Source organism: Marmota flaviventris, chromosome 14, assembly GCF_047511675.1.
Source record: "Marmota flaviventris isolate mMarFla1 chromosome 14, mMarFla1.hap1, whole genome shotgun sequence".
NCBI classification, from domain to species: Eukaryota; Metazoa; Chordata; class Mammalia; order Rodentia; family Sciuridae; genus Marmota; species Marmota flaviventris.
In genome coordinates, this window is record NC_092511.1 from 82,029,957 (window position 1) to 82,155,165 (window position 125,209).

General features: G+C 37.3%; 1 long non-coding RNA gene and 2 pseudogenes across 1 annotated transcript; 1 reads left to right on the top strand and 2 right to left on the bottom strand.

Annotated features, from left to right (window-relative positions):
* Nucleotides 1-32,558: 32,558 nt before the first annotated feature.
* Nucleotides 32,559-33,170, bottom strand: LOC139701738 (ras-related protein Rab-6A pseudogene; annotated as a pseudogene).
* Nucleotides 33,171-59,201: 26,031 nt separating this feature from the next.
* Nucleotides 59,202-118,648, top strand: LOC139701739 (uncharacterized). Its single transcript, XR_011704247.1, has 3 exons — nucleotides 59,202-59,401; nucleotides 91,819-92,018; nucleotides 118,428-118,648. It is a non-coding gene; the product is annotated as an uncharacterized lncRNA (long non-coding RNA).
* LOC114083003 (transcription factor AP-2-epsilon pseudogene) lies at nucleotides 63,246-64,518 on the bottom strand (annotated as a pseudogene).
* Nucleotides 118,649-125,209: the final 6,561 nt, after the last annotated feature.

The window sequence follows — 125,209 nt, forward strand, 5'->3', positions numbered from 1 at the left end:
TTCAGCTATGTCTAGAGGCATTTTTATTATAGCAATTGGGGAGGGGCACACAATTACTGTCATCTCTGGGATGCTACCAATATTTTATAACTCACAGGACAGTTCTGTACATCAAAGATATTCTTGGGAAAAAATGTCAATAGTGCTAAAGTTGAGATGCCTTGATATAGAGATACTGAGTGCTTCATGAAATGTTTCTCAATCAATTTCGTATTTTAAACAATTCCCTGGTCCTCTCTGCTTGATTCCATGTAGTGATGTTACCAATACAAAAACACAATAAAGTTATTAATTACCACTAACTCTTCCATAGCTACTAAATAGATTTCCTGTGCTGTCCTCACATCCATCAATTTAAAGATCAAGTATTTATAGCAGATAATGGCTTTTAAGTTTGTAAGACAATTATGTAGAAAAGCTTTCATTTTATATAAGCTCATGTAAAAACTGTGATTTATTAATTCTGAATTGCTGAATATTGATTCTATATTGACTATGCAATCAAAAAAACCAAATCTCAAAGCTTTTCTTGTCCTTAAGAAGCCACATAAAATAAGGAAGTGTACAAGCGACAGTGTTTTGTTTTAAAAATATTGGGTGTTGTATCTGTTGTATTAAAAACATATGGCTGATTTGATACTGAAGTTTTTTGATATTCATTGAAATTAGAGATGCCTCTGTGTGGGAAGATGGTGATATGATGTAGGTTGAGAGAAAGCATGTGCTTCCATTGTTGTCAACAGACCCTCTCACAGTGCACAGAGGAAATGGTTACAATCCTCTGGCTGCACATAAACCCTCTACCACAATCCTCCACCCAACTGCTAACAGCATGTCTGCCCATTGAGAAGTGTGACTATACCTACAGCAATAGCTTGCCTTCTTCAATCCCAGAATGAAGAAACTGGAACAGGCATTTAAATCCCTCCAACACCCAGGCCAACTTTTTCTAAAGGAGTTCTGCTTCCAGATGATATGTTAATCAATGTGTCATTTTACTCCCATTATCTGTAGCTTACCAATTCTGAAATGTCACTATTGTGCCATGGTGTGTTTAAATTGAAAGTCATGTTATAAACAAATTGGGTTTCACCTGCCTAAAATTTCAGTTTTTTAAATATTCAAACATCCAAGTTATCCAATTTTAATGTTTATTATAAAGGCAGATTTCATACACCCAAAACCAATTAGAAATCACTGGGACAAATCCATTTGGGAAAAGGAAAAGCATTAATAAAGTACTTTTAAAAAGATAAAGAAAATCCTGTCCTTTTCTGAATTTCCCAGTTATATTCAACTTCACAAAGTCAATAATTCATGACCAGGTCTTAAGGGAATGTTTATTTCTCAAAGTAAACATACATCCTCATAAACAAAAAAGTAAGTCTTACAACATAATAACCATTGATTCCATGTTTTAATAAACATAATTTGCAGCTCTAAGAGTCCCACTGAATTTATGTATTCAAAGCCCACAATAAATATCAGAAATCACAGCCTTCAAACTTAGCAGCATCTCTAATTATATCAATGAATATAAAAATTTCAGTATCAAATCAATCATATGCTTTTAATACAACTGCCAGGATTGTTTAAAACAAGGATGAATAATATAAAAAATGGAAGACAGGCTCTCAACCTTATAAGTTTGGGAATTCCACTTAGGATAGTTCTCTCAAGTTCATCTCACATATGGGGCTTATGGAAGCAAAGATTCTAAGTTGTCATTTTTCTCCTTTTTTTATATCTGTCTTACAATTTAAGGTACATTACATTACATTAAAGGGTATTTTTTTCTTAAAACCTTTGTTATAAGTGTGAAATTATCCTTCTGGTACTATTCTCTCCAGAAAGAAACATATATATTGCTGGCCTTAAGCTATTTGTTAGGAAATACAAAAATCCATACTATCACTTATAGTCCACTCATCTATTCAAAAACAATGATCATATTTCAATTTTATAAATGCAGTTTTTAATCCTAGAAATGGTATTGGATTTTTCTCCTAAAATGCCTTCCAGACCATTTTACTACACTCCTTAGAAACTATTTTAATGAAGATTACTACAGTGCTAACTTCTAGATCACGAGTAATTTCATATTCTAGCCACAGTAAATTGTGTTAATGTGAATAATGAAAACTGTTCTTTAAAAACTCTTTTATAAGTCTTTGTCCATAGTGCATTAATTCTAAGGAAGGAGTCAGTTGGGCAAATTATTTTTGTGCCATGCATTAAAACAATTAAAATTTCTTAATAAAATTTTTTATGTTTCCTTGGAAGCCAGACTGGTGTATGGGGTGGAAGAGAGATGCAAATTATAAATCACTGGGGAGTTTATTTGTTTGAGAGTAAGATTTTTTTAAGAAATACCATGGGCTCTGGTTTATTAGGTAGAAATGACATCATTTATACAGACCATATCATTTGATGAGATATTACCATATGTATCAAACATTCAAATTCTTGATTTAAGTGGAAATTTTAAATAAAAGATAATTGGAGCATTTTGGGTTGTATGAGTATGTGTTTTGAAAAAGCATCCTATTGTGAAATAATTAAGTATAACCTTAATTTGTCTGAGATAGAAGCATTTGTTTCTTCCTTCAATATAGACATTTAAACAATTGTTTCACACCTAAATTATAATTTCTGACTCTCAGATTGGAGATAAGAAGCAGACAAAGGAAGTCAAGAGTCAACCAGAAAGCGAGAATAGCAGGGAGTTGAGGTGTTAAAAGTCTGCCCAGCTAGTTGGAAGATGTTATTCCAAAGTCTACTGCACTCGTCTCCATGAGCTATTTCTTGAAGTTATAATCATTTTTAAATCTTCAAAATCCAGTCTTTTCATAGACTCAAGATACTGTACAGGGAAATGCATTTCACTACATATTTCTTTTTTTTTTTCTTTCTTTTTTTTTAAATTTTTTATTGTTGGCTGTTTCACTACATATTTCTTAATGGTCATTCTGGAAGCTTGGTTTGTCAAAAGAAATTTTAGGAATCTCAAATGTATCTGATGTCATACATTCAAGAGAGACATACAAAGAATATTTTGGATTTTTTAAAAATAATTTTAGTTGTAAATGGACATAATACTTATTTATTTATTTATTTTTATGTGTTGCTGAGCATCAAACCCAGTCTCTCATGCTGTGAAGCAAGCATTTCACCACTGAGCTGCAACTCCAGACCAAATATTTTGGATTCTAAAAGAAAATTGTTATCATCAAAATACTTGTCATCTTTGACCACTGCTTCTTCCCCATCTCTCATGTCTAATCAACTTTTTTTTTTTAATTGCAGATTGAACTCGGGGGCACTTAACCACTGAGCCACATCCCCAGGCCATTTTTTTGTATTTTGTTTAGAGACAGAGTCTCACTGAGGTGCTTAGGGCCTCAATAAGTTGCTGAGGCTGGCTTTGAACCTGCAACCCTCCTACCTCAGCCTCCAAAGCCACTGGAATTACAGGAGTAAACCACTGCAGATGGCTTCAACTTTTAAGTACTACATCTCTCTAGAATGTTTTTACCCTTCACCTCCTCTTCACTGCCTCTACCATACTTCTAGTCTCTACTAAAAGTTACTTGGATTTGGTTATGATTACAAATTTCATAAACATTATGGCATAGCTTTACATATTATGATTATATTTATAGCTTTGACTATAAAATGATTGATTGTAAATCATTCCCTTTCTTAAAACTATGCAATGACTAACTACTCTCTAAAAAACAATCAAATCCTACACTCTTATATTTAAAGTTTCCCTCACCTACTCGACTAGTAAACAACCGCCTAGTGGCATTCCAACAATGACTAATCCAACTTGTATTAAAACAAATAATGGCTATGCATAACCCAAAAGGACGTACCTGATCCCTAATATTAATCTCGTTAATTATATTTATTGGCTCAACTAACCTTCTAGGTTTATTACCTCACTCTTTTACATCAACAACCCAACTATCAATAAATTTAGGAATAGCTATCCCTCTATGAGCAGGAGCAGTAATTACCGGATTTCGTCACAAGACTAAAGCATCATTAGCCCACTTTCTCCCACAAGGAACCCCAATCCTACTTATTCCCATACTTATTATTATCGAAACAATCAGACTTTTCATTCAACCTATAGCATTAGCTGTATGACTAACAGCTAATATTATAGCCGGTCGTCTTCTTATACATTTAATTGGAGGAGCAACCCTTGTATTAACATCTATTAGCCCTCCTACAGCTATTTTAACTTTCATCATTCTTGTGTTATTAACAATGCTTGAATTTGCAGTTGCACTAATTCAAGCTTATGTCTTTACTCTCCTAGTAAGCTTATATTTACACGATAATACTTAATGACCCACCAAACCCACGCCTACCATATAGTCAACCCCAGCCCCTGACCCTTAACAGGAGCCCTCTCCGCCTTACTTCTAACATCTGGCTTAGTAATATGATTTCACTTCAATTCCTCTTTTATCCTCACACTAGGCCTAACAGCTAATACCCTTACAATATATCAATGGTGACAAGACATTGTACGAGAAGGCACATTTCAAGGTCACCATACATCAATTGTCCAAAAAGGCTTACGATATGGTATAGTACTATTTATTATCTCAGAAGTATTCTTCTTTGCCGGGTTCTTCTGAGCATTCTACCATTCTAGTCTGGCCCCAACTCCCGAACTGGGCAGCTGCTGACCTCCAGTAGGGATCAACCCACTTAACCCCTTAGAAGTACCACTATTAAATACCTCTGTTCTTTTAGCTTCAGGAGTCTCAATTACCTGAGCTCATCACAGCCTGATAGAAGGAGACCGAAAACATATAGTTCAAGCATTATCAATTACAATTGCTTTAGGACTTTACTTTACCCTTCTCCAAGCCTCTGAATATCTAGAGACATCCTTTACAATTTCAGATGGCGTATACGGCTCAACATTTTTTATAGCTACAGGTTTCCATGGTCTCCATGTCATTATTGGATCAACTTTCCTCCTAGTATGTCTCATTCGTCAACTAAACTTTCACTTTACATCCAATCACCATTTTGGATTTGAAGCAGCCGCATGATACTGACATTTCGTAGATGTAGTATGACTTTTCCTCTATGTATCTATTTATTGATGAGGCTCATATTCTCTTACTATTAATTAGTACAATTGACTTCCAATCATTTAGTTCTGGAACTAACCCAGAAGAGAATAATAAAACTTATAGTAACCCTCTTTGTAAACTCTTGTATTGCTCTACTACTAATCTCCGTAGCATTTTGATTGCCTCAACTAAACCTATATGCTGAAAAGGCAAGCCCTTACGAATGTGATTTTGATCCCATAGGATCTGCTCGCTTACCATTTTCAATAAAATTTTTCCTTGTTGCAATCACATTTCTTCTATTTGACTTAGAAATTGCTCTTCTTCTCCCCCTCCCCTGAGCTTCCCAAACAAATAATCTTAGCCTTATATTAACTATGGCCTTACTCTTAATCTTAATTCTTACCCTTGGAGTAGCCTCTTCACCAAGCTCTCTTTGACTGATTCCACATTCCAACAAATGATTCAAAAGAAATATATATATATATATATATATATATATATATATATATATACATACACATATATATGTATAAAATTAGAGAATAAAAAATATAAATTAATATTTCAACGTAATAATTTTTCCTTTAAAGTACATTGCTTATACATATTCACAGCTATGACTTTTTGTCTATTACTAACCAAGTAATGTGGAAAAACCATTTTATTTAAACATTTTTAGTAGAAAATTCATTTCATGTAAATCTAATATCTACTAATCTTATAATTTAACTGCATTGAAGCACTTTAAGTATAAAAATTTCAAACATAAGTAAATGTGGATGATTTTTTGAGTACTAATTTTAAATATATTTCTTCTAAACCCTAGTCAGGTTTCTTTTTCTCCTAGTCAGCCATTCTTTTTATCAAATTCCTCACATCAAACACACTATCCTTTAAATGCAAGCATACTAGCTTCAAGATATAAATTTGTCTCAAATAGTTTTCTCTGTTTTGATAAAAGATGTGAAAATAACTCAAATAACTCTAAATTTTAAGAGTAATTGCAACCTTCCAGCAGATTATAACATTATTTTCTTTATCAAATTACAATTTGGTGCACCATAACTAAGTATTTTTGTGACTGCCAAACTATTTCTAATGAAACTACTTCCAGTCTGTGCTTGCATCTGAATATTTATCATCAACAATGAATAGAATCTAAATTTTGTATCCATTCTTTAATAGGAGAGATACCCTAAATTATTACTCTTCAGTAAGATTGTGATATATATATATATATATATATATATATATATATATATATATATATAAAACTTAAAAACTAGCCTCTCTAAATTCACTCATACATTCAACATTCATTCAGTAGCTGCTATATGCCAGGAATTGCATTAGGAAACAACAACAACAAAAAAAAAAACCGCAGTCAATCCAGGATACTTGCTAAGAGATCAGCATCAAATAAATAATTACTTTCCAAAAGATTAACTGATATAATAAGATAACATTATCTACCAACAAATATCATGTTGTATAATTCATATAAACAATAATAACAATTAATTGTAAATTTTGTTCCCAAGTCCATAAGGGTATCAGTTCATATTTAGCATATAAACACTAAATTTTTTAAAAGTCACATATTTTTTCTTACTATAATATTAAAGGATTATTTTCTTCTGGATCAGGCTATATGTAAGTCTGTCTCAGCAATCAAATAATATCCACTATTCAAAAAATAAACTGCTGATCTGGCCAGCGGCGTGGGCGGGTGGCGCAGGCAAGTGGGCAGACCGGTGGAGCAACGCCGCAGGCCCCAGGCGGCCCCACTGGCATAGCGAATACTCATGGCCTGGCACCCCTGGCCCCTCCGCCTGGCCCCGCAGCTCCACAAACCCTAGCATTGCCCAGAGGATCCGCGGCCCCATTAAGAATGACTGAGGAAGCATGCCGAACACTAAATCAGAAATGAGCCCTTGAACCGGACCCTAGAGAGGATGATGTGGAGAGTAAGAAAATGTAACTGGAGAGATGATCCTCAGCTGCAGACTTAAACTCTGATGGAGATACAAGAGTGACACCTGAGCCAGGAGCAGGTCCATCCCAAGGATTGCTGAGGGCAGCAGAGGCCACCACAATAGGCAGAGGTGATAGACTGGTGAGCGATGGGCCAGTGGATACGCGAACCTCACACAGTGACATGAAGTCTAAAAGGACACACTACACTGCCCTCTGCAAGCAAGTGATGGCCATGCTGCTACTGAAGCAAGATCTCAGTCCTTGCTTGCAGAGCCTCATCGCAGCTGGGGAGAGGGGTGCTGCTTCATGGTGGACAAGGATCATAACTGAGGGACCTTTCCGTGGGCTTTCTTCCTTTCTTTCTTTGCCTTTAGTTTACCGACACCAGCAGAAAAGTGGACCTCGGGGGCTGGCTGTGTTTCTGGCCCCCTGCCTCCGCCCCCGGAAGGCACACACAGTGGGTTCATCTTGGACACTGTGACACACTCAGGCGAGGCTGGCTCCCAGGGCTTCTGAAGTCGAGCGAGGCATTTCATTTTCTTTTTTGCTTTTCCCCATCTTAGGTTCCCAGTCTTCCACTGCCTCCCCTGATGGCAACCTATAGGTTGAAGTGTGTGTGTGTGTGTGTGTGTGTGTGTGCGCGCGTGTGCGCTTTCCTAATCACCTCATGATGATAGGAATTTAAAGTAAACCGCGCGGGTCCAGGGGTCCCTGTCGTGCATAGTGTAGTCCCACCAGGCCCATACCCTGGAATATGGTTCACTGATGGTGCCGCAGTCCCCCAGCAGAGATGGCTGGCCCAACCCAGATGACTGATGGATACAGAGACAGCCAACATGGCTCTTGCTTCAGCTGAAAGCCTCCATTGCTGCTCGAGACCCCCAGACTTCCCACACGTAGCAGAAGAACAAATGCAGCCAGACCCAGTCAGAGACCCAGGGATTCCCGAAGTGGTGCGCTGCCCTCAAAACAGGGAGGAGAGAATCAACTGGCAGCCGCATCCAGGAACCTGAGCAGGAAGTTGGGAGGGAGGGCTGCTGTGGGGTTTTTGTTGTTATTGTTGTTGTGGTTTATTTTATTATTTTTTTTCCTTTTCTTTTCCTATATTTTTGATGGACACAATCTCAAGCCACCCTGGCATGTGCACCTGTCAGTGAGCAAGCACAAGTGTGTCCAGATGTGTGGCCAGCTGCTTTCCCCCAGACTTAAGGATTTCCACTTGGGTTTAGTTAGAGCCTTTCCTTAAAGCTGGGGTTGCTGTCAGGGTCTGCTTTTAGACTTCTTTTCTCTCACTATTCCCCTTTATAATCTACAGAATGTTTTTTTTTAAAGGATCAGGTCTGCTTTTAGTTTTATTTTATTTTTATTTCTTGCCCTTCTCCTTAAAAATTGATTCTGTGAGGAAAGGTATAAGCCATTCTGCGTCTACCACACACTGAGCCACCCCTGTGCCCATGTGAGGGAATCCCACGTACATGCACATCTGTGTGCCTACAAGAAGACTGGGCACCGCTATTCTTAGTTGTTCTCCAGCCCATTTTCCTATTGATACATTTAGGGACTTTAATTTAAAATCCTTATTCTGTAGGACCATCTTCTCCAAACACAACTGCTACAACATTCTAATAAAGGCTGATTTAACCTCCCTCCCCCAAAATAAACTGCAACTATACTTATATGAAAGAAAGACAAAATTTATGATAATTCAAAAAATGGCAGCATTTAATTGCATCTATTTATATACTTCAGCAAAATATCTATGAAAAATATGTTAATGAGACAGGTCTCTGATCTACTGAAGACCAAAATTTTGGTTCCAGTTCCCCATATTTCTGTTTAGCTGTGAATCATTCAGAAATGATTAGGCATACATCCCTTGAAGGAAAAATGTTCATAATGAATGAAAAATTGATTCATCCTGGTGATGCTAAGGAATTATCTACTGTATCATCTATTAGCAACCTATTCCATCCATAGAATTTTAAAATTTCCATTTTCAATATTTTTATCTTTAGCTACATCAAACTATTAATTTGGAACATGTTTCACCATAGAACACAAGAAAGTTCTGATGTGATCATATCTATAAAGAGAGACATATTTGAATCTTACAGTAAACTAATCTTTAACATTAACTTGTAATACAGTTGATGAAATGGTATTTTTTTAAAAAATGAAATATAAACTAAGATTGGGTTGAATCATCAAATAAAAATGTACCTAAGTGGAGGAAAAGTGATTAGGCATTTCAAAGTACAACCAAAAGAGTGATTTCTAAGGTGCCTTTGAGCTCTTGGATTCAAAGAGCTCTTAACAAGATAATTATGCTCTTTTTAAGATTTCAAGGTCTCATCTCATTGATTGGTGAAATACTCTATATTTTTGAAACCAGAAAAATGAAAAATTAAAATAGAAAATGATACAAGGAACCTTGAAAATCATGAATAAGAATCATTTAAAATTTTTGAAATACCTGCAGTGAGAGATTTAAATGTGGGAAGGAAGAAGCAAGGGAAGAGTCAGAGGGATAGCATAAGCATTAATTTAGCACAACTATCCACATACCCTAGACTCAGCTTGCCACTTCATCCATCATTCTCCTCACGTTTGGTTCTTAAACTTTTGGTACTCAAAAATACAGTATTTGAACTTTTTGCAATTGTAATCAAGCCCTTGCAATTCCCATGATAAGAAACAGTGTCTAGAGAGGTAGACAAATCGATCTGAGTTAAGAACTTTCCTACATTCAACTCCAAGTTGAGAAATGCCACTTTTCAGGCTAGAGTCACTTCCTGGTGAATCAGGTTTAAAAGCTCAGAAACAGTATCATACTTGCCCATCATTTGTTATTTTACAGCTCCTATTTCATTCAACATTAACTGAGTAACAACCCTGTTGAGAGCCACAGCCGAAGGGGCCCCAGCAAACTTCCAGCTGCCAGCAATCCAGCTGCCGGCTGATGATTGGCTCACAGCGGCCCCAGCAACATCTAGCTGATTGGCTCCTCTGCGGTGATGCTCATTGGACTGTTTCCATGCCCTTTCAGACCACGGAGCTGCTCATTGGGGGACTTTTTTGGCTCCGCCCACGTGACCCAGCCAATCGGCCTCAAGAGCAGGAGGATTGGGGGAGGTGGAAAGAAGCTTGTGTGGGGAGAGGCAGGCTTGTGGGAAGCCGGTGGTGGCAGTTGAGGCTCTGAGGGTTTTTCCTGAGAGGCTGTTTTGTTTGGCGTGTGTGGTTCTAAAAATAAAGTTAGTTTCTTTTGACAAGTGGCTCCTGATTGTGCCCAGCCAGACTGCGGCATTTGGTGGCTTGCACGGGGAGCGACTGAGGGTAAGTGAAACTGCTCGCCCCTGAGGGCAGGGCGAGAGGATGGGTAGCCATTTTAAGATTCTTCTTTTGTTATTTTGTTTCACTTTTGTTTTAAGTTGCCTGTCCCTGGAGATGTGTAAGATGGAAGAAAAACCGCTCACATCTGAGGAACAGATAGGGAGAAAGGACGGATGGACATTTCAGGAGGCTATTATAATGATTTTGTGTTGTTCCAATTTTGTTTCACTCAGTTTCAGTTTTGTTAGGCGTTATCTTGTTGGGTTGTATTATAGTAGAAATACGGGATCAGAAATTAGTAAAAAACAAACTGAAAGAGTGTTAAGTAAATTGTTAGAGGAAGGAGGCATCTCAGTAAAATCAAGAACAATCAGGGCATACGTTGATACAATACAAAAATGTAGCCCATGGCTTTTTAAGGAGGAGTTGTTAAATATATCACAATGGAACCATCATGGTGAAGATTTAAAAAGAACAGAAAAGAAAAGCCCAGGGACTCTGCCAGTTGGCACATTGCCATTGTGGACGTTCATATCTTGTTTGCTTAGTCCAAAGCCTTCAGTTCAGACAATGGTAGAGGAAGGAGAAGACATAATGATTCAAGTAAAAGAGAAGGCCTCTCAAGCTAGTCAGACAGAGGAAAAGATTCAAGTAAAAGAGAAGGCCTCTCAAGCTAGTCAGACAGAGGAAAAGATTCAAGTAAAAGAGAAGGCCTCTCAAGTTAGTCAGACAGAGAAAGAAAGTGTAAAACAGAAAAAGCCATCAGGGGGAAAGTTACAACAGGAGACTGCTACTAACACCTTTCTATCACCAGAGGGTGTAAGTGTCCAACCAACAGCACCACCTCTACAGGAGACTGCTACTAACACCTTTCTATCACCAGAGGACGTAAGTGTCCAACTAACAAGGCCACCTCCATATGCTGGGAGGTCCCCAACCCCCGCAGTTGATAGGTGGGATCCTGAGACAAGATCTCAAATATTAACATGCCCTGTATTTGAGGCAGGAGGGCAGCGATTTTACCAAGTTTTAAATTTCAAAACAGTGAAGCAGCTAAAAGAGGCTGTAACAACCTATGGTCCTCAAGCACCCTTCACTGTAAGCATGGTCGAATCCATTAACAACTTGAACATGACGCCAGCAGATTGGGCTAATATGTGTAAAGCTGTGCTAAATGGAGGACAATACCTGTTATGGAAGGTTGCCAATGAGGAATTTTGCAAGGAGACAGCTAGGCGAAATGCAGCAGCTGGTTATCCTCAGAGAAATCTAGATATGTTGTTAGGAAAGGGACCTTATGAGGATCAGCAGCAACAAATTGCATATGATCCTGGCGTATACGCACAAATTGCTGCAGATGCAATTAAGGCATGGAAGACTTTACAAGGACATGGAGGTTTACAAGGTCAATTATCTAAGGTAATACAAGGAGCTAATGAACCTTATGCTGAATTTGTAGATAGGCTTATTCAAACAGCTACCAGAGTTTTTGGGAATACAGAACAAGCAATGCCATTACTAAAACACCTGGCTTATGAGCAAGCAAATCGTTGGTGCAGAGATATCATTAGACCATGGAAACATGAAGATTTAAACACATATATTAAATTATGTAGAGACATTAATGAACAAGAGCAAGTCGTGGCAGCTGCAGTAAAACAGGCTTTAGATGCCAGAGACATTAATGAACAAGGGCAAATTGTGGCAGCTGCAGTAAAACAGGCTTTAGATGCCAGGCCAAGAACATGCTACAATTGTGAACAAACAGGACATTTTAAAAGGAATTGCCCCATTGGAGGAGGGTTTAACAAAACTAGGTATCAAAGGAGTAGAATACCAGGTATTTGCCCACGATGCCGTAGAGGGAGACATTGGGCTAATGAATGCCGTTCTCAAACCACCATAGAGGGTACTCCATTATCAAAAAACGAACAAGGACCAGGTGTTTATCCACGATATCGTGGAGAAAGGCATCGGGCTCCATTGCCAAAAAATGGACAGGGGGGCCCAATGCTCCGGGGCCCAAAACCACAAATATACGGAGCACTGGAGGAACCCAGCAACCCCATCAGGGTAGTGCCCAGGACACATTGTCCATCAGATCCCTCATCAGACAAACCAGAGGGAGTGCAGGGTTGGACATCTGCGCCTCTGCCAGAGCAGTACTAACTCCAGAGATGGGAGTTCAAATCATTCCCACAGGGGTGAAAGGACCTCTTCCCAAAGGAACAGTAGGCTTATTATTGGGACGCAGCTCTTGAACTCTAAAAGGACTTATGATAAGTCCTGGGGTAATTGATCCCGATTATGAAGGTGAAATAAAAATTATAGCCAGTTCTCCAAAGGGTATATCAGTAATTTCACCAGGAGATAGAATAGCACAGTTACTAATAATACCCAGCCTACATGATAAATTTTCCAGTCGTACTGTAGAAAGAGGTTCCAAGGGATTAGGCTCCACAGGTGTAGATTGGGCTATGCTTTCTTTAAATTTAGATTCTCGCCCCATGCTAAAACTAAATATTCAAGGACATGAATTTAATGGGCTACTGGATACAGGTGCAGACCTTAGCATCATCTCTCGTCAAGAATGGCCAAAACATTGGCCATTACAACAAGCCACTCAAACGCTTCGAGGCCTAGGAGTGGCGACTAATCCCCATAGAAGTGCAATGGTATTAGATTGGAAGGATCCTGAAGGATGTGAAGGAACTATACAGCCATATGTATTGGATCATCTTCCCGTAAATTTATGGGGACGAGATGTCCTAGATCAATTAGGTTTGACATTAACAAATAACATCAACCAAAATGCACCCACTATTATGACTAGACAAGGTTTTAGGAAAGGAAAAAGATTAGAAAAACAAGAACAAGGTATAGCAGCACCAATACAAATAGATCAAGGAACAGAAAGACATGGGTTGGATTTTCAGAAAGGGCCACTGAGACAATAAAAATTACTTGGAAATCAGAAAGACCAGTATGGGTTCCTCAGTGGCCCCTGACTAAAGAAAAGATACAAGCAGCCCATGACCTGGTCAAACAACAATTAGCGGAAGGACATATACAACCTTCTGTATCTCCCCATAATACTCCCATTTTTGTCATCAAAAAGAAATCTGGTAAATGGAGATTATTGCAAGATTTAAGAGCCATTAATAATGAGATGGTTATTATGGGACCTGCTCAATCAGGGATTCCTCAATTGTCTGCTTTGCCAAAAACCTGGTATGTTTTAGTTATAGATATTAAAGATTGTTTTTTTTCAATTCCAATTCATCCTGAGGATAGTACACGTTTTGCATTTACTATCCCTGCACTGAATCATGAAGGTCCTGATCAGAGATATGAATGGAAAGTACTCCCTCAAGGGATGGCTAACAGCCCAACTATGTGTCAAATTTATGTTAACAAAGCAATCCAGCCACTTAGAAATCAAAATCCTGAACTACAAATATTTCACTATATGGATGATGTATTATTAGCACACAAAGATAAAAACACATTGCTAGAATGTTATGCCACACTTACAAACTTATTAAAAAATTATAATCTAGAGATAGCAATAGATAAAGTACAATTAAATTTTCCAATTAATTATTTAGGAGTTCTATTATCCTCAACCATGGTCCGTCCACCAAAAATTCAAATACGAGTAGATCAACTCAAATCACTTAATGACTTTCAAAAGTTATTAGGAGACATAAATTGGATAAGGCCTTATTTAGGTATACCAACAGGAGAGTTGGGACCTTTATTTGATATCCTAAAAGGTCCATCAGATCCAAATTCACCCCGCATGTTAACGCCTGAAGCAAGAAAGGCATTAAAAATCATTGAAACATATATGGAAAATATGCATTTGGATAGAATTGATATAAGTTTGCCTTTATTATTTATTGTAATACCAACAAAAAATATTCCTACAGGAGTATTTTGGCAAGAAGGTCCATTATTATGGATACATTAATCTTATTCTCCTAACACTATTCTTACTAGGTATCCTGAGGCTGTAGGACAATTAATACTCAAAGGAATAAAAGCAGCAAAGGGAGTGTTTGGAATTTCTCCCAATAAAATTATTACTCCATATACTATGAATCAAATTGATGAGTTAGCTAATGAGTTAAATACTTGGGCAATAATCATGTGCAAATCTAATGTTTCATTTGATAACCACTTACCATCTAATCCTTTATTGTCTTTTTGGTCATTGCATCCTGTAATTTTTCCAAAAATGACAAGAAAAACACCTATCATGAATGCTCCAAATATATTCACTGATGGGTCAAATAATGGTACAGCAGCAGTAGTTACCCCTGATCAAACTTTTACATTTTTAGTACCCAAACAATCAGCTCAAAAGGTAGAGCTTAATGCAGTTTTACAAGCTTTTTTGATGTTTAAAGATTCTGTATTTAATTTATTTTCTGATAGTCAGTATGTAGTTAATGCTATAGTATCTCTTGAAGATGCTGGTAGGATTTCCCCTTCTTCTACTGTTTTTTCTTTGCTTTCCACTATACAAAGTCTAATCTGGGACAGAAGAGATCCATTCTTTATAGGACATATCAGGGCACATACAGGATTGCCTGGAGCCCTTAGTTTGGGCAATGATTTAGCAGATAAAACTACACATGACATACATATTTTCTCTACACTAGAAGAAGCTATAAATTTTCATAAAAAGTTCCATGTCAATGCTAATACTTTACAAAAGCGTTTTAAAATAACTAAGGAACAAGCTAGACAAATAATAAAACAATGTCAAAATTGTGTGACCTTTTTACCACAAGTTAATCTTGGAGTCAATCCTAGAGGATTGATACCTAACCATATTTGGCAGATGGACGTCACACACTTGCCAGAACTTGGAAAATTAAAATATTTGCATGTTACAGTTGATACTTCTTCTGGATTTTTGATGGGCTCCCTTCATGCCGGAGAAAAAACTAAAGATGTTATAGCTCATTGCTTACAAAATTTTGCCACTGTGGGTGTTCCAAAACAGTTAAAAACAGATAATGCCCCTGGTTATACTTCTACCTCTTTTAAACAATTTTGCTCAACATTTGGCATTACTCATATAACAGGAATCCCATACAATCCACAGGGACAAGGCATAGTTGAAAGAGCTCATCAAACTATTAAAATGTACTTATTAAAGCAAAAAGAAGGAATTGGGAAGGGGTATATATTCCCCAAAGATAAACTTAAAATAACCCTTTTTACTCTAAACTTTTTAAATTTGGATTCATCAGGACTTAGTGCTGCAGAAAGGCATATGTGTCCAAAAAATGTGCATAAGCCCAAGGTACTTTGGAAGGATATTCTAACAGGACAATGGAAAGGTCCTGACCCAGTAATTGTCTGGAGTCGGGGGTCTGTTTATGTGTTTCCACAGGGAGAACAGCAGCCGATTTGGATGCCAGAAAGATTAACTAAAGCTATTTCTACAGACCAAAATGAAGATGATTTGGCTCAAATCCATAACAACTGATATCCAAAACTCCAGTTTGGCTATTCTTACATCTGCAACAGAACCAGGATGCTTTTTTCAATATCTATTTTATTATTGCCCTTTGCCATATCATGAAGTTCTATTTTGTTTTTTGAGCTCATACAGACCTAGGTTAATGTTTTGCTGATCAGTTCTATTTTTTGACTATAGAGTTTTTAAACATTGCAATGGAGATTTCACCTGTAAAAAGTTATAAGGCCTTTACTATAATGTTATGTGTTGTATGTATTATATTATGTGTGCACACTTGTGTTTTGTGTTATATGTTTGAATGTACGTATGTCCATATATCATATATGATGAGCGCTCATGATAAAATGGATCCAAATATTTTTTTTCACGTGATTTATATGGTTTAATTTAAATTGGGTAAACAACTGTTGAGGATTGTTTTAATATGTAAACAAAAAAGAAGGTTAACAGATCTGTTTGTTTACTTTCACCTTTCCTTTTCATTATATTTAATAATTCTCTTAAAGATAATGTAAATTGTAAAGAAAATTGTTTTCTTTTAGTGCCTTCTGTAATGTTACATAATTTTTTCTTTAGCCATTATTGCCAGAATTCCTATCTTCATCCCAGTGCTGGTGAAGACAATGTAAATTGTTAAGAAAAGTGTTTTCTTTTAGTGCCTTCTGTAATGTTACATAATTTTTTCTTTAGCCATTATTGCCAGAATTCCTATCTTCATCCCAGTGCCGGTGAAGACAATGTAAATTGTAAAGAAAATTGTTACATAATTTTTTCTTTAGCCATTATTGCTAGAATTCCTATCTTCATCCCAGTGCTGGTGAAGTCAAAGATAAAACCAATCTACAGCTTCTACAATAGCCATCACTGAACTGCTTGCAGAACTTGCCTGGACACATTGTGAGCTCACCTGTATGCATTGTGAACTATCTGTTGGTGCAGCGACTTGTGGTAGTGTTGGGGTATTTTTGCTGATGATGTCACCGGTGGTACAATTTTTCAAAGGAGCCCTCAATTGGCTTAATGTCATGGCATTTTGCATCCTCCTCTACTAGTGATGGTCTAAAATTTGGGGGCCAACAGAGGTGAGGCAAAGAACCTCACCCCCTCACTGGTGCAAAGGCCTATCCACAAGTATAGCTGTATGCTGGACCGGTAGTCAGTGACGGGTATGATCCAATTGCAGTGGTACCAACCTAAGACAGGAGGCTGACGCCTAGAGGTCAGTTCATCCGATGACGGGTAAGGACCATATGTTGAATTGGACTGCCTAACAGACACGGTCCCTAAGCCACATGCTTGTTGTTTAAACAGAGAGGGGGAGATGTTGAGAGCCACAGCCGAAGGGGCCCCAGCAAACTTCCAGCTGCCAGCAATCCAGCTGCCGGCTGATGATTGGCTCACAGCGGCCCCAGCAACATCTAGCTGATTGGCTCCTCTGCGGTGATGCTCATTGGACTGTTTCCATGCCCTTTCAGACCACGGAGCTGCTCATTGGGGGACTTTTTTGGCTCCGCCCACGTGACCCAGCCAATCGGCCTCAAGAGCAGGAGGATTGGGGGAGGTGGAAAGAAGCTTGTGTGGGGAGAGGCAGGCTTGTGGGAAGCCGGTGGTGGCAGTTGAGGCTCTGAGGGTTTTTCCTGAGAGGCTGTTTTGTTTGGCGTGTGTGGTTCTAAAAATAAAGTTAGTTTCTTTTGACAAGTGGCTCCTGATTGTGCCCAGCCAGACTGCGGCACAACCCAAATTTTAATATTGTCCCCACTCATCTGCCAAAGACCAAGTATTGAAGGGCCACTAATTGTTTGCCACTGTTATAGAATTAGGTAAATATTTTTAAGGTTATTGAATTTCTTTCCTTTTCAAATTAAAATAAATCTATTTTTAAACTGACACATATGAAGATTTTTAAAGTGTTTGCAACAATCTGTGCCATTTCCAGAGATGTGAGGGAACATTCAGGTTGTAAACTATTATTTTATAGTGGCCTTTGTTTCTTTTAAATTATTTATTGGTGCATTATAGTTAGGCATAATAGTAGGATTCATTATGCCACATTCATACTTTCATAATTTTATCACTCTCATTCCAAAGTACCCCTGATTTGCTTGCTTTCCCCTATTGATGTCCCTTCTATAATTATTATTTAAATGCAATATATATGTATATATATATGTGTGTGTGTGTGTATATATATATATATATATATATATATATATATATAATGCACATATAATGTATTAACTTTATATGTACATGCAGGATTCACTGTGGTACATTTACATAAATCAAGCATAATTTGGTAGATTTTGTTCACTAGTATGCCCCCATACATTCTCCTTCTCCCTCCCTCTCAAGCAACTTCATCTATTGGTTTCCCTTCTATTTTTCTTTTTGAAATCCTTTTTCCCTATCTCTAGCTTTTTCATAAAAGAAAATATTCACCACTTGACTTTCTGAGTCTGGCTTATTTTGCTTAGCATGATGTTCTCCAGTTCCATTAATTTACCAACAGATGCCATAATTTCATTATTCTTTATGGCTGAGTAGAATTCTACTGTTTATATATACCACATATTTTTATCCATTCTTAGGTTGATGGGCACCTGTGCTGGTTCCATAACTTGGCTATTGTAATGTACATAGCAGCCTAAATATTTTATCTGATTTTGAACCATTTTAAACAAACTGAAAATGTTTTAAGATAGAAACATAGATTCCTTCAATTTTTTCTTTTTTCAGTAATGGAGAGTGAACTGAGGGGCACTCTATCATTGAGCTACATTCCTAACACCACCATCCATCTTTATTTTGACACAGGGACTCACTAAGTTGCTGAGGTAGGCCTTAAACTTCTGATCCTCCTGTGACAGCCTCCTGAGTAACTAGGATAATGTGTGTGCCACAACACTCAGCTGAGTCCTTCAGTTGTTCAATACAATTAACACTGACCAACTTATATTATGCACTCACTTTTGTACTTTTGAAAGTTCTGATGTCAATGGAGTAATTTTGAATACTTCTATTTTTTACATCAAATTTTATTAAGAAAAAGAATTCTATGATTTTATTAAAAATGTGGCACTACTACTTATTAACTTAAAAAAGATTTGGATCATACAAATTATCACAAAGCAACCTACATCTGAAGAAAGCAAAGAAATACCAAAGTTTTAATGCCTAGCATCTTAGTTTTTACTCATTTCTGTATTTATGTGATTATGCAAAAATAAATGTACTTCCTGGAAAGAGTGGTGCATGCCTTTATTCCCAGCAGCTCAGGAGCTGAGGCAAGACATAAGTTCAAAGCCAGCCTCAGCCGCTTAGCGAGTCCCTAAGCAACTCAGCAAGACACTGTCTCAAAGTAAAAAATAGAAAGGTCTGAGGATGTTGCTCAAGGTTTAAGTGCCTCTGGCTTCAATCCCTGATACTCCCCCCCGAAAAAAAAAAGTAAAAGTGTTGGGGGAGTACCATTAAAATAGAAGAGACATCAGTAGAGTAAAGGGACTGTACTTATATGTAAACAGGGAGAAGACTTACTTTAAAAAGTTTTGGGATAACATCATGCAAGTTGCTTAGCACTTTTACAGCTGCACTCAATAAAGAGTATTATATTTAACTAAGCTAAACCAGCACATTTTTACATTGGGAATAAATATGTCTCATATGAAATTGAGAATATCTGTTATACAAGTTAAATTAATGTTTTAAACTGGTTTTGTTTATATTTCCCTTATTGAAGGATTTTTTTTAACTTCTCAATCAATAGTTTAAGAAGCACTCTCAAAACAAGTTGGGTATTTTCTTGTCTTACCATATGATAAATGTGAAAAAAATGGATAAAAATAATAGGAAACTTCATCATAGCAAGTTATTCCAGCAAAAAAATTTCAGTGTAAGTGGAAACAAAATCATTTTATTTTAAACTAAGATTTCATCCTGTATTCTCGGACCAAATTATTGCTTTTTGGAAAGCAATATGTGTACCCTTATATGATATAAAAAACATCTAAACAATAAATTTTTCCCTGCCCAACATGAAGGATGGCATTCTATCCTTCTTGTTCAAAAGAATACCATTAAGTTTAGGCATAAACTTCATTTTCTATGCTGTACGATAGGCACTTTGAAATTCGGTACCTATCTCCTACTTATTTCTCCTCATTTATTACAGACATGATTTGCTTCTATAATGTTTTCATTGCCCTTGCATCCATCATCAATACTAAAATTACAGTAAACAAAATTTTATTTAAACAATTTGTCTTGGTTCTGTGTTTTAACAACAGTAAAATAAATAATTTAATTCTTTATAAATAAAGATAGTACAGGAGATGAAGAAGTGTCTTTCTGAATGGATGCAAATCTATATTCCTAATACTCACAAGAGTTATGCCTGACATATAATAGTGAGTAACTGCTAAACATTTTGAACTTAATATAAGCTGAGTGCAGTGGTATGCACTTCTAATTCCTGCGGTTCCAGAGGCTGAGGCAGAAAGATCTTGAGTTCAAACCAGCCTCAACAATAGTAAGATGCTAAGCAATTCTGTCTCTAAATAAAATAAAAGATAGGACTGGGGATGTGGGTCAGTGGTCAAGTGCCCCTGATTTCATTCCCTGGTGCTAAAAAAAAAATCATGTCTCTTTCTCTATAGAGAGATAGAGAAAGAGAGAGAGGAGAGAGAGAGAGAGAGAGAGAGAGAGAGAGAGAGAGAGAGAGAGAGAGAGAGAGGCATGGACATAATGATAGTTTGACTTGTTTTTAAACTTTACATTAGTGTAAAAGTGATATACATTGAGTATAAAACATACTTCTGATTCTGAATATTTTCCTTTTCCATAATTAATCATATGTGGTATGATAATCTTTTAGGATGCCGGGCAGCGACAGCAAAGATGCAGATCCCAGTCAACCACACCATCTTAAGGATAAATAACCAACATTCTGCATTGTACTGTATTGGTAGGCTGGACTGTTGAGTAGATTAGGTGTACTAAATGCATTTTGACTTATGATATTTTCAACTTTCAGGGTAATTGAAAATGAACTCAGTACTAGTGAAATTGGATTATTCATGCACCTTTTTATGTATGGATTCCTCAAGAATATCAGGTTTATACCACCTATTTCTCAGTCTTTCTTATTCATCCCGCTCCCCCAAATTTGGCTCCACAGAGGTCTCACCTATATATGCAAAATGTCAAGTTGAATGTTTGGAATTCTCAGTAACTCTGGATTTCCCATGATGGTGTGAAAATTTGCAATTATGCCTTTCTTCGCTCTGGGAGAATGATGTGGTGTTTGGGAAAGTGGAAGGTTATGTAAAAGCAAGACACATATAACCACAAAAATAATGAATCTACATAAATTATTGCCAAACAAAATTCTTTGAAATATCTAAAAGCAACAAGAACACTAGCTATCTTTAAGATTTAATAGTGTTTTGTTGTTGTTGTTTGATAGTGTTTTTCAGTTACATTAAATGGTGTCAAGAGGTCTTTAAAATATATGCAGGCTGGGGTTGTTGTTCAGTGATAGATCACTTCCCTCTCATGTATGTGGCACTGGGTTTGATCCTCAGTACCACATATAAATAAATAAATAAAATGAAGGTTTAAAAAATATATGCAATAGGGCTGAAGACAAAATTTTAACTTGTACTTGCACATGCCTAAGCAGCTGAAAGAATAAACACTGACAACAAGGAGCAAGCAATCCAATCATAAACCTCCAAAACAGAAGTGTGCAAACTCTAAATTCATGAGGGACAAGTATAAATTCCAGTTAAAAACTAGCATAATCTCAGATATTTTAGACAAGCAGAACATCTGTTTTAAAGAGAGAGATGCCTTTTCCTAGTGGGACCATACAGTGGATCCCTTTTAAATGCATATTACACATAAAGATTAATAGGTGAGGATAACTGGGAGAGTATAGGATCTGGAAACCATGGCACATGAGATTTTCAAGCTCAAATGTAATAGAGAAAAAAATTATATATAGCTATGTTGGGATCAGGAGATTTAAAGATAGGAGGAACTGATTTTGCTCAACAAAATAAGAGCTGTCCTTGAATGAAAATTGCTGCCTTAGTGAGGCAGTGAGCTCTTTGTCACTGACCATATTCAAGCAGGACATGTATTGCCATCTTTGAGAGGTATCACAAAGTAACTCCTGCATTAATTAAAGGGAGTGTAAATTCTCCAAATGATCTAAAAGATCACTTGTGTCTCTATGATTTTTTCCATTAATAAATGACAAGTTAGCTCTTCTGCAAGTGCAGACAAGGCATATTCCCAAAGAACATGCTACAAAAGTTACAGACTGACCAAAAATAGTTCATAGGTGTTAGCTATGTTATTTCTTGACACAATTTTATGAGAATGTGCATATATAGTACAAACAGATTAAGCAGACTCACAAGTAAAAGTTTGTGGTGACTCTGAGAGGAACTAAATATTCTTTCTAATTTGAGATTATCAATTTAAAAAGTTTATTCTACTAGATAAGATTTTTTAAATCTTGATATATTCAATGAATTAGAAAAAAGACAGTCTTATTGGAATAAAATGTCAAAATTAGAAAGCACATTTTTATGATGTCTATCTTTTGAATCACCTACAAACAAGGAAAATTTATAAAGTATGAATAATTTTTCACAGGAAATCTAGGGACTTCGCTTTATTGATGAAATAATTGAAAGCAATTGCTATAAAATATCGTGCTATTGGCATTTATTATAAAATATAGTTTACTTATTAAACAAAATAATTGAATACAGGAAGCTCACTGAATACAAGTACAGAGACTAAAGGAGTCCAAAGCTAGTTCACTAACACTGATTGTCTTTTAGCTTAAGAAACAAAATTCTAACAAAAACATCTCACATCATCTTTCTTGCTAAAATTCACTGTGATACTGCACTGGCTAATTCTTACCTAACAGATAGTCATACTATTATTGTCAAAATTTGGTGCTTGTGAAGAAAAGATAAAAAGATTGCTAGTGCTAATCTTGTTTATTTCAATGAGTCTTTAGAATCTAACAATGCATTAACCCCATAAAATTGGCCTAAAGGAACCATTTGCTGTTTAAAACAGTGAATATCGAAACACCAGAAAACAACTTAGATATGATTGGCCTTTAAGCTTTATTAATTTAGGCAAAATGACAGGGTAGCTTGTATGGTTTGCAGCTGTCAAGAACAGAGTCTTTACTAATGCAGTTTACAATGATAAGGAGATTCTTCCTCAGGCTACCCATTGTTGAAAAGATTGTAACACAAACACATGTCACCAAGGACTTGATTTCTAGTTAGACAATCCCCTAAGAAATTTATGATATACCATCCGGTAAGTGTTCAAATCTGAAGTTGAAAGAAGATTATATCTACATAATAAGGGCCGTATTATCCCAAGTCTTTTGTCTTTAATATACTCTATTTCTCCTGTATCACAAATTGTACTAGAGACACAATTTTAAAAGAATTTTATGCTAGAGAATCTATTTTCCTTAAAATCGCCACAAATAGTTGATCATCAAGAAGTCTGAAAATTGTTGAAACATTTCAAGTATCACTCGTGTTTTTAAAAAGAGAAAACAAACTGGTCTTTAAATGCACAAAGAAAAAAATAGCCTTTCTCTTCATGGTGTGCAGTAAGTGAAATGTTTTGTATTTTAACTTTCACTAGCATAGCAGAACCACCTTATCTATAGCATCAATAAAGAGCTACAGCTAAGCATCACCTACACTAGGTTTAGAAAAAGACCATAAAGAGTCTTTATATTTTTCTTCGTTTGCTCAATTAATGCAACACATTTTTGCAACTTTCAAGCACACCTCATATATATATTTCAGTCTTGGAGAAAGTACCCAATACTTCAATGAAAATCTCATAATGTGTTTTAGACAGGTTACAGAAGATAATGATAAACATTAAAAATCAACACTGATGCCATACAATGTACATACAAAATTATTTATATCAACTGTGATGAATCCTATATTCAAAATATTTAATGTTTAAAAATTATTTTACAGGTACATTTCTAGTAGATCACAATTTTTCAAGCAGTCAGAATTTATTCCATTACAATGCAAAGAGTTTAGGCAAAGAAATTGATTTAACCTATGTTTGGCAGCCAATCAGTTGTGAGAGCAAATACACTACTTGAGTAAGTAATCTAACTTAGTTTTCATATTTAAATTTTATGTTAATCTTAATATCAATTTTGCATGTAGGAGGTTTATGTAATATAAAGAAATACTGATGAGAACATGTTAAATAGGATGTTTTTATTTCATGCTAAGTGAGGCAATGAACTATGATCTAAAATAGTCAAAAACTACACGATTTTTTAAAAAAAGACCTGATTTAAACTCCCTAAGCAAGTGTTCCCTATATGTAATATTTTCTCTTGGTGTATATGTACTTAACAATAAATATTAATTCTTTTGTAAAGAAAACTAAGTTAGGCAAACTTAAATATATATAGATTGATTTGAGTCAAAATAGTTTAGCCTCCCATCAGGTCTTCTAACATATTTTTCCATTCTACCTATGTGTACCACCAATGATCAATATTTTACATTGTAAAACCTGTGGTATTTTCTGGATTCTATCTTCTAAATCAGTTCACTCATATCATTAGGTCAAAGAGGTAAATAATTAAAAGGAAGAAAGTGATTCACTGAAAATATTTTATTAAGTTGTATATGGGCTTGTGGCTAGTATGAATTAATAAAATATGGGCATATACTCAACCATCCCTAAAAACTGACAAATCAGCTGCAATTGGAGCTATGATTGGAATCTTTTGAACAGTATGAATACTAGAAACATTTATAACCTTTATGAATTGGAATCTGCTGATTTTAATGAAGTTTGTTTATGATAAAGTTGCTTCTGGTAAATCTTGGTGATTTCTCACCAGCCATGATTCATAAAGTCCTCAAGCATATGCTATTTTCTCAAATAATGTGAGACAGCTCAACTAACTTGTCCACCTCCATTAACTTGTCACCTCTTTTAATTTATGCTTTTGATAAAACAGCTTTTAAAAATCAGATATAGCTGGGTATTTTTTTTCCAAATATAGTCTAAATTTTTACTTCATAAAAAAGTGCTTAACACCTATAACAGATAAATTTATAGCATCAAAAAGGAATGTAAAAAATAATCTGAAAATGATTCTGAAATGTCCTTATTTTTTCAGTGCTTCCCAGGGAATCATTTCTTTTGGACTGAAAGCATAAACACACTTCCTCAGCAGCTGAAAGCCTTTCAAAGAACCTGACAGATGTCACTGTGTTTCTGAATCTAACATAAAACAAAAACTAAGTTAATAATGGCAACTCACCAGACTTTTACAACACAATTAACCTAAAGCAGGAAAAAAATCCTGCGTCTTTCTTACTGGAAAATATTTTAAAGTTAACACTTACAGTTAAATATATATATTCATTTTTTTTACTCTAAAGATTTTCTTGCACTAATTTTGTTTTTTGAAAATGTCAGCTTTCCTTGACTCCTTCTTCCACCAAAAGAAAAGGATTGTGAATACTACTTTAAAAGAATGTTTTGTTTTATCTCCTAAAATTTGTTTTTAAAACTACATTTTATGAAATTAACAAGATTTTGGAAAATTCTAAAAAATCTTGGATAGACTTCTCAATGCATTTCAGTATTTTTTACTTAATATACATTTCTAAAATAATAACAAATAGAATATTTTTCCATCCTCTCAGATAAGTAACTGCTCAAAGTATAATCAGCAAGAATTTGAACTTATACTTCAGAACTCAAATGACAGAAGTGAAAAGATGCAACATCAAACTTATTAATATTGACATACAACTACAGTATAAAAGTCTTGATTGAAAGATTCATTTTCTGACCAATATGTTAATTCCAAATGTTTCAAATTCATCAAAAATACCGTAGAAGACAATTCCATATACAACCCATCACCACCATCAATCATCAGATTTTAAGCTATTACACAAAAGAAATCAGGTTTTAGATAAGTAGAATTTTTAAAAATCCCATGTTAAACATTAAAGTTTCCTAATGAAATGTCTTAGCTATACCTTTATGCTTTCACATCAGTAATTACTTAAGCATTAATCACTTTAAGTGAACATAAAATAAACTCTAACAAAAAACAAAACACAGGTAAAATGTGGGCATGCCAATTTCTTTAATGTTAGAAGCATGAGAATTTTCTAATCTTGTAGGTTTGGGGACATTGCTATTTAGGGGTTTCCCTGTTTTGTCACAAGATAGGTTCATGAATTAAATCCCATCTTGATATGATACCTACCTCAGTGCCTATCACATAATAACCCAATAGGAGGCAATTTTGATGAAATCAAGGCAGCAGAGAGAGGTTCTTTCTTCCTCCATGCCTATGCTCACTTTTCTGATGAAAATTTAAAAGAAATTCTTAATTTATAAAACTAAGATATGAATCATTAAAAATAAATAAAATATTAAAATTACAAACAGTATTCTTAAATGGATCCACTTGATGTTTGCATGATAGAGCCTGTGTGTGCCTGGCAGGGTGCCCAGCATAACAGATATACAACAACTTTATGATCAATGGATGTAGGGTGTGTGTGGCTTGTTCAATAAGTGACTGCTGAACTGAACTGAGCAAGGGAAATACTTAGCTCAGACAAGAAAGGGAAATGTCAGTAATTAGTTTTCTAAGTCAAAATAGTATTGTTAATGCTAGAAAGTAAAAAATGCATTTCATTGGTTTTTCACCAGCTAGACCAGTGAATAATACACAATAAAATAGTATCTCCTAAAACTAGTCATTTATACAGACTGGAAATTGAAAAAGATGAAAGTGTACTGTTTGGATTATTAGGTCTCATTGAATTATGGCTGAAACCTGTGATGATTAAAGACTAAACCACAAAATCCAATTTTGACAATAACTGCTCCATTAGATGGAACAAGAAAACAAAATAGCAAATTCCACCAAGCAAGTCACTGCCCATCACCAATACCCAGTATCACAAATGGTATGGCAAGCTGTCAAGAGTAAAGTATGCAAATGTGATGCCCCAGCGTCTAATATTAACAAGACTCTTTAACTTTCAATATGTAGGAAAATATATACATTTGATTAAAGCCTATGAATCCTGTTCCAATTACAGCATTATAATTTAGGCTTAAGAAAGTGTCTGAAATGTCTATCTCCCCCACTACCTTGCCTCTTCCTTTCTGCAGACTGGGAGGGTAGAAACATCAAAGGTATTAAAATAATGAACATTATAAAGAAGAAAACAACAGGGGGAAAAGTCTATTTGCAATATGGTTTACCATGCATAGGTTGGGGTTAGAATCTCCTGCAGCTGTGTGGGCTAACAGACGCAGATAATTAACTTCTATCTCTGTTGTGTTCTGGGGGACAGTTGGAAGGGCTGGAGACTTTTACTAAAAAGAAAAATGTTGTCTTATAAAGTAGTCTTGGTGTTTTGCTAACATTGGAATTGAATTTTGAAATATAGAAACAATGTATAAGATCTTTGGGCTACCTGGGAATACAAGAACACAAAAGCCTCAAAGAGCCTTAATCTTAAAGGAAGTCTGTTCAGGAGCCACAGAGAAAAGTCAGATGACTAGGGAACTAGACATTAACAGTTTTAATAAAAAAGTAAATAAAAAACAGCAGTTACAAATAAGATTTTGTATTAATCATTACAAGTCAAGATTCATCATTTATAATCCAAAATTTAGAATTAATTGTGCTTTATTGCTTTCATCATCTCAATATTCTACTCAAAAACCTTCTCTACTTATTTGTGTAGATGTATTTTGTAGGCTCCACTTTCAAGGGCCCCTTAACCATATCTTTTGCCTTTGTAATGAACCCTATTTTCCATTACAGGCTGTCCCAGATTTGTGCACAAATGAATAACAATACTTACCAAGAACTGCCATGAAGATATGAAAAAAAGAAAACTACACAACTTGCAACTCTGTGGAGAAGAATACACAAGAACAACTTGGGGGAGGGAGGTGAAGAAGAAATGGAACTATGAAAATCTTTTAGCCAAGGTTTCCCTTATGAAAATATCTTACGCAGTGGAACTCTCTTTCTTCAACCCTTATCCCACCCCATTATTGGTCTGTACTACTGTCAAAAATTCCAGCAATTACAAGTTCATTTGAGCTAAGCTAAAGAGTAGGCTGTTAAAATTATAGTAAGTACAGCTGCCAGAATGAGGTAGCTATCAGTCATTCACACATTGTCCTGAATTAATTCAATCAAGTCTCTTTAAATAGCAAAGAGCTGTTACCCTGAGGGAGTGGGGAAGGCTGGAGATGAGACCCAGCACCCTCAACTCTACTGCTTTTTTCAAGGTAGTTAGCAGCACAGAGGTCTTGGGATATGATAGAGAAACTGAGCTGTAGAACCAAGAAACTGACATGTAAAAAGTGGTGTAGAGAGGGCCATAGGCTAAAGACAAAGCTTGACTTCCTCTATCACTTTATCTTCTTGTCCCAAATCCACCACAACTTTTCTGACCCTCTGCTTCTACAGGCCCCAGAGCTCAGACCAGTGCTGTCCTAGGCCACTTTGACTACTTAAGTAGGTTAATTACAGTATCTTGGGCTGGCTCAGAAATCTTATTATCATGTATATAATCTCTAAAGTCCTAATAATTTGAAAACATATCCTTAGAACACACACTGTTTATGGGAACTACTTGTCATTTTCAACATATAACTCCTACCCAAACACCCTAGTTAGACTGGTGTCTTCTGTTTTGCAAATGTTACATGTTTTTTATGTCACCATCCATTGAACTCATAAAATATCTCCCTTGCACAGATTGTGGTTGCCCTTCTTTTCACACAAGTTTTAATTTTTCTTCAATTCCAAATCAAGCTCTACCTTTTTGAGGCCTAATTAGATTACTCCAACACTCACCAAATACTCCTTTTTCCCTGAACTCTTACAGCACTTACCACATAATGTTCATAGTTATTTATTCTTCAGTGTGTTCACCTTAACTTTCTGAGTATAGACTGTGAGCCAGCAGTCCACAGGCAGAAATCATCCATTCATCTACTTAAGCATTCAATAAGTATATACTTTGTACCAGCAGCTTTCAAGGTTTCATAGCCTAAGGATCATCAAGTAGTCACAGGACCATGAGAAGTGCTATAATTGGGGTATTCTCAAGGTGACATAAATGCCGGTGGATGGCTCTAACTGGACTAGGGTAGTACAGGATTGGGGAAAGTTTCAAAAGATGTCACCTGAGTTGAATATATGAGACTAAGCAAAAGTGTATCAAGAAGTTGTTAGCCCTCTGAATTTGGATGGGATGAAGCAAGTAGTTACGGTAAAATTGCAACTGTGACTACATAAGGTCTTAAACTAAGGCAGTGGGATTGGGGGACATTCAAAAATATTTTTAGGAGGTAGACTGTACAAGACTAATAGACCAAAAATAATGATAATGGCTATCATTTATTCATCACTTACTAAGTTCAAATCAATGTTAAAAGCACTTTGTCAAGGCTGGGGTGTAGCTCAGTGGTGAAGCATTTACCTGTTATACACCAGGACTTGGATCTGATTCCCAGCACCATAATAAAAAAATGCTTTATCCACTTAATCATTTGACTTAATCCTTACTGCAAATTTGTAATGTAGATAATAATAGTATTCTCATTTTACAAGTTGGAAAACTAAGATAGTAAAAGCAAGTGATGTTACTAACTTTACATGACATATAACTAATGGAACTGAAATTTGAACCAAGGCAATTGAGCTTCAGAGCCCACATTCTTAAGTGCTTTAGCATACTATCATCAAGGACAGGGAAGCCAGATAACTGTCAGGTTACTGAGAGAGAAAAAGTACAGACAGAAAGTAATACAGTGCATAGAACTTAAATACACTGCTTGTGCATTTGTTAATTACTGCAGCTCCTCATCTCTAACTTTGAAGGCAAATTGTTCTCTAAAATAGTGTCCCAACAATACCCCTTCTACGAACCAACAATGCCTAAACTAAGTTGCTATCTTTGGCTTTAGTTCATCTCTCTCTCTCTCTCTCTCTCTCTCTCTCTCTCTCTCTCTCTCTCCATTCATTTTCTTGAATGGTACTGGTAACCAAACAGGTTCCTGATCTTGATCTCAGTCTGTCTGAGCACTTGGCACATTTAGCCTCTGCCTAAAATTATCTATGAATATGGTTTATCATCTTTATTAGATGAAATTCCTGATGGCAAGAAACAAATTTTGTTCAATTTTGATGAACAACAATTAGTACTCAATATTTTCTCATTAAAAATTAATTGGCTTGGACATAAAATACAGTATTTCTTGAAGTTTCTACTGTTTTCACTCATCTCTTAATTGTCTTCATTTGTCATCTGTAGTACTTTTATTATTTCTTTCTTTTATATTAATCCTTTTAAACTTAAAATTTATCTTAAAAGGAAAATTTATATTCCTAAAAGTAGAAAATTAATATAATTTACCATAAAAAGAAAACCATGAAATAGATATGTAATTCCTAAATCAAGTAATGCTTATACATACCCTAACATCATTCTATTTATTAAACATACCACACTACAGGATAGATAGATCTTTGCATTTTTTTAATTGAGGTAAAATTCTCATGACATAAAATTTATGGTTTTAAAATGAATAATTCAAATTCAGGGCATCTAGTGCATTCAGAATGTTATGGAATCATGCCTTCTATCTTTTTTTTTTTATTTTAGCAATAACATTCTATTATAAAAGCACTTTACAACTCCATCTCATCTTTGAGTATAAGTTACAGGTATGTGGGCTAATGATCACCTGAAAACATTTCTCTATTCAGATCCATAATCCAAGTTCTCTCTGAATATTACAAGGTGACACTTCTCAAAAAAAATGAGAAGTGAAGGAGGAAGAGGAATAGAGGGGAGCAAGGTTTTCTGAGTTAAGGGTTTGTAGCAATGAGGAGACAAGGAAGTATGAAGTTATTTTGTTGTCTTTTCTTCTTTATACTGTGTTAAGTAATGCTTACAACATAAATTCAGCAGGCTTTTCATGAGCTTTAGCTCAGAAATTTTCTCCCTGCAAACAATGTATTTACATATGTGTTTATTAACTTACACAGCAATCTCACAGTAACTAGTAAAGATTAAAAGGGTGCACTCCTAGTATATTTGTTTGCAGTGTTTTAAGAAAAATGCATATTGCCATGGTGATGAAGCTCTAAATGACTCACCAAAATATCTAAAAATTCAAATCTAAAAAAAGTCAAAGAAATAAATATCACCAAAGAAAAAAAGATTAATTGTAGCTTAAATATAAAACTAAATCACTAGTTAATTAACCAAACAATACGGATCTAATAAAAAGCAAAACCAGCTTGAAAGACCCAACATTTTAAAAAAACGCTAAAAAATAAAGCATAAATCTGCATAATATTGACTTTTATTTCCATTCTCTCCTTTCCCTTTTCAATGTTCTTATCTACCTCTAGGAGCTTACAAAAAATTATTTCCATTTTAATTTTGACTTAAAATGTTCAGAGTAGGGTATTTGCTATTCTGTGAGGGTTTTGTGGGTAAGCTTTAGATATCATTATCTCTATTTGTCATAGTTTTGATCAAGTCATCAAATTTAAATACTTCCACTGTTTCTTAAAGGAATTTGATTTTCACAATGCCTTGCCTGCATAGCATTTTTTAAAAGAAAGAAAATATAAGCAAAATCTGTTGCTTAAAAGGGTGGTGGTATAGTTTTTTGTTTTAAAACAAACAATAGCTATATCAACAATTTTAAAAACTTGGGAGAAAGAGTTAATTGGAACTGATTTTATGATGAATAATTAAACATTAAAAACCTGTTCTGAAGCACTAGGTTATTTTTTTTCTCCCAGAGTCTAATAAAGTACATGTGAAAAAGTCATTTGTCTTGGTCAGAAATAAATTTTATGCTCATCTACTTATAAGTACTCAGTATGTTCATTAGGATTAATTTTGAGGATATACCAGAACCCTTTCCTCATTTAAGCATTGTCCACCATGTTTTGACCTCAAAGAAGGTCTAAGTAATTTATATCAGTGCTCAAGAATAATTTTGGACATCTTGGCCTAAAGCAAGTGGCTATCTGTAAAACTGAAGGATAATTCCAATGGGTTTGCTGCATTGCCACCTCCTGTTTGTTTTGTGAGAGGATGAGAATAGGGAATGCAGATAAGAGAAAGGTAAGAAAAGCAGGGAAAGATCAAGTAGGTAGGGTAAATGCTGCCGAGAACATATTGCTCCTTAACCAAGCCATGCTCATATTGTTGAGATTTCCATCATTTTAAAGTACATTATCATAACATTAAAAAAAGAAAAATGTTAAGAAAATGTATCTGATATTTAAGGTTATCACTGGAATATGCTGGAATCTTTTGGTTCTTTGTAAAATATAAACAATGAAGACACTGACTTTTTTGTGCATGTGAAGCTAATGGATCATGTCCACAATATAGGCAGCAATGATGAATTGCAATACGTTATTACTAAAGGGAAAAGGTTCAAGCCAATATTCACACTGCAATCAATGAGAGTAAAGAAGCCAAAGCAGTGAGCTTCTGGAGAAGGGTTGAAGATGCCATGAGGGATTAGCAGGAACAGCTTCCTTCACTGACTGGATGCTCCTGAGGCTTTTCCAGTTTAATATCAATCATATCTTCTCGGCTTCTGTCCTGTGTGCTTTCCATCCCAGGCAAAGCCGCTGCTACACATCAGAAGAGCTGCTTTACATCGTATCCTGCTTTTGCTCTGGTTTCAATGAACATAACATTCAGCTCTTTGGCTTTCCTCTCTCCTTCCTCAATTGAAACTTGCCTCTTGTCAGCAAGATCTGTTTTATTTCCTACTAGCATGGTGATAACATCACTTCCTCTTTCTGCTCTGACATCATCAATCCATTTTGTATTTGCTGGAATGAGTTAACTTTTGTCATATCATAAAAAACAACTGCCACAGTGGAGTCACGAATGTAGCTAGGAATCAAGCTCCTGAACCGCTCTTGACCTGCTGTGTCCCATAATTGCAATCATACTGTTGGATCCTCCAAGTACATGATTTTTGATAAAAAGTCAATGCCAATTGTTGCCTGATAAGTGTTGTCAAAACTGTCATTCATGAATCTGGTGATCAGGGACGTTTTTCCAACGCTCTGCTCTCCTAGGAACACCAGCTTGGATTTCCTTAGCAGATTCCCGAAGTCTCCACCCACGGACAAGATGGAGCCTGAGGAGCTGCCACCTCCTCAGCCCAAAGACCTCCCAGATCCACGCTGCTCCAACCAGCTGATGAAGAAGGCGAGCAGAAGGGCGGGCCCCTGCAGGGCCGGGCAAAGGAGCAAGGCTCGAGGGCAGCAGGATCTCCATAGCACACAGCCGCCTTCCCGCAGAGTAGCCTAGCCCCGAGGAGGCCAGCCTCAGTTGAAGGGAAGGAGGGCGGTGTCGTCGGAGGCTGCCAGGGGTGTCCACGGGGCTCCAGAGGCTAGCGCCTTCTCTTTCCCTCAGAACCCAGCCCGGAGACTAGGGTGGGAGAGGCTGAGGGTGGCGGGGCTGGAACCGCAGATGCATCTGGGACCTTTCACACGCAGCGCCCCGACTCCCACAGCTGCAGCTGCAGCAGCCCAACCTGCCCATGCCTTCTATCTTGTTACAAAAAATTTTCACCACCCAAAGAGGAAACTGATCCCCATTCTCCCCTGTCTACTCTTTGGCTATTGTGAATAGTGCTACCCTGTACACAGTTCTACATAGGTGTAGATTTGTTTCGTTATCAATTTTCAATTCTTTTGGTATGTATCTAGGAGTGGAATATCCAGATTATATGATTAATTCTATGTTGAAATTTTTGAGGAAACTTTTTTATATATTTTTTGTGTGCAGCATTTTTTGTGTGTTTGTTTCAAAATAACACTTGTGGTTAAAAAAGAATCACACCAGAATGCATGTCCCTAAACTTATGGCATGCAAGGTAATAGGTTCATTCTCAATATGCTTATGAAAAAAACAAACTTCAAATATGTTTGTATCATATTTGTGGGATAATAGTTTTCTTTACAGCTGGTCACTCTATAACAGTAGTAGATGATCCAAGCAATTACTAAATTTGGTCTCAATATCTAAAGATACATAATTGATTTCATCACAATCATCCCCTTGTATTAACATTTCGCTCACAGATTATACCTTTATATTTAAAAAATTCCATTTTTACCTATTGACCCATGTTGACTTGAACAATAACATAGGAAGAAAAAACAGAGCACAGGTTTGAATCCAGTTCACAATTGTGTGTAAATGTTATATATTTAATTATTACCATTTTATGAAAATAAGATTTTACTGTATCCCTATAAAAATGCAGTAACAGGGCTTGGGTTGTATCTCAGTGGCTTAGTGGTTTCCTGGCATGTGTGAGGCACCACATAGAAAAATAAATAAAATAAAGTTATATACAACTAAAGATTTAAAAAAAAAAATGTAGCAACACTTTCTCAGGCATACCTGAGCACTGCGTCAGTAATTCATCACTTGGTCTGGATAGGGTGCTGACACCTGCTCTAGTCTTAACTTCACCAATAACATTTATGTAATGATAAGTATGGTACAACCAAGGCATTCTCTTTTCTAATAAGCATCAAAATAAGAAGCAAATTCAAATTATGTGTGTTTGTCTACTTCTAGTAATATGTATACCACACTTCAGAAAATGCTGATATAAGAGGGGCTATTTTTTTAAAGCTGCACAAGCTATCCTCACCCATTTTATTGCCAAAGAAAGAGGAAGTTTCCACCTCTTCTTCAAATGGAAAAAGTATGGACGCCTCATAAAAATTGGAAATAAATATGAAGGTCTATTCCTCTTAACTTCCCAAGAGAAAAATTAAGTGTCTTTGGGGAGCATCTTATAGAATCCCAGCTGGAAAGACAAGTACCATAGGGAGGGCTCACAATCACTTGCACTTAGCAACATCTTCCACTCGGTGATGCACTCATCCTGTGATTTCATAGGATACTTTGGATTTAAAGAGTAATAATCTCCAATTTAAACAGTATGCTATATTTATTCCTATATGCAAACAAGTATGTCATTCCCTAGAATATTTTAAACCCAATTAATTGGTGAACAAATCATTTTCCTTTTTTAATATGGAGATTATCATATCATCCTTCTATTTATCCTAATTCTGAGGTAAAACATATTTAATGGTGTTTCCAAGTGCAAGTGTCCATTATTGTATACAAAAATAGGATATGCCTAAGAAACTGTATAAAAAACAATTTTCTATCTGAAGACTTTACCGTCACTGGCTCACACAACTAACAGGGGTGAGTTTCAATTAAAGAACAAAACATCTGGATATAAACCTGTTCTCAAAGTATTTTGAAAATCAATCCACGACATATTAAAATAATTTAATAACATACATAGCGAGGTGCGGTGGTGCACACGTGTAATCCTCGGGGCTCAAGAGGCCTAGGCATGAAGATCTTGAGTTCAAAGACAGTCTCAGCAAATTAATGAGGCCCTTAGCAACTTAATGAGACCATCTCCCTAAATAAAGTATTTTAAAAAGAGCTGGGGATGTGGCTCAGTGTTTAAGCACTCCTAGGTTTAATCACCTGGTACCAAATAAAAAGAAATGTAAAGTTAAATTTGATAATATATGTAAACTGCCTAGTATCAGATCCATTTATGTCACAGCCATTTAAGAAATGGCAGCTTAGATCCTGCAAAATCACCTGGCTTGCCTTGGAATTCATGAATCTTCTGGATTAAGCTCCAGTTGTTGGGTCTGCTGTATCCTGTTTTATTCCCCTACTTTAGCACCAGCACATTCAGCCTCATCTGATAATTACATATATTTATATGTAAATATGTTTTATTAAGTTATATGTACCTCTGAAGGAACCTCAAAGCTTTTAAAATAAAATGTAATTTGAATTTTAAAAAATAGATTTATTGGATTATAACATATATCATAAAATTCACCTGGAAAAGTATACAGTTCAATGTTTTTTAGTAAATTTACTGAGTTGTGCCAATATCCACCATGATAATTTTAGAAAATTTCCATGTTTCCCCAGAGATCTTTCAAATCCATTTATTCTCAGTTCCCATGCTGTAGATTTTGTAAGGAATTAGTTTTTGCATTTCATTTAAGAATGGTAGCCATGATATGGAGAAGAGATAGAAGGAACCTAAGCCCAAAGGCTAGCATCTCTCTCTTTTCTTTCCTCCCTACTTTTCATCTATCCAGGTTATATTTATTGAACACTCAGTATGTAACAGTATGTCCAACTGTCTTCTGCCAGTTCAATGCCATTCATAAAAGGGCTGTCATGTATAATGTTCTAGTGTAGTTTTGTTGTTAAAATACCTAAGTTTTATTTTAGTCTACAGGACAGATTTCTGAAATGGTTTTATATATAATTTAAAATTTAGGGCTGGGGTTGTGGCTCAGTGGTACAGCATGCGCCTAGCATTGCAGGGGGCCCTGGGTCCAATCCTCAGCACCACATATAAGTAAATAAATAAAATAAAGGTATTGTGTTTAACTACAACTAAAAAGTAAATATTTAAAAAAATTTAAACATATAGAAGAGAAAAAACATTTAACAAACACAAGTAATGTCACCTTATTTTACATGGTGCACTTTAATGTACTTGATTTAATTAATTTATTATCTTTTTTATCTCTACCTTCCCAAGAAGGAAATTGAGATCAGGCAGGTACATTTCACAAAGCAGGCAAAAAGGTGATTTTAAATTTAGAATACTATAAATAACTGACATAATGGCTAAGAAAAATATAGTTTTTAAGCAAGAGTTAATTATAGCCTAGCTAGGATAAAGTACCTGTGTAGTAGATTTTAAATTTAGATTTTAGTAGATTTTAAATTTAGAACTCTATAAATAACTGACACAATTGCTAAGAAAAATAGAGTTTTTAAGCAATAGTTAATTATAGCCTAGCTAGGATAAAGTACAAAGTCTACTTTCTGGACAAATTTGCTAGGATAAGAATTGTATATCTGTGTTATTTTTATTTTGTTGCTTCATACTATATAAATTATTTCTCAAAACAGCCATTTGACATGTTAAAGTGTCCTCCTCATCCAAGTACTTTCATGACTGCTAACTCATTTTGTACTTGTTGGGTGGGAACTATTAGCTCCATTTGATGAATAGGCACATAAACTACAAATGCCAAAGTTAACCTAAATTCACATAGATATTTGTGCCCTTACCCAACACAGACCAACCTCAAGTCTTATGTTCACAATTCTATTTGACCCAAACAAATACAACCAAGAAGACCTTTCTGGCTAGAACCCATTCCTTTAGGAAAATCCTAACCCATCATTTGACATTGTAGATGGGTTTAGACTGCAACCTATCCTGCCCTAATCTCTGAAAATTGCCACAAGATAAATTTGATTATTTCAATTAAAAAAGCATGTTTGGGAATCTTGCAACATTCAAAGATTATAACTGACGATGTATTTCCTTGCAAACAAAATGGAAAGGGACATTATTATTGGCTAGGGATGAATATAAAAGTATAGTTACACTCACTTCAATAGCTTTCAAGGAGTGTTTCCTATGCTTTCAGATTTTGTGGACCAGTGAAATTTCAAAAAACATCTTGGGGTCCTGTACAGGGTAGCCAACTTAATTTTTCAAACTAAGAACATTTTAAAAGGCAACCTCTCATCCACAATTTCAAAATCCAAACATTTGAAAATCAAACATGCCTTTTTATTCTTGCCTGTAACTCATTTGTCATCAACATCTCAACTAACCCTCCTCATCTGGCAATAAAGCCTGACCTGAACTGACATGAGGTTATTCACAGGCTTATTCTATCATGTAGAATAAATATTCTTATGTTTCACTGCAGAAACATTACTGTAATTGATTAGGGAGTGTCCTCTCAGACCCTGCTGTGGCTGTTATGTAATATAGGATAATTGGACTTTATTACCTTTCCAGAATCCAAAATGAACCTAAATTCTGAAACATATGTTGTCTCAAGTATTTCACATTATAAGGGTACAGATTCACAGCACCTGGTCATGAATGTTTCATTAAAAGAAAGGGCAAAATTCAATTTAAATCATCAATAATGCAGAGTATTAGAGCAGATTATGCTAAGTGAAGCTAGCCAATCCCTAAAAAACAAATGCCTAATGTATTCTTTGATATAAGGAGAGTAACTAAGAACAGAGTAGGGACGAAGAGCAGGAGAAGAAGATTAACATTAAACAGGGATGAGAGGTGGGAGGGAAAGGGAGAGAGAAGGGGAAATTGCATGGAAATGGAAGGAGACCCTCAGGGTTATACAAAAATACATACAAGAGGAAGTGAGGGGAAAGGGAAAAATAATACAAGGGGGAGAAATGAATGACAGTAGAGGGGGTAGAGAGAGAAGAGGGGAGGGGAGGGGAGGGGGGATAGTAGAGGATAGGAAAGGCAGCAGAACACAACAGACACTAGTATGGCAATATGTAAATCAATGGATGTGTAACTGATGTAATTCTGCAATCTGTATATGGGGTAAAAATGGGAGTTCATAACCCACTTGAATCAAAGTGTGAAATATGATATATCAAGAAATTTGTAATGTTTTGAACAACCAACAATAAAAAATTAAAATAAAATAAAATAAATCATCAATAAGTATGAAGGACAATCTTAGAATAAAGGATAATCCTTTATATTCAATAAAAATTTAGCTTTCTGAGTAAAAATCAAGTTGTTGCTTTTTATATGTCACTGAAGATGATATTAACCAGCATATGAGATTCACTGCCATTGGAAAATGTCCTACTCAGATGGCTCCACATTTAAAACATGACCTTTGGAGCTTTATTTATAGTATGAAGCAGGACAGATAGAATAGGAATGAATTATGCCATGCTGTGGCTCCTGTAGGATACAGATAAATTATAATTATACAGCAAAAGAACCAGTGATATGGAATCTAATAACAGAATTTTATTTTTTCCCTTAAATTACCTTTAGTGTGTACAAATTGGAAGTGCTTAGAATGCTGGACCTGATCTAAGAAAGTTCTCTGATTTTTTTTTAAAAAAATAGTGCATATGAATGAACATGAATATGTATAAAGATAAATCTAGAAAATCAAAAGATGTATCCTGCTTGTCAGAATACTGGGCGAGATGGAGGAAAAAATCACTATCAAACCATCTTTTTGCATAAGAATCTTATGGCATTTTTGTATTGTTTATTTCTACACTGCCTATTTTCTGAATAGTTTGAGGTATTGGCAAACTGGATACTTGGACATGTCAAATTTTATCCTAGCAGATACTAATGAATTAAGTGTCCAGCAGTTTAAGAGAAATAATTAAGTCTCTGCTATAAGGGCCACCAGCTGCATCTATAAACAAGACAATAAGTTATTCAGTTTGACAACATTTAATGAGTTTCTACATGAGATAAATCACTAGGCTACCTGCAGGAAATGAATGGCTAGATAAGAACACTTAATTTTTCTCATAGACTTCATGGTCTAGTCAGGAGAGACTATTAAAAAATATTACACAAGTAAGTTCTAAGTGTTTTAGTAGATGTGCAGTCAAATACTATGGGACAGAAAATCATGTGATTTTGATTGGAGGCAAGCTGCACAGTACTAATGTTCAGTAAGAGCAAAGGCACAGAGGAGGGTCTTATTAAAACTTCAGAGGCCTAATTACAGAAAAAGGTTATGGTGTCTCCCTCATGTGTATGTCAAAATATAAATAGTTCTAAACTGTGAATTAGTTGTAAGGAAGTCAAATAAAGATTTAATTTCTTTGGTGATTAGAAATATAATGCTCATGAAATATCAAATACACTTTTTTTTACCTCATTGTTTGGTACCTATGCCTTGAGGAACACAGCATTATTGCAGAAATAAAAACAAGGTGGCAACTTGAGGAAGGATAAATGATGTGATAAACTAATCAAAATGAAAAGTGGCAAAAGAGGTAGTTTGGGAGTCCAATGAAGTGCTTTCTATGACATGCAAAGGACATCAGACTTTTTAAAAACTCATATTCTTATTTTTAAATAACTAGGAATAGATTACATGCAATATGTTTTTAAATTAGCTTCATTCAAAAATGGTTATTATGAGAAAACAGTAGTAGTTTTTCAAATAATGACAAAATTATCTGAAAACTCATTTTAGTCCCAGCAGCCTCATTTATTAAGCCATTATTTCTATAATATAATTAGGTAGAAACTAAACCAGCAATAATAATAAATAAGTAAACTAGTGTTGGGTTTTTTTTTCTGTTGTTGTCATTGTTTGTATATTTTTTGAGATGTGATATCATTATGCTACCAGGCTGACCTCAAAATTCTGGACTCAAGAAATTCAGCCTCCTTAGCATTTTGAGTAGCTGGAACTACAGGTGTGCACCACCATGCCCAGCAAGCTAGTTAGTATTAGTTTGAACAGCACTCAATTTGGCAAGCAAAATTCCCATCAATTATAATAAAAAATGTGGAGGTTGCCTGCAGTAAATCACTATTTATAAGAACAACCACAACAAGAACATGTGAGATACCTGAACATCCAATAGAAGAGTAGTAATCTTTAAAAATCCTGGTAGTGAGAAAATAGGTAACATCAACTTAAAAATCAAAGGATAGAAACTGTTCTTTTCATTTCCTTTCCTGAACAGTTCAGTCAAAATCCTGTTATTGGGGCCCAGCAAAGCAGACATGCCCTGATAGGGGGACTAGGGGAGACCTGGCACAGTAAGTTGAAGCCTGAAAAAAATGAGGAGGATATTCATTCTGGGAGCTGGCAGCTGCAGCCAGGCATAGACTGTTGGAGGCCAAGAGTAAGGAGGCTATTCAGAGAGGGGGAGGGCAAGAGTGCATTAACAGAGTAGTGTTGGCCTACATCAGAACCAGTCAAATATTGGGAGTCACATTTTTTTAATGTTAGTTATTGAGAAGTGAAAATATGAAAAAAGAAAAATTAGAATGGTCTTGAATTAGAACTTGAGGTATTAGAAAGAACTCATGGTCTTCCATGTATAAACATATAGAAATACAGATATTAATATGTATATGGGTATGTTCCCTAACTCTTCTACCAATTGGGCTTAGGAGCAGCAATACCCCAATATCAATGAGTACTTGTAGCACACAGATTTTGGTTCCAGAAACCATTCTCTGCTAAGGGAAAAAGTACAAAAATGTACAGAAAAAAAGTTCATTTTGTACAGAAAAAGTACAAAATGAACTTAGAGGTAAAGAACAATGATAGATACATGTTTAAACCACACAGAAACAAATTGAAAGGGCCTCCGACTGGCCAAATCTGAGAGCATTTGGCACCAAAATAAATAACATTGTAACTCTTTGAATGAGGCTGACTCCATACTCATAGAATTAATTACATGAAATATTGAAAGTTTGATGAGGAATGTTCCAAAAATACTCCTCATTGACCCATAAATAATGCTAACTAGAAAGAGAAGAAAAAAATAGCATTAGAGAAATCTGACCAATACCACCATAATCAAGTTTTTGTCAGTATGAGACAAATAAAAATCAGGTGCCAACTGATAGGATGCATTGAAAAGATCAGATAACCTGTGCAATTCCTGAAGAAACAAAATCCAAATATGATCATGATGGACCATTAAGACTAACAGAAGCACTGGGCATATAGCTCAGTTGATAGAGTGCTTGCCTCACATGCACAAGGCCCTGGGTTCAATCCCCAATAAGACAACAACAACAACAAAAGACTAACATAAAGTGAAGAGACATTCTACAAAATAATGGCCCACAGCTTTCAAAAGTGTCAAGGTCATGAAAGTTAAGGAAATATTGGGAAGTGTCCCAAATGGAAGATAATAAAGAGACATTGCAATTAAATATAATACAGGATTCTAAACTGGAACTTTTTGTTGTCAAGAATACTTTGGGGATAATTGGGAAAATATGAAATTAGCTTTGATCAGAGTTTAGTGATGTATTAATGTTAATTTCCTGAATTTGATGGGTGAATTCAGGTAATCTAAGGAGAATGTTCTCATTTATAGGCACAAGAGAATTTTAGGCTGAAAGGCACTGTACTATCAACTTATTCAAAATGACTTAAGCAAAAGAAATATTCTGTGTACTAATCTTACATTTTTTTGTATATTTGAGATTGTTTCAAAGTAAAGTTTTACAAATAGGAAAACAGCAACACAAATTTCACATTTATGATAAGGCGATTACAAAGAACAAATGACATTTGATTGCTTATTATGTTCCAGACAGTGTTTGTAATATTTTATAAACACACTTCCTATATTATCACATAGAATGGTACCTAAGTGAAATGAGGACTCAGAAAGATATTACACAAAAAATCCAAATACAAAATAATATGTATAATATAAGTATTTGTGGTTTTTTTTGTAAAAACAACTTTACACAGAAGCATTTTATATAAATATAGATAAAAATGTTAATTGTAATATTAAGATATTCTTCACTGTTTAGATTTTGTATAATTTGTATTGTATTTCTTATATGTATTTTCTAAATTAAAAAAAAATCTATAAATAAATAGGAAGAAAGACCTACTGTAGAGTAGAGGAAAGGAAATGGGAAGGGAAGAGGAGAAGGGGGAAGTACTAGGGACTGAATTGAAACAAATTATAATCTATGCTTGTAAAATTATGTAAAAATCAACCCTTATATCATGTATAATTATAATGCATTAATAAAAAATAAAAGTAATAGCCATGTACTTACAATTTACTTTTTAAATTTACTGTTTAAATTTTTGCTAGAAGGGGAAATGTTAAGATTATACTATTCTTTTTTAAAAACACTTATTTTTTACTTGTAGTTGGACACAATACCTTTATTTATATTTATTTTTATGTGATGCTGAAGATCCAACCCAGGGCCTCACATATGCTAGGTGAGCACTCTACCACTGAGCTACAACCCCAGCCCTGTAAGATTATACTATTCTTAAGAGAACAGCATCATACAAAAACACCTGAGTCAAATTTTACATTATTAAAAATTAGGAAGAAAACAATGACTGAATGAAATATGCTTATATTTTTAAAGTAGTTAAATTCTAATGGTGTTATTAAATTTTATCTGAGATTAGCCACTGTCTAAAGTTGGCAAACCTTTCAGGATGGACTTAAGTCCTGCATTTAAATTGTCATAACTAATCACCAATGACAGGCACAGAAACTAAAGTCCAATTCAGGTGTAGAGCTTATAGGAAAAAGAGAAGGGGATCACTTTTTCCATTCATTTCAATCTGAAGGGAATAGTAGAAGGAAAATGAAGTGCTATGGAAAGTAAAATTGTTGAAATATCAGACAACATGGACAAGAAGACAGAGGAAAACTTTGTTGTCTGGTCATATACCTTTAAAAAGCATGCATATTAATTAAGGGCCTGAATTACTTTGTGAAACCATACTCCTGTTCATATTTACAGTAACCATTCTTTGTCCACGGTTCCATTTTCAGCAGTTTCAGTTACCATAGTCAATGGAGATCCAAAATTATAAAACAGAAAATTCTAGAAATAAATGTTTATAAATTTTAAATCAAGCTATTCTGAATCATGATGAAATCTTGCACCATCCTATCCCATTCCACTTGGAATGTGAATCATCACTTTGTCTAGAGTTTCCACACTGTATATGTTACCTGCCCAATAACCACCTTAGTTATCAGATAAGCTATTGAAGAATTATAGTGCTTGTATTCAAGTAATCCTTATTTCACTTAATAATCTCCCTAAAGCACAAGCATAGTAATGTTATCAATTTTGTCACAGTATACTGTTATAATTGTTCTGTTTTATTTTTAAGAGATTGTTCTTTTTATTTTTATTGATTTTTAGCCATATATAACATTAAGATACATTTTTACATAATCACAAAAGCATGGAATATAATTTGTTCTAATTCAGTCCCCAGCATTTCTCCATTCCCCCCTCCTCCCTCCCCCTGCACCCCTCCAACTACTCCACTGGTGTTCCGGCAGTTTATTTATAGTTTTGTTGTTATTGTTGTTTTAAATTAGTGTCTTGCAGATATACTTGATGTTGGGATTCACTGTCATATATTCCTGTATGTACCAAAAAAAAGTACAGTCAGATTTATACACTGTTTTCTTTTCCTTCTTTCTCCACCTCAATCTCCTTCAACTTCTCTACTGATATTTCCGCTATTTTAATGAAATTCCCTTTCTCATTTTTTCTTTCTTTCTCCCTTTTACTTCCTGATGCATTTTAGAATAGCCTCTGCAAATCAGAGAAAATATTTCACTTTGATAATTTGGGACTGGCTTATTTCATTTAGCATAATTGTTCTATTTTATTATGAGTTAATATTAGTCTCCTGCCACACCTAATTTATAAATTAAACTTTTTCATGGGTGTGAGTGGATATGAAAAAATATACTACAGGGCTGAAGTTGTAGCACAGTGGTAAAACACTGGCCTAGCATGTGTGAGGCACTCGGTTCAATCCTAAGAACCATATAAATAAATAAATAAATAAACAAACAAACAAATAAAATTATTGTGTCCATCTACAGCTGATTTTTTTAAAAAGAAGAAATATATTACAACTCCTGTATGGTACAACTTCTATATGGTTCAACCTCTTATTATCTGTGCATTCCACATCCATGGATTCAATCAACTATGAATCAATAATATTTAAAAATTCCTTCCTCATATACAGTACAGTTTTTCTTGTCATTATCCCATAAACAATACAGCATAACAATTTACATAATGTGTATATTGTATGAGGTATTATACATAATTAGAGATGATTTGATATGTACAGGAGTATGTGCATTATATATAAATACTAGGTATTATTTATATAAGGGATACCTTATAATAATATATATAAATATAAATTATTTTATATAAGGGATTTACATTTATATAAGGGATATTTTATATAAATATATATTATAAATATATATAAATATCAATACCTCATAGATACTGATGGACTATTATTTATACAGGGTTCAGAACTATCAGCAGTTTCAGTTATCCACTGGGTGTCACTGGACATATCTAGATAGAATGCTTTCACACTGAGAGACAGATGCAAGCCCTCCATCCAGATTTTGAAATTGCTTTTCCTGAGGCTTTACAAATGAGAGTCCTGAGGGAAAGAATTTCCTTACATTTATGGGAACAGAACAATATGGAAGAACAAACCCTGAAAAGAGTTTTAAACAGGACCAAGACTCTGGTAATTACTTCTACTGCTTGCCCAACTTGGATTGCCATCTATCCAGGCAGAATTCTCCCCTGGAAACCTTACCTGTCAGTGATTTCTAAATTTCACAGTGCTGCTTAGCACTCCTTTCACCAAGTCATTTCAGAGGGTTTGGAGGTGGTACACATCTTCTATGAACACTTTCTGGGTAGCAGCCAGATTTCAGGAGGACTATAGGATCTAAAGAATATATTAGGTGTTTCCCATTTGCAAGGCAAGCAGCAGTTCATTCATACACTTGCCAGGAGGAGTGCTGGAAATGTTTTCACTACACAAAACATATATACTGATGCACTTTTTCCTTCTCCCTAGGATGACAGATTAATAGGGCATATCAACATAGAAACAATAGCCTTCAGCAAAATGACTCACCACTATACAGTCAATTAAATACCAAATAAATGATTGTTCCCTCCATATTCTCAGGGAATATGAGACAAAAACCACAAATTCAAACATATTTACAAAAACATACCAAGACATACCCCTGAACTTCTGCATCTATCCAAAATGTCATCTGATGGTGGGTTAAACTATGATCACCTGCAATGGCCTGTCCTGTCTCACCTCTGGTCTCCTTGGGAAAACTCACTGAAGTTGCCATGACCCAGTGATGATCAAGTACTTTCATTCTCAGGAAAGGGCCCTTCCTGGTGCTTTTCTGGAATTTGCCAATCCACAGATCAGTAGATATCAAGAAAGTATAACTCTGCACTTGTTGAGTCCAAACAAGTAAGCAGACTGGGACTGTGTGTGGCTCTGGGTGCCTAGCTACCTGGATTCCAAGTTCAGAGAGTTCCATCAACAATGAAGTTAGGTGGGGTCACTACCTTCAAAGAAGTGAAGTGAGGTCACTTCCTTGGCAACCACTTTCTCCTACCAGGTGTTTCCAAGGGCCTCATGGGATGGAGGCTGCACCCATCTTCCTATGGCATTTTCACAAGTTGATAGTTATACCAACGCACCTGGCATCAAGTATCCTGACAGGCCTGGTTTTGTCCATCTTTCCTGGATTGCTTCAGACACATCCCCTCATTCTGACCATGTTTTTTTGTTTTTTTTTTTTTTTTTTTTTTTTGTCCTGGAAGATGACATTAGGCATCTCAGAGCATACAGAGCAACCTTAATATTCCCCAGGGATCATTCTGGCATCTACCTTTGAGGTTCTCAGCAGGTGTATAGTCCCCTACATACCAGTACAGGAAAAACAACTCTATTCATGAAATTAGATTTAGGTAAGGGAGTAAGGTTAGGATTAACATGCCATTTTTGTTTGGGTTAGGAGTCACTCTAGTGGAAGAATATTGGTATGGGGAAACATGAATACTCATAAGAATGTATAGGTGGGGCTGGGGATGTGGCTCAAGCGGTAGTGTGCTCGCCTGGCATGCGTGCGGCCCGGCTTCGATCCCCAGCACCACATACAAAGATGTTGTGTCTGCCAAAAACTAAAAAAAAAAATATTAAAATTCTCTCTCTCTCTCAAAAAAAAAAAAAAAGAATGTATAGGTGAAAATATGTATGAAAACATAAAAATATGTAAGATCTGAAACATAGAAGGGCATTAGGTATGTAATTTAGACACTTATTTTTTAAGTTAGGGGCTGCATGGATGTCCCATAGAAGTCAATATATGATAATATATGAAAGTGTACTGAATGTGCATGTCAAAATCCACTGAAACATTCAGTTTGTAGGTTTGAAATGTAGATTTAGGAAGAAGAATGAGTTTAAGATTAGTATTGATTTTCATTTTCAGTAGGGTTTGTGTTAGATTCTGAATGTGAATGTCAGCATACAGGACTCAAAAGGATGTACAGGAGAAAATATGTTTGAGAACAGATATACATCTTTAAGTTCTGAGATAGGGAAAAGTATCATGTGAGTTATATGATCATGAATGTTTTTAAATTGGGAATAGCGGAATATATATAATATTACAAAGACACAAAATATATATGCAAAAATATCATTGAAATGTCAATATATTTATGAACATAACCATGTATGTTTATAGCCATACATGCTTTTATTTAAGATTAGGTTTTGGTATAAACATCAGTTCAGGGTTAGTTTTGAATATTGTGTCAGTAATTTACTATTATTAAATAAATGTGTGCATTAGGTAACATGAGTATTTATTCTACTATACATGTGAAAATGTTTTGAAATCCTATAAATTAGTGATTTTAGATAGAAAAAGGTGTACTGTGAGTTCTATGAATACCAATTTTTAACTAGATGATGCATAATATATCATATAATGAATATATAAAATATTTGATGGAAATTCAACATGGATGAATGAAATTACATTTTAAAATATATATGGAATCTGATATTCATGAAAATTAATTAATTCAAACTATGTATAGGTATAGTGGTAATATCAGGGTTACTATTACATATTGAGTTTGTTTGAATTTTTCGTAGAAAATGAATATGTAGGGTTGTGGTTGTGGTTCGGTGGTAGAGTGTTCGCCTAGCATGTGTGAGGCCCTGGTTTGATCCTCAGCACCACCTAAAAATAAACAAATAAAATATTTTTTAAAAAGAAAATAAATATATATTTTGAAAACCATGTATAATTATAAGAATATTCATGTCAAACAGAGTAGGAAAATATGGATGACTAGATGTGTATTAAAACAAGAAATGATTTAAAGTGACTCATACGAATACAAAGTTTTGAACTTGGAATGAATGGATATATCATATGATGAATATATACTAATTTAACCATTTATAATTAAAATTATAAGTCAAAATACACATCACATCTCATATGAATATACATGGATTTGTGCTAAATTAGGTATAGTTACAGTGGTAATATTAAGGTTAGTATTTAATATTATAAAGGTTACTGCAAGCATGAAGGAATGAATAAGAATATCAGGAAATATGAATATTCCTGAAATTGAACTATTGAAAATTTGCATGAAAATCCATTTAAATGTACATGTAATAACTCAGGTTAGTGTATAATGTTACTCATATTTGTAGACTGTACGTATATCACATACATGAGTATATAATAATAGATATGAAATATGCCTTTGATAATTGAGTATACATCATTCAAAGTCCACATAAATATTGATTTTATACTACATGCTCTTATGTAAAAAATTGTTTAAATATGATTATCACATTAGGTTAATTTTCAGTTCAGCCAACTTTTATGGTTTGTGTTCTGATAAGGGAATTTGTATCTTCCAACATTAGAGTACTCATAAGAATGTTCATGTGATAATATATATGAATATATATATATATATATATATATATATATATATATATATATATCTCACACGTTCTGACCCTGGGTAGATTGTAATGAGAGTCATGATATTATGCATTTCTTAAATTTGAGGATACATGGATACATATTATAATGAATATGTGACTAGATATATAACTATACCATTGATAATGGAAAGGGAAAGACAAAAGATACATAAAACCTCATATGATCTAACTGTATTCCCATTATATTAGACTTAGTTTTAACATAATATTAGGATTAGTAGTCAATATTTAATAGAGTTAATGCTAGAGAATACATAGACCATAAAATTTGAATATTCATAGAATGTGCATGTGAACCAGGTGATAACACAAAAATACTTTCAAAAGCCATTGCAAATAATGACATAAAATTGTCATTATCAAAAATTAGACAATTATAGCTAGAAGGAGGAGGATATCTGCAATGGAATATCTGGAATGGGTAATGCTCAGGAGCTCACCATGATGAAGGAGGCGGAGAAGAGTGCTAAACTAGGGTAGAGGGCAAACCTTCCACAAACATGGAGGTGTGCTGGCCTAATAGTTTCTTGAGAGCCAGCCTCTAAGCTTTGGTAGTTGAAATGGGTGTTGCTGTGAGGAGCGTGGGCTCCCTTGGATGGATCTCCTTCAGTGTGAAATTAGACATTCTTTCCTATTTTCCAATGTGCATGAGGAAGCACAGCCACTGGTGGCTGAATGGTCTTGGGTAAATATATTATCTAGGCCTTATCCAAATATACAAATAAATATGTTGGCCTAGAAGCCACTGAAGTGCTATGAAAAACTCCCTCCAAAGAAGAGAGTATCATGGCACTAAATTCAGAATTAATTTTTCAAGCCCCTAGACCTCTATCAATTTTGAATTCCAATAACAGTATTAATGAATTAAAAGTTTTTCTGATGAACATTTTTATTTGAATAAGAAGTAAATATAAAACTAATGAAATTTGCTTCAAATGTTCTTAATGGTGATAGTATATCCAAATCCCTTCAGCTTTTTTTAAAATTTTTTTTATTCTTATCTGTTATATATGACAACAGAATGCATTATAATTGATATTACATATGTACAGCACAATTTTTCATCTTTCTGCTTGCATATAAAGTATATTCACACTATTCATGTCTTTTTCATACATGCACTTAGGGTAGTGATGTTCATCTCATTCCAGCCCAGCTTCTTTTATAGAAATGAAAAAATGAGATTATTTGTGTATCTTCACAATTATTAACACAGGTTTTTATAGAAGCCCTACATCTAAAGAAATATTTTGCCCACATAACAAATTTACTTTTCTCTATATAACATTAATTTTCAATTTCCATACATTTTAAATTTCAAAAACCTTTTATGACATCTTCTAGCTTTGGGGAAGCAGCTGATGACAATTGCTATATTAACAGGGAGAAAGAGAACTGTGGCCAAGAACACAAGGGCAACTTACTTTCATAAAAAGTATCCCATAAAGCTGAAAATAAATAATTCATTTAACCACAGAACTTTTAAACCCACAATCTTAAATAAAAGTATTTTCTAAACTGTGGGAAATTAAAATAGCAACATTAGTATGTTGATTTTAACAATATAAATCAAATGTTAATGTGCATTTAAAAGTATCTACTGAAGATTTAAAACTGCATTAGACCTTACTTAGGTGAAATTATGCTAAATTTTGTGTAGAGCTAATTACAGAGGGTTGTTTATATATAATAGAGAGCTAAGAACAGAGGCCATCCCTTTATGGTACATCTAGGAACACAGTACTTCCTTTGTCTCTGTCCCATTTTTATACAGGAGTATAATGCCAAGAATGTTTTCCAGATAAGGTGACATTCAAGGTGAGACCTGAGGGATAAGTATGGAAGGTCAGGAAAAGCCATTCCAGTACGAAGTCATGACTGTTTCAAAAGTAATTTATTATTATTTGTTAGCCATTCATTCAACAAGTATGTATTGAATAACAGCCATTTTAGCATAGATATGTCTTTAAAAAACTCCTCAAAATCTGGGTTCAACAGTTCATTGTTTGAGTTGTTCTGAAACTATGTGCAACAAAGTTCTCTCACCTTTACAATTCTTTCCTCTTTGCCTCATAGTGAGAATTTTCCTTTTTTTGTCTTTTTTTAGGCCCTATATTAATATATTTTATAATTATATGTAAAATTGTTAAATATATTATATAAAATACATTACAAATGAATTTGATGTTTGTTCCATCTAAAAACATGTTTATTCATAATAACATTGTAAGATAAATAATCTAAAACAAAAATAATGAATTCATGAAGTTTCCTTATGAAGTTCAGAGCTGTGAATAAGGAATCATAAAGATTCATTTATCCCTTAACTATTATGATCAATAAAAACAATCAGTAAGATAACAGTATAAGAAAATATGAGAAAACAGGTCTTTTCATGTTATATAAATTTTAAAATTGAAAACAACCACCTTTTATCAATAAGCTTTTCCTTTAAAAATAAAAATAATACCATGCCACTAAAACTTTCAGGAATCTAATCTGAGTATATGGGAATGCATTTCAGGGCAGTGATGAAAAGTTGCAACAAAAGCAAAGGACGAGTGTAAGCTCAGGGAAAGAGTGAGGTGGGAAAATGTGCTCTTTACTTCACATGCTCCCATATAGAGAGATAAGGTTATATTTCAGCCTCCTGTCCACCTTTATTCAGTTGGGTCCAGAAGAGTAAGAGAGGCTCACTGATGAGGGATTTGAGGAGACCCGAGACAAAAATGACTTAGTCTATGGCTTATTTTCTAAGCAGCTTTCCTGAACAGAGAGTCCCTTCTGGACTATTAAGAAGCCCATAATCTCACTGGTTAATGTTACTCTAATGTGAATGTTAGGAAACTACAAATACATCTATATCTACCCTCTGATATTTTACAACTAATAGTTGATATTTGACCTCCATGTTTTTGATCTTTGAACTTGCCTCTCCATTACTTTCATATCATTACTGAGTTTGCAACTTTGCACAGGACACTAAACCCACCCTATCTCAATGCACAGAACAACTCATATGTGAAATGAAGATAATTTTTCAGGGTCAAGTTAGTATTATTAATATTTAGAAGTTCCTAGCCTAATTCAGTATATAGCAAGCACTATTTAAGTGTTATTAAATAAATAAATATAATTTATTCTTTTACAACTCCAGCATATCCATGGTTTATCTCATTATGTCTTTGTTATATAAAGACAGAAATTTGGAATGTGTTCAAAGCATAACAGTGAGTATAGTGTGAGGTCTGTATTGTGGGGAAATAGGAGGAGGAGTTAGACAGCTGTTGCTGCAGGCTGGAAGAGATAAGATGCAGATAGGAGCTAAATGAGCAATTCTATAAAGATACAATGAATATGGCAGAAAGATTGCTTTGGGAAATCTTTCCTATTGTTTACAACACTTCCACATAAGCCTTTCATAAACTTACCATTAGGTACAGGTTTTCATTGTGGTCAGTTTACTTTATCAACAACCTGTAGGCAGCTTCCATGTCCTCTCACACAGGCATGTTTCAAATGGAGTGGATGAAATGGTGGCTTTCAATGTGAAGTCTCCATGTCCAAATTCTGAAGCCCATACAGATTACACTGTTAAGGAAAATATTATCTTTGCATTTTTAACAAAGTAAAGGGTCTTGAGATAAAGAGATGACCCAGAATTATCTGAGTGCCATAGCAAATGACTTGTTACTATAAGAGATAGGAAGAGGAAAATTTGGGACAGACAGAAGAACCAATGTCACCCAATGTTATCAGCCATAAAACAAATACACGGATACTGAAGGGCCAGAAATTATTAATGAGACTTTAGAATTGGATAAAAGTTGAAGACTGGAAGAATTTGGAGAATCATGACTAAAAAAAAACATCTAAAGGGACTGTTGGTAGACAAGAATTTCAAAACTGGTCAGGTATCTTACATTTGGCACCAAATGTATGAAACAAAGAAAAGAAAGATTTGAAAAGAAAGACTTTGTAGCTATTATTGATGATCCACTAGTAGTCTATACATTAATTTTCACTTACTCCCTCATTCTTTTTTATCACGGAATCATTTTATTACAGAGTTGGGTGCAAGTATACACATTTGTTGACACATACCCCTGTATTTCCTACTACAAAGATATGGTACTGTGATGGTAAGTATGTATTCAATGTGATGTATCAAATCTGAATCAAGTTTATAACAGTATTTCTGACTGGTATGTTTTCAGCTACACTGAATCATCTAACTGGAAATCTCTCCTTTTTTGCCCTTCTTCTCTACCTGTATGTGAGATTTTCCAGTGCATCTCAATAACCTCCACAGATTTTTCTGCTACTCAATCAAGGAATAAAATTTCCTCCTCATACTTTATGTATTCACTAAAGGATTAAATTACCAAGAAATTGGCCAACATAAGACAGAATAATGACTTGGAAGAATTAAAATTTGAACATTCTAAACATAATGAAGATGGAGTATAACAATATATAATTGTTTCTCTTTATTTGTAGACTTTTCCATACTGTACTATTTGCAGTCTCACAGGTGTTAATGAGACAAAAAGGAGAAGCAAGTTATTAGCATCTTAATATGAAAACATCCATAAAATGTACATGTTATATTTTATCCAAACTCTATTCCTTTATTGGAATAATCAACCTCTGTAAATAGAAGACAAAATGAATATAGAGGAACATTTGTCACACTTTACATCCTGGCAGATTGAAATGTGACACCTTCAAACAAAAGTAAGTTTTAGAACTAGAACAAGACAAGATGCCCTCTTTCACTACTTCTATTCAGTATAGTTTTTGAAACACTGACCAGAGCAATTAGACAGATGAAAAAAATTAAAGGCATATGTATAGGAAATGAAGAACTTAAATTAGCACTATTTGCTGATGATATGATTCTATACCTAGAAGACCCAAAAAGCTCCACCAGAAAACTTCTACAACTAGTAAATAAATTCAGCACAGGAGCAGGATACAAAATCAACACCCATAAATCCAAGGCATTTCTGTATGTCAGTGACAAATCCTCTGAGAAAGAAATGAGAAAAACTACCCCATTTACAATAACCTCAAAAAGTACTTGGGAATCAACAAAAGAGGTGAAAAATCTATACAATGAAAACTAAAGAACCCTAGAGAAAGAAATCAAAGAAGAACTCAAATGATGGAATAATCTACCTTGCACTTGGATAGGCAGAATTAATATTATCAAAATGGCCATACTACCGAAAGCACTATACAAATTTAATGCAATTCTGATGAAAATCCCAATGCTATTCCTCATAGAAATAGAAAAAGCAATCAAGAAATTCATGTGGAAAAATAAGAGATCCAGAATAGCTAAAGCAATCTTTAACAGGAAGAGTGACAAGTGGCATCACTGTACCAGACCTTAAACTATACTACAGAGCAATAGTAACAAAAAAATAGCATGGTATTGGCACCAAATCAGACTGGTAGACCAATGGTACAGAATAGAGGAAACAGAGACTAACCCACTAAATTACAATTATCTTATACTAGACAAAGGTGCCAAAAACATTCATTGGCAAAAAGATAGCCTCTTCCGCAAATGATGCTGGGAAACCTGGAAATCCATATGCAACAAAATGAAAATAAAACCCTTTCTCTCGGCATGCACAACACTCAATTTAAAGTGGACCAAGGACCTAGGAATTAAACCAGAGACTCTATGTCTAATAGAAGAAAAAGTAGGCCCTGATCTTCATCATGTGGGATTAGGCCCCAACTTCCTTAATAAGACTCCTATAGAATAAGAATTAAAACCAAGAATTAATAAATGGGATGAATTCAAACTAAAAAGTTTCTTCTCAGCAAAAGAGACAATCTGTAAGGTGAACAGTAAGCCTACATCCTGGGAGCAAACTTCTACCCCTCACACATCAGTTAGAGCACTAATCTCTAGAGGATACAGAGAATTCAAAAAGCTAAGCACCAAAAATCAAATAACTCAATCAATAAATGGACCAAGGACCTGAACAGACACTTCTCAGAAGAAGATATACAATAAATCAACAAATGTATGAAAAATTGTTCAATCTCTCTAGCAATCAGAGAAAGGCAAATCAAAACTATTGTAAGATATCAACTCACTCCAATCAGAATGGCAGCTATTATGAATACAAACAACAAGTGTTGGTGAGGATGCAGGGAAAAGGTACACTCATACATTGCTGATGGGACTGCAAATTGGTGCAACCAATATGGAAAGTAGTATGGAGATTCCTTGAAAATCTGAGAATGGAACCACCATTTGACCCAGCTATCCCTCTCTTCTATCTGTACTCAAAGGACACAAAATCAGCATACTGCAGGGACACAGCCACATCATTGTTTATAGCAGCACACTTCACAATAGCTAAACTGTGGAACCAAGCTAGGTGCCCTTCAGTGGATGAATGGATTAAAAATGTGGCATATATACACAATGGAATTTTACTCAGCAATAAAAGAGAATAAAATCATGGCATTTGCAAGTAAATGGATGGCATGAGAGAAGATATCGCTAATTGAAGTTAGCCAATCCCAAAAATACAAATGCCAAATGTTTTCTCTGATATAAGGAGGCTGATTCATAATGGGGTAGGGAGGGCATGGGAGGAATAGAGGAACTCTAGATAGGGCAGAGGAGTGGGAGGGAAAGAGAGAGGGAAGGGAGTTAGCAAGGATGGTGGAATGTGAGGGACATCATTATCCAAAGTACATGTATGAAGACACAAATTTGTGTCAACATACATTATATACAACCAGAGATATGAAAAACTGTGCTGTGTATGTGTAATAAGAATTGTAATGCATTCTGCTATCATTGATTTTTTTTAAAAAATCAATAAGAAAGTAAATTTTGGTTAAGTTTCAATTTAAAACATTAGAGAGGTGAATTATAATACTAGTTAAATGTACTGAATGAAAATATTGATGTTAACTTCACTGTATCCTTATTGAATCTTATGTGTAAAAATGTAAGAGAGTTTAATTTTTACATCATTTTAATAATATACAACCATATAGCAAGCATACAGCATAGGCTTTTGTAGCTACATTGAAAATAAAAATTCTCAACTGCCCTGACAAGGTTTTGATGAATTATGATGCACAATTCTATTTATATACATAGTAAATAAACCAGTGCTTTTACCTACATGTTTAAAAATGTTCGGTATAGACATGCAATTGTCAAAACATCTTCTGCATGCTGCTTCCAAAGTGTTGAATATGTATTTATTCATGTCCTAGCTTGTTCCAGAAAGGACTGCATGTAATAGAAATGCACATATGACAAAGTAAAACATAACTCACAAAGATGAGTGTGAACAATGCTAAATGATATAGAGGAAAATTTTTTTAATTAAGGGTAGATAAATATTCTGGCTTAATGCGGTCTTTCAAATCACTGGGAGTCACACATGTATCAAAGTGAATAAAATTACAAGATGTTGCAATATACCTAAGAAACTGTTAAGTTAAACATATTTTGTTAGATTTTTTTTTACATTTTTAATTTTAGAAGAAATGAATTTCCTGATTTCAAGAAATCTGTAAAAGAAGTGTGCAGAGTTCAGAGTCTCACATCTCTCTTGATTTGCTTTCCACATGTTTTGCTGAGTACAGCTTTCTCATTTTAAAGATATAAAATGTATTTGTAAAGTATATGTACTCTTATAAAATGCAAAATGCATGGTAGGAGTTGACATAGAAACTCTTTGAAGAAAGACCAGGTTTGGTTTCACAGATATATTCAGTGTACATTTGTTACAAGTTTCTAATACACCAGGAATCTTCCAAGGTTCTTATGCTACAGTGAAGCGGAAAGAGGTTAACATACTCTGCCCTCTGAGAACTGATAGGTAGGAGGGACAGAAGTTCTTGATAAAAATGCAAAAGCAGCTTCATACATGCAGCTTTGGGTATATGCCTTGCAGGAGAACTGCAAGGGATTGGTCCAGTTTGGAGACTGAACTAAGAGAGGGAGCAGAAAAGCATTCTCTATTTGAAAGTTATCTTGACCTGATCCATCATAGATGAGAGACCAAGGTGGGTGAAGAAGACTGTGGGAAAAGAGGCTATTTCTCATTCTGAAAAGGGAAAAGAAATGCAGTTATAAATACACTGTAGTTGGAAAGAGACAAGTTTATTTATGGAAATGTTACTGGAAAGACACTGGTATATCTTGGGAAATCAAGTCAGCATGTTTTAAGTGTGGCAGGAAGTTTTCTGAAATGAAGTTGACAGAAGTGTAGGAAAATCCAGATCTTATAACAGGAGATGTTCTGTAGGTGATTCTGATGTACATGGCCCCTTTCTCAAATAATTTATTATGGAATTTGATTCAGATAAAATATGAAACCAAAATTCTCATCATGTGTCAAAAAATAGAGTTACAGTATTCCATATCTTCATTCTGTTTTTGATTACATCCTAACATTAAAGTCTTTATGTGTCTCAGATGAACAAATCACATGTTATTTAAACTATAATTACTCACTGAAAACCCTATGTTGTTTTTCTTTCATGTTCAGCTCAGATGAGATGTTTTATGGCAGCTAAATTGTTCTATATCTATTTATAGAACATAATTACTTGTGTACAAAATTGTCAACATTTTTCTCACTTATATATTTGGAAAAATTAGGAAAACAGTGTTTTATAGTTCCTGGGAAATGTTAAGTATTGACAGGGTTATGAATTTCTTTATTATCAAACAAATATATATTCATATCATTAAGCTGCTCACTGAAAACCCTGTTACACTAAAGTTTTATCTTTTTAAGAATTTTAAAGGGAAATGGACAGCCAGTTAAATAAATAAAAACAAAGGAAAGCTAAAAATTACCTTAATACTTTTATATATTTTACTCATTTCCTTAATCTACAAATTTGTAAATTGTAATAATTAATCTAGGATTTATCCTTCTTTTCTAGTAAAAACTACATTGCCATTTAATCTAATAACCTGATAATATAAAGTTCTCTTTTCAAAATAGTTTTTAGTTATATATGGATATAATGCCTTTATTTATTTTTATGTGGTGCTGAGGATTGAACCTAGTGCCGCACACATGCTACATACTCTATCACTGAACTACAACTCCAGCCACCCTCCTTTTTTCTTTTTTCAATAGAAGCTAGCATATAATGAATTCATGCTGAATGGTAGGTTTGGAAATAATATTTTTAGCCAATGAGCAGCTATATAATCCATACATAGTGAAAACTTTGGATGCAATATTAATGGACCACTAAATATAAGTGTGCTAACTACAGTCATATAGATTGTATTTGAGAATTGGTGGATCTAGTGGTCCCTGCATTGACCTAATGCTTAGTCTTGGCAGCTCAGTAAGTGGCATGTCCAGAAGTCGAGGGGCTTGTGATTTGAAATCATATGTTACATACAGAACCACCTGTGAAGTAAGATTGCCACAGGTATTTCAGCCGTATTGAGTCAAGCAACTCCAGGTGAACTGGACACCTCTGTTCAATAACAAAGCTTATAGGAATAAAAAGAGATAGAGAATTAGGAGACAAAGAAAGAAAGTTTACACTAATTTGGGGCTGTGGATTTTTAGAACAGAGATCATATGAAAGATATATTAGAATAAAAAGAGACTGGTGAATACTGACTATGAATTATGTTCTTAGTAAAAACAGAGTATTAAAGTGTAACTATAACATGCAGAAAATCATGTGTATGCTTGAGAAATTGAGGATGTAATATTAGGATGTTTGTTATTGTATTAAAATTTTTTTAGCAAATGTTGATGAAAATAACAACTAATACTCTTCATGCATAATTAATGTTGTTGATACTAGTATGAGTGCAAGGGATAGATTATGCATATTTTTTTCATATATATGTACACATATACGTATATACAGTTTATATTTTTTCTATACATTTACATGTTTTGAGTTTTTGAAAATTAAATATATATTCAGAGTTACTAATTTTAGAATGTATATGTTCTTTTTTATCAATCAATCAATCATATATATATATATTGCACTGGCTCCTGTGGTCTGGAGGCGGTAGTGGTGGGTCCTGCATTGTAGACATACGTGGTGGCTGTGGCGGCATTGGCTCCTGAGCATGGCGGCGGTGGTGGCAGCAGCTCTCTGGCACCCTGAAATCGCAGCAGCTGCGGCTTTGGCTCATGCTCGCAGGGTAGCAGAGGTTCCTAGGATCCTGCATCTCTTGTGCTCTGGAGGCTACTATGGCTCCTGCGCTCCAGCGCCTGTGCTGTGGTGGTGGTAGCAGTGGCGGCTACTACGTTCTGGAGGCAGTGAGGAACAAATTGTCTCCAGCACTCCGGAGGCAACAATGCCGCATTGGCTCCTGAGCTCTGGTGCAGCGGTCCCTGCCCGCTCCCCCCCCCCCCCCGCAACGCTATTGGTAAAGCGCAAGAGCTCTGCCCTCACTTCCATTTTCCCCTCAGGGGGCGTGGTGGCAGGAGCAATTCATAAATTTGAACCAATAGGGTTGCTACTTTTTCCAAACCCTTATTAGCATAAATGTGAACCAATAGCGTTGACCCAAGAGGTATATACACCGCTAGCTGGGCGCTCTCAACTGGAGAGAGAGGTGGTGGGGGATGTTTCTAGGTAGTTTTCCTCTTTGGAATTCAGAAGCCAAGCCGGGAACTCTGTGAAAGAAAATCGGTGGTGAGCTTCTGCAGTCTCTGGAACTCTGGTGGGCAGAGTCTCCTATTAAGATCAGCTTGGATGCAGAGGCCTGCCACTTCCTAGAAACCCACCCGACAAGACGAGAGAAAACTCAACTTTTACTACCCTGAGGTATGTGTGCTTCTTCATATAAATCAATGTAAGTGAGGTTATATTTTCTTTACATATAATTTCACAATCTCTTTTCTTGTATATGTGTGTATTCACAGGTGTATATATTTATACAAACACATATATGCCTTTTTTTACACATATGGACTCTTTCTTTACATACCCTTCAGCAACCGTTTTACTCAACTTAGCAGCATAACTTGGATATCTTTCTATATCAATACACATGGATCTACTGTAAAAATTTTTAAACTTCTAAAAAATATAAGTATGAAAGAGTGTAGAAATCAACCCCTACCTTCTAATCTTAATCCCCAAACCACCACTGGTTTTTTATGCCTCAATTAGTATTCCCCATTTTTAAACTTTACACAAATGGGAGTCCTGCAGGATGTTATTTTTGTGTCTGCTCTCATTTTCAACATTACATGTGTGCATGTCATTTATTAGTTTGGTTTTCCCATTCAAATTGATATCACATTATTTTGTGAATATATACAGAATGTACATGTCTCTTTTAGTAGATATTAGAGTTGTATTCAGACTAAAAATATTATGAAATGGTTTCTGGGAACATTCTTGGACTTGTCTTTTTGAGAACATACTTACATATTTCTGTTGGGTCTACACCTAGATATGGAATTCATGGGTAGTGGAGTATCCATATTTTTAATTTTAGTATATAGATTTCCAGAAAGGTTTTTGGAATAATCATAGCAATTTATGCTCTCATAGTAGTGAATTACTACATAGTTTTAATAGCCTAGAGATTTCCTTTATATAGAGATACTATAATTTATTTCATGCTGATTTTTGTCCACTTTTTATTAGTATAAATAATGTTCCAGTAAAAATATTTTAGATGTGTATAGATTTTTGTTATTCATGTAAGTGTATCCATAAGTATATTAATAAGTATATTAATCTATAATGAACCTTTATAATAAAAAATGTGTAAAAATGAGATAAAATATGTAAAGATTGAAAAATACATTTAAGTTCACTTAGAAAAGGTTTTTTCTTCCAAAACAAAATTATATAATAATAATTTTATAAAATATGAATAAAATTACTTTATAAAAACTACAATCATTTAAAATTATAGCCTGATATAGAAAAGAACATATGTCACTGAATAGGAAAGATAATGTTTCAAACAGAAAAATTGAAATTAAGTTAAGTATTTAAAGCACAGGGAAGATGACTCTGGTTAGAAGAGCCTGAGAAGTTCCTGATGTTGAACAGAAGGCAGCTACTATGCCCCTAAGCTGGGATGGGAATGCCAGAGTCCAAGGGTAGAGGAATCAGGTGGAAGGTAGAATGTCTAAGCAGGTACAGGAGCTAGAGAAAAATGTAACCTCTGCCTAAGACATCACCTGAGGCAGCAAGAGGGTGGCTGTTTTTCGCCCTCACACCAGTGCCTCCTCCTGGAAGTGCTGGAAATAGTTTAATAAGGCAGCGTGGAAAACAGTCTTTATAGGTCAACCTCCTTAAGAAAGCAGCAAAGCAGCAGAAGGTCAAGAATGGGTCAATGGATGGACTACAGAATATGTGATAACAGAAAATCAGGGGAGATGATAGAAACAGTAAAAGTGGCTGGAACTGTTGTTAACTATAATACATGTAAGGTTCAACTGGTTTTCATGTTATTTTACAGGACAGAATAAATTACATGGGTATGAAATAGTTACATGTAAAAAATTGAAGCCCATATGAAAAAAGGAAACCATGTAAATTTTCTGAAGGATGATTCACAGTGCATAAAGCAACAGAAAAAGTCTAAATAATTGCCAGTCTAAATTGAAAAAAAATTGTATAAAATATTATAACCAAATTAAGGGACACATAGCAAAGACAAAGTTACTGGTACACATATGAAAAAGTGTGAATACTCTTAGTATACACAGGTAGACTTATAAACAAATGAAAAATGGGCAAGAATGTCAACATATACTTCATAAAAAGATAACAAAACAGATACAGACATAGATAATATGATGTCCAAATTTCCAATGATCAAACTAATTCAAATATGTGTGTGTATATATATATATATCTTTTTAAATTATTAAATATTCTATTACCACAGTTTATGAAAAATAATGTAAGCTACAGAGATCAAAGGACTAATGTGGAGTCATTGAATATATTTTTTGTGAAATACTTGATGACAGTGGTAATGTTCTTGATATTGTAAAATGCAAACTTTAGAATTCAAATTATTTTGAGTTCAGATTTTGTTACGAAATAAAGCAGCTTATAGATATAACTGAATAGAACACAGTAGAATTGATTAAAGTAGAATACTATAAAGAATATAGTGATATTTTTAAAAGTTAAACAAAATGATCCCTTGTATATCATGGAATTAGAACAACTTTATTTAATTGTACATTTCTTCATTTTTCCAATAATCTATAATGAACCGTTATAATAAAAAATAGTGACACACACCAATTAAGTGATATCATGAGATGGAGGGGCAAAAAGAATTCCAGAAGGGTTACTTGCAAAGAAGGAGAGATTTACACACATAGGCTGAATGGAAAAGAGCCAGTGGAGAATAACAAATTTAAGATTAAAGGGATTAAAAATTGCTGAAGGGGACAGTCTTTGAGGAGACAAGTTGTGCTTTTGAGCACTGAAGACTCAGATAGGATGGTATAAGAAAAATCCTTGTATCAGTAGGAGAACCAAACCTTGAAGGAGTTCACACTCTGACCTTGATTTTTACTGTTTTTCAGCAGCATCTGATGATAGTGATCAATGAATGGTGGGTTGACAGAGAATCTTAAAAGTTCTGGACTATTGCTGAAGAGAATGAGAGGTAGTGACTTGCTGAGGACAGGAAGGGTTGATAGGTTTTCCTAAGATCTTAGATCACAGATCTTAGATTTGTTTCCTACACGTATGTGGGATTTTCCATAAAGAATACTGAATTTTAGGAATCGAGGCACTGAAAGTTTGGAATAGTCTTCCCTTGAAATCTAACAAAAAGGACACAATTTAAAAGATAAAAAATTTAGGAAGTTGCAGATTTAGAGAAACTGAAGACTGCTGGAATCTAGGCTGGGCATAAAAGTGGTGAGTCTTGAGATGCTTGGAAACAAGGGAATCAAATCAACTGAAGCAGATTATGGTAATGGAGTTAAACAGAAGTGGGAATATTTTCTCTGACTTCACTGACCATCCACAGCCTCTGAAACTAACTCTGGGCATTCACCTTGGTCTGCCTTGCATTTTTTTAACTTTCAAATTTAATTACATCAAACATAAATAAATAGGACAAATAGCAATGGGGCTGTGATGCACAGCCTGGATTCAAGTTCTGCAAGTTGTGCTGTGTTCCACAAGGGCCTCTCCTGCCCTTTGCTCCAAGAATGGAAAGGGCTCAAAAAGCCCACTGGGACCTCCTTCCAGCACCTCTTTTCTGGGATAGGAGATTCTGGGATGAGGCTCACCAGCTCTTCAGTGGCACCTTTGATTTGTTAACAGTGTCCTCCAGCCATTAGTAAAAAGCAGAAAACCTTTGCCCCTAGGAGCCCACTGCCCAGACTCCTTAACGGGTAAGGCTCTGCTCCTCAAGTCAGACTTTTTCATACCAATTTCCTGACCAAGCCCTTTTTAGCAAAGGGCAGACAATTGCACATGTGAGACAGATACCTGGACTCTTACCAACAGACCACCTCCCTTGTTCCTATTCACAGCCCTAACTAGGATTTATGGATGAATGTTCTTTATCTGACCTGACTCTAATCCCACCTTTTAGTCCTTTCAGGGTCATATTAGGAGTTAAGTCTCAGCTCAAGGCTTGGGAGCCCCTTAGGATGAATGAGAGATTCGGCTATTTCTGATGTTTGGCATCCTTCTCTGAAATCTTGGTTTCACCATGCCCACTGCCTGCACTGGTTAGAAACATCTTGTCCAGTCGCTTGAGTGACTCTAGCAGGTAGTTCTGGAAGGTGGTGATGGCAGCACAGATGGCAGGCCCTCCAAAGCCATGGGTGATGAGGCTAAAGTGTGTCAGGCAACTCTGCACTCCAGGCTCCTGGATGAGTGCTGAGTGGCTGTTGCCCAATGGGGAGAGATCCTGAGCCATCAAGTTGGCAAACTCCTTGCACATCTGCTTGTCAGCCAGCAACATACTCTGTGGCTATGTAGTTCCCCAGGGTCAGTGTGCTGTAGGCACAGGTACTCAGCAGCTGCTTTGGCTGGGAACTCAGTCTCACAGATGTAGCCAAAGTTTTGAGCCAGGTGCACAGCCTCTCCCTCCACCAGTGAGGTCAGCAGTGTCACATTGGCAGCCTTCCGGGTGGCCAGCTGGCAGGTTGAGCCCAATCTTCTCTAGCTTTTCCCATAGACACCGACCCCCATTCTTGGACTTGGCTCTGTGGAGGCCGCCCCCCAGGAGGGAGGTGTTGAGGCACTCGGCAGTTAGAGTCCCCGCTGTACTTCCCTCATGGTCACCTTATACTTGGATGTTGAGCTGAGCAATGAAAGCCGTCCAGGCAGGGAGCAGAAGACCTCCCTGGGGTTGGTGATGCTTCCAACCTGGCTGCCTTTGGCCAATGAGAGGACCGAAAGGCTGCTGGCTTTGGAGGGGATGGGGCCTTTCTTTATCACAGACTGGTCCAGGAGTCATTCCAGGCTCATCCATGGCCTGCAGATCTTCCAGGCCACATGGTGCCGCCAGCCCGGGAAGACCAAGGGGTGCCTCAGCTAGACATTGTGTACCATTGGCCAGGCTGTGCAGTAGCGGCAGCACTGCAGAGGTGTAGTCACGGAGCTGGTCGGGACTCAGAGCGCCGGCGGGCGGCGCCAGCAAGCCTGTGGAGGTTGTGGCTGCGCCAGGAACGTCAGGCCTCTCTGTATGGGTCTTCGGCCTGGTGGGGAAGGGCGGCGGCGGGCGCCTGGCCCTGGGCAATGGCGGCTGCCAGGCGCCATAGGGTAGGGCGGCGGGAAGTCTGGCGGCGCGAAGTCGGGCGGCGCTGCTGCCGCTGGCATGTGGTAGAGCGGTGGTGCTGGTCTGTAGACTGCCTGGGGCCGAGAGGACAGATGGGCCCCGCCAACCGCTGCGCGTCGGGGCACTCCATGGCAGAGTAAGTGTGCACCCGCATGAGGCGGGTAGTGCGGGGTGTGAGACGTGGCGGCAGCAGAGCTATCGCCCAATGGCGAGGGCTGCTAGAAGAGGGGTGGGAAGCGGACACAGCTGGCTAGGGTCGGGGCGCAGCACCTGGGTACCACCCAGCCCTGAGCCCAGCCGACTTAAAGTCCTCACCTGTGAGTACCCTGAGGCTGGTCCAAGGAAGCAGAAAGGACCTGCCGCTGATGGCACTTGGAAAAGTCGGTCAACGGGGGTACCCAGCGCCTGCACCACTCCCTCGAGAGCAGCCTGCTCCATGCATTCCAGGAATAATGGGCTGCCTTGCATTTCAGTGAGTTTGTGTGTGAGCGTGTACATGTGTTTTACCATGCTCAACTCCTGTAGTGGCTGTCCATCACTGAGGCTCCTACAGAGCACTTTATACTTGGCAGTGATTTAATTACTGTTGTTTCAACAACAGGAAGAGTGCAGTCAACCAAATGTGTTAATTTTTGGAAACAAGGCAAGTGCTTTTATTAAATTTAGAACTAAATATTTTGAAGATTATGCAGTCAAAAGTATTAATTAAGTTGGAAAAAATGCCTGCCAACAACATTTTTGGTGCTCCTTGGGGAGAAGACAGTTGGAGGTGTTACTTGAACTATATCAAGTTCAGGACTTGAAATCTAATTGTGCTTAAAGAAACCTCATTTTTTCTGAGCTTCATATGAATGGTGAAAAAGTCCTGCTTCATAAGTAGGCACAGTTTGCTTTGGATTGATGCTTTCAGAAATGGTTAACCATGGGAACTCTTTGCTCAGGCAGAATCTGCTCAAGATGGTGGCAGAGAAGCTTCTGCTCCTCCCTAAAACTTGTCAGAGAATGAAATTTGCTTGGTACTCTATTTCCAGTATTTACTCTTTGTAATTCAAGGCCTTTTTCGTAATTTTCTATAATTTAAATATCAACTCATAAGATTCTAAATTCTTATTTTATGGGGGGAATAAAGATGGAGAATATATACTGATGATTGTAAGAAGTAGAGGAAAAGAGGAAAGAAAAAATTACAATTTTTTGGTAACCTTAATTGTGGTTTTACATTTGCACACATGTGAATATACACACTCCCACAGTCTCAGTCACTTATGCATTGCTCACCTAATCTTATTTTTTTTTTGTAGTTGGCTGTTCACATCCTATCTCTGATCTTTAACTTTTAGTGTTTTCAAGGCTCCATTTTATATATTTATGAATCTAGTAGACCCCATCCCAGTAAACACTCTTAATTATCATCAATTGCCCCAAATTGGCTTTCTCAAATTTAAACACATTTGCCATTTCATTTTTCAATGATGAATTTTATTGAATTACTCCTAGTTATTGATGCAAGCTCATTCAGAATATGTGAGTAATAAATGTATTACTTTCTAGAAATAAGTAATAGATCAAACAATAAATATTAAATAAGATCAAAATAAGTAATAGATAAAAAATCCCTTTGGTTTAGTATTTTACTGGTAAAATTTAAAATAGTTCTAAATAAATTAGCAGCTCTTTCAAACTCAAATTATTTAACTCTATGTTTAAGGTAATTATTCGAATCATTTCTGTTCCCTTGGGTGCAGTTGTGCATTTTAGAGTGAGCTAGTCTGCAGATTGTAGTCATCTATGTTGATGTTTCTGTAATGATAATGAACCAACTATGTCATCACCTCTCAGATCTTAACCTCCTTTATTTACATAACATTTGCTTCTCACTTTCACTATCCTTGCCATTTTTGAATTAATACATCATACTCCTTTTGGTTTCTCCTATGACCACCCCTCTTTCCTATGTAAAGGTAATCTTCTTCCCATACTCTCTTCCCCATTTTGAGTCACCCCCCTTATATCAGAGAAGACATTCAGCATTTGTTTTTTTGGGGATTGGCTAACTTCACTTAGCATAATCTGCTCTAATGCCATCCATTTCCCTGCAAATGCCATGATCTTATTATTTTTTATTGCTGAGTAATATTCCATTGTGTATACATGCCACATTTTTTCTTATCCACTCATCCATTGAAGGGCATCTAGGTTGGCTTCACAGTCTAGCTATTGTGAATTGTGCTGCTATAAACATTGATGTGGCTGTGTCCCTGTAGTATGATGATTTTTAGGTCTTTTGGGTATAGTCCGAGAAGAGGAATAGCTGGGTCAAATGGTGGTTCCTTTCCCAGCTTTCCAAGGAATCTCCATACTGCTTTCCAAATTGGCTGCATCAATTTACAGTCCCAGCAGCAGTGTATGAGTGTACCTTTTTCCCCACATCCTTGCCAGCATTTGTTGCTGTTTGTCTTCATCTTGGCTGCCATTCTTACTGGAGTGAGATGGTATCTTAGAGTAGTTTTAATTTGCATTTCTCTGATTGCTAGGGATGATGAGCATTTTTTCGTATATTTGTTGATTGATTGTATATCCTCTTCTGAGAAGTGTCTGTTCAAGTCCTTGGCCCATTTGTTGATTGGTTTATTTTTTATTTTTTTTCTGTTTAGCTTTTGAGTTCTTTGTATACCCTAGAGATTAGAGCTCTACCTGGTGTGTGAGGGGTAAAAAATTGTTCCCAGGATGTAGGATCCCTATTCACCTCACATATTATTTCTCTTGCTGAGAAAAAACTTTTAGTTTGAATTTATCCCATTTGTTGATTCTTGGTTTTAATTCTTGTGCTATAGGTGTCTTATTAAGGGAACTGGGAAAACTGGAAATCCATATGCAACAAAATGAAATTGAATCCCTATCTCTCACCATGCACAAAAGTTAACTCAAAATGGATCAAGGATCTAGGAATCAAACCAGAGACTCTGCATCTAATAGAAGAAAAAGTAGGTTCTAATCTCCATCACATGGGGTTAGGCCCCAATTTTCTGGACCTGTGTCTTAGGAGCCCTCTTCCCCATGAGCAGTTTTAGCCTTCCCTGGACTTCCTGAGCCATGTCAAGTGCATCATCTGAGGCTCTTTCCCTCTCTGCTCAACCAGTTGACCACAGAGAATTACTCCATTCAAATTCCTAAGGTTTTACAAAGCAACTGGAAGCATGATGACAAGCTCCTGACCCTCCAGACTCACCTCATTCTAAAGACCAGGACACTGGACACAGAGTCTTGCAGTTTCACGAGTGGGAAACATCAATAGAGGACCCAGAGCATGAACTGGCTATAGCAGATGCTCAGGGTCCTACTATAGCTATGCAAAGTTTGAATGTAAACACCAGTGAAATGAGGGGTCAAGACATTCTTTGGGGATTGGGGGTTAGTGCAGCAGGCCTGGGTGGGACTGGGAAGACATTCCATGAAGAGCTCGGGCAGGTATAGAAGAACTTAAATTCCCTTCACAGAATTCAGCGGGGCCATAACTGGTGTGTGCCTCTGGGCCATTTTGAAATAGTTTCTCAGATTTACAGGTCAGTGGCTTGACAGATGCATCTATTCCAACTCCTCATCAATTATCTCTGTTTCCTTCCCCTGCTGGCCATGACCAGTTAGCCATGGTTCTCATCAGTCACACAATCATGGGTATAAAAAGCCAATTCTCTAAGCAGTGTGGCTTGAATTTTATGAACAGAATATTTCTTTCATCCATCCAAATCTTCAAAACACACACTTGGGTGTTCATGAGGTATTCAACACCAACTCAAGCCTTTTTAAAAAAAAATGGGGCAAAACAGGAAACTCAGACACTGAAAACAGGCTTCTTCAGCTCTTCTTTCACTTATCTAATATGCTCATTATTTCCCACAGTCTTCATTCATGTCATTAATATTAAATCTGGTGTGTTTCTTCTATGTTTTTGAAATAGTGATATAAAGGACAGTGTGATAATGCTGTTTCTCATAATTCTACAATTGTTTTTTAAATAATGGTTTATTGTAATGAATGATGGAGGTAAGATTTTCAAAGTAAGCCTTATTTGCTAGACTAAGATACGTTCAGGGTTCTTGTACAATCTTGGGCAGTGCTTTACCACTGAACTTCAGCCCTAACCCCATGCAATCAGTTTTGCACTCCTTCAAAATGGCTAGACTCTACATGCACATATAATCCAACTAGCTCAAATTCAATTTGTGCAGACTGGCCATGGAAAGCTGTGTTAAATGTCCTTCTGCCCTACCATCTGTCCATTATTATTATAAATCCTTAGGCTAATACTGATTGCTGAGCAAAGAAAACACACACAAAAAAACATGTCTGAGTATATCTGAAAATCTTCAGAAAACAGAAGCACTTCCACCCAATCAGGAAACCTTGAAGTAATGGCAAAGACCCAGTCTGCTTCCTTTAGAGCTTTTCTGTCTTCACCCAGGGTGGCCCTTGGCAGTGTCACACCTAACCTGTCTGCCATATTATTTTTTGGAGGGAAGTGATACTAATTACCTGAATTTCCAGAAACAGCATCAAGGGAGTGGATTCTTTCCCCTCAATATTACAGGCTAAGTTTATCCATGATACATGTTTTTAAAGTATATCAACTGAAAGTATGCCATATATTACAAACAGGGAGAGAGAGAGAGAGTAAAATTGTTCTAATGAAATTGGTGGACAAAGTCAAGCCTTGATTAAAGGTATAACAAACACATTCAAAGAAAACATCTGTGCATGTGTGTGTGTGTGTGTATATATATATATATATATATATATATATATATATATATATAGAGAGAGAGAGAGAGAGAGAGGGGGGGGGCACTCTAATCTGCCAGTCTAGGTGTTTCTTTTAAATATATTTTTAGTTGTTGATAGGCCTTTATTTTGTTCATTTATTTATATGTGTTGCTGAGAATCGAACCCAGTGCCTCACACGTGCTAGGCAAGCATTCTACCACTGAGCCACAACCCCATCCCAAGTCTATGTCTTTTGATTGGTGAGTTTAGGCCATTAACATTCAGGATTATTATTGAGAAATGATTTGTCTTCCTCTTCATGTTTGTTTAATTTTTTTGTAATAAACTTGGCTTAGTTTCTCCTTTGATTGGTTTTTCCTTTAATGTAGTACTTCCCTTTGCTGATTTTCATTGTTGTTTTTCATTTCTTCCTCATGGAATATTTTGCCATGAGGATGTTCTGTAATGAAGTTAAACTAGTTGTAAATTAGTTTAACTTTGGTTTTTCTTGGGAGGTTTTTATTTCTTCTTCAAATCTAAGGCTTAATTTTGCTAGATATAAGATTCTTGGTTGGTGTCTGTTTTCTTTGAGAGGTTGGTATATGTTTTTCCAGGATCTTCTAGCCTCCAGGATCTGAGTTAAAAAAATGTGCAGATATCCTAATTGGTTTCCTCTTTTATATATATATATATAATTCATTTCTCTTGTGGCTTTTAGAATTCTTTCCTTATTCTTAATGCTAGGTATTTTCATTATAATATGCTTTTTGTGGCTCTGTTGTGATTTTTGTACATTTGGCGTCTTGTAATCCTCTTGTATTTGATTTTCCAATTCATTATTTATGTTTGGAAATTTTTCTGATATTATTTCACTGAAGAGATTCGTCACTCCTTTGGTTTGTAACTCTATTCCTTTTTCTATCCCAATAATTCTTAAATTTGGTGTTTTTATGTTATCTTATAATTCTTTAATGTTCTGCTCATGGTTTCTTACCATCTTCACTGTGTGGTCAACATTATTTTCAAGATTATATATTTTGTCTTCATTGTCTGGGGTCCTACCATTCAAGTGATCTAATCTGTTGGTGGTGCTTTGTATTGAGTTTTTAAATTTTGTTTATTGTTTTATTTTATGGATTTCTGTTTTTTAATTTTTTTCAGAACCTTTGTCTCCTTATTGAAGTAATGTTTTGCTTTCTGTATTTGCTTATGTAGTGCTTTATCAAAATGATCTTTTGCTGCTTGTATTTGCTGTGTTATATCATTCTTTAATTCACAGAACATTTTAATTATGTACATCCTGAACTCCTTATTTGTCATTTCTTCTGTGTGCTTTCCATGGATTCTAATAATGTAGTATTTTGGTTTATTGGGGGCACTTTATTCCCTTGCTTTTTCATGTTGTTAATGTGTTTTCCCTTCTAGCACTGCAGATCTGAGGCATTACAGTTTTTACCCTATAGGCTTATGGTGTCCCTTCAGGGTTCCAATACGTCTCCTTTAAGGGGGGAGAAGAATATTAAGAGATGCCAATACAAACCATATACAGCCTTCAACCAAATAGATGCAATTAAGACACTTACAGTTTTGTTCCAATATACAGAAATGGTAAATTCAATTATTATCTACAATACAAAGAGTAGGTTTGCAAAAGGGTCTACAGTTTCTGACGGTGGACAAAGAATTAGGGGTGAGGTATAGGATGCATTGTTGAGGGGGAAGGAGGTGAAGATAGATACAGATTTATTAGACCTTAGGAAGCATGAAAAAGGAATCTAAAGAAGCTGGTCAATAGCAGGAGAAGAGAGAGAAAGTGATTTTGGGAGCTAAATGGGAAGACAATAGAGAGAGTAAAAAAAACATAAGTATTAAGAAAAAAAATTCAAAAAATGTAAAAATAGGAGATAAAAGAATATACAACACAACTGTAATATACTGTTCAGACATCCCAGTCCTCAGTAGCCTAATTCATGAAAAGCATTTGGTTTCATAAATGTTGGGTATGTGAGAAAAAGAAAAGAGAAAAAAAATCTTGAAGAAAGATACAAGGATTGTAATAATTGGAGATCAGTATTTTCTTGCTTCCCTTCTCATCCATTAGGTGGGGTTGTCTATTGTTTGCTGGTATATACACCCTCGGGATGGTGAAAGTTATTAGTGTTGGAGGGTTATCTTGGTAGCAGAGCTCCTGGAGATGGGATATAGCATTTGCTCATCCCCAATGTGAGACTAAACTCCAAGGATCTCCTTTGGGGCCTGCTTGTGTGATATGGGCACCTGATCTTATTTCCTTATATCCACTGTAGACCTCACAATTCCTGGTCTCTAATTTAGTCTCTAAACTATATCTCACTCACCCCTCCCTTTCTACTTCCCAATCAGGAACATTTCTCTCTGGAGGTCTTGTGGGCTGCACTCTAGGTGCTGCACACCTGTTGTGGAGAGGTCTTTTGTATTGGGCAGTTCAGGACAAGGTTTTGTGAGTTACGGACCAGCTGCATAGCCGCAAGCACTGTGCAAGGTTAGCGGCTGTCAAAGAAAGGGGGGAGTTGGGGACTATAGATACCTTGACATTGCTCCTAAGCCCCAGCTGGTGTCCCAAACTGGGAGTTTCACCAAATAAAGATGGCAACAAAAGTCTCCTAAGATGGAGGTGGCTGTTTTCAGAAATGGAGTATCAGGTTGGGTGGTGCCAGGTGGTGGTGTTGGGAGGCGTGTTCAGAGATGCAGCATGTGGCATGCGGTATTGTGGCTGGTGGCTGTCTCCAGACCTTGTGCAGTGTCCCCAGGTGCAGGTGACTATGGCAGTGGTCACAGTGTCCCAAGATAGAGGCGACTATGGGCCCTCATCCACATTGGTAGATGGGGGTCAACACACGAGTGGCAGCCAGAAGTCCTGCACATGGGTAGCAGCTAGGTGTCCTGCTAGTAGCTACAGCCAGGATTCCTGCACAGATGCTGATGCCAGTGATTCTGCTTGGGAACCCATTAGGGGAAAGGGACATGACCACTCTGGCTACTTAAAACTGAACAGGGGCATTGATGGGGGTACTGGGTAGGGAGAAATGGGTTATATTCTGTCTTCTCCTAACATCTGGGTTACCTTGGCCTATATGCCCAAGTGTCTTGTAGATATTTGGAAAAGTTTGGTTTTGGATTGTGGAACTTTATAACCTTTTTATTTTCTTGCCAGGAAAGCAAGTAGAGCTTGGGTGCCCTGCTGTGAGGTTTCCTTAGTTGGAGCACAAAGGAAGATGTAATCTACATATTGTATGACCTTAACTTGTGATTGACTAAATTGAATTAAGACTTGGGCCAATGCCTGGGCAACCAATTGGGGGGATGTCTTTAAACCCCCAGAGCAGAAAATATCAGGTTAATTGGGTGCACTTGTCAGAGAGAATCCTCAAAAGAAACTAGGTATTGAGAATTTTAGTGCAGGATGCAGAAAAATGCCTCTTTTTAGTCTAAAACTGAACCAGTTAGAATCTTGAGGATTTTGGGATAACAAGGTATAAAGATTGGGGGCCATTGGATATATGGGAACCACTGCCTCATTTACCAGTCTGAGGCCCTTTACTCGTTTTTATTCTCCACTGGGCTTTTAATGGGTGTATTATGTGGACTATTACAGGGTTTTGTGTGTATGTGTGTGTGGGGGGGTGCTGGAGATTGAACTCAGGGCCTCATGCATGTGAGGCAGGCACTCCACCAACTGAGCTATATCCTCAGCCCCCTATTACAGGGTCTTAATAGACCCTGTCATTTTAAAATCCTGTCATTTTAAGTTATGTTATTATAGGTTGTCACCCCCTTTTTAGTCTCTGGTTTCAGGGGATAATTTTGTGTTGGGAAAAGGATGGAGGATCTTTACGATGGATCTGTACAGGAGCAGGTTCTATTGCTGCATCTTCCCCCCTCCCCACTGGGTATCCAGACTTCTGGTTTATTCTCAGTTTCAACTAGGGTCAGACAAAGTCTCTCTTCTGGTGTCATAAGAAGTGTGGTGCCTAGGTGAGTCAAAATATCTTTTCCCATAAGGGGGATGGAACTTTCAGGCATTATCAAAAAGGCATGTGAGAAGAGGAGATCAGTCCAATAGCAGCTAAGAATTTGGGAGAAATATTCAGTCACAGGCTTTCCTGACACTCCCCTTATGGTCATACTGTGAGAGGAGAGGAGGCCTGGGTTTGAGAGGAGAACAGAAAAAATGGCTCCAGTGTAGACATATAAATTAATTTTCCTGTCCTTGAAACTCAAAATCACTATGGGACCCTGTAGTTGGAGACAAAAAATGTATGCTTTTTTTGTAGTATCCCTCTTGGCTACAGTTGTAGCAGGCTATAATGGGAGCAATACCAATCTGGGGCACTTGTCCCAGACTTTCTGCCTGTGTCCTTTAGGGTTATGGATGCTACATTTTTATGACCAGGGTGTATCTGGTTGCATTAAAGCTTGGGGAAGTCCTAAGAGTTTTTTGTGTAAGTTGGGGATGAAGCAATATTACTTATGTTTATTGAGTGTGTATTTTTGTTGAGAGAATCAAATCTTTGGATTTGGGATTTTGTTTATTTGACTTCTGGTAACAAGTAGTTTTTTTGTGTATTTTTGTGTGTGTGTGCGTGTGCGTGTGTGTATACTTGTTGTTTGGTGATATGTGCACATGTCTTCAGGAACTATAGAGTATATAGGAATGTATAAGCCTGCATTTGGAAAAGTATACATTATAGCTGCCCGTCCATCAGTACCTGAGTAGTCACAAGCACGTATATTTGGGGATATGCATTGAGTATATTTTTTTTAGAAGGGAAAGGGTGGTGTGTGTATTCAGGGAAGGCAAGGATGGGGTAGATTTACACATCTGTGTGTTTGGGGGGTGGCAGTGAGTTGTGGGACATGCGCCTGTTTCCAAAAATGTGAGGGGGTTTGATGATATCCATAGTGTGAGGGTTTGAGTGTGTATCCTCACATGTGTGTGTGCCTGAGTGGTATGTGCACAGGTCTCTGTGGCTGGGTGGCATGTGTGTGTCTATAGCTGTAAGGAGTAGCAGGAGCACATTGGTGATAGCAAGCTTTTCTCATGTGCACTGACCCTTGTTCCTGTGGATCTGGAGCTCCAAAGTGATTTCTGCTTTCTCATCCTTATCTGACATCTTGTCTGCATTGGTTGTGATGGTGAGTGGATGTGCCTCTTGTGCTTGAGTGGGGCTGACTTCCAGGATCCTGGGTTGGTGGATGGAAGCTGATCAAAGATGACCCCTTAGAAGTGGTGGGGGAGATTTTCTTTCATGATGTGAGGTATGGCAATTCCTCTCCAGAACGGTTCAAAGGGACTGACTCCAGAAGGAAGTTTATGGCAGATTCATAGATCCAGGGACTATTGCTGAGAGAGTTGTTTATGATTGTCCACCTATTGGTTCCTCCCTTGGGTTTTTTTCCTCTGCAAGACAAAGGCCAAAACTCTAAGTATAAGTCCCCACAGGCTCCTCCCAGCCTGGTTCTGTTGGTAGCCCATGTGTGCACATGACTGGCCTCATAGGGTGCATGCTCTGGCAACCCCATGAGCTCTATAATTATTACATAGTTGCTCCTCAAGCACATTAGGAAGGAGTGAAAAACTGAATGTACCAAAAAAAAGGCTTAAAATAAATAAATAAATGCCATGAGTGTTATAAAATAAACTTATCACATGAAAAACAAAACAAAATGAAAAAATGTACAATGTACAACGATAATGGTTTTAAATTTTCCTGAAGAGCTACCCTCATTGTTATTCTTTATTTCTTGTCAGGAATGAGTGAGTTATCCATCCTTTCAACCTGAATGAACCTTTCACATTCCTTATTGATCAGTTCTACTAGTGGAGAATTTCCTTGGTTTTTATGTGGAAATAAATAAAAGGAGTTTAGTTTTTTATATGTGATCAAACACAGCAAAATTTTACCATGTTAACTACTTGGGAAGGCACATTTTTGGCATTATTTACACTTATTTTGCCATTCTTCTAATACCAGCATGCTGCCACAGAAGTTTTTTCATCTTGCAAAGTTGAAGCTTATTTATGAAATAATAATTGTCAATTTCCCTCATGTCCTAAGAAATCACCATTCTCCTCTCTGTACTGTTTTAATCTCTCTGTGTACTGTGACTCATATAAGTAAGTATCATTCAGAATGTATTCCTTTACTCAGCATTGTCAAGGTTAATCCTTGTTCTAGCATCAGCCAGATTTTCCTTCATTTTCCAGACAAACTAATATTTCATCTTTTGCTACATGTAAAATATTCTTCCTTAGGCTAAGAAAGGCTGAAATAGTGAAATGAAATTGACCAAACTATCCTGTGGACCTCTATAAAGAAACCATAGTGAATGACATCTTCATGTATGTCTGTAAAGCCTAGTTAAGAAAATTATATGTAAATGGAAGGAAGTCCAGTAGAGAAGAAGAAAAGAAACAGAGCCAGGTAGGAGGGGAGGGAATGGGCAAGTTCTGGGGACCAAATTGGAACACTATATTCCCTGCTTATGTATAATATAATGCACAGCTAAAAATATTAAAATTCTTTCTCAATGGACTCTTGAGTATAATAACAAACCTAGAGTGATTGTATGTGTATAAATATTTCTTCAAGGCCATTCTTGTAATGTTGTATAGGTGTTTGCTGAGAAGTAGAATTGAAGGATCATGTAAATCTACTTTTGATAATTTTAGGAACCACCAGTTTTACATAGAGCCTACACCACTTTGCATTCTAACCCATAGTGCACTAGGGTTCCAGTTCCTTCACATTCTCAGGAGCACTGGTGTTTTCTGGTTCATTTATGGTGGGCTTAACATGTATGTGAAGCTGGATTTCATTGTGATTTTGATTTTTATTTCTCCACTTATTATTTATGTTGAACATCTTCCCATGTGCTTCTCAGCCATTTGTATATATTTGGAGAAACATCTATGGAAGTCATTTGCCCATTTTAATTTTGGGTTGTTGTTTTCTTATTGTTGAGGTATAAGGGCTCTTTATATTGTAGACTCTAACTTCTTATCAGAAACATGATTTTCAAATGCTTTCTTACATTTAGGGAGTTGCCTTTTCACTGATGATTGTGTCCCTTGATGAATAAGTTTTCAGGTTTGATGTAATTCAGTTTTTTTCTTCTTTTTGTGCCTGTGCTTTTGGTGTTCTGTCCAAAAAGTTACAATGATTTTAAAATTATCACTCTTTAGTATAATTTGGGATGAGGTATTTTGATGCATCAAGCATCATTTTTTCTTGCTCTATATTACTTTGGCAATTATGAGTCTTTAGTCTTTGCACATGGATTTTAGGGTCGATTGTTTTCTAGTTCTCTGAAGATTGTCATTGTCCATTTGATGGGGATTACATTGAATCTACATAACACTTTTGGTAGTGTGGCTACCTTGATGATATGAATTCTGCCTATTCAAGAACATGGGAGCTCTTTTCAACTTCTAAGTTCTGCTTCAGTTTCTTTCTTCAGTGTTCTATAGTTTTCATTGTGGAGGTCTTTCACCTCACTGGTTATTTTTTCCCTAGGTATTTCTTATTTTTTTTTTTTTGAGTCCCTTTCTGATTTTGCTTTCACTGGGATCATTATTGGTGTATAGGGTATATATTGATTTCACAGGCTGATTTTGTAACCTACTGCATTGCTGAATTTGCTTATTAGCTCTAGCAGTCTTTTCATAGTGTTTTAGACCTTAGAAGTACAGCATCATGTCTGAAAAATGGCAACAATTTGAATTTTTCCTTCCTATTTTTTCCCTTTTATCTCATTTTCTTGTCCTATTCGTCTGCTTACATTTTTAGTACTATTTTGAAAAGTTCAGGTATGAGTGGGCTGTCCCCATTTTGTCCCAGATTTTAAAGGAAATGCTTTCCATTTTTCCTCTTTTCTGTATGGTGTGTTTGGGTTTGAATTTATCATATATAGTCTTAATGATGACGTCAAGGTAAGTTCCTTCAACCCCTAGGTTCTTCAGTGTTTTCATCATAAATGGGCGCTAGATTTTGTCAAAGGCTTTTTCTACATCTCTACATGAGATGACTGTATGGTTTTTCTCCTGAATTCTACTCATGTGGTGAATTACATTTATTGACTTATGGATGTTAAATCATCCTTGAATCCCTGGAATGAAATCAATTTAGTCATGATACACAGTCTTCTTAATATGTTGTTGACTATGATATGCTAATATTTTGCTAAGTCTATTTGCATCTAAGTTTATCAGTCTTCATTAGGAATATGTAATATTGTATATTACATATACAATATAGAAATGTGTCTATTTCTTCTAGGTTTTCCAATTTACATTTCAAAACATTTTTTAATGATACTTTGGATGTGGTGAAACCTGTGGTGATTTCTCCTTTTTAATCTCTAAATTTGTTAATGTGGGTTTTCTCTAAGTTTTGCTAAGGGCTTAACTATTCAGAGAAGCAAAGCTTCATTTCATTCATTCTTTATGTTGAATTTTGTTGTTTATTACTTTGATTTCAGATCTGATGTTCATTATTTTCCCCCTTCTTCTGTTTTGTAATTGATTTTTTGTTTGCATTTTTTCTAAGACCTTGAGTTGAACCATTAAATTGTTTGGGATCTTTCACATGTTCCTACATGGACACTCAAGGCTATAAACTTTCCTCTTGGGAGAGCTTTTACAATGTCCCAGAGGTTCTTGTTTGATTCTGAGAATTTTGTGCTTACCTGATTTTTTCTGTCTCCCATTCATATATTGATCAATTTTCATGTATTTATATGTTTTTTATCTTGTTTTGATAGGTGTTGATTTCTTTTTTCTTGTTTTGCTATTGGTGCATTATAGTTGTGCATAATGGTGGGAATTGCTCTTACATATTCATATATGCACAAGATATAAGAATATAATTTAAAGTATCATTCCCTTCTGTTCCCTCCTGGTAGTCCCTTTCATCAATTCTACTTATGTCCCTTTGATTTACATGAGCCACCACCTCTCTTTTTAATTTTTTTTTTTCTGTTGCTTAAACGTATGAAAGAAAACATCCAACCATTGTTTGTCTGATTTTGGAATATGTGGTTTAACTTAATTGTCTCCAGTTCCATCATTTTCCTTCAAATGACATGATTTCCTTTACTATATATATAAATCATATTTTATATAAAATCATATTTTCTTAATCCATTCATTTTTTGAGAGACTCTGAGGCTGGTTCCATATTTGGATACAATGAATCATGCTGCTATAAAGGTGAGTGTACATGTATCTCTAAAATATGATGACTTTAAATCTTCAGGATAAATACTGAGGAGTGGTATTCCTGGGTCATATGATGGTTTAATTTCTAGCATTTTGAGGACCATTCATTTTGATTTCCATAGGGTTTTTACTAATTTCCAGTCCCATCAGTGGTGTGTAAGTGTTGCTGTTTTTTACATTTTCTCCAGCATTTGTTATTGTTTGTTTTCCTGAAGGCTGTCATTTTGAATGAAGTGAGATGAAATCTCAGGGTAATTTTGATTTGCATTTCCCTAATTAAAAAATGATGTATTATTCATGTATTTGTTGGCCATTTTTATTTTTTCTTTTGTGAGGTGTCTTTTAATTTTTTTGCTGACTTATTATTGTGTTGTTTGCTTTTTAATGTTAAGATTTTTGAGTTCTTTATATTTTGGATGTTGATGCTCTGTCATAAGAGGAACTTGCAAAGGTTTTTTTCCCCCATTCTATAGGTTCTCCACACTTTTGTTTTCTTTCCTGTGCAGAAATTTTAAAATTCAATGCTCACCCATTTATTAATTCTTGGCATTATTTCCTGTACTTTATGGGTCCTATTGAGAAAGTCCTTGTTGGAGTGCTGACCCGCTATTTTCTTATTTGTGTTACATAGTTTCTGGTCTGATTCCTGGATCTTTGATCCATTTTGAGTTGATATTTTTTTTTCAGGGTGAGAAATAAGGGTCAGGTCTGATTCTTCTTCATATGGATAACCAGTTTTTACAGCACCATTACTTTAAAAGTCTGTCTCTTCTCAGCATATATTTTGGCACCTTTGTCCATTATCAGATGATGGTACCTGAGCGTTTGGGCTTACAATTGCTTTCAATTTCTGGGTCTTTTATGTTCTTCCAAATGAATTTTAGAAGTTTTTTTTTTCTTTTCTAGTTTCATGAAAATGTCATTGGTAATTTTATTGAGATTGAATTGAATTTGTATATTGCTTTTGGTAATTAAATTGTTTGGGATCTTTCGCATGTTCCTACATGGGCACTCAAGGCTATAAACTTTCAAATTTACCAATATAAATCCCCCCTTTCCTTGAATATGGCATTCTTTACATCTTCTTGTGTCTTCATCAATTTCTTTCTTCAGTGTTCTGTTGTTTTCATTGTAGAGGTCTTTCACCTAATTCATTAGATTTGTTCTTAGGTATTTTTTAAGGTGTTCTAAATGGTGTAGTCTTCTGGTTTCTTTCTCAGTAGATTCATTACTTATACCTAGGAAAGAAATTAATTTTTGTATGTTTATATTGTAACCTGCAAACTTACCAAATTCATGTATTTGCTGTGTCAGTCTTTTTGGGGTAGCTTTTTGAATCTTTCAGTATGGTCTGGTATCATCCGAAAACAGTGAAAATTTGACTTCTTGCTCTCCTGTTTTTATCCCCTTCCTTCTCTTGCATAATTACTCTGACTAGAATTTCTAGTAGTATAATTAATTATGAGTGGTGAGAGTGAATATCCTGGTCTTGTTCTAAGTTTTAAGGGAAATATTTTCCATTTTTTCTTATTTAGTATAATGTTGGATTTGTTTTTTTCATATACAGTGGTTATATGTTGAGTGAGGTTTCTTCTGTCCCTAGTTTCTTCATTGTTTTGATCATAGATGGGGCTACTTTATATTAATGCTTTTTGTGCATGTTTTGAGATGGCTAAGTTATTTTGACATTAATTCTGCTTACATGATGGATTACACTCATTGATTTTCATACATTAAACCATTCTCTTATCCCTGGAATAAAGTAAACTTGGTCATGTTGTATACCGTTAATATGTTGTTGAATATGATTTGCTAACATTTTATTAAGAATTTTTACATTTAAGTTCATCTGGGATATTGGTCTGCAGTTTTCTTTCCTTGATGTGTTCCTATTTGGTGTTGGTGATACTGACTTCACAGTGTGAATTTGGGCATGTTCCATTCGTTCCTATTTTATGGAATTATGTGAGGAGCACTGGCACAAATTATTCTTTAAATCTCACTGTATTCAGCTGAGAAACCACCTGGACTTAGGTTTCTATCTTTTTGTGAAGCTTTTTATTACTGCTTCTGTCTCATTGCTAGTTTTTGGTTTTGTTGGGTATTCTGTTGTCCTCTTTTTTTTTTTTTTAAAGAGGTATCATGTCACCTTGATTTATCATATTTTGTTTTTTTTTTCTTTTGTGTTTTGTGCATTCTTTGGGGCAGATTTGTCTTCATTAGTATGTGTTATGTTTCTTAGAACATAGACTCACTCCTCTGGATATCAGGTTTTTTGAAATTTTTAACAATTCCAAGTGTTTTTGTAGTATAGTTTCCCATCTAGTCCTTTAGTGATGAACAGTGTATTTAGACACAATGTGCATTGTGTCAGAGCTTGAGAATTCCACTGTCCCTATAGGTCTCATAAGAGTGGAGTCCTTGCAGATCCCACAGGTGTGTTGGGTATGTGGTGTATACCCAAAATGATTGTTCTTTTTTTACTTAACAAGACTCTATATATTAAAGTAGCATAGGAGCTGTCTAAATTGAGATCCCTTGTAGGTGGGGTATCCACAGTATAATACAAGTTAATTACTTGATTTTCTGTAGGTGTGGATATACCTGGGTGGGACCTAAGGTTACCACCCAGCTGTTTCTACCTGGGGCCTTGTCATTGATTTGGAAGTTTTGTCTCCATTAGTCTATGTATTAAAGTCATTGGTGTCCAGTGTGGTTTGGGTATAGTACAAGGCGCACTGTCTCTTGTTTGTGTTTTGGAAGTGGCTCAGAAATAGTATCCTCAACCCTGTCAATTTGTAGTATCTATGTAACTGCCCAGCACCCCACAAAAAAAGGGACAGTCTCGCAACAGCAAAAAATATACAGCATTAAATAAACACTCATTGCCTATTATGACATCAGCAGCACTAATTACCACAGGAACAGAAATGGCAGGATGGCCAAAAGCAAGAATAGTATATGATTTTGTACAAGATCCACCTTTAAAAAAATGAACATGTGATAACTACATCACCCACAGTACTTAATAACTGAAACACCAATAATAGTGGAAGGTTAGGAATTGTACAAAGTCAATAGTTCCAAGAGATGAGGCAAATGGAATTCATTGAGAGAAAAGGAAATGTGACAGAAATGTATAATAAAGTTTATAATATTCAAAATGTGACCATAGAGAAGAGATTTAGCAAGATATAAGCAAAATACAAAAAAAAAGAAAGAAAAATAAAGAGAACAATGGAAACTGGTATTAGAAGCAGAAGAAAGCAACAAGAGAAATAGACAAAAAAAGAAAGAAAGAAAAGAAAAAATAAATAAAATTAACACTCAAGAGACAAAGAAGTTAAAACATAAAAATGTGAAAAAATAATGTGCATGTATATTTAAAACCAGTTACTATAGTAAGAACATACACACACACACACACACACACACACATACACACACACACATATACACATGAATGAAGAAAAGAAAGAAAAATGCAATATCTTAAATAAAAGTCTAAGAATTATTTTTTCTGGGGTGGTCAAAACTGTCCACAAGGATGGAATGTTCACTGCCTGTGCAAGGCTGTTCCCCTTTACAGTCCTTCTTGGGCTATGTATCCCTGGGGGATATCAAGGATTGGGAGTTGCTAAGTCCTTCCTGTTTTTGAGATCCTCGCTTAGCTGCCAGCTGGAGTGATGTGGAACTGCAGTTGTCTGGAATAGCTTACAGCTTTACTTCTCACTGATACATGGCAGGATGGAGTGGGAAGTACTGTCAATTGCAGTTTTGTATGGACCAACAGATATATGCAGAGTTCTATGTGGGAAGTTACAGAGGTTGGTGTTTAGCTCTACTCAGCTATTGTGAGTTTCTTGGGTGTATGTGCTCTGGAGACATTGATCTGCTCATCATCAGGGCTGGAAGATGCTGATCTCTGCTGGGTACCTAGATTTCAGGAGTCTTCTGAGGATTCTTTAGGTGCTGAGGTGGAGTCAACCTTCCACATGTCATGCATAGCTACCATAAATGTGGCCCTTCTAGACTCAGGCCCAGAGCATAACCTTTGAGTGAAATCACACGCACCTGACTGGTTTCCCCTGTGGTCACATGAGCATCCAGATTCCAAGGAAAAGTGAGTTGCACTCCCATGCATATCTCTGACTTGAATCCCTCTAGGTACAATTTTCTCTGCGCCTGTTTCAATTACCTACTACCAGGTACATCCTAGGCAAGTGCTTGACAAGACAGCATGATATTATTTCCTGTGATCTCCTGGGGTTGTACATTAACAAGCTGTGGTTTCATTACTTCAGAGGAAATCACCTCCAGTTTTTGCTTGCTGGTCTAGAAGCACAGAGTCTCTTTCAAACACCAGCTTGCCATACAGCCAAGTTTAGACTGCTTTTCTGTTTTACAGGTTTTTCCATGTCTTCTTTGTCCTTTGTGTTTCTCTCTGTTTGTGTTATTCCCTCACCTTTGTGTTGAACCAGTGCCTCTGCCCCAGATGCCACTGGCTTGTTTCAAAAGTCTTTTCCTATGTTAGTACATTTGAATTTCTGGGTCTCTTAAGAGTCTGCCTGTCTGATAATGAATTTCAGTGAATTTCCTCTTTTACCCACAATGCTGAGAATTGTACTCCTAAGTTCTTGAATACCAAGCCATGGAGCAATTGGAAAAGAAGTCTCAGATCCGGTTTTTAAGTCCATTTTCTCAACATATGACTTTTGATTGGGGAATTTAATCCATTTACATGCTGACTATTAAAATACCATCATCATTTTTTTATTATTTTTTATATGTTGTAATATTTTGATGCTGATTTCCTCATTTACTGTTTTTCTTTTTATTTCCTTGATGCTTTGTAGTGAAATTTTAATTCCTTTTCTGTCCTCTTTTATGTATTCTCTTAAAATTTCTTTAGTTTCCAAGGGAATTAAAAATAACCTTCTAATGATATAACATGTATTTGAATCCAATATCTTCTGTCACATTCTAGTACTCCTTTGTATCTTTGTCTGCTCCCCTTTGTCTTGTTGTTGTCACAGCAATTGATTTTATTTTATTATTTTTTAAAATGTTATTGCAATTTTTATACCTTTATTTATTTTTATGTGGTACTCAGTGCCTCACAAATTCTAGACAAATGCTCTACCACTGAGCTATAATTGCAGCCCCCCAATCAGTTAATTTAATGGGTATTTATTATTATGGATGTATAATTTGCAGGCTTTTTTCTTTTGAATTCTTTAAGAAAATAAAAAAGCCATAAACTCCAATTTAAAAAATAATCCTTTATTATATTTTTTTGTATATTTATATTCATCAGAGAATTTTATGTTAAGAATTTGCTTTCCTATTTAATATTCATTAATGTTAATTCGAAGGACTCTCTTTGCTTGCCACAACCAGTGTGGAAAAATTTGTGGTGATTGGGGGATTAGAAAATAAAGATACTTTTCAGATTTTGAAGTTAAATAGCTGGGATCAGGTGGAGTGCTGCTCTCTGATAGAGGAAGCAGATCTAAAGTGTTACACGAGCAATATTTATTTATTTATATGTGTCATTACCAGGCTAAAGACTATGCAAGCATTATTCTTTATACTCAGAAAATTACAGAAACTAGAAACAACTATGTTTTTACAGCTTTTCCACAGTTGCAATCCACAATTGTAATGTGCAATGATAGGAGCTTTGTGTAATGCTCAAGAAGGTCCATTGTTTAAAGTTACTATTAAGTGGGCAGTCTCAGGAGTAGCAGAGCTGGTAATACATTGTGATTGTATACCTGGGAGCTATGTGACTGAGATTAAGGTCAAAGCTGATAAGACTCTTCCTCAGAGCTTCCTCCAGCAGAGCATTACCAAAGGAACTAGACATCCTATGCCTTTGCATAGAAACATTCCCAGGGACCAGGCAACCACAGCCATGGGGTCATCAGAAGCCCCCAGTCTTAGTCACTGCTCTCTCATTCTCCATCACTATTCTCCATATTTTCCCATTTATCAATTGGATTATTTATTTTTCTCATGTTCAGTGTTTTTGGTTCTTTGCATATCCTGGAAATTAATGCCTTATCTGAGGTACTGGTGGTTAACATTTCCCCCCATTCTGTAAGCTCCCTCTTCATGTTTTTGATTGTTTTCTTTGCTGTGAAGAAGCTTTTCAGTTTGATACAATCCCATTTATTGATTATTGATTTTACTTTTGGTACATTAGGAGTCTTATTGAGGAAGTAGGTTTCTAAGCAAACATGTTAGAGAGTTGGAACTACTTTTTCTTCTAGTAAGTGCAGTGTCTGCTGTAATGCCTAGTTCCTTGATCTACTTAGAGTTGAGTTTCATGTAGGGTGAGAGGTAGGGGTTCAATTTCATTCCATTGTATGTGGATTTCCAGTTTTCCCAAAACAATTTGTTGAAGGGGGTATGTTTTCTCCAAAATATGTTTACAGTGCCTTTGTCTAGGATGAAATATCCATATTTATGTGGGTGTGTCTCTGTGTCTTTTATGCTGTTCCATTGGTCTTTGTGTCTGTTTTGGTGCCAACACCATGATGTTTTGTTACTATGGCTCTGTAGTATAATTTAAGTTCTGGTATAGTGATGCCTCCCTCCTGCATCACTTTTCTTGATAAGGGTTGCTTTGGCTATTCTAGGGCTCTTATTTTTCCAAATGAATTTCATGATTGCCTTTCCTATTTCTATGAAGAATATCATTGGAATCTTTATAGGAATTGTATTAAACTGTATAATGCTTTTGATGGTTTGGACATTTTGATAATATTAACTCTACCTATCCAGGGAGATCTTTTCATTTTCTGATATCTTCTTCAATATTTTTCTTTAGTGTTCTGCAGTTTTCATTATAGAGGTTTTTTTCCCCAACTATGCCCACCTCCCTTTTTTAAAAAAAAATTTTAGTTGTGGATGCACTCAATACCTTCATCTTATTATTTATTTTTATGTGATGCTGAGGATCAAGCCTAGTGCCTCACATTTGTGAGGCAAGTGCTCTGCCACTGAGCCACAATCCAAGCCCTTTCACTTCTTTTGTTAGGTTTATTCCCACATATTTTATTTTTCTTGAGGTGTTATGCTCGAATTTGGGACGCCTAAAAGACCACCAGAGACCAAGATTGATGTAAACAGCAAAGAGGTGTTTATTGCGAGCTAGCTCGGTCCTCCACGCGCACACAGCAACTGGAGACACTTATAGGCCCCGAGCTCAGGGTTTTCAGCAGTGTTATACACTCTTTGGGGAAGGCAGGGACTTCACATACATCATAGCATCTCTTAGCAAATCATCACACACCGCTGGAACATCATAAAACAACTCTAAATCATGATTAGGACATTTACTGGTGGGAACATGTTGGGTAGGGGTGATTGGTTACTACAAGAGGGGGATTCATTTGAACTGATTGGTTTAAGCCAAGAGGGGAGTTCATTCTGAACTACATGTTTCCCAACATCATAAACTACTGGGAGGGTCATCTGGCATCCCAGGTATTTCCCTGTCTCATACTGATTGGTGGCTGCTAGGGATTACTATGGGTCCCCACCTAGCCTGACTGAGTCAGGACACATGGCACAGCAGATCTCTCCTGTTATTTGTAGATAAACAACTTAGCAGGGTGGGAATGTGCCTAGGAGTGCCCTGTGGGTCTTTCCAAGGACAAGGGTCATGCCCCCTTCCTTGGACAGGTTTTGCTCTGAGGTAGAGGCTGGTTTTTCAGAGGCTGTTGGAAAGGGGATAGTTTTCCTGATTTCTCTTTCAGTTGATATGTCCTTGGTGTATAGAAATGCTATTGATTTATGGCATTTGGTCTTGATTTTATGCCCTGCTACATTGCTGAGTCAGTTTATAAGTTCTAGAAACTTTCTAGTAGTTCTTGGGTATTCTAAATATAGAATAATGTAGGTGACAGGGCACCACCTATGGAAAGAGGGCATCCTTCACTGGTTCTGTTTTTTGGGAATACTGGATTTGTTTGTTTTGTTTTGGGTTTCTCAAGGGGGCACTGAGCTCAGACGCTCTGCCCCATTCAGTTTCTCCCTGCTGATGGTTCTGTGTGCTTTTGGCTGCATATTTAATGGAGGGGGTCAAGGTTTATCTGGCTTCTCTGATCTGTCATTTTCTCTCTGCTGCTGGTCTTGCTCACTGCTGATGAAATGGAGTTAGGGAAGAGCTTTCTCTGGCCTCTCTGATCTTTCAGTGCCCCCAGGCAAAATGGTCTCTCTGCCAGAGATTCTACTGATTTTCTAGGCTTACTTTATATCTCCTGGTTGGCATGTGCTTGATTTATGTGTAGGATTCAGCCTGGAATTCACAGATCTAAGGACCACGTCTAAGTTCACACCACTTTTACATGAAGGTATTTAAGTCTATGCACCCTGTGCATGCCTGGAAGGCTGTGGCTTCTGCATATCGGTTTAGTGGGCCAAATAACCTCCAATCTGCCCAGGGCAAGCTGCCCCTCCAATTCTGGAGTTTTCCATGCTGAGATATTCCAGCACTTATAGATCTTTTCAAAACTTGTATTTCCCCACCCCCCTTCAGTGTAAAGTCCTTGCTTAGCATCTGGAAGGCCATCTTAAGTGACAGCTGCCATTTTTTTAGACTCTTTTTTTTTTTTAAACAAAATGCCTTTATTTTTTTATGTGGTGTTGATCAAATCCAGGTTGCCTGCCCCTGCTAGGTGAGCGCTCTACTGCTGAGCCACAATCTCAGCCCCAGAAAGTTGCCATTTTAAGGTTTTCCTGCCCAAGGGCCTTTCTGAGAAAGGCTCAACACTTCTTCATTCCATCTCCACTATTAACCTCTCACATTCTTTCCCGCCCAAGGGCTTACCAACCCCACAGTAATTGCCCACTTTTGGATCCATTGGGCTCTAATCCCTGAGCCTCCTCCATAAAAGGCTTGAACCTCAAGCCTCTTTTACCTCTCTCCTGTGTATCTCTGCCTGGTCTCTGTCTTTCATTTCTGGCTTGCCTGTTTCCTGCTTTCTTGCTTTTTTTTCATGCCACTCCCACCTGGAACTTAGCTCCAATTTAGTTCCTTACCCTTGTCTGATGTACCCCAAACTTTTCCAGTGTTAAAGACATTCTTTCCAATATTAAGTATCAGTGGAGTTTGTGTTTCCCTGAGTAAGGAGGGCATACAGACTTATAAAAAGTCATTTCTCTATTTGATCCTTCTCTAAGGGAAACTGGTTTCCTTTTTAGCCTTTCCTGATATATTTGCCATCGTACTCATACCTAGGTCCACTAAAGTCCTGTTCTATTTGCTGAAAATATTGGATCTAATATACCTTGAGAGTCTTTGTTTGGATTGCATTTTTTTTAGTGTAGCCAAGAGTGAAGAATCTAATTTACATTGGTTGCATAATTCTGGGTTGTGTCTCCAGGCAAATAAAAAGCTTTTTTGTAGGGTACCTGTGACCACTATTTATTCCCTTTAAATCTAAGTTTAAGTGTAAACTGGTATTCCCTCAGGGGAAGTATAAACTGTAATACCAGTAACTGTATAAACTGTAATACCACATCCTCCAGCTGGTATTCATGCCAAGCTTGGGTTCAGAAAAATACCAGATACTTCTTCTTTAGGTTCTGAGTGTCAAAGGAATCCCAATGTTTCAAAATGCTTTTTAAAGGAATATGTGTACCAAATGGAGTATTACCCATCTGAAAGACAAAGGGGAAGAAGGCATCCCTTAGCATCCCTCCATTGTTAGATTGAGGTATCCCTCAGTGCCATGTGGACCTGAAAGCCATGGGCTACCACCCTGTAAGATCAGGCAAGTTGGGCAGCAACAAAAGGATGCAGATTTAAAAAGTCCACTGAAAGAGGCATTATTTGAGATATCACTCCTGGGCAGAACTCCATCAGACCCATAGAGTGGACAGGAGAAGGATCTGAGGAGAAACCATGTGGGAGGTGGACTGGACTGGGGTTTTATGAGGCTTAGGCAGGAAGGGAAGGGAGTGGGACAGGAAAAGGTGTTTTTAGAGTCCCTTGCCCTACTGCAGTTGGTCAGGGGTGCTGCCTGAACTCCAGGATTGGCCAGGGGGTCCTGATGATTGACAGGTGTTAGTCAGAAGATCCCACTGATTGATAGGCTTTTTTGTTGGTGCCTGATTGATGTTTCTCTTTCCCATGCAGGCTGCTTTGTTCTAAATCACCACCACCAACCTGACACACCTTTGAATTCTGCCAGTTTGGAGTAGTTGCTCTTAGCACCACAAAGTACTCAGAGCTACCTATGATCCTCAACACATGAGCAACCACATTTTGAGGCCTTCATAGGATTTAGGCTGCTTGTATTATTTGCCCGTACCAATGCATTATTCAAAATTCCTTTCCTGTGTCATATCCCTCTTAAAATGAGTGTCCCTGGTTTTTCTGTACTGTTTTGCCATCAGTTGTGGAGACATTAGAGACGGGGTTGCATTTCCTGGAGGAACTCAGTTATGCTATGAAAGAGCCATGTCCCTCAGGGTCATGTACCCTGAAGAAATTTTTTAGCCTTTCCTGCCATCAAACTCATACTAAGGGCCACTAAAGTCCTATTCTATTTGCTACAAATATTAGATCTAATATGGCTTAAGAGTCTTTGTTTGGATTGCATTTTTTCTTCTTTGAACTGGCAGGGTTAGAAACCTACAGAAAGGGACCTTCTTTCTGGGTGGAGCTCACCAGAGACACCATGGGGTTTGGGGCCTAACATGTGCACTAAGCCTTGAAAATTTCCAAAAACTTTATCCATGGTTTCTTTTGAAACAATTTGGGTTCCAAGGAGTATAAGAATCCTAAATCTACATGATGTTTGCAGTGCATGTGAGAGAGAGAGAAAAAACATATGAAGAGAAGGGAAGAGAACAGGAGAAATAGACCATGTGGCTCACCCTCTGGGGATTAGTGGGTTGCTTCTTTTTCAAAGACCTTGGATCAGACTAAGATTTTGTGTTAGGATATAAGATACACTGGGTGAGGGATCCCTCCACCATTGGGTCAAGTCAGTCTGGGAGAGGAAGAAAGAAGCTGAGCTTAACTAATCTGTTGACCTTGTTGTATTCTGCAGAGAGAAACCTAAGCTGAGCTTGACCAACGTTTCTCCATTAGTGATGAAAGGGATTGAACAAGCCTCCAGTAAGTCTCTCACTTGGGGCTTTAGAACAGCAGCTGCACTATCCAATTTCAAATGGGTGACAGACATCCATTATTTTTGAAAGAGAGAGAGATTTATAAAAGAAATGTAGAACTCCAGAAAATAAGGGGATCATTTCTTGGCCCATTGCACTCACCCTCCAAAGAAGCCCTAGGTTGGGCACAAAAAGAAGAAACTCGATTCTCTACTTCTGTTAGCAGGGGAAATTGGAGTTTTTTTGCTTCTTCTGGCAGGTGAGGCCTGTGTAAGTTGCATATTTCTGCAGCTAAGAAGTGGTACCTCTCTGAAAGGTGGGTTATACCCTCCTATATTGATGCAGACCCCAGTGGCTCACCATCAATTCCTTCTTTCTGGGATCTTCTTGCAAATTCAAAGAATGAACTCCACAGACCAGGAAAAGTGAATGTAATGGAATGTAATGGTAGGATTTATTGAAGAACGGTAGAACTCTTGTAGTGCAAGAGGGGACATGATAGCAGGCTTTCTCTGCCCAAGTGTGCTAATCTAGGGGTTTATATTGTCCTTGGGTCACTGTGTTGTGTCCAAGCTTATGCTGGTTAGGCTCTGGAAACATACAAATGCTATTGGCACCAATTTATGCTAATTAATGTTTGGAAAACATTAACACTATTATAGCCCCAAATCCCACTCTGGTTTTCCTCACTTTCATTTTCTGTATGCTTTGGGAAGTCAGAGGTTCAGGTCATTGAATTGTGCATGCTCCATGGTGTGTCTGAAACTGCAGACCTGTGTGGAGTGTGCTTCTGCAGTGGGCATCACCCATGTGTGCAGGCGGGGCTCTTTCAGGGTGATGGATCAGCTTTCCCCAACTCACCTCAGTACTGACTGATGCTCCAACTTACGTGGTCCATCACTCCCCTGTTTACTGGAACTTGTTGGCAGTGATCAGTAAGATGGATGTCTGGGTATACATCTGGGGAGTCATGACAATAGGAGGAGTATATCTTGATTGTGTTGTTAGTTGAAGTATCAAAGATTGCCATGAGTTCTTTCCCTAGAAACCAAGCCTTGTTCACCTATGTAGGAAGCCCTTGGCCATGCTGAATATTTGTTCAGCCTGGCTATCTAGCCTGTCCCACAGGAGCAGAAAATATCTGTCTAAGAAAAATGCCATCTCCATGGGCAATTCTAGAAAATGCTTAAATGGATCAGAAGACTGAAGGCTCAAAAGCAACTCTCCTTCTAAATGAGACAGAAGAGAAAGGGCCAACAATTCCCAGGAAGCATTTAAGTAAAATTTGGGGGGCTGGGGTTGTGGCTCAGTGATAACGTACTTGCCTAGCATGTGTGAGGTCCTGAGTTCAATCCTCTGCACTGCCAAAAAAGAAAAAAAAGAAAAGGACAAGACAGGACAGGAAAGGAAAGAAAAGAAAAATTTGTTTCCTGTGTTTGATATCTATGGCTACCCCAATTATGTCACTGTGACACAGACTTATATTTGGTTACAGGTATATTCTAGATGATCCATCCTTCAGTCTCTTTTGATAATACCACCATTTTGAATATTTTCAGCTGTCCCTTGTCTATTGTGTTAGGAGCGTCTTCCCTACCCATACCTCACAGAAGTCCCATGATTATCTGGAAGAACACTGTGTGTGCTTGTGCCCACCTTTCTAAAGCAAATGTGCTTCTGTCCCCATCTCCCTATGCAAAGAGTACACATACTGCTTCCCCTTATGGTGCAGCATAACTCCTAGTGAGGCCTCAAGTAGACGGTTATATTTAACATATTCATGACTTTTTTCTCAAGTAGAGCAGGTGGAGCAGGCTGCACAAACAACTGCTAACAGTAAAGGCTGCTGGAACTGAAAGCAGCCTGGGCAGGTCACTTTGAGGGCAGCTATCAAAGAGAATGATAGCAGTGGAGAGTTGCTAAGAGCTGCTAGGACTGGCTGTTTAAAGGGTTCCAGGGAACTATCAGTAGCTTCCGGCTCCTCCTGTCAGGAATACAGTGACAGAGTTGCTCTCATTGGACACTGAGGGTCACTGGCATTCACTTTTGGGGCTGTGAATGCTAAGATCTGAGAGATGTTGGCCTTAGAAACTCAGAGCAGCTAATATTAAGGGAGGTGCAATTTACCTATTTGTGGTTGCTCTCCAGATGGATGTTTGAATCCTCAGCCAATTGGTAACAGAGATGTTTAAGGGACACAGCTCATGAAGGGATGTACAGAGAAGGCCCCTTACATTAACTGAGGCCATGTGAACCATGTAATGATTGGGTTTCTGTTAAGATTTTGATCTGTTTTTCTTCCAGGATCAGTGGAAGTGGTGGAGGCTAAATGTGGAGGCAAAGGCTTGGCCCTACCTGTGCAGATACCTCCTCCTTTCAGTCCTCACCCCACAGAGTAGCACAGACACCACAGCAGAAGGCAGCAGCCATGAGAACATTTCCCTACTAAACTATTTTTCCTCACTCTTGACAGTCAACTTCCGTGATGTATAGCTTTGCTCCAGGTATGTACCTCTCTCACTCTCCTCTCCCAGTATCCACCTTTTGCCTTCCTCCTACATTCCCAGTGCCCTCTCCTTGCCCTCCCTTTCCTGGGGACTATCAGGATCATTCCTGAGTGACAAGGATCCTTTGCCCCTTGTGTTGCAGGATGTAGTGAGGGTGAGATCTCACCAAGACCCCACCTGAGAGGTTGACTCACAAGATATCACACACCTACCCAGTGCCTCTACTTCTTTCTCTAGGGTATGATGACTGAAACTTTCTCTCAAATACTGGGCATTAGAAATCAGCCCCAGAGTCACATCTAAGCCTGGTTTTGATGACTGCTTGTCCTTGCAGAAATTTAGTCTGTTTCCATTGTCTTCTTTAAATACACATTAAAATTTGGTCAAATATGCTCTGCTGGGTGAAAGGAGCAGAAGACCATAAGTGTGCAGGGTGATGTTTCATGTTTATCTGGAGAATAGTTAGTTTTTACTCTTTGGTGTTTCTGTGTGTGAGAGGCTAAATTTCCTCTAGTGTCCTTATTTTTGTCTCCCCTCTTGCTGATTAGTTTCCCAGAGGATCCTTACTGATTATGGACTGAGACAGGTTTTTTCCCTCTCTCATTATACAGAAGCCCTATTGAAGTGGTGCTAAGGTGAGGACCTGGGATAGGAAGCATTCCCTAGTCCTAGGATCAGACCTCAGTCTCATAGGGAGCCTGTGTCCCTGAGCTGGGACCTTCATGCATACATCTCATTGGCACCCATTTCCACCCATGGTGGGGAAGGAAGGAAAGAGGGAGCTTGATTTTGGTGTTTCTGTCCCCAAGTCAGTTAGATGCTGATAAAATGCTAAAGGTCAGGCTCTGACATGACAATTTCTCTTGTAGCAGACTTTTATAAAGTAGAACTAATGCTCTGGAAGTCCATCACACAGACCTCCTCCCTACAAACAGAACTTCCTGTGTGATGGCAGGGACCCTGAACACAGGGGCCAGGGCTGCCAGAATCTGTCACCCCATTAGTGCTGTGAAAAGTGCTGAGAGAAGTACCCACAAGCTGGGCAGGATGTGCACCTTAAGAGTTCCACAGGCTCTAGCTAGGGAGAGCTTTTATTCAGGTGTTTTTGTTTGTTTGTGCAAGCCTAGGAAAGAGACAGAGGTTTATAAGTAGTATCAGTAAAAGGGACGTTGAGGAGTTCATGGAGTAATAATATTTGGAACCTTTTACCTTCACTTACTGGAACCTACAGATGGACTGGGAGGAAAGCACACACTGATGTTTGGTTGAGTGAACAACAGGAATCAAAAGGACTGAGTGCAAAAGGGGTAAAATCCCTGGGCCCAAGATGAGCCTGTGTTTCAGGGTCCAGAGAATCCAAGTACTGCAGCAGGTGGTCTCTAATGCTGGGATGGCAGGTTTGCAGATGCACTCCCTGAACGCTGAATGAAGGGCCAGCCCAGAGGCTCTGGGAGGAGGAGCCGCCTTTCCTGAGACACCTCAAAGCCTTCAGCCCCACTTGGTTCTCTTCCTGGTTGCTCCTGGCTTCCAGTCAGCTCTGGACCCCTCGCGCATGCGCACGTCCTTGGCTGGAGGCACTGAGGCGCCTGCGGGCCACCACCCAAGGGCTCTAGGGTCCGTTGGGACTCGGGCGCCCGTTGGGGCTCCAGCGGGGCAAGGCGCAGGCGCGAGCGCGGACGGCGGGTTCCCAACGGCCGGCTGGGCTCCCATGGCAGTGTCCAGACTCAGTCCCATAGGCCCCGAGGTACTGGACCCGCGAACCTCTCTGGTCCCCAGTGTGTCCCTGCCCGGTCCTCCGTCCCCTGCGCCATGCTGGGCAGCCCGGGCGCCGGCCTTGCTTCCCCTTGGGACGTGGGCCGCCCGCACCAGGCCTGGAAGTGAGGGGCGCAGTTGGCCAGTGAGATGGCCATTGTCCATCCGTGTCCCTTGCAGCCTGTGTGGCGCCCGGTCTCCAGGGCACCTGTGCAGTGCTTGACAAGCCCGGTCCAGGTCAGCAGGTCCATGGCTCCTGTCGGTGTCCGAGGAAGTGGTGAAGGTCATCTCCTTGTTCCTGGTGAAAGCTCTGAATGTTGGGGGCACTGTCAGCTGGCATCCGGTTGTTAGGCTGAAGGACGCGCATTTCTCATGATGTTAGCAACTTTGCAGAAGGGAACACACTGAGCCGAGTGTGCTGAGTCCTCTTTGGTCACACTGTGATTGAGGAGCCCTCCTAGGTGGGCTGTTGGTGGGCACGTCTGGACAGAGCACCTAAATGATGATGGGAGAACCGTGTGAGCACAAGTCGTGTGCAATAAAGAGAGTCATGTTGTATTATTGCATTTTGTGGTGCTCTTCTTTTACATTAGTGAAGTTATGCGCTCTTTTTTGTAAATGTTCATTGGCCACTGGAATGTCAGAGTTTGGTTTGGGGATGCTAATACGTTTTGATTCTTCTTTTGCCTGCGGTGCAAAATTGTGGGGTGCATGGTTGCATCTGACTATGTTGCAAGCTTTTTACCTTTTGGGGAATTATGGAAATTCAGAGGCCATGAATTTTTGGTTGCATGTCCATTTAGAAAATGGTGTTCCTAATGTGTTTATTTGCATTCATAGTTTTGGGTTTGTTATGTTTGAAGTTGGCTGGCGAGAATCTGAGATTTGTATGTTTCTGGATGGATTATTGAGAGAAAGTTTTGTATCTGCAGTGGGAGAGTAGGAAAGTTGCATTTGGAGGGTGTGAGAAATAATACATATAAACTCAGGGAGTTTGGTGTAGGTGTTTGTATTTTGGCTTTGGATATTTCACCTGTGGAACTCCTCACTGCCCGCCCCACAAATGCGGCAATTTTAGTTTATATCATGGGTTATTTGGAATAGATATGTGCATGTGCATATGGGCAATGCTTTAGTAACGTCATTGGGTATATTTTCGGTGGGTATACAATCTGTTTTGGGCAATGTAGTGGGAATGTTTGTGTACTCAGGATATCATGTATAGTTGTGGGGTTTGTTTGTAGTTGTTTTATGGATTTTTGTATTTCCTTGTGTGAGGTCAGGTCTATGGCTAATCTTGAGGAGTTGTCGAATGAATATGTGTGATTGTGATGTGAAGTGTATGTTATTCTCCATTTTGGGAAATGGATGATTTATTTCTTTGTGAATATTTGGAAGTGTGTGACTTTGTATATGCAGGTAGTGTGAGATAATAGGATATTTGCATATTTATATGTAGCTATTTGATGCTTGTGGAGAGTTACGTGTGTATTGAATTTGTAGTTACTAGCATTCTTTGGTTTTGTATGGGGTGTTTTATAATCAGAGTTGTGTGAAGTAAGAATGTTTATGGGACATGGGTACAGGTATTCCAGGGGTATGGCAATTTTGATGAATATCTTCTGGGGCAATGTGGGGACTTACTAGTATGTAACTGGGAAGTAAGGCTGTCGGTATCTGATGGAATGCTGGGCTTGTGCATTTATGCCAAAACGTGGGAATTATGTTTGTACATATTACAGGTGTGTAATATGCTACACATATTGCTTAGTATTTGGGGGATGTAGGATCTGGTTTCCATTTTTAAAAATTAAAAATTTTTAAAATTTATAAGTGGTTTGTTGTGTATTTTTAAGTGGCGTGCTAGAGAATATTGTGTGTCTTTGGCATGTGTACTACTTTGTGTATATTGAGCTATGGGGAGGATGAATCATGTAAGTTTATTTTCAGAAATGTGGTTGTTATGTCAAAGTGCATATGGACAGTGTGTCTGTTGTATGTGAATGTGTGTGCATAGTTATGGGAATGACGTGAACATTCAGGGTACTAGGGTTTTCTGTTTTAGGTAGAAACTGGTAATTTGTCTATGTGTTGATGGTGCAGGTGTCACCAGTGAAGGGTTTGAGAAGGTCTTCAGAAATGTAGGATCCTCAAAAAACCTCAAACCTTCAGGTTTCTTGGCAGAAAAGAATTTAAGGCCCAGATTTTAGGGAAAGTGAAAGAGCTTGATTGCAAAGCAAAAGTACACACTCGAAAAGCTGAGTGTGGCCGTACTTAGAGGCCGAGTAGCCTCCCAGTCAGCTGGTTGGTGGCTTATATTGTTCAGGGGAAGTAATATTTATAAGCAGGGGTTGAATATGAAGGGGGTTCTCTGGAACTGGGAGGTCTTTTGTGGAACCCTGCTCAGTTTCATTAGCATTTACTTATGCAACCAAGGGGTGTATGCGTACATGTGGTGATCAGCCTCAATAAGTAACAAGGTGAAAATTAGGGTTAGGAATATCTCTGGAGCGTCTGTGTGAGGAACCAGGCAGAGCTTGCTCGAGATTGCAGTCACTTTGTAGTTAGGTAGAATACTATTTTGTCCAGTCAGACGCTAGCAGGATATTTATGGTTGAGTAGGAGGCCTGAAACTGCAGGTATCTTTTGTTAACCAAGACCAGCTCACAAGTGGCCTGCTAAACCAAGACCCACTGACACCTACTGACCCTGTTCCCTATTTCATACATCTGTGTCTGTGCAGGAGTTATGAGCAGTGTGTGTTTTAGAGATCTGTGATGTAGATTTATTTGTACATTTGTGGTTGGAGTTGAAGTTCCTTCTTGGGGTACAGGTGGAATGTGTGCACATATTTACATATGGGCTGGAGCTGGCTGGCACTAGCTTGCGACAGCTGATGGTGCTCATCTCTATCTCGTTCTGTGTTCAGTGGCATCAGGTTGGTAGGCTGAAATTAGTCATGGCAGGGTGGTTACAGCACTTACATTGAAAGTGAAGGCATGGTGGCTGGGGTTGTGGCTCAGCGGTAGAGCACTTGCCTAGCATGTGTGAGGCCCTGGGTTCAATCCTCAGCACCGCAGAAATAAATGAATGGAGTAGGGGTATTGTGTCCAACTACAACAAAACATAAATATTCTGTTTTGAAAAAAGTGAAGGATTGCTTGCCTCCCCTGGAGAATATCTTATTAAATATTTACTAGCATATTGTGTGTGTATGTGTTTGTGTGTGTATGAGTGCTCATGTGTGTTTGTGTGTGTGTGTGTGTGTGTGTGTTCAGTATGTATGAGTACATGTTTGTGTGAAGTAATGACATTCAGGCAACAGTCTGTTTGGATTCTCTACATGCATTGTGAGTTGGGCATCAGGGATTATGGACCCTTGGTCTATGCAGAGATAACTACATTGATCCTCGCTGGGCAAGCTGACTTTTCAGGGCCAAAGAATCCTCTTAAATTTTGATTTCTTTTTTTCTTTGTGTGGATAGATTCAGTGAGGTCTGTTCCTGAAGCAGGAACATAATTCTTCACCATTTGTGTGGTCCTGGATCTAGGTCATGAAATGGTTAGCATGGTGGGCAGATAGCTATGGAGAGCAGAACGTTCATAGCGTTGGCTACATCATGGGCAGAAGTCATAAAGTTGTGTGATTTCTTGGGCATGAGGTGAGATGGGAGATGTTCTCTCCATGCACAACCTTCTGATAAGGAGCTGGGCAGCTACAGGGGCTGTTGGCTTCTCTGGGACACAGCTGGTGGGCAGAGACACCTGGTTTCTTGGGTTAAGCTGTCGAAAGCCTGCAAAATCTGTGCCTCAGCTACCATGTGCCTCCCAAACCTCATACACACACACACACATACACACACACACACACACACACACTCTAGAGGTATGCTAGTAAGATGTGCTTTAGGAGTAGGCAGAAGAGCCTTGACTTCTAGTTTACAGGGGTGTAAGTGTCCCACCATGCTTAAATTTCCCAAACTGGTGCCACTAAACACAGTGTATCACAGTGTTCGGTGATGCACTGACCCTTGGGCAAGTGGCTTTGTTCAAGTGTCTTAACCTCTCTGAGCCTCAGCTTACTTTTCTATAAAACTGGAATAATAAAGCTAACTCTACACGATTGTGAAGACTAGAGTTAAGGTGTAAAGTGCTTGGAGCAGTGAATGGTGTGTTCTTAGTAGTTGCCAAAATGTTTGGTATCCTGTTTATTGGTCCATCCATAATATCCATCTCTTTAATACACCCCACTTTCCATCCATATCAGTGCATCAGCATGTATTTTATAGCCCATGGGGAACATGGGCTCCCTGCTCTTGCTCCTAAAGCCCCAACTTCCACCTCTCCCTCATAAGAACATTGAGTTTAGCATCTGTCTCATGTAGGATTCATACCTCAGGGAAAGGGAGCAGTCCCATTGTCTTCAAATCCTCCAGAGCATCCTTCAGTGACTGTATTAAGTAAGCAATGAAGAATAAAAAAGAGATAGGAGGGTGTGTTTTTGACTTTCCAAAAGTTCAATATGATAACTTGCTCTTGGGTAAAATTTGTTCCCCAGAGTCTACACCTAGTTGAGGGAGTAGCAGAAATGACCTGGTTCCCTACCTCACTGAATCTCTGCCCCGTGCCATGTGACTCCTTGTGTCCTGACTCTGAGCTTTCTGCCTTGCTGGGAGTCCTCCTCTTTTTTTTCTATCATTGACAGGAGGACATCATGAGGCTGATTGCTGGAGGACATGGCCCTGGGAGAGCTGCATGTCCCTGTCACTTGAGTGAGGCCAGACTGGGGAAGGAGAGCTGTCTGGCAGAGCCATCCCTAATCCTGACCCTCAGATGCCATGCCTGAGAGGATAAATGCATATCATTTTGAATTGCTGAATTTTCCAGTGTTTGTTAGTCTACAATATGGGTTCACTAGGTATCTAGTGCACCCGAAAATGAATGTACACCTTAAGATAAGATTGTATCCAGTGAAGAGAAAAACACAGAAGTTGGAACCATTTAGTATGAGGGAATGTATTCTTCCATTTGCACTTTTCCTCAAGTCTATATTTGTAGCCCTTCCCTTCTTTCTGTAGAGACCCTGTCCCTTAATCTAATTTCTGACTGATCTCTCCAAAAACTCCATGTGTGAATCCATAATACATATACTTGCTTATTGTCTATTTCCTTCTGTGGGGTGAAATATCCATAAGAGGGATGGTCTTCAGTGCCTCTTGGTGCTTAATGAGTAAACATTGAAGGAATCAAAGAATGCTGTCTTATGTTGAGTTCCTTGCAGTTCAGTTCCTGAGACAGTTTTGTAAGCATGCTGTTTTTTTTGTTTGTTTGTTTTTGTTTTGTTTTGTTTTTTAAGAAAAGTTCAAAGAAGGCATAATCAGGTCGAGGAAAGGTTGAAATATGACTCAGGCCCCCAAACAGTCTCAGCTAGCCTCATGTGTCAGTGGAGGATTAATATTGTCATTAGGGCTATTCTCATCTTTTTATTACCCATCTATCCATGAAACCTCCCTAGAAAGTTGTAAGAGCTCTTGAGGGTGCTCTCTATAGCTGATGCAGTGTCAAAGGAGCTGACAGCCAAGGCTGTTTCCAGCAGCCTTCCCAGAAATTGGTAAAGGAGTCCCTTCATTGAGAATAGATCCAGGCTGCAGGTGTCAGTATCCAACATAGTCTACTACTGTTCAGCTCAAATTCATTACTTTCATTTCCATTCTGAGGAAGGAAAAAACAAATGTGTGTTTGTGTTCAGGATTGTGGGAGTTGTTTTTGTATTTCAGAGTAGTATGTCTTTGTACAATGTTTGGGTTAATATATGTTAATTTAGGGGCAGTGAGACCAGTATATGAGAGGTTAAAAGCCAGCATAGTTGTAGATGCACACAATTCCTTTATTTTATGTATTTACTTTTATGTGGTGCTGAGAGTAGAATCCAGTGCCTTAGGTGTTTTAGGCAAGTGCTCTACCACTGAGCCCCAGCCCCAGGCCCAGCCCCTAGCATATATATTTTTGATATGGAAGAATTTCAGGAGAGAATTTGTTTGTGTTCTGTTGAGCATTTTACGTTGTGTGTGTGTGTGTGTGTGTGTGTGTGTGTGTTTTCACTGTAACTCAGTAGAGTCAATGACTTGAGAATTAGTGAGAGTGAGCTTTATTAGCAACAAGCTGGCCTACTCTTTTTTATTAAGCTACGTTTCCGTCTTTCATTTTTACACCATTTATCATGAGTGTAGCTTTTCAGCAGGGAATATTGAAATTATGCTGTGTCAGACCTCCAATGTTGTTCTTGTTCAGAATTGTTTCAGTAGTTGGTAGCTCTTATATTTCATGTTAATTTTAGGATGGATTTTAAAATTTTTGCAGCCAAGAATCTCCACTTTATGTACCACCACAAAACTGGGATTCTAATTAAAATAAGGTGTAGTCTGTAGTTGTATAAATATGTCAAAATATACTTTCCTGTCATGTAGAACTAAAAAGTACAAATAAAGTATAATATGAAAATATGAATATAGTATTCATAAAAAAAGAAGTTAGGATTTTCTTAGGGCTGGCACTGAAACTATAGATTGCTTTGGGTAATGTTGAAGCTACAAAAACAAATTTGTGTTAACACATCTAAGTATTCTTGCCCATGATATTTGATGTCTTTCACTTCTTGATGTCATTCTGTGTCTCCTTCATTGTTATGTAGTTTTCAGCTAATAAATCCTTGGTCTTCTTGGTTACATAGGGTCTTGTATTATATTTTATTTGAGATGGTAGGTTGAATTGTTTTCTTGATTTTTTTCCATATTTTCAATTTAGTACATACAAACATAGCTTATGTGTGGTTGGGTTATGTATCTGCAACTTTACTGTATTTATTCATTTTGCTAATTATTTTCTTGGGATCTCAAGGTTCTTGAGATATGAATTTATATTGGCTTTTAGTCAAAGGTAATTATACTTCTTCTTTTCCTCTTAGTATGCCCTTTTTCTCTACTTATTGCTGATTGATCTGGCTAGTCAAAACCTGTATCCTTGTCTGTTTTTCATTTTTGTGGAAAAGATTTTAATCTTTGATGATTCAATATAGTAGCTGTGTGTTTTTCCAATATGTAGTCTTTATTTTGTTGTTAGTGTTGTTTTTTTTTTTTTTATTCTTTTACAGTACGAAGGATTGCTCCCATGGCCTCACACATGCTAGACATAATTATACCAACTACAGAAGAATATCCTGGCCCTTTTGTAAATTTTATTTTGAGACAGGGTCTGGTTAAGGGATCCAGGGTGTCCTAGAAGTTTTAATTTTTCTGCCACATTTGTTGAATATTATGAGATTACCAGTATGCTCCAGCACATCCAGCTATTTTTCTTCCTTCTATTTATAGTTGTTTTGTACTTGTAGTCATGAAAAGGTGTTGTTGCCAGATGGATGCAACAAAAGGGTTTTTAATTAGGAACAGATATTGGAGGAGACACTCAGTAGACAGAGCAAGGGGAGTTACTGAAGTGAGAGTACACTGCTTTAGAAAGGGCCAGTGGGCTCATCCATGAGAATGGGCGGCCCTGAGGCAAAGAAGGAGCTGGGAAGCTGGCTGTGAGAAATAAAACACACCAGATCTGGGATGCTAAAGTTAGTGATGGGATATGGAATATTGCTCCATAAGAGCAAAGAATGTTGATAGAAATTTTTTCTGTAGCTTCATTTGGAAACTTTAGAAACTTGAGAGGAAGTTGAAGAGTTTGTTTCTCAACTCATTGTTTCCAGAGTCTCAGTAAAAACTGTTTTTGGTCTGGTTTCAGAAGGGCAGAGCCAAGAAGAGGAGAGATTAAAGGCTTTAGTCACTGCTCATACTTGGAGAAGTTGTCCTAAGGCAAAAGTGAAGTAGCAAAGAGAGCAAGCAAACTTCACTTAATAATTATGAACTACATATCTGATTTGAGGAGTTATAATGCCAGAACAGTAAGCAGAGGTCTTCAAGAAATTCACAGCCCATCGGATGAATTCTTTGAAGCTGTGTGTGAGCCTGGAATATCTTTAGGATCCTGAGGGAGGATTTTTTCCCAGGAGAGGTTGATCCAACTCTTTATGCTGAGTTCCTTTATGGCCATAGAGGGAGCTAAAATGAGGTGTAATGTGCCTTCCAACTAGGTTGTAGCTGATTTGATGGCTTCACATCCTTCCACGTCTCAAGAAAAACCTGGTCTCCTGGCTTTCCTTTCTTGTGTATCTCTATGGAATTTACTGGACATGGCCAGCAGGCATTTCCTTATTCTTGGACTGTGGCCTGAACTCATCCCAGATCATTCAGGTAGTGCAGAATCTGATTCACTTCTGAGTCAATGATTATATTTGCTGATATATTATATGGATGTAACGTCAGATTAACTTTCAGAGAATTTCTAACTCTCTTAAAGCCAATGTGTTATAAATTTATTCAGTTTTGGATGTTGCCTGACTACTTAGCAGAAGTACTCTTAAGGGAATGGTTGGCGCTTTTTATATTACTGGACGAAAATGGTGCTTAAGGAAATGTAGATAATACTATATCCCCAGTGCTTTTGCTACTAGCTGGGTAATTTGTGCCCTGAAATCTTGACCTTTCTCACTTTGTAGTGATCTTTGGAAGCCAAAGGAGGGATGATTTCCTTTTGGAATACCTTTGCCGCCTCTGGTGCCTTTTATTTCTAAAAGAAAAATCTGTAACCTCCCTGTAAATGTATATATGAGGATTATTATGAGTTTATATCCTGTGAATTAGGGAATATGGGTGAAATCTTGGATCCAGTCTCTGCCTAGGTTTGATCCCCAGTGCTGATCAGGTCCTAAGATGGGTGGTGATAGCACCTTTCTGAAGTTATTGAAGGTGTAGAGAGAGTGGTTTCAGGAGAGCTGGTGGGTGGTCTTTGATGTTAGAAAGTCCATAAACATCTGAATGACTCTTATATACTGCATCTATTGCCTGTCAGTGTAATGCCTCAGGAAAATGTATTTGTTGTTTTCATATAACAAAGGCCTAGTGGATTCTTCCTGTTTCTTCACCCACATAGGTTCTTCTTAAGACATTATTTTATTTGCATTTAGGGTGGGGAGGTCTAATGGGGATTGAAATTGACCACTGCTGCCATACCCATCCCGATTTTGTATTTTTTTTTTTTTTTAGAGAGTGGTTCTCATTGCATTGTTGAGTGCCTTGCTTTTGCTCAAGCTGGCTTTTTACTTACGATCCTTCTGCATCAGCCTCCTGAGCCACTGGGATAACAGGCATGTGCCACTGTGCTTGGCAACATTATTTGTATTCTTCTTTTTTTTTTTTTTTTTGTAGTTGGGCACAATACCTATATTTTATTTATGTGTTTTTATGGGTGCTCAGGATTGAACCCAGAGCCTTGCACTAGCTAGGTAAGCACTCCACTGCTGAGTCACAACCCCAGCTGACATTATTTTTTTCTTGGTTGCCATTCTTTTTTTTCTTTTTCTTTTGTAGATTATTTTTAAAAAAATAAATGACAATGGAATGCATTAGAACTCTTATTACACATGTACAGAACATTTTTTCATATCTCTGGCTGCATATGAAGTATGTTGACATGTCAAAGTACATGTCTTCATACATGTACTTTGAATAATGATGTCTATCACATTCTTCCATCCTTGATAAACCCCTGCTCCCTCCCTTTCCCTCCCACCCCTCTACCCTATCTAGAATTCATCTATTCCTCCCATGCTCCCCCTCCCTACTTCACTGTGAGTCAATCTCCTTGTATCGGAGAAAACATTGGGCATTTTTTTTGGGGGGGGGGGCTTTTTAACTTCAATTAACATTATCTTCTCCAAAGCCATCCATTTACCTGCAAATGCCATGATTTTATTCTCTTTGATTGCTGAGTAAAATTCTATTGTGTATATATGCCACATTTTATTTTAATCCATTCATTCAATTAGTGGCATCGAGCTTGGCTCCACAGTTAAGATTTTGTGAATTTTGCTGCTATAAACATTGATGTGGATGTGTCCCTATAGTATGCTCTTTTTAAGTCTTTTTGGGTATAGAGTGAGGAGAGGATGGCTGGGTCAAATGGTGGTTCCATTTCCATATTTCCAAGGAATCTCCATATTGCTTTCCATATTGGCTGAACCAATTTGCAGATCGACCAGCAATGTATGAGTGTGCCTTTCCCCCACATTTTCGCCAACACTTATTGTTGTTTATCTTCATAATACCTGCCATCCTGACTGGAGTGATACGACATCTTAGAGTAGTGTAAGCTTTCAAAATAATTTCTAATTATCCTTTGTATTTCTTTAGTGTCTTTTATGGTACTGCCTTTTGCATTTATCTAATTGCTAGAGATAATGAACATTTTTTATATATTTGTTGATTGATTGTATATTCTCTTCTGGGAAGTGTCTATTCAGGTCCTTGTCCCATTTATTTATTTATTTATTTACTTGTTTGTTTGTTTGTTTATTTTTGGTGCTTAGTTTTTTGAATTCTTTATATATCTTAGAGATTAGTGCTCTCTCTGATGATTGAGGGTAAAAATTTGCTCCCAGGATGAAGGCTCTCTTTTATCTCGCAGATTGTTTCTTTTGTGAGAAGAAACTTTTTTATTTGATTCCATCCCATTTATCAATTCTTGGTTTTAATTCTTGCACTTTCAGAGTCTTATTAAGGAAATTGGGGCCTAATCCCTCATGATGAAGATTACTACTTTTTGTACTATTAGATGCAGAGTCTCTTGTTTAATTTCTAGGTCCTGATCCACTTTGAGTTGAGTTTTGTGCAAGGTTTTATTTCATTTTGTTACATATGGATTTCCACTTTTCCCAGCACCATTTTTTGAAGATGCTATCTTTTCTCCAATGCATGTTTTTGGCACCTTTGTCTAATATAATTGTAATTTTGTGGGTTAGTCTCTGTGTCCTCTATTTTGTACCATTGTTCTACCAATCTGTTTTGGTGCCAGTACAATGCTGTTTTTGTTACTATTGCTCTTTAGTATAGTTTAAGGTCTGGTATTGTGATTCCACCTGCTTCACTCTTCCTGCTAAGGATTGCTTTAGCTATTTTGGGTCTCTTATTCTTCCAGAAAATTTTCTTGATTGCTTTTTCTATTTCTATGAGGAATGTCATTGGTATTTTGATCAGAATTGCATTAAATCTTTATAGTTCTTTTGGTAGTATGGTCATTTTGATAATATTAATTCTGCCTATCTAAGAGCAAAGTAGTTCTTTCCATATTCTTAGGTCTTCTTTGATTTCTTTGTTTATGGTTCTGTAGTTTTCATTGTATAGATCTTTCACTTCTTTCATTAAGTTCCTTCCGAAGTATGTCATTTATTTATTTTTTTTTAGAATATTGTAAATGGGGTAGTTTTCCTCATTTTCCTTTCTGGGGATTTGTCACTGATATACAGAAATACCTTTGATTTATAGGTGTTGATTTTACATCCTGCTACTTTGCTGAAATCATTTACTAGTCCTAGAAGTTTTGTGGTGGAGCTTTTTGGGTCTTCTAAGTATAGAATCATGTTATCAGCAAATCCTGCTAATTTAAGTTTTTTCTTTTCCTGTGCATATCTCATTAATTTCTTTCATCTGTCTAATTGCGCTGGCCTGTGTTTCAAGAACTATGTTGAATAGAAGTGGTGAAAGAGGGCATCCCTGTCTTGTTCCCATTTCTGGAGGGAATGTCTTCAATTTTTTTCTTCATTTAGAATGTTGTTGGACTGAGGCTTAACCTAGATAGCCTTTATGATGTTGAGATATGTTCCTGTTATCCCTAGTTTTTCTAGTGTTTTAACATGAAAGGGTCCTCAGTGGCCTGATCATCAGTGGCTGATGAAGGGTGCTGTATTTTGTTAAATGCTTTTTCTGCATCTATTGAGATGATGATATGATTCTTAGAGTCTATTGATCTGTTGAATTACATTTATTGATTTCAGTATGTTGAACCAACATTGCTTCCCTGGGATGAACCCCACTTGACCATGGTGCATGATCTTTTTGATATGTTTTTGTTTTTGATATGTTTTTCTATTAGATTTGCCAGAATTTTATTGAGAATTTTTGCATCTACATTCATTAGAGATATTGGTCTGAAATTTTCTTTCTTTGATGTGTCTTTGCCTGGTTTTGGAATCACGGTGATATTGGCCTCATTGAATGAGTTTGGAAGTGCTGCCTCTTTTTCTATTTTCTGAAATAAATTGAAGAGTATTGGTATTAGTTCTTCTTTAAAGTTCTTGTAGAACTCTGCTGTGTATCTATCCTGTCCTGGGCTTTTCTTGGTTGGTAGACTTCTGACAGCATCTTCTATTTCATCACTTGATATTGGTCTGTTTAAGTTGTGTATATCTTCCTGATTCAATCCAAGCAAATCATATGAATTAAGAAATTTGTCAATGCCTTCAATATCTTCTATTTTGTTGGAGTATAAGTTTTCAAAATAATTTCTAATTATCCTTTGTATTTCTATAGTGTCTGTTGTGATAGTACCTTTTTCATCACATATGCTGGTAATTTGAGTTTTCTCTACCCTTCTCTTTGTTAGGGTAGCTAGGGGTCTGTCTTTTTTATTTATTTATTGAAAGAACCAACTTTTTGTTTTGTCAATTTTTTCAATTGTTTTATTTTACTTCAATTTCATTGATTTCAGCTCTAATTTTAATTATTTCTTGCCTTCTGCTTTTCCTCTTGATTTGTTCTTCTTTTTCTAGGACTTTGAGATGTATTGTGAGGTCATTTATTTGTTGAATTTTTCTTCTTTTAAGAAATGCACTTCATGCAATAAACTATCCTCTTATTACTGCTTTTGCAGTGTCCCAGGGATTTCAATATGTTGTGTCTATGTTCTCATTTTCCTCTAAGAATTTTGTAATTTCCTCCTTGATGTCTTCTGCAACCCATTGTTCACTCAGTAGCATATTGTTTCATCTCCTCCAGATGTTGGAAAAATTTTTACTTTTTATTTTGTCAATGATTTCCAATTTCATTCCATTATGATCTGATAAAATGCATGGTAGTATCTATACTGTTTTGTATTTGCTAAGAGTTTTTTGTGGCATAGGATATGGTCTATTTTAGAGAAGGATCTATGTGCTGCTGAGAAGAAAGTTTATCTGCTTGATGCAGATTGAAATATTCTATATATGTCAGTTAATTCTAAGTTATTTATTGTATTATTTAGTTGTATAGTTTCCTTGTTCAGCTTTTGTTTGGAAGATCTATTCAGTGGAGAGAGATGTATGTTAAAGTCACCCAAGATTGGGTTGTGGTCAGTTTGACTGTGGAACTTGAGAAGACATTTTGATGAACATAGCTGCATAGCTGCACCATGGTTTGGGGTACATATATAAAATTGCTATGTCTTGTTGGTGTATGGTTCCATTGAGCAGTATGTAATGTCCATCTTTATCCCTTTTGATTAACTTTGGCTTGAAGTCTAATTTATTTGATATGAGGATCGAAAACCCTGCTTGCTTCTGTGGTTTTATGAGTGGTATGATTTTACCCAACCTTTCACCTTCAGTCTGTATATGTATTTTCCTATCAGAAGAGTCTCCTGGAGGAAGCATATTATTGCTGCTTCTCCTCCTCCTCCTCCTCCTCCTCCTCCTTCTTCTTCTTCTTCTGTTTTTTTTTTTTTTTTTTTTTGATCCATTCTGCTAGTCCATATCTTCTGATGGGTGAGTTTAAGCCATTAAATTGACATTCAGGGTTACTACTGAGACATGGTTTGTATTTCCAGCCATATTTGTTTATTTTTGTTATTTAACTTGACTTGATTTTTTTCTTTGATTAGTTTTTTCTTTAGGGTACTACATCTCTCTGCTGATTTTTTTTCTCTTCATGGAATATTTTGCCAAGGATATTTTGTAGTGCCAGGTTTCTAGCTATAAATTCTTTAACTTTTGTTTATCATGGAAGGTTTTTATTTCATCTTCAAATCTAAAGCTTAATTTGGGTTGGCAAGATTCTTAGTTGGCACCCATATTCTTTCAGAGCTTGATATATGTTATTCCAGGATCTTCTGGCTTTCAGGGTCTGTGTTGAAAAATCTGCCATTATCCTAGTTGGTTTTCCTCTATACGTAATCTGATTCCTTTATCTTGTGGTTTTAAAATTCTCTCCTTATTTTGTAATGTTGGGCATTTTCATTATGATGTGTCTTGGTGTGGAACTGTTGAGATTTTGTATATTTGGCATCCTGTAGGCTTCTTGAAATTGGATTTCCAACTCATTCTTCAAGTTTGGAAAGTTTTCTGATATTATTGCATTGAATAGCTTGTTCATTCCTTTGATTTGGATCTTTATGCCTTCCTCTATGTCAATAACTCTTAAATTTCATCTTTTTATGCTATCCTATATTTCTTGAATGTTCTGCTCATGGTTTCTTACCATTATCACTTTGTGATTTATGTTCTTTTCATGACTTTTTATTTTATCTTTATTGTCTGATGTCCTATCTTCCTAGTTGTCGACTCTGTTGGTGATGCTTTCATTTGAGATTTTAATTTGGTTTATCGTTTCTTTCATTTCAAGGATTTCTTTTTGTTTGGGTTTTATGTTTGTTTGTTTGTTAGAACCTCTATCTTCTCTTGAGGTGACCTTTTCTTCTTGTATTTGTTTACATAGCTCCTTGTCAAAGTGATCTTTCACTGCCTGTATTTGCCCTATTATATCATCCTTGAGTTCACAGAACATTTTATCCACACATCCTGAACCTTTTCTCTGTCATTTCTTCTGCTGTGGCTGCCAATGATTCTAAGGACTTGGTGTCTTGATTTGTTTGGGGCTCATTCTTCGCTTGTCTTTTCATGTTGCTTGTGTGTCTTCCTTCCCAGCTCTGTGTGTTGGAGAGTTATTGTTTTTACCCTACAGGTTTGTAGTGCTCTGGTAGGGTTCCAAGACCTCTCCTTTGTTGGGAAGAACAATGTTAGCAGATCCCAATATCATCCACATTCCCCTTATGAACAATTTGTTGTTATTAACATGTTTACTAATGAAACAGCTTGGAAAGATGGAGGGAGAGATGGAGGCAGTATTCTGTGTCCCTCTGGGATCCAGATATCACCTATTCAGAATAATGTATCTCTGAGAGTGTTAGAAGACCCCTATACAGCCAATCTCCCCAGAAATCACCAGTGCTATGAACCTGTGCAGGGCTCTGGGCCTCAGCGTTCGAGCAGGATGCCTGCTGTTGGATAAGGACCCAAAGCCCAAAGTTCTAGCCCATGCAAGACTTGGAGAGCACATTAGCAGAATCACCTATCAAAACATCTGCATATCCCCAAGGCTTCACTCTGCTCCCATGCAGGTCACTCAGCTGATACCCACCTACAGCACAACACCATCGCCCGGCTCTCCGCACCTCACCAGATACCTGGCACTGAAAGCAGACCACCTCCATCTTGGCACAACATTTTCACCATATAAGGTGGGGCCAACTCACAGATTGGATCTCCAGTGGATAGCCATCACATCCCCAACATATGTAAAACCAAGAACTTTGTAGGAAATAGGATTTTGAAGAGCGAGTCATCTAAATTATATAATATAGACGTGTTTTATATGCCCTCTCTTATTCTTTTTTCTTTTTCTCCTTTCATTTTTCTTTCTCTCTCCAAATTTTACTATTTTAACATCTATATTTTTCTAAATCCAATTGTTTGTTTGTTTTATGTACTCTACTGTTTTCCCATGTACTTCACTACTCTAAATTATTCCTGTCTACTCTCTTGCTACAATCCTCTTCTTTACAGTTTGTATCTCTTGATAAATCTTTTTTGTTTACATCTCTTTCCACTTTTTCTTAGTTCTGTATGTATATTGTCCATTAGCCTTTCATCATATTTAATTCTGGCATGTGTCCTTGTGTAAAATGTCTTCAGACTTATTTTTCTGGGTTGGCTTTGGTAATTCATTCTGGTCTTTTGAGTAGGTCAGGTTTTTTTTTTCTTTTTTATTCATTGTATTTTTTTTTAAAAAATGGATCATTTGAAGAACCACTAGTAGGCGTAGCATTTGCAGACTAGATCCACACACGGGAAGATGTTCAGTTATCAGCCAAGTACATTTTTGCTTGGTTCAGTATTCTCTGGGCCTTTGTATATGTTTCTCGACCAATTTTCCAGGATACTTTTATTGAGTTCCTTTTAAGTGTCTTTATTTCCATGAAAGTCTCACCCATAATCTGGGATCTTTGATGTTCTATTATATTTACTCCCCACATTCCTTGTTTCCTAGTTTCCCTTCATTGTGCGCATGTAGATCAGAACATTGTATCAAACTGGGCTTTAAACTTTCATATGCCTGAGCTCTAAAATATGCTACACTTCCTTTCTTAGCTGAGTGCTGAGTCCAGTGAGAGAAAGCTACCTCCTAGGTGTCCCCTTCTTAGATATCAGAATGTTGAAAATTGTTTTTTATTTGTTCAGTAATGAGGTAGTAAATGGCAGTGGGTAGCTTGCAGAGAGTGGGCAGAAATTCTCTGCAGTCTCAGTGGGTTACATGCATCTCCATACACCTATGGGTGTCCACTGTGCAAGTGAGCTCATCACTGCTCTTGCACTGTTCCATGCTACAAGCAAGTGGGGCAGGGTGAGCAAGCTTGTAATGAAATTACCTGTTTGGATTTTTTTTTCCTAATGATGGGCAAAGAAAGAAGGCCAGGGGTACAGGGTGTGGTATTTATGAGGTAGGGGGTGAGAATATAGAGACATTAGATCTTAGGAAAAGTGAAAGAGGAATCCAAACATGTTGGCTGTTAGCATGAGAAAAGAGAAAAAGTGGCAACCCCATGCAAGGCTCTCTCCTGCTTCTTCAAGAAGATGGTGGGTAATAGCACACCTAGCAGGGATACCTCTGGTGTAACCAATCCTGTAGTTGGGTTTCCTGGCCCCATCCAGTGTCCCGAGATGGAAGCTGATTCAATGAAAGATGGTGGTGGTGGCAGCAGAGGTAACCCAAGATGGTGGCAAAGAGGTCCCAAGATAGAGGTGATGGCTTTCAGAGATGGAGTTGAAAGGGTGGGCCTTGTGTTGGCATGGGTGACCTGTTGCTGCTGTAGCATTGTCGTATGCAGTGCTGTGGTGGACAGCTGCCTCTAGGCCTTGTCCGTCCATTGTCTCAAGTTGGAGGCTACTACATGGGGAGGGTTATGGTGATGTCTGCTGTGTCCTAAGAGGGGGCGGGATGAGGGAGCCCCATGTTGTTATATGGGGGGCAGGAGTGCAGTCATTCCTCTGGCTCTGTGTGACTGCAGGCAGGAAGGTCCTGATCAAAGTGAAAAATGGGCATGATGTTCATGAATGGGCTGAGAGACAGCATGGTAATATTTCCTGTGATCTCCTGGGCTTGCACAATAACAGGCTGTGGTTTAGCCTATTTGGAGGGGATCAACTCAGGTCTTTTGCTTGCAGGTCAAGTAGCACAGAGTTCTTTTCAAACACCAGGTTACCATACAGCCAAGTTTAGACTGCTTTTCTGTTCTCCAGGTTTTTCTATGTCATCTTTGTCCTTTGTGTTTTTCTGTTTGTGTTATTCCCTCCCCTTTGTGGTGAACCTCTGCCCCAGATGCCACTGGCTTGGCTCAAAAATCCTCTTTTCCTTTGTTCTGTAGGTTCGAATTTCTGGGTCTCTAAGAGTCTCTGCCTATCTTATAATGAATTTCAGTGAATTTCTTCATTAATCTACATTGCTGAGAAGCGGTACCCCCAAGCATTGGAATCCAAAGAAATGGAGCAATTGCAAAAGCAAACTTCCTTTTAATCCACCACTTTCAATCTTCTCAGATCCTGTTTTTAAACCAATTTTACCAACATGTGGCTTTTGATTTGGGAGTTTAACCCATTTACACTTAAAGTGACTCCTGATGGTTAAAAGAGCACCAAATTCCTTTAGATGCCAAGGGAATTACAAGTAACATTCTAAAGTTATCACAATGCATTTTAAGCCAATATCTTTAATCACATCCAAGACTCCTTTGCAGCTTTTTCTCCTCCCCTTTGTCTTATTGTCACAAAAAATTCATCTGTTGGCTACTCATTATTATCGATGTACAATTCGCATGTTTTTTTTTTTCATTTGATTGCTTCAGGAAAATAAAAAGTTAAAAGTCCCAATTTCAAAAATAATCTTTTATATTTTTCCATCCATACACATACATTTACATACATCAGAGAACTTTATATTAAGATATTGCGTTCCTATTGAAGGTTTGTTAATTTCTTTTTTTTTTAATTTTTTATTGTGGGTTGTTCAAAACATTACAAATTTCTTGACATATCATATTCCACACTTTGATTCAAGTGGGTTATGAACTCCTACCTTCACCCCATACACAGATTGCAGAATCACATCAGTTACACATCCATTGATTTACATATTGCCATACTAGTGTCTGTTGTGCTCCGCTGCCTTTCCCATCCTCCCCCCTCCCCCTTCCCCACCTCTCACCTCCCCTCCCCTCCTCTCTCTCTACCCCCTCCACTGTATAACCCTGAGGGTCTCCTTCCATTACCATGCAATTTCCCTTCTCTCTCCCTTTCCCTCCCACCTCTCATCCCTGTTAAATGTTAATCTTCTTCTCCTGGTCTTCGTCCCTACTCTGATCTTAGTTACTCTCCTTATATCAAAGAAGACATTTGGCATTTGTTTTTTAGGGATTGGCTAGCTTCACTTAGCATAATCTGCTCTAATGCCATCCATTTCCCTATAAATTCTATGATTTTGTCATTTTTTAATGCAAAGTAATACTCCATTGTGTATAAATGCCACATTTTTTTTATCCATTCGTCTATTGAAGGGCATCTAGGTTGGTTCCACAGTCTTGCTATTGTGAACTGTGCTGCTATGAACATCAATGTAGCAGTGTCCCTGTAGCATGTTCTTTTTAGGTCTTTAGGGAATAGACCAAGAAGGGGAATAGCTGGGTCAAATGGTGGCTCCATTCCCAGCTTTCCAAGAAATCTCCATACTGCTTTCCAAATTGGCTGCACCAATCTGCAGTCCCACCAGCAATGTACAAGTGTACCCTTTTCCCCACATCCTCGCCAGCACTTGTTGTTGTTTGACTTCATAATGGCTGCCAATCTTACTGGAGTGAGATGGTATCTTAGGGTGGTTTTGATTTGCATTTCTCTGACAGCTAGAGATGGTGAGCATTTTTTCATGTACTTGTTGATTGACTGTATGTCCTCCTCTGAGAAGTGTCTGTTCAGGTCCTTGGCCCATTTGTTGATTGGGTTGTTTGTTCTCTTATTGTCTAATTTTTTAAGTTCTTTGTATACTCTGGATATTAGGGCTGTATCTGAAGTGTGAGGAGTAAAGATTTGTTCCCAGGGTGTAGGCTCCCTATTTACCTCTCTTATTGTTTCTTTTGATGAGAAAAAACTTTTTAGTTTGAGTAAGTCCCATTTGTTGATTCTAGTTATTAACTTTTGTGCTATGGGTGTCCTATTGAGGAATTTGGAGCCCGACCCCACAGTATGTAGATCGTAGCCAACTTTTTCTTCTATCAGACGGCGCGTCTCTGATTTGATATCAAGCTCCTTGATCCATTTTGAATTCACTTTTGTGCATGGCGAGAGAAAGGGATTGAGTTTCATTTTGTTGCATATGGATTTCCAGTTTTCCCAGCACCATTTGTTGAAGATGCTATCCTTCCTCCATTGCATGCTTTTAGCCCCTTTATCAAATATAAGATAGTTGTAGTTTTGTGGATTGGTTTCTGTGTCCTCTATTCTGTGCTATTGGTCCACCCGCCTGTTTTGGTACCAGTACCATGCTGTTTTTGTTACTATTGCTCTGTAGTATAGTTTGAAGTCTGGTATCGCTATACCGCCAGATTCCCACTTCCTGCTTAGCATTGTTTTTGCTATTCTGGGTCTTTTATTTTTCCATATGAATTTCATGATTGCTTTCTCTATTTCTACAAGAAATGCCGTTGGGATTTTGATTGGCATTGCATTAAACCTATAGAGAACTTTTGGTAATATCGCCATTTTGATGATGTTAGTTCTGCCTATCCATGAACAGGGTATATTTTTCCATCTTCTAAGATCTTCTTCTATTTCTCTCTTTAGGGTTCTGTAGTTTTCATTGTATAAGTCTTTCACCTCTTTTGTTAGGTTGGTTCCCAAGTATTTTATTTTTTTTGAAGATATTGTGAATGGAGTGGTTGTCCTCATTTCCATTTCAGAGGATTTGTCGCTGATATACAGGAATGCCTTTGATTTATGCGTGTTGATTTTATATCCTGCCACTTTGCTGAATTCATTTATTAGCTCTAATAGTTTCTTTGTAGAGCCTTTTGGGTCTGCTAGGTATAGAATCATATCATCTGCAAATAGAAGGTTTGTTAATTTCAATTGGAAGGACTCCCTTTAAAATTTCTTAAACAGCATCTCTACTGGCAATGTAATTGATCACCCATTTTCTTTTTTTTTTTGGGGGGGGGAGGGTCACGAAATGTCTTAATTCCTTTCTCAATATGAAGGACAGTTTGCTGGCCCTGGTATTCTTGTTTGTCAGTTTATTTTCTTTAAGCATTTTAAAAGTATCATCCCAGATGCTATTGATATTCTAGGTTTCTGCTGAGAAATCTGATATTCTTGAGTAGAATCCCTAGTGTATTAGTGTTTTTTGTTTTTATAAATCTGCTTTCATATTCTTTTTTTTCTTCTTTTATCACCAAGATTTCTTTCTTTCTTCCTTCCTTCCTTTCTTTCTTTCCTTCTTTCCTTTTTTTGTACCAGGAATTAAATTCTGGGGCATATAAGCAGTGAGGGTTTCCTAGGAGGGAGGAGGCATACCAAGAATTGAACTCAGGGGCACTTGACCACTGAGCCACATCCCCAGTCCTGTTCTGAATTTTTTTAGAGACAGGGTCTCTCTGAGTTTCGTTGTGCCTCGCTTTTGTTAAGGCTGGCTTTGAACTCAGGATCCTCCTTCTCAAGCTCCTTAACCACTGGAATTACCCATGTGCCCGGGTGCCCAGGTGAGACAGATTTTGGATAAGTGTCTTAGGACCTGGCTAAGTTGCTGGGGCCAGCTCTTAACTTGTGATCCTCCTAACTCAGGTCCCCAGTTTGCTGGGTATAGTGGTGTGAACCACCATGCCCAGCTATCAGTTGAGAAGTTTTCAGCCATTATTATTTCCAATATGTCTTTCTCTCTGACTTTTCATTTGAATATTGCCATAATTCACTTTTAAGTCTGCTTTGTGGCTGTGTGCTTTAGTAGCTGTTTGTGTTTCTTCATTAATTTTATTGTCTTAAGTGTAGATAATTTCAAATGATCTCTCCTGGAACTTACTCTTCTTTGTATTTGAGTTGCAGTTTAATATTCCTATTTTATTTTAAACTCAAGTTTTACTATTATTGCAAAATTTGGTTCTTCTTTACAGTTTGTACTTTTATTTATAATCTTTTTGTTGACCCCTCTTTCCTGTTTTCCTTAGTTCTCTATCCATGTTGTCCCTTAGCCCTTGAGGATATTTAAGTCTGACTGGTGTCTTTTTGTAATATGTCTTAAGCCTTTTTTTGTTCCTTCTGTTGCTTTAGGCAGATTTATTTTGGTCTTTTGGGTAGGTCAAGTTTCCCTTTCTTTCTTTCTTTCTTTCTTTCTTTCCTTTCTTTCCTTTCTTTCTTTCTTTCTTTCCTTTCTTCTTTCACTGGTCATTTGAAGGACAGTCACTATGCCTATAGAATTTATAGACTAGATCCATACAAGGCAAACCATTCAGTTATCATCCAGGAAGTACAATGTCTTCTCAGTTCCATTGTGGCTCAATCTTTCCTGGAATTTCCTAATATGCTTATATTCATTCCTTTTTAAGTGCCTGTTTCTCAGACAGTCCTCATACACATTCTCTGGGACTTCTGATGTTCTATTATATTTACTGCTCTTGTTCCTTGACCCAGTTGCTATTAGTTGTGCAGGCCTCATGAAGATCAACACCTCATATCCAATAGAGTTTTAAACTTCCTTATACCCAAGATCTAAATTATGCTACCCTTCCTTTCTGAAGTGAATACTGAGTCAAGTGAGACAGAACACAATCTCCCAGACATCCCTTCTGAGATGCCAGAATGTTGAAAATTACTTGTGTTTGTTTCTTTGGTCAGAGCAAGTTAGCAGCACTGTGTATGTTGCTTCCAGTTTTGCTGTTCCATGGCACAAGAAAGTGGGGCAAGTTGAACCAATATGTCATGAAATTTCCTATTTGGATTTTTTTTTTTTTCCTGAAGAGGGTAATCATTCATTTGATAGCTGCAGAATGTGGATTGATTTCTACACTTGCCAAAAGTTTATTCCGTAGTATGTTGTTGTCATTTGGAGTTCTAATGGGACAGCAAGGGCCAGGAGCATCCTAGTCTGCCATCACCATCCCTTTATTTTCTGGAGGCTCATTTTATGATATACAGTTTTTCTGTGTTTTCATTTGCATTTTTCCCCTCTTCTCAGAGTCACTTTTGTTTTTCAGTTTTGGACAGTTGGACTACAGAGTCTTGATGAGGGTCTCACTGGGTGTGTTTTCTTGGAATTTATCACCTTGGTGTATGGATTCATGTGTGTCATCATATTTGGTATGTTTTATGCACTATTTTTTCATGTATGTTTTGATTCTCTTTACGCTCTTTCTCCCTCCTCTGGTGTTTACAATTGAGTACTTGTTGGCAATGTTCATGGTTCCCTAGAAATTTCTTAGGTGGTTGTTCTAGTCATCTTTTCATCACTTTTTTCAGAAGACATGACAAGTACAGCTTTGAGGAGAAAAAGATTTTTTTTTCTTGGTTTCAGGGTTTCAGTCCATGGTGAGTTGAGCACATTGTTGTCTGCCCATGGTGTGGCAGTAAGTACATGATGCCTGAAGGGTGTTGCATTGGAAAACAAGTCCAGATGTTGCCACCAAGAAGCAGAGAGAGCTTGAGTGCAAGTCATCAGGGATACTATAATCCCTAAGGTTGTGCCCCTGGTGACATACTTTCTCTAGCAATACCATACCTGCCTCAAGTTACCACTCATGAATGTATCCAAATTATCAGTCTATCAAATGGTGTAATCCACGAATTGGTTTTCAGCTCTCATAAACTCATCATTTCAACTCTGAAATGTATAACACATGAGCATTTGGGGGACACCTCATATCAAAAATGTTACTCTGCTGTTCATTCTTTCCATGCTGTCTTTACCTGCATGTCATTCCAGATAATCTTCTTAAGTTTGCAAACTGTTTTGCGTGTTCTGATCCACTGTTCATCATCTTAGGGTTCTATTCACTTCAGTACTAAGGTTTTGAGTGCCCAGACTCTCATTTGGTTTCTCTTGTAATTTCCGTCTTTGTATTAATATTCTTCCTTTGGTGAGTAGCCATTCTCTGGGTTTCCTCTTATATTGTGTTCAAAGTTTTCTTTAGTGGGGCTGGGGCTCAGTGGCAGAGCGCTTTCCTAGCATGTGTGAGGCACTAAATTCAATTCTGACTACCACATATTAATAAATAAAATAAAGGTCCGTTGACATCTTAAAAAAACTTCAAAAAGATTTCATTAGCTCTTTAAGCATGATTTATATAGTTAACTTAAATTCTTTGTGTAGCCAGTCTTATGACATTTACACAATATCCTTGAAATAGGGCAGAGTGTCAGAAATACTGAAGGTATGAGTAATGTAAGAAATAAGGACAAGACACAGGAATAAGTGAAAAGTGGGGGCACAGTGGGATGATTCAGTTCTGATGGAGTCCATGCACTTTATTCAAGTGAGTCAGAATGCCAGTGGTATTCAGAGTGAAAGACTTCCAGAGGAAAACAGGAAGAAGATGGTAAAGACAACTTGGTTGGGGCTTAGCAGGTTATGACCATCTCCTGTGTTTGAACCTAGGACTGCCTGACCCAATGGACAGGGTGTCAGCATAATCTGAGCAGTCTTGAATTGGTGGAATTTCATTGAGTGTTCCCAGAAAAGCAACCCCCTTGATATGGCTCAAATAACCCATATTTCATTCACAGCCTCCAGCATCTCCTCCTACTTAATTTTTTAAATGTAAGTGTTGTGTGGTTCTGTGAGGTTCTTGGATCTTTTTTCTGAGGGTGTAGCAATCTATTGTAATAACACAGAAGAAAATTAGTAGCAAACACATCATTCCAAAAATAAAGCATGCAGAATGTTTCAACATATTCCCAGGATTAAAGCCATTTAAGTCATGAAGTATTTCTTAAGCTACAGATGCAGGATCCATGAGATTGATCCTGCTTTTCTGAATATCCTAGATGTGATGATATCACCCCATGAGGTCCACACTGTTGTTATTGCTATGCAAAATGCCCACCAGATGATTTTTTGCCTTTATCCAATCCCATTGGGAAGAATTATATTTGGCCGCAGTAACACAGACATAGCCAGCATGGCATCTAAGCCTTTGCTTAAATTTGAGAGTGGAAAGTTAATTACGACAGTAGCTTTCAAAGAATTTAATATAGTCTCAATCTTTTCATCAGTATTTACCTGATTCACAAGGAGTTGGAAGTATTTTGAGCCACATTATAAAGAAAATGAGCATTTTGAATGTTTTGAGATAAGGATAAAGAAGGTGTCACAGTTGAAACTATACAGGATGTTATATAATATTTTTCTGTTTTTCTTCTTGCTCTTATATTTCCAGAAGTTAAACCATAAGGAGACTGAGCACTGGCCCACAGGCCACAGTTGGAGCCCTCTTCACATTTCCTGTTTATAAAGTCAGGCATAGGGCTGTTTATATAATGGAGAAAATCCAAGTCAACCATTAAATGCCACAGATCTTTTTGGATGCCATCATCACTTGAAGTCAGAATATTACCACCAAATCCTCCAGGAATCATGGAATCCTGACATTGCTGTCTCTTACCAGTTCTTTGAGAACAATAAAAAGTATATCTACCATTTCTAGAGATTTTATGTTGCACTGGGAAGACATTTGCACATTCCATCCATTTAGGAAAGCTGCTAAGTTCCATTGCAGAATGATTATTGCTGTAAGTGCGATAATGATTAGCCAGTCTAGGCCCCCTCATATGCTGCCTTTTCCTCAAAGGTTACTTTTCAACAGCCAACATGTTTATCATGGGACCAACATATAGGTAAATTTCCACTATAGCCAGTATCACTAAACCCAGTTACATGAATAGGTGTATCGTGTTTATCTGTAAAACCTCCTATCATATGAGTGTCATTAGTAAATACTGGGATGGACTCTCCAGTCCACCTTGCTGGGTGTACTGAAGGTGGGTCTGAGAAATAGGTCCAAAAAGTTTCCCCATGAACTCCACTTACTTGGCAGCTCAATGGAGCCAACATAGCCACAAACATTGTGGTTGGAGACTTATTACCTCCCTGTTATTCAATCATCTGGTTGGCCTGATAACATCAACATTTTTAGTTGTCTCTATAATGGCATGTTGAGCTTTCTGGAAAAAAGGCTGTATCCTGTATCATTATGGAATCTGGTCTCATCCATTGTCCTGTTTGTAAGTCTTTCCACAAAACTAAGCCTGACAAGTATTGTAGGAGCCCTGTGTTGCTCAGCAGCGGTGAGACATTTTTTGGTGGGGGAGGGGATACCAGGGATTGAATTAAGGGACACTCAATTACTGAGGAGCATCTCCAGCTGTGTTTTGTACTTTATTTAGAGACAGGGTCTTACTGAGTTGCTGAGGCTGGTATGAACTTCCTCAGCCGCCTGAGCCACTGAGATTGCAGGTGTGCACAACCAAACTGGCTGGCAGCAGGAAGACTTTTAAAAATTTAAAAATTGTAATGTTAAAACAAGAAGAGCATGACAAACAAATGTGTGGGGTACTATCGCCCCCTTTTGTCTTTTGTAAAATAGTTGAATAGTTGGTATATGCTGGAACATCATTAGCCTTAAATTGTAAAATATAAATGAGTACTGTCAAAGAAGCTAAGTAATGAGAAACAACATGAGTGTTTTCTTTATATGAGCAGTGGCAAAAATGAAACAAGAACAAGTATCAATAATAACATGAACATAACATGGTTTGCCAAAGTTGAGGGGTATGAGTTACATCCATTTGCCACAGTTGATGTGGCTATAAACCATGGGGATTTACCCAAGTGGGTGAAGCTGGAATGTGAATCACACACTGTGGGCAAGAGTGAACAATTTGCTGAGCTTCCTGTCATATAATATGATTTTTGTGTCTGGATTGGAAGCATTCTGATGATGTGAGGAATGAGAAGCTTGAGCACAGTCATATGGAGACATTTGTACATGGGCCACTATAAGTTTATCAGCCTTAGCATTATCTGATGTTAAAGACCTGGAAGTTTAGAATGAGCTCTAGTATGACCAATAAAACAAAGATATTGATGCACTTGAACTGTTTATTGTAAAGTATGGAATAAATGGAAACAGAAGACACAGGGAAAAATTGATGTTGCAGATCAAATTTGAAGGTCGTCTTCTGGCAGAATTCTTTTCTGTGAGATGTCAGTCTATTCTCTTAAGTTTTCGAACTGATTGGATGAGACCCTCCCACAGTGGAAGGTAAACTGTTTTAATCAAACTCCACTGACTGGATATACGAATTCCCACCCCACGCCCAAAACCAAAAACTTTCACAGTAACATTTAACTGGTGTTTGGCCCAAACTGCTGGGTATTTGTGCCTAGCCAAATCAGTACATGGAATTAACTATTACCGTAACATTGAATAATCTTCCTTATAGAATCCAGCATTTCCCAGGGTGGACAAGCAGAAAATTAAGTATGGCTGAAACAATTTTCAGAGAAGTTCAGGAAAGACAGTTATGATATGTGCCTGAGAAGCAGAGAACCCACTGATAAACTGAATTACTACCACTTGTAGTTGGCTCTCTCTTCCACCCTCTCATGAAATGTGCTTACCCATCCCAAAGAGATAACAACCCAAGTGTTCATTCACTGCCAGAATGTAGTCAGAATCCCATATCTCTGTATGATTCACACCAGTCCACATGTGAGACCCAGTTTGACCTTGCTTAAGTCACAGCTGTGCATTCCAAATACCAGCATACAGTGTTAGGCATATGCAGCCTGATGTAGGAAGTATAGAATGAGGTATGTGTTGTGATTTGGATCTTAAATATCCACGAAAGGTCTATAAATATTTCCTCATCAGCCTCTGGCAATATTGAGAGGTGATGAAATAGTAGGCGGTGGGTCCTACTGCAAGGAGGTTGCATGGTTGTGGACATGCCCTTGAGGGGGATATTGGGACCCTGGCCTCATGCTGTCTACTTCCCAGCTGCCATGAGGTGAGCAGCATTACTCCAATATGTGATCTCTGCCATGATGTTCTGCCTCCATGGAGTCTGCAGAACCATGAAGCTGACCAAGTATACATAGAAAGAAATCTCGGAAATGTTCAGTCAAAATAAAGTTTTCTTCCTTGTGATTGGTTTACCTTACATATGCTCTCAAAGCCACAGAAAGATGACTAATGTAATGAGGTAGATTAAAGATCAAAATGCCTGCTCTATAACACTCCTTAGATATTGCAGGGCAGATAATTTAATGCTATCTTTTATGGAGTGGAGTTTATTACTCAATTTGACAAGAGTTCTTTCACATTATTATTTATCTCAATTTTTTGTAGGGCTCTTGGGTCTTTTCTCTGAGAAAACTTTCTGTTGTCATCTTGGATTTTCCTTTGTTTAAGTTTTTTTTTTTCCGTAGATGCCGAAGGACATGATTTGTTTGTTTGTTTGTTTGAATTACTCTTAAGGCTCAAACCCAGGGCCTCACACATCCTAGACAAGCACCCTAGCAATGAGCTACAACCCCAGCACCTTGGCCTTTTCTTAAGTAGACATTGAACAATATGCCCTTATCTTTCTTAGAGTAATTAGGTTTCTCATCCAGAGTCTTGCATCTAGATAATTGGGAATACAAGTGTTGTTTTAAGTCTCAAAGATATTTTTACCCAGACTGGGCACTATTTTGATAAATATTTTCTCACAAACAATTTTCTTAATTCCTACAGTTATTCCTTAATCACTCTCCCTGATTCCATGGCAGGCCCATGGTAACCAGAAATAAATTCCACCCCAGAAAGCCACTATTCTATTGAGCATATCATTCATGATATAGGCAGTAAACAATATTCACCCTTGTAATTTGAATTAAAACACATATATGTGTATAAGTAGACATATGAATCTCTACATACATATGTATATATGTTGTGTGGTATCATATGTGAAGTACAGATAACACTGAAAATGTAAATGAGAACCACAAGATGTAATAGAGCTTTGTTTCAAGGAACAAGGGAAAGTAAATAAGGAAGAATTGTCAATATACAGAAGAGGGCCCTGAGGCCTAGATTCAGAAGTAAGCACAAAGTGCAGTGCTGCAAGAAAATGTGACCTTCTCCAGGTAGATGTAGGCTCATGTGGTGATGTGCAGAGGGGACATTATTTGGAAGAACTGAAGAACTCTCAGATGAGTAAACCTGCATGAACACTTGTTTGGGCTGCTTACAGAGGAAGTTGTTCTCTTAGTGCCCTTTCTGCATGTTGCTCTCCCACTAAGCATTAAAACCTACATATCCTGGTATATATGGGGCAGGAAGGAAATTCAGAATTAGCATCAAGAGAGAAGAGGTTCTCAAACATCTTAGGCTTCTTTGGGTTAATTTAGATGCAATCACAAATAGGCAGAGTACAACTAGCTCCCTTAGTATTAGCAGTTCTGAGGTTGGAGTGCCAGTGGCTCTCAGATTGTAGCATTAGCAGCACTCCCCATATGTTCCTGGCACCCTGAGCCAGCAACTCTCTATCATGGAAAGCCATCACCAAAATGCTTCAAAACTTCATACATCTTTAAACCTCTTGAATTCAGTAAAGAGAGAAAAGTATTTATGCACTGTTTTATGATATCTTAATGTGTCATTTCCGTATTACACCATGTGAAATGCAACACTAGACAACATTTCTCACACTGCACGTTTTCTTTAGAATTCATGGAAATGCAGGGTTGTGGGTTGAAGTTTCAGCTCAGAGGTGTGTATAGCACTCACCTAGCATGCATGAGGCACTGGGTTTGATCCTCAGTACCACATGAAAATAAAATGAAGATATTGTGTCCATGTGTAACTAAAAAATAAATATTCTAAAAAATGCATGTAGCTAGTCAGAAATTGTTTTGCACTTGGGAATTCCATTGGTTCAACTTCACTTTTTTCCTGAGTAAAAATTATTTATTGTCTTTATTAATTGGAAGGAGAACCAATACTATTGGTCTAAGTTTATGCTAATTGGGGTTTGGAAAAGTTGTTCAGTGGGCATCCCCACTGTGGGCAGGATTTGTTGCGGCAGGATAGCAGATCGGCTTGCCTCAGCTCACTTTGGTTTTGGCCTTCCAGACTCAGGTCTTCCTGAGGCAGGGGTAGAAGAGTCAAGGTCAATTAGATGGACTTATCAGAGGGACCCTCAAAATAACCAGATTTTAAGGATATGCATGTAGAGGTATACTGGAAAATGCATCTTTTAAGTCTAAAATTGAACCATTTGGAATGTTTAAGAATCTAGGATAACAAGGTATAAGGATCGAAGACCAAGGATGTATGGGAACCACTACCTCATTTGTTGATCTGAGGTCCTGTACTGGTCTCCATTCCCCATTGGACTTCCATGGGTGTATTACATGAACTTTAACAGCGTCTCAAGAGGCCCTGTCACTTGAAGTTACCTATTATAGCTTGCAACCATTGTTTAGTCTCTGGTTTCAGGGGATACTTGTTTTGGTGGGGAAAGGGTGTAGAATCTTTGAGATGAATGTGTACAGGAGCAGGTCCTATTGCTTCTCACCTTTTTCTCACTGTGTAGCCCAGACTTCTAGGTTAATCTCAGTTTCTACTAGGGGCAGACAAAGTACTAGTTCTGCTGTCATATGAGAAGTGTGATGCTTAGGTGGGTCAAAATATCTCTTTCCATAGGGCAGTGGGACTTTCAGGAATTATCAAAAGGACATGTGAGAAAAGATCTTCCCAAGAGCAGCTAAGAGGTTGGGAGAAATATCCAGTCACAGGCTTTTTTGACACTCACCTTATTGTTGTACTGTGAGAGGAGAGGAGGCCTGGGCTTGAGAGGAGTTAGAAAAAATGGTACCAGTGTCAAGAAGAAATTAATTTTCCTTTCCTTGACAGTCAAGGTCATCCTGGGCTCCTATACAGAAATAAAAGTCTGAATAGTTGGGAACCTAAGAAGGATTCCCTAGGACCCATCATTCCTATTGTTGGACTGTTTGAAGTGAAGGATTTTTCCACTGGACTTGCCTGTGAGTGTATTCTAACCACCGGTGATCCCCTTCAGTGGCAGGTTAGGGTGTTGGTGGCATCCCTTTGTTTCATGGGCAGTCTTTCTTGTAATGTCCCTCTTGGCCACAGTTCTAGCAAGCTATAGTGGGAGCAATACCACTCTAGGGACCTTGTCTACTGGATTTAGCCATCTGTAGGGCTGTCATAAGGGCAGTTGCCTTTCTTTGGTTCTCCCTCTCTCTCTCTCTCTCTATCTATCTATCTCTCCTCATCTTCTTCCTCCTCCTCCTCTTGGTCATGACTGTAAAACACCCAAGTGGCATTTTTTAAGAGACTATCTAAAGTGTTGTCTCCTTTTTGCAGTAGATTTTGTAATTTTTTCCTAATGATTGAGTTATGAATTTGTTTTTAGGTTGTTATGCTGGGGAAACAGGAAACATTGGGGTATATTTAATTAATGCTTCCCTGAGTCTTTCTAAAATGATTGTGGAAGTTTCTGCATTCTCCTGTGTTACCAGAGAGTTTGAAATAATTTAGAGATTTAGTATGGGTTTTCCTAAAGCCCTGTACCACACAGTTCTGAAAGTACTTTCCCTTCCATTGCCCCATGTGACCATCTGCATCCCATTTTTGATCCTCCTAGAGAACTGCCTATTGCTCTGTTGCCTATGTTTCTTCTGAGTCCATTTCAGTTAGAAGGAGTAGGCCTCCTGGGACTTGCACTGTATATCATTCATCCCCAGAGGATTCAGCCACCCATAAAGCATCCTAGTGTTCAGTGCTAGAGAGAATTTGGTTCATTAACATCATTATGTCTTTCCAAGGTAGGTCAAAATTTGGTTAATGCCATGAAATATCTCTGTCTATTTATCAAGGTCATCTGGGAATCTTTCTAAGTCACTCTTAATTTGTCTCACGTCTTGCAGAGAAAAGTGACCTGTATTATAATGAGTCTTTTGGGACTCTTTCCTATGACTTGTAGATATAGGAAGGAGGCTGAAGTGCATTCCTCCTGATTCTCTATTCCCTCAGGATGTTGGGGCTCTGTTGGCAAACCCTGAGTAAGGAGGGCATAAGTGCTTAGAAAAAGGCTTTTCTGTATTTGATCCTTCTCTAAGAGAAACTGCTTTCCATTTTAGCCTTTC